This window comes from Tauraco erythrolophus, chromosome 3, assembly GCF_009769465.1.
Source record: "Tauraco erythrolophus isolate bTauEry1 chromosome 3, bTauEry1.pri, whole genome shotgun sequence".
NCBI lineage: Eukaryota > Metazoa > Chordata > Aves > Musophagiformes > Musophagidae > Tauraco > Tauraco erythrolophus.
In genome coordinates, this window is record NC_141467.1 from 78,535,337 (window position 1) to 78,679,515 (window position 144,179).

The following is a 144,179-nucleotide window of genomic DNA, read 5'->3' on the forward strand; positions in this document are numbered from 1 at the left end:
GAGCAACCTGATCTAGTTGGAGATATCCCTGTTCCTTGCAGGGGGGTTGGACTAGATGACCTTTGAAGGTCCCTTCCAGCCCTAACCATTCTATGATTCTATGATTCTATGATTCTATGAAAGTGAGGAGCCTATAGAAAAAGATAGCGTGGCACGACTTCTTCATCTGATAGCAGTGTCTCTAGGAGAATTTGAAATTAAAACTTGTAGACTGTATAAAACAAAGTTGTTTCCAATGTGATTAAGCAAAAATCTCTACTTTTAATAAATTTCTGCTTGAATTGGAAGTTATTTTTTTAAAGTTGTACAGCATGTACACATGGATAGTTTGTACATCATGGACAAACTGGGATGAGTTATAGTACAGCAAGACTGCCTCCATATGTGCTCCAAGTGAGATATTGGATGGATTTTTTAGGACATTCAAAGCAGCAGCAAAGGCTAATTTCACTCACTTCACTCCTGTCAATCTGAGGAGTTTTATTTTTTTTTAATTATGGGCTTGTAAAGATGGCCAGTTTTATTAAAGTAGAAGGACTAACTTCCTGCTTGGTTTCAGTTTCATGCAATAAACTGGGAACCGATCACAACCATTTCTCTGTAGGAAAATGAAGCTAGCTATCTCCTGTCCAAAGAAAGGAGCCTGTCGCAGGGACCTCCAGGTGAGCTGCCCCGTGCACAACGCGCTGCTGTACGGGGGCACCAGCTCACATCCATCAGCCACCACAGCCAGCACACACCTCACCATCTGGCTCTGGGGTCCAGCGCCATCCTCCCCACCCCTTCCTGCACTCCCAGTTCCAAAGGCAGCACACACCAAAGCTCTCTCTTGTGCCCACAGCATAGTTATGCCCTGATATAGCTGTAAACTGTGAAGGCATTGACAGCTCTGAACTCAGTCTCAAACTTTCCTTGGTTATCTTGGTCCTTAACTTCCTGATTGCTTCGCTTTTGAGCTTGTGCCTGTCTATGTGGATGACTGGTCATCTCCTGTATCAAAATGAAAGTATGGCTAGTTCAAAAGGGCTGACAACAAAATCCTGTAAAGTGAATGAAATCATCCTATGAATGAAAGAAAGCAAAACTAAAAAAAAAACCCTACTTCAGCATAATTTTCTCTTTATATCATGAGAAAGAAAAAAGTGACCACAATTCCCAGATTTTTTAATTATCCTTATTGATTCACATTGACGTCATTGCTGAAATGTGAATAAAAGATTGAGTTTGTTAACTGAGGTCTATTCCAAACTTTACTGATAGCTTAACAAATAACAACTGTATAAAAACCTCAGCTGGGTGGAGGCAGACATCCTAAAAGGCGCCTTCTTAATAGGGGAAGAGTTCACAGAGCTGCCGTAGGGCAGCATATTCACCCTTAAATACACTAAATGCACTTCCTGCACAGAGGTTGAAGTGAAAAGTGCCAGCACGGGCACTGACTCTGCTGGTTCTGCCCTGCTAAGAGAAGGGCAGATAGGGAAATTTATTTTTGTGAGTAGTCAGTTATGACTTGACTAGCACAAGGAACTTATTTGTTGGATTATCTTAAAATCATCACATTTCAGAGTAGAACCAGACTTTAAACATGGGAAATGTTGTTTGCTGTATATGTATTATGTTATTAAGCATAATTAAAGTTGAAAGCCACAGAACCGCACTGAATGCTACTGCAAGACTATAGAACATTTCTGTGGCCAACACAATAAAGTATCACATGCTGAAGACGTCAGCAGCCAAGAAGTAATACACTTTAGCAACCTAAACCACAGCATGCTGTGGGCCAGTATCTGTGCAAATATTTCAGAAATGAGCAATGAATAATCATTCCGAGAAACAACTATTCCACTGCAAACGTCATCATTTCTAGATACGCAGACTGCCAAAACCTAAACATAAACTTTGGAGAAGAACAAAAACTCTCTTTTTATGGGTGCAAAATTCTACGGTATTTCCCTGTTTGAGGCATCACAAAGATACCATATCTAGCTAAAGTATTTCACCTCTTGACTTTTCTAGAAGCCTTGCTGTGATTTTTTCAGGCACTAAGTCACACAGAATATTGTATGTTCCCTTTGTACACTTTAGAAGTAGACAACAAAAGCTTTTTTTTTCCCCTCCTTACATTATGTTTTATTCATAACCATTGAAAAGAAAAATTGAAACTATGGTGAGAGTCACTTTTTAGACTTGTCTCTATTAGAAAATTGAATCAGAACTGTCAATGGTTTCAGACGCAGATACCCAGGACCAGCACTGAAAACTGGAAAAGGTAGATCCAGTACAACTTTATAAAATGTGATTGAAATGAGATCTAATATGCACCAGGGCTGCCACTGGAATCATTCACTGGTGAAAGAGGTACAGCTACCTCTGAGACAAAGAAAATAGCTGTAGGCTTCATTAGACTCCCAAAGAGCCACGGTTTACAGCACGCATCCTCTTCCCAGTGGCTCTGGACTCTGAGAACCTTCCAAGGAACGAACTCTCCCAGGGAAGGCCACCATTGGCAAGGGTTCTATGAACATGACCCGCAGTGGCTCTTCCTCAACCCAAGGCATCCAATCTGATGCTCTAGGGTATTTCTCTGCTAAAAAGAGAATCCCTCAGTCTATATTTGAACAACCCCATTTCTTGACCTGCACAGAATTGAAATTATCACAGTCAGGGCCTGATTCTGTTTCACTGACTGTTATTTCTGATATATTACTGATACTTGGTAAAAATGCCTTCTAGGCCAGAGGATATGTGAGCCGTGTTCCCAGCCAGCAATGCAGATTTTGCATTATCAGGATGTACCAAACTGGCTGTTTTCAGTCTTCTACATTCATAGGTAGCCATAAGGAATAAATCATACATTAGAGAACTTCTACAATTCCATCAACTCGTATCTGCAGCCAAATTGTTCCCTAGGTATGTGGAGGACAAAACTTGAGTTCCTCCTAAGCAAAGGGCCAAAGAGATAAAGAGTCAAGACACTCTCTGAAGAAGCTCCTTTCTGACCAGTTCCCATTTCTCTAGCTTTGCGCATATTCAAATGTAATTTTGAGAAGAAATTGTGTATTTTTTCTGAGAGAAATGAAAAATGAAGTCTAGCTGAAGGTACCACAGGGGCTATAAAGTTAGAACAACCTCTATAGAGATAGACCATACACTACTGATACATGCTTACATGGGAATATAGTAGTGCTATGGTAAAAAGAGGGCTATAGAAAAATCTGTGCATTAAAAAAAAAAAAAAAAGTGAATTACATTTAAAATAAAACTTTTACTTACCATCTTTCTTTCTTTTGATTGCATTAAGCAATGCTTGTGAATTTATCAGGGTTTTTTTTTCCAAAAGAAAGGCCATTCCCCACTATTCCCACTGCCCACATGTGTGGGCAGAGGAAAAAATCATTCACATTCCTCTAAATACCACAAAACAAAACTGATAAAGAAGCCCAATGAGCTAATATTTAGATAAATACTATTACAATTATGTCATGTACTTTTTTATTATCAGATGAATTGTAGCCTCAGAATGTTAATAAAAAACAAAACATTTGCATCCATAGTTCCTTTCACTGTTTAAAACAATGACAAGTGAGAACAGGAGTCTAAGGTATTTTATGCACAGTACTTAAAAAGTGGGGGTGGGAAGACTGCAGGGAAAGCAACAGGGGCCTGATCCTGTTCCCATCAAAGGAAATGGGAAGTTTGCCATTAACTACAAGACGCTGGATTGTGCCTTTGGTTTGCTGGCAGAACTGTACGTGAATTTTGTATTTTCTCTTGTGGCTAAAACACAGTCACTTGCTGCCCTCTAGAAGCAGACTGCCGTATATACTTGGCTTTTCTTCAACACAGACCTGCTCCTAGCTGTAATTTTTTTAAGGTATATAACAACAATGCAGAATAATATCAAAGGACTACAGAGATGTGATGAACTACGAGGTGCTGAGCATTTTGAAGTGTTCTCTGAATTCACAATCATTTGATAACATGACTGATTATTCTGGTGGGAACATGGAATGATGTCATGTACTGTTCCTGGGATTATTAAACAGTTAACTTCCAAGAAGAAATTGACTCTGATTATTTCTTTACCCTGTTTAAAAAAACTGAAAATTAGCAAAAGAGGATCATGACTGTATTTTTTAAAGCACAACCCTCACCACACTGATGCAGGCCACAGAGAGGAATGGGAGATTCATCAGGTTATGCTGAAAAAATCACAAAATAAGTCAGCAAGTTTCAATTACACGTATTGTTTTAATAGTTAAATTTTTTCTTGCCTCCAAAAGTAGTAGTGACCTCATTTATTAATAATGACTATTTGCTTAGGGAGTGTTTAGAAATTTTTGTTCGATTTTATCTTGGATTTATTAGTAGGAAAAAAAAGACTAAACAGTGCTAGGAAATGTCTGGTTTCCACCAAGTCTCCAATGACCTAGTAATGGCTAATGAAATTTCCTTTAAATTTAAAAAAAAAGATAACCGTCAAACCTTCTAACCTCAGCTCCAAGTAGAAGTCAAAGAATCTAGGTGTGAAAGCAATGGATAAGATTCAAACGTCATCTACCATTCGATTATCATCACGTAACGCAATTAGATGACAAGTGTACAGTTTTCATAGGAAATTTTTTTTATTATTATTTCACTACCATCACAAGTGGATTTTATGAGTGAAACATTCCAAAGTAGAAATATTGTTCTAGTACCATTCCACAAACTGCCAAATGCCATCTATTTAGATCTCACACCATGCTCATTACTATATTATAGTAATTATATGGTCACTTCTCCAAAGTGACCAAGGACTTGCAGTCCAAGTCTTGAACAGCTGAAAAGCTCTTGATTCTCCTTACCTCAGACTAATACTATGAGAAAAACTGCCCACTTAATGATATCTGCACTAAGCTACCAAAAATCTGATGTATTCATATTACCAGCCATTTAAAAAAATCTTGTCTTGCTACTTTTCATAGTACTTTGACAACGAATACAAGGAGGATGGGCTTGCAACTTTAAATCTGAAGTTAGGTACTCATGAGAATAAAACTGAATAAGATTATTGTGCCATATATGACTTCAGAGACAGAGATCTCCAAATTCAGATATTTCTGAGGTCTTGTTCAAATGTCAAAAGTTAGGTAAAGTGAATCTGTAGCTGTTTACATCTTCTAATAAATCTTAAGTTATTAGTAATGCTAATGTTAAACACTTTCCAGAATAAGTCTGAATATTTTTCCTTTGAAAAGTGTAAATCAAAGATTCAGGAACTCATTTCAAGCACTCTCTCCTCCTAAACAGATCTATGCTATTTTTGTTTCTAATTGACTTACCTAAAATCAAAGCTTGTTTCAGACTGAGGTACACGGCAAGGTCAAGACCAAGGGTCCAAGAGTTTAAACAGGTTTTCCGTGAATAAAAAACAGTTGTACAGTCTTTCAAAGAACAGGACAAAGACAGAATTTAATCACTTTACTTTGATTATTTGAGTTAATTGCAAGGTCAGTAAATGCGTGTACTCCCACACTAAAATACAAGCAGAAGGTGGGTCATGCACATGTCAAGCCCTGAGCATACCAATCAAGACTAGCATAAGGTTAACTATTTTAAATACTCATAAAGAATGTCAAGCCAGGAACTCAGAAAGTTTTCTCAGCTTGCTGACTGTGGAGTTTTCAGCTAAATAAAGCATGGAGTGGATGCCACCAAGTGGTAGCTGTTATCACATACCAGTATCTTCAGCATGACCTCACTTTAGGCAGCCACTGCAGCTGCAGAAAATATTCCTGGTACAGTAGTTTGTTGGGAACGGAATATTACTATTGTAAAAAGAGGAAAACTAATTGCTAAGATAAAATTTGATTCTTTCAGCTAATGATAGAACTGTCACAGACTTAGACAAAACCAATATCAACTTCCTTTTGAAGCCTTATAAAATACTTATTCTCTTCCAAGAGCAAATCCAAGGTTGCCCGAAAGACCAGATCATGTAGACAGTAAACCTGTAAGAGAGCCTCTATGTGCATCTGGAAGAGACTTTTCAAGTATAACTGATTATTTGAGTATATCTACACTGTTCAATGTTATAGGGTCATGAGACAAAACCAAGTATTGCTCAATTGTTCTATCACTTCCCCTACTCTTGGCAATTCCAAATGGTTCTCTCTCAGACAAGTATGAACACAGTGCTGGGAATAATTTACTCCAGAGAACGATCACAAAATGATCAGTTTGTTGAAATTGCACCAGGTTTGCTGCATCCGTTCTGTGATTGACTTCCTCCGTTCTCTACCATCCTCCATTATTGCAGCAAATTTTGCCCCTCAAATATCTCATAAACCACATCCCAGGACATATGTACCCTCAGTTCCATGCTATAAAAACACTCAGGAGGGCTATTTCATGCCTTTGCATTATTTCAGTCGCAGTGGCACCACAAGAGACCCAGAGGAGACATCCAGGCAGACGGTATGGACGCAGCCAGCCTGCTCTGCCACCAGTTCTGAGCTAGTAATTACACTGAGGACATAAGACAACCTCTGCCACTAGGTGTTGGGATCTCTGGGAAGCAGTTGCTTATATGAGAGGCAACTGAGAAACATGCCCGGTCTACAAACTCATTCTTGAAGGCAGTATAGACACCCGGTCAGGAATTCTGCCATGGCAACCAGTACAAGTCTGGCATAGAAGACGTGAAGAAACTGCCATCAAAGGTATTGCACCTGGCATGTGTTGCAGATGCCTGGTCCATTCAGATGAGCTCCATCCATCTCATCACTCTTTCAACTTCACCTCTTCAGTTGCAAAGGACCTAGGGGAAATCTGCTACCTGCTGAATGGGGCAACAAAGAACTCTACTCTCTGATCTGCTTCTCAGGCAGCAAAGTGACTTGCCACCAGTTTTGTATTTTAATAAATATGAAATTGAAAAGAATACTTCTGCTTGCTTGTTCCTGTTCACTCATTTCAATAATAAAAAATGTCTGGAAAATAACTATTTACTAATTAAAATTATGTACTATGTTAACAATACAAGTGTCTATTTAATTAATGTGTGTATTACCACGGTTATCTGAAAGCAAAAGGCAGATTAGATTGCTTCTGGCACTAGCCTGAGGGGAATGGCAAAACAGCCTGGCTTCACTGCCTGCCTTCATCAGTTGGAGTCCTGGAAAGCCAAGTGCGCTGTTTCAGTGCTATTGCCGTTGAAGGAACGAAGGACAGTGCAGCAGAACAAGTAGCAGGCCCACTCTCCAAAGTTTCTTTTCCTCACTATCTATACCCTAATCTGAAATAAATCTTTTGCCTCTTACTAAAGATTCCCATTGGGAGGTGCAATAATAGTCTCCTTCCAAGAGTCCCCTCTGCCCTGTCTTTCCAGCAACACAAGTAGATTGGAGTAGGCTCCTCATCTTCAACAATGTTCACGATGTGCCTACATGGCTCAGGAACCTTGAGCAGGCTTCAGTAAAGCACTTTGACAGCGTAATCTGGGATTTCTACAGTGCTACCAGCAATAACTGGAGCACCATTCACTGACACTAATGAATAAGAACTTTCGGAGTCATTTAGGCTGCGGACCCAGGAAACATGTTTTCCAATGCCTTCCCTGGCATGTGAATCAGTACTCGCTACACATAATGGAGATTGTGGTCTGCATCACAACAGATGTGATCACCTTAAATAGAGTATCAAACATCATAAAACAGTGTCAAAACAGAACATCTTCACCTGTTGATGTCTGAGCAGTGGGTCTTAGTGGTAAAACAAAACCAACGTGGATTAGCTAGACTGGGGAAACAACTCAAGAAGCTAGGGTCCTACTACAGAAATGAGCATCTGGAAGAAACAAGTCTGAAAGTGTACATGGCATAAAAAAGTGGCTGTAAGACTGAGACAAAACCTTATTTTCTGACAGATGACTGAAAACAGGAGACATCAAAAAAACTTGTACAGCAGCATGTTCCAGACATGTTTTGCTTTCCACCTTTGAACTCTGTTTGCATAAAGAGAAGCACAGGAGCAGAAATACTTACCCAAAGGTAGGCAAGGAAGCAAACAAAAGAACTTCTCTTAGTTTACAGAAAACATAACACCGCTATGAGCATGAGTGCAGGTACCAAATAAAAAGATGAAAGATCCCGCTAGCCCAGCATCCTACCTCTGACAGAGGCCACAGCTCTCTTAAAGAACTAGACACAACAGGCAAATGCATAAATCATCAAGAGGCTTCTACACTCTTAACTGAAACTGACAAAATGGATGACAGAAGCTTACACCGGCCTACAGGCATTAGCCCGAGGAAACAATGTTTTACTGTTTTTCTAATTATGTTGTCAATTTTTTCCCTAACAAACTAACTGATTTTTAATTAAGATATCTGGGACTTGGTATTGGAGACTTGTGCATCAGGGAACAATGGTTCCCACAAACTGCCTGTTGTTCTTGAGAAAACACAGAGCTGGGAATAAGAGGTGGTCTAGTTCCTGGATTAAGTAAGGGAACTGCAGACCCAAAGAAGTGAAATAGCAGGAAGAGAGGAAATACTGCAGCAGAAGAAAACACTTGAAATTAATAAATCTCAAAGAACAATCCCCAATCAATTATGAGCTAAACTTGTATGCTAAAATTAATGTTGTTTGACATCCAAGGTCTAGAGTGATTGCCTTTCTATTCATATAATAGGATTTGATAGCACAGGTGGAGGTGAAAATGGAAAATTATTTTAAAAGTTTAAAGATTTTACAAAACATTCTAAAGTTCTAAAACACACTAGGAGAAAAGAAACAGTCACATGAACATAGATGCAGCTCACCAATTACATACAGAGACTTAATCTCATAAACCGTTGTGCACAGATGAACTTCTGGACTCAGTTTGGAATTACCGGACCATACAAATTAACATCCGTTAACTTAAACGAAAATGACTGAATATTCTGCTGGTATTTTGCATATGTATCTAGGATAAACTCATTGACGGAATGCGAAATTCAAACCCAGAAAAATGGCCTTACCTTACCAATGGCTAAAGAGTGCCCTGAATATTTTGGAATAAATTATATCCCAATTCGTGTGCTTGAAGCTTCCACAGACTCATGCATATCCTGTTTTTTCTACTCTGCAATGACAGACAATTCTTCACTGCTGCTGAAAACTGCTGCAGTTTTATACTTGTTCAACATAACAGCGCAGAGAATTTACGCAAGTTTTAATTCTGGAGAACTCTGTTGCTTCTGCTCTGGAGGAATATTGGAAAACACTATAAATTGCATATTATAGAACTTTCTAATCTTCAGAATTTGTCATTTATAAGATGTCATCATCTTTAGTATGTTATTCTGGAAACTTACTTAGAGGTAACGAGCAGGAAATTTGGCATTACTTTCAACATCATTCTCCATAATTATTTCTAAATCATAGCATAAAATATTTTTCCACTCCATGATTTGTGCAGCTTGTGCTCTTGTGCACTCTCTGATGACTCAAAATTTCAACAGGCCCTCATGACATTATTTTCAGCTTTCTACGTACAGCTGGATCTCGTGGGCCACACATTGCAGGACTATCTGTAGCATCACATTAAGAACTATTAAGTCAAGTCGTGTGAAATCAGCATATACAAAGTTTTTTAATGTCTATGCCAAGTCCTATACTTAGGACTGAAGTAGATTTAGTTTGCAATAGCTGAAGATGAGCTGACATTCCTCTTTTGTGTCTTGTTCCAGTGACAACTACTTCTTTGATGTTAATCACAAATAACTTCTCCTTAAAGTCTTTTACCCAGTCTCTGCTTCTCATTGGCCCGTAATTTGAAGCAAATAACTGTACTTCTTCTTACAATATTTACCTCATACAATGACGTTCTGCTCTTTGTTATGAGTTTCAGAATATTCTGGAGCTTGCTTTGCTTGAGCTTTCCTGGGTGACCAAGTCTAAACATGCTCTATGTAACAGAATAGATGTTTTCAACTTTCAGAGCTCTTAATGCTACAGAAATGGGTTACAATTTGTAAGCTAGAGGTCCTGATGGAGTATAAAGCCTTATGAAGAGACAGGACGTCTGCAGCAGACCAGGAGATTGTCCAATGAACATGTGAAGGCCAATGATTTGTAATTAAGCATTTACGAGAAGGATGCTATGTGACCACAAAAACAGTGAAAAAAAAAAAAAACCATTTCACAGGAAAAACTTGCTCTGGTATGTCAATTGTTCACATATAAGATAAAGTGCTTAGAGTTAATTGGAGCTAGGTAGAGGAATCAAGACTAAAATAGAACGGTATGTCTCAGAAAGTGTGCAAGGTAAACAATATGCAGACAGTATGAAGCAGATAATTGAAGGGGAATTTGGGAGAGTTTTCCAGGGAAAAAAAATTTCAAAAAAATATCTGTCCAGAGACGGATCACATTACACCCCAATAACAAGCAGTGTGACATGGTAGAGAGATGGGTGGAAGAGCTGTAATTCAGTGGAAGTTACAGGTAATGAATAACACTTTAGAGTGTTAAACTGAGATTTTGCTATAGTGTGAGGAATTACAGAATTGTACATTAATAATAGTGATGTCAGTATTAGCTAGGTCATTTAACTGATTTATTAGATTATTAATAGTGACTTGATTCAACAATAAACATTAGAGTCTCTGAACTCAAGCCTGCAGTCAAAAAAAGTAAGACTTTCAGGTAACAGCTGATCTCTTACCCCCGCGCCCTCCTAACAACATTTTGGGATTAGATGTATTAGCCTGCCAAGTCTTTAAGGGCTGCGAACCTCTGAGTGAGTTTTACCACTGATCTCACAAACTTTCCTCATGGAAAAATGGCACCGTTTTGTTTTAGCTTAGTTGGTGCAAACCACTAAATAGATCTAAATAGATCTAAACAGGTTCTCATTATTTGAAGAGTCCTTTGCTTTAGGTGAATTAAAAGTTCAGCTTAACTGAATTGATCTAAAAGAATCTACTTTTAACAGGAAAAAAAAGATGAAAATTTAAAAACCAAATCTTAACTAAATCAGTTTCTATCAACACGCCCAGGCAAGCCTATAAAATTTTCTCAGGCATGCTAACCCTTATGTAAGTACTTACCTGCCATGCACTGCTGTATTTTCGAGTGGGTTTGTACCATGTACAGCACAATTCCTTCATTCCCTGCTCCAGAGCCTTTTCTGCGTTTGCCTTTGTGCAACACCTGCTGGGGCTCTGCCAGCTGCCTGGATGATGCCCACGCAATCCCTAAGTCACGTTCCCAATACATCATCTTGACCAAGACAGCATTTGGGATTTTTTTAAACCGTTTTTTCTTCCTTTTTTTAAAGACCTTTCCTGATGCTCCACAAGACTTCTCCCCATGAGCTCAGCGGCTCTCCCTCGGAGGCGGCAGGCCAGTGAGTTGCTTCCCCTCATACTGCTTCTCACTTGCCAAGCATGAATATTCAGCTCTGGAGTCCCCAACACAAGAAGGACATGGAGCTGCTGGAGTGAGTCCAGAGGAGGGCCACGAAGACGATCCGAGGGCTGGAGCACCTCTACTATGAAGACAGGCTGAGAGAGTTGGGGCTGTTCAGCCTGAAGAAGAGAAGGCTCCAGGGTGATCTTACTGCAGCCTTCCAGTATTTAAAGGGGGCCTACAGGAAAGCTGGAGAGGGACTTTTTCCAAGAGCGTGTAGTGATAAGACAACGGGTAATGGATTTAAACTGAAAGAGGGCAGATTTAGATTGGATATAAGGAAGAAATTCTTCACTCAGAGGGTGGTGAGGCACTGGAACAGGTTGCCCAGAGAAGTTGTAGATGCCCCATCCCTGGAAGTGTCCAAGGCCAGGTTGGATGAGGTTTTGGGCAACCTGGTGTAGTGGAGGGTTTCTCCGCCCATGGCAGAGGGGTTGGAACTAGATGATATATGAGGTTCCTTCCAACTCAAACCATTCTATGATTCCATGGTTCTATGAATATGCAAAAAAAAAAAAAAAAAAAAAAAGAGTATTTACCAAAAAATTAGTTTTCTGGGGTTTTTTTAATTTTTTTTTTTTTTAATCACAGGCTCGGGCCTTGGCGCCGCACTTATCCCGGGGACAGTCGGCTCGGAAACGGGAGGCCTCAGCGCCGGTCCGCGGCGGGCTCGGCGCCTAACCGCCCCCGGCCGCCGAGAACCACCCTCCTCACGGAGCCACTCGCCCGCCCCAGTGCCCCGCGAGGGGACGAGGCCAGAGCTCGCCCCGCGGGCGGCGGGCCGGGCCGGGCCGGGGCGGGGCTCGGGGAGGGCGGGCGGATGGCGGGCGGTGTCCATGGAAACCGAGCGCACGCGGAGCGCCGCCCTCCTGCACGCCGGGCCGCCGCCATGATGCTGCTGGGCCGCGGGCTGGACGCCAGGTAACGGGGCGCTGAGGGGCGAGGGAGGCCCCGGGGGTGCCGCCGCCTCGGTGCCTGCTGCGGGTGTCTGCCCGTGCCGCGGGGGGCTGCGCCCGGGGGCGTTGCGCGGCGGCGGCTGGCCGCGTCGCCCGGCCTCGCCGGGTGGGGAGAAGGCCCCGTTTCAGTCGGGGCACCCGGGGAGCGGCGCGGGGGCCTGGGGGCGATGGGCGCCGGGACAGCCTCCCGAGGGGCGGCGGCCGCCTCTGTTTTCCTCGGGTAAAAGCCGTAAAACTTTTCTAAGGCTTAGTGTGCTCCGCAGAGATGAAGTAAGGACTTGGCGATTTAATCGGGCCTCTCGCTGGTAATTCTGTGATTGCCTCGAAGCGATCACAGATAATTAGGAGGGGAAACAGAAAAACTTTTCATACCTACCCATCTAAGGAAAGGTAAGTGTTTCATGTCCCAGAATTAAATGTTATTTGCATGGGAATACTGTGAGATCAGAATTGCAGAGCGGGTGAGGAAACGCGCTTAAGGCTGCCCCCGTGGAGAGGAACGCTTTCTGATGTGAGGACCTCCCGGTAAAATACGGAAGGAGATGTACCTTTTACTGAAGATTTTATCAGATAGTATTAATTTTGAAAAACAACTTTATTAATACTTAATGAGACTCTTACTTTCCCACTCACTGAGCGACGCCTTTCTTATTCAAATGGTTCTATGCAGAAGCATGTCCTAGAGGGCTGAATAACTTACCTGGGCTTTTTTTTTTTCTTTGAAAGAACAAAATCTCTTTTGAACAGCCTTACAGTCTGCTTGCCATGAAGCAACACAACTGGGGTTTTGCCCTGTCATTTTTATAACCCAGCCACGACTAAACACCATGCAGTGCTTGTTTGTCCTCCCCCACCCCTTGGGGATGGGGAAGAAAATTAAAGGGGGAAGGGGAAGGAGACTTGTGGGTTGAGATAAGAACAATTTAATAATTGAAATAAAATAAAAGTATAATATACAAATAATAATATACAAACAAGTGATGCACAGTGTAATTGCTCACCACCCACTGACCAATGCCTGGCCCACCCCAGCTAGCGATCTCGAAACAGAGAAGTCCGGAAACCGCAATCCTGGCCAGAGCCCTGAAGAGAGATCCAAAGAGAGAGAGCGCTTTCCAGCCAACCCTCATCTATATACTGAGCGTGACATTGGATGATATGGAATATTCCCTTGGCCAGTTTGGGCCTCAATCCTAAACCTAAACTCAAATCCTGAACTAGTGGTTGTGGATCCTTTGCTCTGGCTATGCTCCCTCCCAGCTTGCTGTGCACCTGTACACTCACAAAACACGGGAAGCTGAAAAGTCCTTGATGTCTTAGCAACAACTATAAACATCAGTGTGTTATCAACATTCTTCTCGTACCAAATCCCAGACTAAATCCAAAACACAGTGCTACATGAATCACTTCATGTATATCATAGAGACTTCTTAGGACCCAGTGTCTGGCCGTTACCGTTAGCTAAACTGTCCCATAGTGATTCAGTTAGATCGACAACTGACATGAATTCACTGACACTGATTTGGTTTAATAATATCACTGAAGCATAACTAAAGCAAGACCATCAAATGATATAGGAATAGGAAAGCAAATATGAAGTGAAATATATTAATTAAAAATTCAGAATGACTTATGTGGATCGTTAATAATGAAACACACAGGAACTTTGTTCAAATAAAAAAATGAATTAATATAATTAAAAAGAAAATATTTTGTTGGTGTGATGAATGTCCTTTGTGGTTTTTGAGTTTTCACATCTGTACTTGTGTCCATTCACATTCTTCTCTAATTTTCAGGGATATTTATCCACTGTAGTGCTGAACAGGAGCAATTTCGTACCTGTTCACAATTTAAAGAACATTAAGTACCTTTACAGATTTGCCCTCTGCTGCCTAATTTCTCCAGCCATTGACTTGTCTGTTTAGATTGCAGATGCTTGCAGGAAGCTATATGAGACACTCTTGATTGAGACCTGCAGGTGTTACCACTATGTTAGTAATTAATAATACCAACAGTAATAGTGAGCTTTTGCTTCACCACAGGAGGAAAACTTCTGAGCTGATTTTTGTGATCTGGGTTTTCCTTTACTGGATTTTTATTTTTAAGTAGAATTCCTGCTTTTCTTTGTTTGTTATTCATTCCTAAATAAGCACATATTACATCAGACTGTTAGAACATTCTCTTTTTAAGAATAGATTTCTGTTTTGCATGGAAATGAGATGTCCAAACCATGTGTAAGTTATTAATAGCATAATTATGTAGTTTTTCCTCTGTATGTGTTGTAAACATTTGTCCCCTTCTTATTTTTCACTTATTTTTCTTTGGTATCCAGGGACAATCAGACTAGACAAATACAAGATGCTGTTTCAAATGTGGAAAAACATTTTGGTGAATTGTGCCAAATATTTGCTGGATATGTACGTAAAACTGCCAGACTACGAGACAAAGCAGATCTTCTAGTAAATGAAATATATGCATATGCAGCCACAGAGACACCAAACTTAAAAGCTGGACTGAAAAACTTTGCAGATGAATTTTCCAGACTTCAGGATTATCGCCAGGCAGAGGTACAAAATTAAAGCTGCACATGTTGTGTTTGCCATCTGAACTTTTCAGTTACTTATCTGTGATTAAAAGGGAAAAGATGTATTCTGCAATCATGAGAGAAGCATGGGAGAAACTGCTTTTAAATATATTAGTGGCACAGCAGGATAGGCTGCCAAAGCATTCGTAGTTTACGTCTTAGTAACTTTAGCGAAAACTGCCTGTGATGAGTCCTGTTGAAGTCAGTGAAACTATCTGTATGAGTGCTCACAGAATTTGAGATGGAGCAAGTCTTTTGTTGGTCTTAGACTTAGGATTATGATTTATGGTTAATAAAGTGTTTTTTTTAGTTTTGTGACTTGAGTGGTCTAGCAGCAGCTGAGGTAAAACCAGTCATTTTCCTTTTGCCGAATCTGTTATCAGAAGCGGTATGGAAGCGTATACTAACTGAAATCCTTCTCTGAGCACTGACAGCCTCTCTGGGGTGCTGCAGAGCACCACCGTACATTTCGTAAGTCCGTAGTTCAACATGAAAAGTACTAACTCAATTTGGACCACATGTGACAATATAGTCACATATCTGCTCAGTAAGGGAGAGCATAAAGAAAGGTGTTTATGCTACTTACACATCTATATGCAGAGGCCAGTCAGACTGTAGCTTATGATCCAGAATTCCACGTGCTGAGATTTATGAAAAAATAAATTCCTGTACATGTACTCAAACTACTTTTTGATGTACCTGTCCATTATTTCAGTAGGGCAAAGAAAAAGCCCATTTATAGTTTTGCAAAGCTAAGAAGCGTTATAATTTAAAAAAGAAACTAAAGTAGTTGACATTCTTGATGCTTTCAGATAGGATTTCTTTAAATTAAAAAAAGAGAAGCATTCCAAGTTGTCTTTCTATACTAATGAAGTAGAAGTAAGCCTTTTAAAGAAGTTAATCTATGAGGTATCTAGTCTACTAAGTAGAGGGTTTGAAAAAACAATAAATATTCATGGATCTTTAACGATGTATTTAGGGCCAGATTTTTAAGAAGTAATACAAAATCCAAGGGTGTGGATAGTGTGATTTTTATTTTTTTCCATAAGCTCTTATGTATCTGGCTCCAGCTGAGCCACATGTAAGTCCTTGTGCTTCCACTGATGTAATAGCAATTTATCCCTCTGTTAATAGGGCAAATTTATAATAGAGTGATGCATGTGAAGTCAGACTGCATGATCTCTCGGTCTATTTTCACCTTTAAACTACGAATCTGTAATTTTGAGGTACCTATGTAACAACCTGAGTTTGCATCTTTCGATTTCTAAGTGTGTTTTTAAAAAACTGGCATTTGGCCTACGTCCTCCTACCATGCCAGTCCCCAAACCACCATTGCCCTTTGAAAGAGAAAAGGCAGAATAAGCAAAGGAAAAAAGAAACTTTTAGCTTTTAAATCAAGTTCTCTTCTGCTCATGAAAACCAAATAGTTGATCTCAGCCTTATTACTTTTGAGCATTAGGTTAATTAACAGTTTTCATATGTATTGACAATGTGGGCAACAGAAAATGATCTTGTAAAGTCAATTTCTGGTCTTCAGCTGCAGTGCTAGATACAGAAATGCTGAGGCGTGAGGTATTTTCACAACATGTGGAAGGGTAAGTAAGCAAGACAGGCAGGTTATTTGGTATGTCTACATCATATGCTTCATTTAGAGCCTTACTGCCCTACTCCATTCTGGTTTATTGGTAGTTTAAGTTAAATTGTTTGACAGTGCCCTGGTAGAGAGTAGTAAAGGAGAAATGTTTGCTCAGTCAGCGTAGATTTTGGCTGACTGATGACTTCCAGTTTAGAAGGGAGTGTAATGTCTGTCCCTTCGCAGTAGAGATAGGCACCTTGTCCTAATTTCGACACAACATCAATGGACCAGATGGTCCAAAGTCATCAGCAGCTTATGCCAGGGCCACTTGGGCAAGGTTGTCAATTTTGACAAGCAGACAGGTCTTATCCTATTGCCTGTCTGACCATATGTAGCTGTTTTTCCAACTAGAAGAACTGAAACAAAAATTTGCATGTAGTAATCTGTGAGAACATTCCTGCATTTTACCCAACCTGTTGTTGGTATTTTTAATTTCAATACCTACTCTGTTGTTTCCATTATTTTTAAGAACAGATGCATGGCATTTTGTACTGTATGTTTGATAGCAAAGATGGTTTAGTCCATAGCAAAGATGGTTTAGCCCATAATCTGCCAACAAGTGTAGAGCAAATACATGGATGTTTAAACATTAGATAGAAAGCTACACATATCCAAGAGGTGGTGTTTGGTGTATAGCACTCAGTTATTAGAATCTCCATGTTTTATTTATCCTTATGTATTGCCATTGAAGAAAATAGAAATCAGCTTTTGCTCCTCAAAATAGAAGTGATTTACTGGTTAATTTAATTTACTTTGTTTTTTGCAATATTTTAAAACCTCCATCCCACTATATTTTCAGCACATATGGACAAATTCCCTAATAAGATGAGCCACTAGTAAATCAATTGTTTCCTGTTTCTGCACACCATAGATGTGGATGATTTTGGTGACCTTGTGATTTCTTTTGTAGGTTGACAGGCTTGAAGCCAAGGTTGTTGAACCTCTGAAATGTTATGGGACCATAGTGAAACTTAAAAGGGTAGGTTAAATGTCTGTTTTCTCACAAGGTACATCTTGGTGTTCTGGCCACTCAGCTGAAAACTTCTGCTTTGCATGGAGGAATGGCTCTGATTTTTCATATTGCAGTAATCAGTCGAACTAAATTATATAGTAGTATATAATCATTCAGATGAATTGAAGCTATATATATGTTGGAGGAAAAAGGTTTGCTGTGAAGCAAGGATATTCAGATTCTTGGAGTACAAGCAAATGCTGAAAAAAGGCATTGCAGGTGGTGAAGTGAAACTTCCTGGATAGTGCAAATGCTGGACTTTTTCTTTATAAATAATGTCATTCTTTTATTATTATTATTCAGAGTTCCAAAAGGTGAATTACATGTAATGCTTTTAGCTCTTGCTCATCTATGTGCTGTCTTTAACAGCTTTCCTAACTTAGCATTGCATTCTACATTGAAGTTCATAATGTAGAAGACACTTTTTGAAGTCGCCTGAATCCCTCTCTGTCCTGCAAAGTTGTCAGGGTGACTTGCAGATACTCAAAAACTGAAGTCTCTTTTTTCACTATATTCTGGAAACAGTGTATATAGGGGTTTGAAATATTCCCACAAAATATCTGTAAATTTCTTTCCTCCAGGACAGATAGCTTGAACAAGTAAATTTTAATAAGCAGATATTGGTTTGTGGGATGAAAGCAGTTCTTTGTAATACTTCTATATTTTATATATTATATAGAGGTTACCTTCATCCTGTAAACTCAAATCTATAATTGATGTATATATCTGTATCATAAGCTATATAAATTGGAAAGTAAAATGATCAGTATTTGATGGTGTTTTACATACAAAAATCTTAATAGCGTGTTCATCATGGTTAATTTGAGTACATTGTGACATTGCATCTTAAACTGAAGCATTTTTCATATTTTTTTGTTCTTGTGTCTTTTCAATACGGTGAAGAAGTGAGTACAGCATTCAGAACTTACTGCATATGTATCTCCTTTGGTTGTCAGAGGAACAAGTATGACAGAAATGCTTCCTGCAGCTGTGTGGTACTATGTCTGGTAGTCCTTAGCAGAGTTGTAGGCTATAAAGCCTATATCCTAGAATTTGGTACCTTAATATCACTCTGAAACCCAGTTTGTGAGACCTAGAACTGACTGAGTTATTCTATAGGACATAAATGTTGAGGGTGGGAGACAAGTTTCGTGTTCATGGCAATGAGGAGACGCACAGAACACTGCAGCAGTGCGTGGGGCTTCCGAAGCACGGAAGATACGTAAATGTCCTCAGTAAATGCTGAGGACAGAAGCAGCTGAAGCCAGGTCATCCCTTGCAACAGTGAGTGGCATTTCCTGTTGTCCTTGCCCTCCAGAATGCCAGAAAACATTTCATAATGTTTGGCTTAGCTACAGTGTGGAGTACAAGAGCATTCTTAAAGAGAGATGGAATTAACTATTTTATCAATGTACCTTTGAACTAAGAGAGACTTTGCTAAAGATGTAGGCCATTAAATGATTTCCCTGCTCTCCCACCCGCACGCCCATAAATCTTGCTTAAAACTTCAACTGTCTGGTCTTCAGTTATCACCTCTAGAGGCTGGGACATTTTTAGTGAAGAAGGAAGTGTTGTCACTCATGTAAAGCTAGCACAGGGTGCTAGTTGTAAGACTGCTTTACCTATAATGACATTAACTGATTAAGTAAAACCAGGTAAAATATGTCATTATAGCACTTTTTTATAAAGGGGATGTTCTCACTGCTACTTATTGGATCTGCTCCAAGGTGTACATAAACTATTTTTGTGCTGTATCTAAAAAAACTGTTGCTGTATTTCTGTTGGGTAAGACATCAATGTCCTGTGATACTAAATGCTTTAAAGAGGCCCAGGTCAATTGGAATAGAGTTGTTATTTAACTGCTAATGGAATAAAATTGTTTCATTCACGTGTCCTAATTTACTATGCCGAGTAGCTCTCTGGGGCAGGATTTGGCATCTTCAGTGGAAACTCGTGTAATATTCTTGTCCTGTAATGCAGCTTCAGTGTATGATTTTAGAACTTCTTTTTGCTTCGTTGTTCTATATATCAATCTTCACTTTTCTGCTTTTTGCAACTCTGTTCCTGGTTCCTTTTCTTCATATAAAACAGGACATCATAAAACCAAGGTGGTCCACCTGCAGAAGAAAGGACTGGTTTGCTTTAATAACTTCAGTGACTAAAGCAGGTAACAGTACAGTGATGAGGATCTGCCAGCTCATAGTCTGGTGGATGGACTGTAGCTGTACTTCAATATGGTTTGAAATTAGATGGCTGAGTTCTTATGTGTGATTTGAATTCATAGTTTATAGCCAGAGGGACAATGAATAATTTTATATTCTCTGTATCTATTTTATCTCACTGGCTATTCCATTCCATTTCTCCTTTAGTGTAATTAAAGCATGTTTTCCAAAAACACATCAAATCTTGGTCTGAAGATGCTGAAGAGGAATGTAGGACTGTTTGTGGTCGTTAGTGGTTAGTTGACGTTTGTAGTGTTTTGTTTTAAATGAAAGACTTCGCCTAATCTTTGTTTCTTGTTATATGTTCCACTGAGATTAAGGAGCTCTATGATGCTCTGTTTTTTTTCTGGATGAAGGTGTTTAGATGCTAGTAAACCCCATTTTTCATTCTTTTCCATTAGCTAAAAATATAGACCTTAATTCTATCACCATAATGGTATTTTCCCCAACTTTTGAATATTTTGGTTTTTTCTGCACCCTTTTCAGTTTTTCAGCATGCTGGACAAAATATGTATGTAACTATGCCCTATCTTTGTACATCCAGAACTTGAATATAGCTCCACCACTATAGCCACAGTAGTACCAAATCTTTGTCGGGTTTTGGCTAGCAGAGAAGTATGTTTGATGGCTGCTCTTGCTGCAGTGAACAGAGGTACAGAAGGGAACAGTGCAGTCCCTATAGGTATTTCCAAAGTCACTCTATTCTAGGAAAAAAATACTGGATTGTGTAACGGTAACTCTAGTGGTTTCCTTAGCATTCTCAAGTATACCTGCATGAAAGTCAGAACCCTTTCAGCCACAGCATTAAGTCTGATTGACTCTTTTAAATGGGCCTAGAAAGTCAGTGCTGTTAACAGGGCCCAGTCATCAAGTAACATCAAACTTGCAGCTGTGACACAAACCAGCTTTGTTCTATAGCAAAAATATGTTTTTCTCTTTCTCTACCTTTAATTTAAAATCTGAAATGTAAAGCAATAAAAAAAATATTTCTATTATTCCTTTTCTTGCAGCCGTGTGGTTTTCATAAAAGGAGAAGGCCCTTTGCAGCATTCTTTCAGATGGCCTTAAAGGTGGTGTAAATTCCATTTTGAAAGAACAGCAGCAAAATTAGTTTTAGTGGGCTAAAGATGCAGTTGTTCTCATTATTGGAAACCAACTCGGTGTCCCTAAAGACAAAGCAAAATGACAGTCATATACACAAGCGCATACAGACAGACAGTAAGGATAGAAACAAAAGAGAAACTGTTTTGATCCTCATCTCATGTACAGACTCGTTATTGAAGAAACAGCTCTCTGAAACTTGGTGCACTTGTTGCTTGTCATTGACTTAGTGATCTGGTGACAGGATCACATAACTTTTTGAAAGACACACATTCTTGGTTGCATGTCTTTCTGGGTGAAGGAGACCTACAACCTTGTTAAAAATTCTGAAAGCCAGGGAAGGAGCACAGACAACTTCCTGAGATGACAGTTTTTAATAGCTTTAATCCAGTCCATTCTGGAGTGGTAGATAAATGGGAACTGGTGTTTTCAGAGGAAATGATGGTTTGAAATGCATGCCCCACTCCCGCGTCAGATTTTGTTAGACTGATTCCTTTGGGCTGTATTTCTGCTTGTTCTAAGGTACTGTTCCTTTGAATTAGAGCCATCAAAATTAATGTCATTTCCCATACCAGGGTCAATGGAGTGATAAATATCAAACTGACAATTGTAGATTCCACATATGCCAAACTATTTGCAAAGCACAGTTTTCTAGCAAGAACAAGAATTTGAGAGTGGTATGTAAACATTCTTAAACTGTCACAGATCTTCCTACAACTATATCTTACTTCTCCTTTGGAAACAAGGAGTAAAAATATTTGTCAACAGTTTCTGCCTTTTCTGTATCAATAAGTTTCATCTTCTCTAGCTACATCATTACTAGGATGTGTTTTGTTCCAGATGTATTTAAACACTTTCCTAACTGCGTGTGTAAAGATGCGGTTTAACCCTTTCAGACATGGATTTTCTATGGCACCTTAAGCTCTGTGTAGCAGTTTTGTGTTCTTCATAAATTCTGATTCGTTCTGGCTGCTGCCTGTTTTGTTTTTTTCTGACCGAATTATTTGATGCCACTTTTTATCTCAAATGCCACGTTTATTCCATTGCTAAGCCTGGAATGGGCCTGTCTTCATATTGCTTTGGGGATCTCAGCTTTTGACCATCTACCATATTTTTCATGAAAAGCTTTAAATGTCTTTTTTCTTTTCCCCCCACATTTTAAATTATAGAGTGTGCTACAGAGACTTGGGCGAAGTGCTAAACTCTCTTGGTCCCCACTGACTTCTTTCAGAGGATCACTTAACAGGATAAGATCAGTAAAATCTGGTTTGGTTTAAGGCAGAAGTTCAGTTCATGTTTTCTAGACAATGCATGTATGAAGAAAAGTGCATTTTGTATTATCCTAAATCTGTTATCCTAGATGTATTTCAAACACATCTAAAACATTTTATTTCCAGGATGACCTTAAAGCAACTTTAACAGCAAAGAACCGAGAAGCCAAGCAACTATCTCAACTGGAAAAGACACGTCAGCGCAATCCATCAGATCGACACATTATTGTATCCTGCATTTCTAGTGGCTATAAGAAATATGTTTAGGATTTCTTGGAAATTAAATTATTGTGTTTAGAAAGTATTAAGAGAAGAATGCTCTATAGAGGGACTGTTCCTATGCTGATGTTGAATCGTTTTGTAAACGTTACGATGAGTTACAGCTCATAATAGCTGCTTAGTTACTCACTCCCTTTTTGATTGAAAAGAAACTATGAAGTATTTGATATGCTTATGCCACAGAGGTAGGCATGGATTGCATCTGGAAATTTGGAGGTTTTTAAAAATAAGTGTAATCAGACAACATCTGTTTTACTTCTGTGGATTTTTTTATTATTTTTCTCCCTGTCATTTTGGTAGTTGTCGTGCTTCCTTGTACCTAGATGGGGTATGAGTTTCCTCCATCTGTGAAAGGAAAAGTTGTTATTCTATTAGTAGAATACTCAACCAGACTACTCTTCCTTTCAAAAGACCAGTGACCCTCCCCAGTATACCATTCTGTATCACAGAGGGAAAAGTTAGGCCTCCGCAGAATTTCCATTAAAATCTCGTGGAAGTTTCAAATTCTGAAGCAATCAGAATCTAGGAAATGCCAAAATAAAGGTGATCAAGACAATCCTACTTCAATCCCTTTATGCTTATGTATTGTGCTACAGCATTTAAGTTCATGATGATGTGCTATTTATTTTTTCTTACACTTTGGCATTTGACTCAGGAGTGAAGCAGTCTTATTCTTTGCAGGATTTCATCAACTTTATTTCAGAATTAGGATCTTTCTAGTGATTGGGGCATGGGACTGCAGAAAGAGCGAAAATGATTGTGATAGTCAAATGCCATCCAGGAGAATTAAATTTTATTTTTGTCTCTGCCAAAGGATTCCCATTTAATATTTATCAAATCAGTTAAATCAAGTGATGACTAATTAGACTTCCTCATATAACAAAGACACACAGATGTCAGCCATAGGGTTAGAACCTGAGCTGTGATGCAGAGTTCTCTTCCATTAGAAATAAGGGAGTAAACAGTGAGCTATTCTCCCCAAAGGGAGACTGGTTCCATTTTTCTCCCTCTTGCACCAATTCCCAGTTGATTTCCTGGGTATATGGCTGGCACCTGGCTTGTTTATTCTTGTCTCTTTGCTAAGCTACTCTCAAATATCCTTCTGTGGCCTAGCTGCTTGTAGCACCTGTGTTTTCTGTACTTAAGACTTTGCCTAAAGAGCTATTAAATCTCAGTACAGTCTGGTTTTGCATACAGCCAAAGGCACCGTCACTACGTGTTTGCATCTTAAAGGGATCAGCACAAAAAGTATTGGGAATACATTCATGTTCATTTCTTTTGAGGATGTATGCAGGACAGCTTTTAGGTCTGAGAGAGGCTTCACCATGTTTGTTGATAGTAGCACAGCTGTTAGGCTCCAGCAGTGGCTCTCTTGTTCTTGAGCAACTGTGATGTTTCAGCAGCTAACAACTTTGGCCATAGATGGCAAAGGATCTGTACTTACTCCCAGATTTCAAGTCCATCTTGTAAAACGTGGGGATAGTACACAGCTTTGAAAAGAAAACCTTACCAGATTTTTTTAAAATATAAAAATGAATTTTTTAAATCAATTGTTTTTATTTTTTTCCCTGAAATGGTCTACCTAGTTTGTCTGATTTTTTTTTTTTAATAAATAGCCAAATCCTCAGTCCAAGACAAACAGCTGTCCTGAAATATTTTGGCCTGGATACTTGAATTCTGGCACAGCTATAACAAACTGTAAGTAGTATCTTACAGCGGGAAGCTTCAGACAACATAATAATAGCACCTTCCAAGTATACAGAAGTTTTGAAATATCTGAGGTAAATACTTCACAATATATTAAAAGCAGATGTGAAAACAGATACTTTCATGAATATCAATTGTTATTTTGCCATTTTTCCTTTACTAATATTTCCAGTCACAGGTGAGTGTTTCAGAAGAGAAAATATCAAACTGCTGTTGTGCAAACTATGCAAGTTCTGCAAGTTCAGACATTTCACTCTGCAACAAACAAAATTCCTTTCCCAAAGCATCTGCGCACAAAATCTGGCCAGTCTGTTTAAGATGCATCAAGAAGATATATTTTATTATCTTAGAAATAACATACTGTATTTGCATGTGTAATGGCTGCTTATGCATAACAGCTGCCTTAATTTACAGAGTGACTGATTGTAATAATTGAGAACACACAAAACGTCTTGTCTTACCGTTTCCCTCCTGTGTTTTGGGGAAAATCAAGAAAGGGAGATGGACACGTGACCTTATCTACTACTAAAGATTATTACAATTTTGTTTGTCCAGTAATGGCAGAATTGTTTCTATGACTTTAAACTGCTTTTGTAAGATTGGTTCAAATTGATGATCCTGCAATATTAGGTTACTAGATATTAATCAAGAAAAAGAGGTGACAGAGCATACCTTATGCCTTAGTTTTCTGTACACGTACAACACTAAAAACCGGATCATGGGAACTGGGCCTGTGGTGTCTATTTCCATTTTTAAAAAAACAGTTCCTCTCTAAGTTGCAGTGTTGTACAAATGGGAAGAATCCTACAATATTGATCATAGAATGCAATTACTTGATCCATGTACTATTCCTAAATCCCAGGACAGAATTGATTCCTGATTATGGTCACTGACAGCCTTTAAGTAAATATTGTCTTGACTAGTGTATGATATTTGACCAGTAATGTACGGAAAATAAATTTAGACCCAAATTTTTCACTCATGGAGTGCAAGCTCTTGCATCTTTACATCATTATTTTGTAATAGTATGCATTTCTCAGACTTTACTTAACCAGGAGAGCTTTAATATCTTTATTTAAATAGTAGTGTGGTTTTTATATAGTTCATAGTTATAGCTAATTAAAATATCTAAAATGCTTTTTGTGGTAACAAAATAAGAAAAACTGTGTATTTATGCATCAGGGATTGGTTGGAGTGTCCCCTTCCCAATGCCTTACTGAAGATTTTTATAAAATATTTTAATAATATAAAAATACTAAAAATATAAAATACCTGAAATATTTTTGGATCTAAATATTATTATTAACTCTAGTCTGCTGATTGAGACACTTATGGGAGAAGTACATTCGTTCCGGCTGCAGCTCTATTGCCTATTTAAATAATTTATAAAAACAGTAAAATGGAAGTTCATCATGTGACACTGGAAGAGATTCATTCTAGACCCAGCAGGCTGATCTGTTTTTGAAAATAAAGGATGATCCTTTCCGATCATCCACCACTCTGGCCTGTGCACTCCTGCCCTCTCCTTTACACCAGCTTAAAAAAAAACACTTAACTTTTATAAGGGTAAACCCTTGTGCTGGATTAATTCCCTGAACCCAGTCAATGTATCATCAGTGGAGTGTCAGCGCTGGCTCAGCGGAATTAGCCAATGAGTATTACAGAAAATGGATTAGGACAGTGGGACTTTCCCAACTGGCTGCAGCTAGTCATTTTTCATGTTTCGGATCAAAGTCACAATGGTGTAGAAGGCATCTTTATATGTTTATTAAGCTACAACCAAATTTACAAATACAGTAACACAGATGTGTAGCATTTTGAAAACCCATTCATGAATTAGAGCAAATATCTTTGTATCAAGTACAGGACTGATTCCACCTTTGTGTTATTTTACCAGGCTGAAAGTGAATTGCAGAGAGCTTCGCTGGATGCAACTCGAACAACTCAGCAATTAGAGGAAACCATTGATAATTTTGAGAAACAAAAAATAAAGGACATAAAAGTATGTGTGCTCACATTTCAGTATATGACATCACGTTTCATCTTGCATGATAAAATTACTATAGTTACGCTTTGGCAAGATTAGCAACATTTAGTATTAAGCCTACATAAATATTGTGGTATTCATGAATATTTCATAATCCAAATATTGTGAACTTTGCAATTAAAAATCGGGTCGTTATTCTCACAGTTTACTAAATTCTGAATTTTCCTGTATCAGGTTGTTCAATGTCTGCACCTTCCAACAGTTGCTGTATTCCACTTCACTGGTAGCTGCATTTGTTAGTGGAGTGATAATATCGGCAAAATTAACAGAAATAGTGATAAGCAAATAGTAGATTTATCCATGCTGAAATTTGTGTAGGTTATTGTAGTTGAATGTTTTACTGATACAGAAAGCACCAAATGTGTAGTGATTGCAAGTAGTGGAAGTGTTCATTTCTCTCTTAATGTCAAACATTAAGTGGCTTAAGTCCCAAAGACTGTAGTGACTGAAAAACACTTAAGAGTATGTGATCTCAAATTTAATTACAAAATTGCTGAAATGAGATACTTTTTTATTGGGGAGGAATAAAAAAAAAGGACAGACTAAATAGGAAAGAATGAAAGATGGCTGAAAAACCCAACCAAACCAACCAGTACTTGATGTTGGAGTAAAATGAAAAGATTGTGAGTTCTGAAGATGTCATCATTATGTGAGGGGGTTTTATATATGAAGAATATTTTATTATAGGAAATATACAGTTATCTGTAAATTATATATCTATAGGATTCAAAGATAATTTATCTCCAACCTGTCAAAAAAAGATTGCCATCAATAAAGCAAAAATTCACTGACTACATCTTGCAGATATCAGGGAATATCAAGTGAGTTTTCAGCATGACATTTTATTTATTCCTAATGAGTGTCCTCTGCGCTTTTCAAGCATTTACTTGGAATTTAGTATTAAATGACAACTGCCCAAGTGACAGCCCAGCCAGTGTTTATGTTTCATTTCTAAAATTCAGGTCTGACTACTTAAAAGTACTAGATATCATGCAGTTATTGGTATCATACAAATACCAAGTACAGAATTCAGTACTTTCTTGTATTTGAAGGGGAAATGTACTTTACTGCATTAAGAAAGCCTTTGTTTTCATTTGCTTTTAGAACATATTTTCTGAATTTATAACTATTGAAATGTTATTCCATGGGAAAGCTTTAGAGATCTATACTGCTGCCTACCAAAATATCCAAAATATTGATGGAGACGAAGATTTACAGGTAAGAGTGATTAAGGTTTGCTTTTCCATTTACTTACTACATAAAAAGTTTTCACACTTTGGGGCTATACATGTCCTAGGCAGAAAATGCAACGTATGTTTCAGGTTCCCAGAACAAACTGCTTGAGTATACCCAGTCCTTTTTTGTACTTCTCCAGCAAGAGCATGCAGGTTTGTAAACTCAGAGATATTAAAAACAGACAAGAACTGCAGTGACAATTTAATCTTTCCTACAAAATACAGATAGGGGACTTTTCCTAAATTAACTGCTGCTCCAAGCTCAGCTAATCATAGTTCTTAAAGAACTCCTCTGCTGTGAGTCTCGCTGTAAAGATGCACAGCAAAAGAAAATCTTACACTGCTCTGATAAGATGTTCTAAAGACTAATTACTTCATTAAAAATCTCTCTCTTCTTTCTATTCTGAGCTTTGTTTGCTTTTTTTCATCTTCCAGTCATTGTTTTTTATTAGGCTGTTCTAGAACTAAGAGATACCTGTTACCAAATTGCTTTTTTTTGCCTTGTGGCAGTTATAGCTTCCTTTCAAGTCACCCTTTCTGTTCTTGAGTTATAGTCTCTCTTTCCCAATACATGTTTTTCAGACCTTTATTCATTCTTGCTGTTCTCCCGGATGCTAGGCTTTTAAACTTACTATCATTGAAATGTATATTGTGTACATGCATTCAGCTTGTCAAGAAAGTTGTATCACTTTCAGTGTTTTTTTGTAAATCTTATCAGTCCTAATTTTATTTTTACCATGACATAGCTCAGGGCCAAGGATTGCAGTACTGAATTAGTGCAAGACCTACAAAATCATGATTCATTGGTGACAGTCACATTTGAGACTACTTGGTATTTTCACTTCATTTAAACTACACCATGGCAATTTCATACTATTCTATTTTCACATTTAAAATGTCATGTGGCACCAATTCAGAAATACCCTTTAAGTCAGTACTTTATCTTTCACAACCAAATTTCTAATCTCATTTTAAATTTCCTGTTAATTTTACAATATTTACTTTCCATAAAGATGTTGACTGACCATAATTCTACCATCTTCCTTGACTTATTAATAAGTCTTGCATGAATAGCTTTATTATTTTCAGGCTGTTAGTCCTATAGACTTTGGCTATTGGAAAGAACTTGTAGATATAATGGATACTACACTCTCCCCTGTATTCTAAGGGTTTTTCCAATTTTTTCTTGAGCTGCACATCTCCTGAACGTTTCAGATAAAATTTTTCTGATGCAGCTGTGACAAGCAGCAAGGATTTGCTTGTGAAGGGGCTAAGAGTTCATCTCTCCAAGAAATGGAGAGCATGAAGAGAGTTGTCTTCACACCTCTAGGTTAGCCTGAAAATCATCTACGTGCATTGGTGGGAAACCACTGCAGTTTTCCCCTTGCAAGTCTCCTAGGATCTCTGAAGAACATGTACCTTGACCATGTGAGTGTGTTAATGTCTCAGGTTGAGCAAGGATGATGTTTCAGTTAAAAGTGATCAATCCAAACTACAGCTGATGGGTATCTCCAGAGCAGGTTTAATTGTCTAATGCTTGCAAGCTGTATCATGGCACCTAAATCACAGCTTTCTTCATCTGCACAGGTTTTTCGGAGCTCGCTTTATCCACCAGACTATCAATCTCGCTTAGACATAGTCCGTGCCAACTCAAAGTCCCCCCTGCAAAGAACTGGCTCCTTAAAATCTTCGTTGAGGACAGTACAGGTAAGAAAGACAAATTAAATGCTAGGTCACTGCATTAAAAGAATGTCTTAGGCAGAGCCTTAGCTCATGTACAATGATCCACCATCTTTACTCGGTTCAGGACAGTTACAAAGGTAAGGAGACTTCCAAGGGCATAAACATCATATTAAGCTTTCAATAACGCAGCTTCTAAATATCATTTTTACTTGAGGAAAAAACAAAATCACCTTTTAAAGCAGCGTTTACTTTTGAAAAATGCCATTTTGAGCGATACTATTTCTTTCATCAAGAAACTGTGGCATCTTGCAGAGAAGAGATCTAGAAGTTTATCAGAAACAGAAGTTACAGTTTTAAATAACACTTGCATATTCTTAGTCTCAGTATCCAGATCCTGGAGTGTGGATTCTGTACCAGATCCTAACTCAGACTAGTGATACCTGTGAGCAGCAGAGCAAACCCATGACCAACAGATCTTTCCTTTTATACTCTGAAAATTCAGAGCAGGTGAGGAAAAGGAGGATGATAAAAATAAGTGAAACAGACGGAGGAAGTGCTGCTGCTTTTGAACCAGCTACCTTGCGAAAATCTTTGACACTCGTTTGCACCAGTAAACTTGCAGACATTGCAAAACAGCTAAATTATTTTTTCTTTATTGTAGCCTTAATCCTGTAACTAAGATGATTCTTACCAGTGTTTCAGTTAAAGACAAAGATGGCCAAATTTAAAATGTACTCATCTCACTTTTCTTCTTCAGACAGAATCAAGCATTGGTATTGTAATCCTAAAAAGTTCTCTTGACTTCATACAAACCATTACCCCTTCTCTGCTCTCAACACAGAAAGGATCAATCATTACAGTTGAGTTATTCTGTTGTTGAAAGTATGAGTTGTGCCATCTGAAAAGATAAAAGAACCCAGTCATTCAGTGCATGAAGACCAACCTCGACTTTGAAGTTGCCTGTCCTCTCTATCAAACAAGCAAATTTCAAATTCAAGCTACTTCAGAAAATGTTTACCCATTCATTTTTTTGAAGACCAGAGGAAGCTGTCAAAGATCTGTTGCCATCTTCCTTGAGAACTTCCTGCAGTGCTCAAAAAATGTTACCAAGGGTATAGAAGCACCTGTAATTACTTTGAGGTGCCAGAGATAGATATGATTTGGAGTTTCTTTTAAAATTAAAAAAAAAAAAAAGCCAAACACCAAAAACCTTAAACAACAGAAAAGTGAATGTATGTACACTGTGATTTCTCTCAGAGATGGAGTGGAACTCCATTTTGACTAACTTGCAAGTCTACCTTACTTCTCTCCTAAACCTGTCTTTTAGCTGTAACTTCAGATGTTAATGATCTCATAACCTCTCACTGGAATATCTGGAAAGAACAGGAAGTCATCTAGACCTAGAGGGAAACTGCAGTACGTTTCAAAATGTCATCCCACTGGGCTATGCAGTGTATCTGCAGAGGAGGATCACATGGCAGCAAAAAGGGGTGGAACACCCTACTAATGCAGTCACTACAGGGCAGTGAAGTAGAGGTAGGCATCCTGTTCCACACACCCCCTACGCTGCCCTTTCTGATTCTGCAAATAGCATGTTGCATGACAGAATCACAGAATGTTAGGGATTGGAAGGGACCTCAAAGGATCATCTAGTCCAATCCCCCTGCCAGAGCAGGACAACCTAGATCAGATCACACAAGAACGTGTCCAGGCAGGTTTTGAACATCTCTAGAGAGGGAGACTCCACAACCTCTCTGGGCAGCCTGTTCCAGTGTTCTGTTACCCTTACTGGGAAGTTCTTCCTCATGTTTAAGCGGAACCTCCTATGTTCCAACTTATATCCATTTCCCCTTGTCCTATCATTGGATGCCACTGAGAAGAGCCTGGCTCCATTCTCATGACAGTCACCTTTACATATTTATAAACAGTAATGAGGTCCCCCCTCAGTCTCCTCCCAGCTAAAGAGACCCAGCTTCCTCAGCCTTTCCTCATAAGGGAGATGCTCCACTCCCTTAATCATCACAATCAGTCACGATCAGTACTGTGAGTTACATGACAGGCTCTAACCTCTGCAACCCACCAAATATCTCACTAGCAAAAAAAAACACACATTCAGAAAAGCCTTCGGGGACTTGTTTTACCTTTCTGTGGATCTGTCACTCCCAGAGTTTTGACGAGTCTGGTTTCATGCTATGTAGTAATCATTCGCTGACCATAATGCAGTACTTTGGAATTTTCAGTTGAAAGCAGTATAAATAATATGGTAAGGAGCTCACAGAGTCACACAGGCTAAGACTACACGGACAGGACACAAACACTAACTTGTGAGGGGCAGGGCGGGAAGTCACTGCATACCAGGTGGGATGAACTGTGCCAGTAATACAATACCTGCCTTTCAGAGGATTTAGCACATACCACCCTTGAATTTATTTCTGGTTCTGTGGACTACCTTTCTGTAGTATTTCCATATTAAAAATGTAAAGTAATCCTTAAGCTTGATTCATTTTTTTCAGAAAGAGCTACCTCCTTTTAAAGTTCTGGTGCCTTAACGTGATGTCATGTTGCTTTGTCAAATAACATAATCTGTGTCCTGTCACTTACACATAGAGTGACTATTCTGGAAGGAAAACTATATGCTAAATTATCAAAAGCAGGGATTTGCAAAGACCACCGATATTTTTGGGTCCATCTTAATGTTTTTGTCCCTCAACTCTTTCCTCCCTTGACTTTCATAGTTGTTTTCAACTTGCACGAGCTGAAGCAAATGAGATGCTAGTTTCTCCGTCCTACCTGCCAGACTTCATTTAGCAGACAAAACTATAAAACCACAAGGAAAGGAGTAATGGCCAATCCTGTCAGAAAGAATTAATGTCCCAAGCTGTACTGACAGTACAACAATAAGACTTGCACTTTTTTTTAATTTTCTTGCAGTTAACATGATCAGGAGAGAAAACTTCTATGCACCAGGAAACCTCTTTTTCATAGGATGGCTCCCCATTATGAGAAAATCTCTTCGGGGATTCAGAGCGTTTTTTTAAACATGACTATTGCAGATACTTAGTTTTACACAAGTTCTGAGAAGGCTATTTAAGTTTTCATGACAATCCTTTGTAAATCCCTTCATTTTGCACTTGACAATTTATCTTCAGCATTTTGTTTTACTGATTCAGGTTGGTATACTATATTTCAGACAGAACTATAGCAGAAGAGAATGACCTTTTCCAGTTATTTTATATCAAACTTTACAAGTTTTATGTGCATTTAATGTAGCCAACTGTTTTGCACCTGCCCTCTAAGGCAGCCAAGTATCTATCATTTTAACCATGGTTGAAAATGCCTGCATCCAAGTGTTCCAGCACTGCCTGCTGTGTCAGACACGAGGAAAGAATTGCCATGCTTTTTGTAGTAGCACATGTAGTGAAAAATGCAGCTTAACAGCTTAAGCAAGGACAGTCATCACCTATGTGCAAACTTAGAGAATTAATTTCCACATAAAATTGTTTATGATGAGCAATAAATGATCAGATTCCATTTAATTTTTAAAATTAAATTATTTTTTCATGATTAAGTCATCAAAAAACAAATTTTCAAGTACTGGTATGTTCTAGTTTTATGGCAAAATGACATGGACTTAAATGGCCTAATTTCCTTCCTCACTTTCCTTCCTCTGAACCAGTTTGGTTCTTAGGTTAGCCGTCTTGCCACCGGTAACTTGAGTAGTTACCAGAAAAAAACCTTAAAGCAAAACCTGCACCTCTTATTTCAGGAAAGGGAAAGGGAGAACTTCTATTCAGAAATATGACTGAAGTTCTACTTAAGAAGTTCAGATGCTCTTAACTAGAAGAAACTTGGAAAATTAGTCTATCCATTGAAATGAAGCTACCTTAACAGGCTCAATCTTCAGCACTCCTTAATCTCCAAATACAAATCAGTTTCATTGTCTTTTTCTTCTTTCACAGAATGAAAGATTGCTGGTTTAGGCATTCAGACTCAAGTTAACCCAGCTTCATCCAATGATTAACTCCATTTTTTGATATATTCAGAGATTTGTAACCAAGCATTTACTTCAAGCTAAATTACGTCTTTTGTGAGCATCAACAAGACTAACTGCTTTCATTAGTTCAATGATTGCAGTTTGCTTTATGCACACATAAAAAACTTTTGCTACATAGATAGCTGTATGAATTACAAAATCTCAGAAGTCAATTTAATAATCAGTACTTAAGGACTTTTAAAATAAGGGAGGGTGGGCGATATTTAAAAAAAAAAAAACAAGCTTTGTCTTCAATACTGAAGTTTTATTATATCATTGTATGTAAGAAAACTCAGAAAATATAATCAAAATTAGAGCTGCCAATGCCCTTAGAGAACTGCTGAATCTAAAATCATTTTCAAAAGCATTCCAGATGACTTGGGTAACTGTCTTTAAGTTTAATGTTCCTTTTCTCATGGGAAAGAAAAAAAAGTACGTATATTCTGCTGTAAATTGTAAATGTTGCATCTTCTGTGAAGAATCTCTTTTCAATAGGAATTAGATTGAGCCCTCATTAGATAAAAGTATAGATGGCAGAATCTGTCAGATGAAATGAAAGCTTGGCAGCTGGCACTTAGTTTTTAGCATCTGATGAACCAAAAGAGGACAACAGTCTCGTTCTGAAGGGCAAGCGCTGATGGGCAGGAAAACAAGTTCATTTATCAATCAAGACTCTTCTAGTAAAGTTTGTCTAATTTATTCTCAAAAACAGCTTAGAGCGGCACAGTGTTGAGTTTTTCATTTAACTGAAGAGATCTGATGTCTTCAAGATAAGATTGTGCCTTAATACTCATCTTTAGCTTGCTGTCTCAACAGCTAACCCAGAAAAAACAACTGATTTACATCCTGTTGATTTTTAACATTAATTCGATCAATGCATAGTTTTCCCTATCCTACAATAGTTCTCAAGATTATGGGGATTTTTTTTAGCTTTAAAAATCATTAATGTATTTATATTCTGTGCCATAGATCCTTCTGTTGGCACTGTGCATGTTACTAGAAGTTGAAGGGTTAAGGGATAAGCAACTTCACACCTCCCCTAAACAAAAAACCTCCAAGTACTTAGACTGGAAATACCAACAGAGAATTGTTTTTCTTTCACAAGAACAAACACTTGATTTACTTTTATTGGATTTTTGTTTTAATAGATTTCCAGCAGTATGCTAAGAAAAGATGAAGAGGAGGAGGAGGAGGAAGATGAAGATGAGGAAGAGGAGGAAGAATCAGATGCTACTAAGGAAGTGAGATAACAAAACTGTTCTAAGAGTCTTTTTTTTTTTGATTGGGGAAAAAAAAAATCCCTTTACATAAAGGCTCTTGTGTGTTAATCAAAAATTTCACTGAGGCTGTATTTTTAAAATTCCAACAGGAGCAATAACTGGCACTAATGGCAGAGTGCCAGAAACAAGTGACCAGTTTCAAAGAATGGAACGGAATCTGCTGAAAATGGACAATTTCAGGAACTAGAAAATTAAATACTTAAATAGAATCCTGTATTATATTTGCATAGATATTATACTGCAGTCACATTTGCTTAAACTTACATGACAAATAGCGTCCAAAAACTGCACTGAGCTGACAAGCAGTTATGAACATAAGGGTTGGCTTGTTACTTTGCCAATATATTACCTTATTCTCCAGCTACACACCTCTTGGGTTTAGTCTAGCTACTCCTGTCCTATTTGGTTTTATACATCCTAAAGTACTGTAGTACTCAAGAAACCAATTATGGCATCAATCCTGTTACGTTTCATTTTGTTACCCACCTTGGATGGCAGAAGGCAGGGTGAGATGTATTTTCTCATTCTCCTCAGGCTTGTCCAAGATGACTTTTGATTCCTTCACACATACAGAATGAACATGAACAAATAAGGACCTACCCCAGTATCTACTTTTAGTGCTGCTTTGCTTTTAAATAAAAGTGCCTTCGTAAGAAAACTAGCTGATTTTATATAGTTGATATCTATTATATTAGCTGACATGCTACATATAGTTCCAGTTTCATGTGTTTAACTGGTTGATTCAGTTACCATTTCCATCAAACATACATGAAATTACACATTTTGAATGCAATTTCTTATCCTGTTTGGAGATGGTGGTTATGCATGTTCATTTTTGTATAGCACACAATTGTCTGCCAGAAGGCTGCTACCAAACTGTTTATCTCCAGCTTTAGTATCTGCTAAATGTAGAAAGAACACATGTATAAATCTAGAATTTAAACTTGTAACTGGGAAAACAGTCTTCAAGTTATAACCACATATTCTTTCCATTAAGGAAATAAACCAGGAAGTGCATTTTTAATATTGGTGCTGCCTTTGTCCTCTGAAGCAAAGCATGCAATGCATACTTGTTTAGACAGGTGAAAAAACAGGTTTTGCCAAAAATTAATGTTATGAAAATATAAGTGAAAATGTCACAATATAGGGTTTTGTTTAAACCCAGAAAACTGTTTTACACCAGAATTATGTACTGTTGACACTGAACTACTGTTGACAAGGAGCAGAATACTAGTGACCAAAACTTAACGAGTATCTAGGTAATTAAGTCACATCTATTTCAGCAAGTACTTCAATAAATATTTGTATCACAACATCAGAATTATGATGATCACCACTTTACCATTTCATATTCAGTGAAGTCATGTAATCCAAAACAGATGGTTAACTTCATGAGCATACCAGGTTTTTGTATAATACATATATATGCAAATAACAATTACTTCTGTACTCTGCCTTAAAGAAGGAATTCTGAATAAAAAATGAAGCAGTACTTAGGTTAATTCCCACTAAAAGGTTAGTAGCTAGAGTACAGAAAGGGAATTGTTTTATCCTCAGCACCTTCAAATTACTTCTCCCCCACCTCACAAAACCAGCCAACTTTAGGAATTACAGAAAAACTTACAGAAAGGGAGAAATAGTGTTGGGCAACTTTGTCCTGCACATATGATGTCTTAAGTTTGCATGTTGAACAGAAATTGTGTGACCTCGAAACTATAAATGAAAAATCACTCATTAATGTATTTAAAGCCAGAAGAAGAGTTAGAATGTAATTCTTATGTACAGAATTTAATACTACCTAAAGATACTTTTGCAAAGATATTTCTCATGGTGTTAAGTGCTGACTGCAAGACTGCCAGTACTCCATTTATTCATGTATATTTTTGACCACTGACATGTAGATGATGTAGGCTTGTATCCATTCTTGCTAAGAGTACTTTGCCACTCTGTTGAACATGCTGGCCCATCCCTTTGGGACTAAGGATTATCCTCTTGTACTCATCAGATTGTCATATGCTATGGCTTTCCTGAACACCTCAAGCTGCTTCTGTAGGTGATCACTATTACTAGTTTTTGATGACAGAGACTGTTCTTTAAATCATAATTTTTAGACAATGGTAGCAAAAGCAACCTCTGAGTAAGCATAACTAAGGAAACTAGCTATATTCTATATCAACACCACAAACTGCAGCATTTCCTTTGTTATTCTTTTACTATATGGATGTCACTTAAAAAGGAAGAGCAATAATTCAAGCCATGTAATTGCAGACTGTCTCGGATGTGTCCTGTATACGGAAAGTACAGTGCCTCCAAACCAATAAAGTTATAAACCCCTTATTATCAGGAAATGCTGTCACCACGCCATGCACCTGCACCACCTTTTCAGGCAGAATCAGAATATAGTGCCTAGATATACACGTACACATCCCAGTTGGGGAAAAAACAAACAAACAAACAAACAAGCACCAACCAAAACATACTAGCAAAATAGCAACAATAAACTGAGAATCAACTGTCCTGTTAACCTTCCTATTATTTAACTGATGTACTGGCATCCCTTCCCAATTTCTCTCTGCTTCAGATCATCTGTGCATACTTTGAAGTACAGCTTTTGTCTCTATAGACCTTTAAAAAAAACATGGTTTTGGCCTATCAATCAGACATTGCATACAGTAATCTAGAGTAGTCATAAACTCTAATCTGGCTTTAAATTAAAGACCAATTAGCTATAGGACAAACAAAAATCACTCTAAAATGCCTTAATTATGACCTCTGTCATTATAAGCTTCGTGACTCTCTCTATGCATTCACAGGGAGGCAGGGAAGTTTAGCGTCCCAAAAAATTAACGGTACCTTATCCGCAATTCCTCACTTTCTTGAGAACAGCTAATGCTTTTTCTAAAAGATAATCTCTCACTTAACCAGCAAAATACCTATTAAAATCCCCCTATCCTTCCAGCTTCCAAATCCTTTTTTGTGTTGTGTACCAACACTACTCTAGCAGCATTGTATAAAGTCCACCAGTTTAGTTTTGAAATCTCCTGTTGTGTAGTAGCTAGAAGAACTTTAAAACCAATAAATCACCTAAAGCTAGTTAACTGGAAAAGTTACTTGCATTCACGTTTACAAAACAGCTGATAAGAGAGAGGCAAGGATTAGTAGTAAAGATGACGATAGCCTACAAAAATAATCACAATGAAGTTTTCAACAGCATGATCAGGTCAGACAAGTTTGTTTTGAGGATTCTTCTAACACATCTTTATTTTCCCTGCAAGTCTTCTGGCTCCTTGATCTCTTTTATAGCAACTATGAAATAAAAGCAACAATTTGTTGTGGATATTTTAATTTTAATTCCATTTAAAGTCAGCAGAGGATTCAGAACAGTATGCTTCTGAAACAAATTCATACTAGACAGAAAAAAAAGGTATGTAAGTGTTCAGAACTTGAAAATTTGGCCACATTTACGTTTCTCTGCTTAGAGGAATCAATGTATAAAAACTCGACATTCTCATATGGTTTTTTCCTAACACTTAAAACAGAGGACAAATAACATGCAGAAGAAATGAAGCTACACTAGCTTTTTAAAAATTATAGACCAAAAAGGAAATTTCTCTTTATTTTGTTTGCTTCTACTTAAATGAGTTTACATTGAAGTTTAGTAATGATGATAACTTTACATAAACAAAGGAACTAATGTTTGACCACCAGTGAGGGTGATCAGTCACTGGCACAGACTGCCCAGAGAGCCTGTGGAGTCTCTGTCCCTAGAGATACTCAAAATCCAACAGACAAGGCCTTGAATAACCTGTTGTAGCTGCCACTGCTTCGAGAATGGGGTTGGACTACAGACCTCCAGATCCCTTCCAACCTCACCTACTCTATGAATCTGTAATTTTCTTGTATTGCTCAAGCAAAGGTTAAAACAACTTTCATCACCAAGTTGCAACTTTGTTGTCAGTTTGAGAGTGAACTAAAACATCATAAATTTCTTTAATACATAAAATTACTTAGTTGCAATGTCAACAATGTTACAAAGTCCTTATCCACCCAACCAAAGTTTCCTACTAGTCTTGAGTGTCGAAGATGAGGTTTTTCCTCAAACAGACTAGCTTTGATTTCTTCCTGAAATTTAAATATGCAGGTACCAAACCAATCAAAGCATTCTAAATACTGACATAAGCAGTTATTTTCTTACATAAGAAAATAACAGCTGATTGTCAGCTTGGTTGCTAGTGACAGATGTTAGTTAAAACTAATGAGAGATTGACCTGGAATGCATCCAGACATCATTAGCAAGTTAATACTCATATTACAAGCACATGGAGATAAAGACCACTCTGAAAGCTCAGACTGAAGTCAGAATTCTTGATCTAATTCCAATGTTCATCTTCTGCCTCAAGATACTACAGTGACGGAGAATAAGAACGCCTGTCCAACTGATTAATACAAATTTTGCTCTCTTGTAAACTATGTATGCATTGCTCTTGCCAAACTGTAGTAAGCTCATTGTTTCCAGAGGAAGCAGCCAGCATCCTTCTCACCAAGACCCATGTATGCTGAGCATAATAGTTGAGATCATTAACTATACAAGTTTTAAATACAAGACACACATTTGATGAGAACTTCTGTTTTATTTTTTAAAAAGTTGCAAAGCCAGCTAACGTGAACAACAGGAAGCTGTTTTTTCTTCTTTTAATACGAATGCCTGCAACCACATGAAAACGAACAAAACCTGAACAGTTTACACAAAAAAAAAGAGTCATGTTTTAATTTTATTAAGCTAATCTCAGTAAGAAGTGTTATCTACTAATGCAGTAGCACTGAAGTTCTTCTATCTGAACCGTTTGTGTGGTAAATCAACCAGCACTTCCATTTTTCAAAGTCATGAGACACAGAATTAAAGTAACCTAAAAAAAACCCAAAGCATTACAACTCCATGTCTTCATACCTTGATGTAAGACATCCAATGTTCTCCACAATTTCTGGGCTCTTCTCTGCCACAAGTAGGCACAATACAGTTCTCATGTCTTAACCACACAGATACTTCAACCAAGAGCTAAACAACTGAACTAGATATTATTTACAACCGTTGATGGAAACAGGTTCTTCTGCATCTTCCAGTAATTAAAAAAGTGAAAATAACTGTCAATACTGTCAAATCTAGAATGTTTTATTCTAGAGCATCTTTTCCTCCTTTACAGCAAGCTCAACTTAACTTTCCGTGGACCAATTGGCCTATCATTCAGTTCATTAATAGCAGCCATAGCTTCCTCATAGTTTGTCATAGCAACGATGGCATCACCTGAAGGTAATCCTTGTTCATTATACTGTACAGAAACTGACTCTGGTATGACTCTGTAGCCATAGAAAAAATCCAGAATCTCATTCGGAGTAGCTTTAAAAGGTAAATTTTTCAATCGAATAGGAACAACGCGATCAGAACCACCACTGAAATTTGGCTCTGGCATAAATCTTCCTTCAGGAAAATTTCCCATTTTATTATTCCCAAACTCCATTCTGCCAAAAGGTTCACTGTCACCACCAAAATCCATGAGGGGTGGCGGACCCCTAAAATCCTTAGGAGGGCCCATGAAGTCCTCAGGAGGGTGCCTAAAGTCAGAAGGATGCCTAAAGTTCCCAGGGGGACCAAAGGAATGCATGGGTGGCCCTGGTGGTGGCCCAGATGGTGAACCAACTGGACGGGAAAGCTCACCTCTGTCATAAGGATGTGAATGACCCTGCATGTCATTTGGTGCAGACAATGGTACAGTTACACCAAACTTGTGCATCTGGTCTTCAGATATAAGTCTTACTAATACCTCTGTTCCCAAGAATCTTCGACGATTGAAATTTTCTGCTTTCATGGCTTGTTCTTCAGATTTAAACTTCACTAATGCTTCTCCCAGCCCAACTCCTTTGTCATCATAGAGCAAGTAAATATCATCTTCATCAATATCAAATCTTGCAAAGAACCTTTGCACTTCAATTTTTGACACATCAGATGGAAAATTCCTTACATAAACACATATCTTAGGGCCGGAATGTCCTTCCCGGTAACTTCTTTCTGGTATAGCCTGTCCAAGATGATCTCTGTCCTGTGATCTTTTCCTCTCACAAGAATCAATCATTTTCAACATTGACTTTCTTGAAACTGGAAAAATGTAGACAGGACGATTGAGAAGAACCTTTCTATGACATTCCAAAGCAGCCTGATAATCTCTCTCATTCCGTAACATCACAAAGGCATCTCTAGTCCTCCTCTGATGCTTATCCGTTAGAAGCTTGATTTGTTTGCTGCATATATCCAGATCAGGAAAGAAAGCTCTCAAATCACTCTTCTCCACATTAATAGATAGATTTCTTAAGTGTATGTAATATTCCCGGTTGGGAGGTGAACGAGAACGTGTTCTTTGTCTCCTTGGTGATCTTGAATGAGAATGCTTCCTTGAATGCATGTAGCCTGAACTTCTTGGAGAATGGTCTTCGCACAAAAAGCAATCGATTTCATTTGGCATGTCTACTCTCCCACCATATTCAATCCACCGCTCCTCTGTAGATGGGCTAATTTCTATGAACCTCTGACCCATGTATTGTCTGTGACGTTTAAGTCCTTCTAAAGCATCACCCGGCGTAGCAAATTTTACCAAGCAATCACCATTGTTTAAACCGTTGCGATACTTTATCAGAATCACTCCATCCACATGTATCCCAGCAAGGAACGCACGTACTTCATCTTCTGTTGCAGAGTAAGGTATACCACGTAGAAATAAGTAAAGATCATCTGGATTAAATGGATGAGAATCCTTTCTTGACTGATAGCTCGATTTAGGCATACCTATATCACCGTGTCTTGTGCCATTGGTATGGAAACCAGCCTCCGGATGATTTAGTGGACCGTAACCAGGCTTACTTATTCCTTTTGGAAAATCCGTGACTAAATGTGGCATGTCTCCAATATCTGATGCCCCAGAACCATTAGTACCTGTTCTTCTAGAGCCAGACATAGTTTCTCGTCCCCCACGGTCAAATCGTTTCCGGCTCATTTCTATGGTACTCTGCATTTCTGCCTTGCTGCTGAGAAAGAGCTCTACGCGTGAGTCCTTGATAAACCCTCCTGAACAGCTCATGGCACGCCGTGCATCTTCGTCTGTTGCAAATATAATAAAAGCCTCCCCAATCTCTCCTCCAATAATATGCACACCTCCATCAGGAATCTTCAATCCCAAGAAGAAACGACGAATATCTGGAGGACCCGCAACAACAGGAAGCCCCTGTAAACGGATGACTACAGCCATGCTGAGCTCAACCCACAGCAAAAATCACCTGCAGACAAAAAGGTACACATGATAGCACGTCTTTAGTACTCAGCTGTTACAGTATCTTAACACTTAAGAATCTAGAGCCTTTTTAATGAATGTCCTTGTCTCAATCAAGAAAGAAGGTATCAAAAAACCCACAAGTTCACAAGAACAAGATTAAAACAAGATTCACTGAAAGTTGATTAGTCAGAACGATTAGCTACTCCACCAGCACACGTGCACAAGCCTATCAATATTCCCTATCCTAAGGGAAACAAAATCCACCTAAGTCACTCCTCACCATCCACAATACCTAAAGAACACCTTAAGTCTTTCACGGCATAGTTACTGTATGCCACAGATCTCTGCCCAGTCCTAAGGAACAAAAAAACAAAATCCTGTTTACTTTTGAACAGGACACTTGCGATCATAACACAGAAAATGCTAGATGATAAAAGGAGAAAGGAAAGAAGATAACTACGTCACTGGAAAATGAAGAAATTCACCAACAGTGATGACTTCACTGCTTTGACAAGTTGCTCTACCCAGTGATCAGTTCTGCTCAATAACGTATGTTTTCTCAGCATTCAAAACTGTTGTCTCTTTCATGTAGTCAGAGTATTAGCTGCAGCAGCCACATGCACTCAGGAGAGCGTATCCTAGTTCCCAGCCACAAGTCTGTGAGAAAAAAAGGCCGTGTATGATCTTGTCACAATATTCAGTGAGAAGTGTTAAGCTTTTGGCAGCTTACCTGTTTCTGCTTTGAAGACCTGATAAAGTCTGTAAAATCAACTTAACTGTGGAAAGAAAATGAAACATAATTAATGGCTGATATCTGTACTTTGCTTTACATACTGTGCTACACAGCGGCAGCTCATCCATAGCAGTGGCTAATGCTAAAGCCAAGTACGTAATGAACCCACAATCTGGGATACTAAGAAGAACTCCTTCCGTGTTCCAAGATGCTGTGCACTGCATCTTTGTGTTTCCATTTTAGAAGCAAAAGAAATTCAAAATTTAAGTTGACTTCTGGAAATGATGAAAACACGATGAGATTACTTGGTCATCAGTTGTGCCGCACAGAACTGTTGGAATGAAACAGACTGACAGTATATCGAGGGAGAAATTCCCAGTTCAATTCCTTTGAGTCCTTGAAAGATGCGTAAGCTCATCTCAAGATCACAGGATGTGTCCATTCTTCTGAAAGCCACCTGCTTTCAAAGCTCACAACAAAAGTATGCTACTCACCAGTCCAGCACTTCACTTAACATACACCATGAAGAAGATCAAATGAAAGAGCAAAAATATCCAACAAGAAGAAACTTCAGGGAGTATTTCAATTTACAACGCAAACTGCAGTATTTTCCCTATATGTTTACTGCCTTTCAAACAGAAGAACAAGAATCACTTTCATACACTGACTTAAACATATCCTGATTTTCAACACTATCTAACATCACACAATACAGAGCACAGTACTCTCAGAATAAACACAAGCTTCTGTAGCAAATAACTACAGCCCTTTAAAAAAATAGAGCCCAACGCTCCAGTGACAAGCCTTTGAAAATATCCCTTGCACAAACCCCTTCCTCAATAACAAACGTAAAGCACTACATCCTGATGCCAGGTTATCTATTGATGACAGTAACTATCACTCCACCTCAGCTTAGCAAAACAAGAGCAAAGCCCAAATTCTGTAACTAATGGATTCTATGTCACTTCTACATCAGCACTTTGTAAACACAACAAACCAAAACCAACTGCCTATTTAATAACTGCACTGAAGATCATCTGTTCCCTGTATGTTTGTGGTGGGTTGACCCTGGCCAACAGCGAAAGCATCCACAGAGCTCCTCATCACCACCAGCTTCACTCCTCATCACCACCAGCTTCACTCCTCATCACCACCAGCTTCACTCCTCATCACCACCAGCAGGATGAGGAAGAAAACAGGAAGAACTAAGTCAAGAAAACTTGTGGGTCAAGAAAAAGACAGCTTAATCAGTGACGGAATGAGAAAAACAGTGAAACGAAGGAAATCACTTACCAACTCCCACAGGCTGACTGATGCCCAACCTGCCTCCGAACAACAACAACCACCTTGGAAGCCGATAAAAAATGCCCTCAAAAAACCAAAACGATCAAACAAAAAACTTCTTCTTCCTCTACCTCAGTTTTTGTTGCTGAGCATGACGTTACATGGCACGAAATATCCCTTCCATCAGTTTGGGTCAGCTGTCCCAGCTGTGTCCCCTCCCAGCTTCTTGCCTACTCCCAGTGTACTCACCGAGGTGGCGGAGTGGGGAAAAAAAGAGAAAGCCTTGACACTGCACAAGCGCTGTTCAGCCATAGCCAAAACACTGATGTGCTGCCAACACTCCTTCAGCCACAAATCCAAAACACAGCACCATACAGGCTGCTATGAAGAACGTTAACTTCATCCCAGCCAGACCCAGTACACTTTTTAATGTATCTTCTCAACAGATGTGATGGCAATGCCAAAAACCAAGGAGAATTCAAGGGCAGAATTTTCTTACAGGACCTTCGTGTCTTGAAAAATGAAATCCGTTGCCCTGCTACTTCATGATGTATTTAATCTGTAGTATTTCTGAATTTCACAACTCTGCATTCTTATCCCAATTTTTAAACAGCATTCAGATCAGATCTCCTTAGTAGTTCTTCGGTGATAAAGAGCAAGTTGTCCACGATGTACCATGGATACAACATACAACCTTCAGTGGTGAAAACTAGACACAGTGATTCCAGATGATAATGCGATATTTAAGAGGTCCACAAACAGAAATGCAAGTTCAAATAAGCTTTTACTAACTGTAGATTGAAAATCAAGCATTGGTAGAAAACGTAGACAAGCCACTCAACTATTTGAAGTGAATGACCAGAAAGAGTGACTTTTGGGATGGAAGTGCCACACAAAACTAAACCCAATTCATTAACTGAGCAAGGACTTCAAGGAACAAGGATTTAGATAATAGACTGACAACTTCACACCACCAATTCAGAAGCACAAAAGTGTGCACACCGTTTTAAGAAATTTTATATTTGAACTGAGTTCACTAAAAAAACAGTACTACACCTATACTTCCACTGCCTCAGCAAATTCCAAATACCATTAAAACTTCATTTAAAAAAACAAAACAAAACAAAAACAAACCCCAAACTTGTAAACATTGTAGGAAACTAAGCCTGCCCTAGATTAATATTTTTACCACAACGTTGAGAGATTATTACATAGTCTGCAGGCAGCGAGCATGCAAGCTACAAGGAACACCCACAGAAATACCCGAACTATAAAACCGGACCAATATGAGACTAACTGGTAGATCAGAGGACGATTTCTTACTCTAATTTTCTTCGAAGTAAGCCTTAACAGTCGAAGTAAACTGCTGCCAATAACAGCTTTCACATCGCTGAAGGAAGATGCGAGCGAGCTCTGCATCTGGGGCCGCTGGGGCTTACACACGGCGCCGCTTCCGAGCACTGCGAGCCCGAGAAGCCCGTGAGGCGCCCGCCGCCAGCGGCGCCGCTCCAGCTGTTGCACGGCTCCGAGCACGGACGGCCCAGCACAAGCCCGAAAGGGGCGGGCGGGCCGCAGCTTAGAGCCGCGGGCGGCGCGGTGGGCAACGGGGAGTCAGGGGGACGGGGGTGAGGGGGTGGCGGCTCCGCGCCACGCGCGCTCCGGCCCGCCAGAAACCGCTCGTGATCCGCCCCCGCGGAGAAGCCCGGCCTCCCCACGGCACCGGGACAGGGCTGAAGGGGCGGACGGCGGGGGGGAGGCTGCTGGGCAGCCAGGCGGCACGAGGAGGCCGCGGCCCGGGGAACGGCCGCGCAACGGCTCCGCGAAGGTTGGGCTGAGAGAGAACCGCTTCACGGCGCGAACCCCGCGCCCGTGGTTACACGCAGCGCCCCGGGAAATCGGCCGCTCTCCCTCACATCGTCCACCCACCGGATACGCCACTAGGACAGGCTCCGCGCCGAGCCCCGCTCCCCGCACTTCCCGGCACGGCACAGCCAAGATGGCGTCCTCCGTCGCTCCCCCCCACAACAGTCTGCGGAGAGGCCGAACTGCGCCTGCGCGACCCCCTCCCCTTCGCCCCTACGGCTGAACCCCGCACGAGTCCTTCCGGCCCGCGCGCACGCTCCGCGCGGCAGAAAACGGCGCTTTCGTAACTGTCACTTGTGCGCCTGCCCAGTCGCACGCCCGGTCCGTTCGCGTACGACCGCGGCGGTGGCAGCGCTGCAGCTAGTGCGCATGCGCTCTCGGCTCGCTGGCGCAACCTGCGGCAGCCGTATAAAACCGCGGTTCGTAAAGAGAACAGCGTCGCTTAGGTCAGTGCTGGTTTGGCGTGTTAAGCGTCGCCTTCAGTCTCTCCTTTCCGTTAGCCCGGCTTGCCTCGCCGAAGAGGAGAGGCAGGGAGGAAGGCAGGCCTGGTGGGGTTCCATGCTGACTGGCCCGAGCCTGTGGGTACCCCAGGCACCAAGGAGGGCGTTTGCACCCACTGCTGATTTTCCAATGGCTACAGACGCGATTTCCAACCTAACTCGGGGCTGGCTTAAGTCTGGGGTTTGGGAGGAAAGGCAGGCAGGGACAGAGGAGGGGAAGAGGAGGAAGAAACGTGTAAGGCTGTGTACAGAGAAGGGAGAGAGGCAGGCTACTTTGGTTGTGCAGTTGAGGTAGTTATTTTATCTTACTGTTTATCTCACCTGCCGTTCCCTGTCTCTTATGTATTTTCCTCTGTATTTGTAGGCTTATTCTGTACTTGTCTGCTCCATTTTGATAGAAAAAGTCTGTATTATTTATGGTGGATTCACCTAGTAACTCAGCCTTTAAAAACTCCTTGAACCCAGCAGAAGTCTGATGAGGATTAAAGCATTTGGTGCAATAAGCATATAGGCTTTCAAGAAATGCTAATACAGAGAATCGTAATAGTTAGGCAATTAGCACCCAGGAAAGGGTCAGTGAGGAATAATTAAAATCCAGGACGTGAGGTGCCCCGCAACGTTTTGGTAATGTTTGAGGGAATGTGAACGAGAGAACGAGAGCATCCTGGCAGGTGAAAAAGGTAAAGGGGAGTAACTCTAGCTGTGCGTCCATTCCTCTAGGCATGCAGTGTGTTCGCCCTGCTACCAGTTTCCCCTCAGCGGGAAATACCACACCCACACATCACGTTTGTGTTACACATTGCGTCACAGTTTCAGAGATGAGGTACCAGAAAGTGCAAACTAGACCTCCGTCTTCTCTTCATTGGTCTCATCCAGCTCCATGTTCTAAAACAAGCCAAACAAAACCCTCCCAACGTCACCCCTCTGTTTCCAGCCCCTCCACCCCTGCCGCTCCCCGGGTTTCCCGCCCCTCTGCAGCCGATCCCTCAAACCCTCCCCTCGCCCCGCCCGCCTTCGGCCGCGCGCTTTGCCTCCCGCGGCGGGCCCCTCGCGCTCGCCGTACGCGAGGCGACTGGCCAATGAGGGCGCGCCGCGGGAGGCCGCGGGTAGCCATGGCGACGCCGGGGCGCCGCGGCGCCGCCGCGCTGCTCCTGGTGATGGCGGCGGCGCTGCCGCCCGCCCGCGGCTTCTCCCTCCCGCTGCAGCGGCCCGCTGACTGCGGCGACGCCCGCTACTTCGACATCTCCCGGCTGGCTTGCGGACCGTGCGGGGCCCACCAGCGACAGAGCGCCGGTGGTGAGCGACCCGGCCCTGCCGGGCGGGGGGAGGCGGGGCTGCCCGGGCCCGGGCTCCGTGCGAGGCCGGCGGAGCTGAGGGAGCTCCGCGCTGGAATCTGCCCTCCCAACAGCGGGAGAGGCAACGTCTGAGCTCAGGTTTTGGCAATAAAACAGGAGTCCTTAGGGGCAAGTCTGAAAAGGCGGCGAAAAGGGCCAGGATCCCGCAAAGACATAAGTGGCCACCCCAAAACTTTCATACTTGTTTCTGAGATACATCCCAGAGGAACGTCTGTAAACCATTTTTTATAATCTTTCTTTCCTCAGGCATTTGTATGGTTATAGATATTCACGGTTTCATCAGTAAAATTCATAGGGCCCTGAACTTACCTTCTCAAACACTTCTCTAACTTGAACCTCCTTGCCAAAACTTGAACGTCTGAGATGTTAAGTGTCTGAGATCTTCACGCTGTGAACATACTAATGCTTGGAGCACACACAACGCACCTTGACAGTACTAAATGAAAAACAGAGGTGGTAGTTCATAGAATCATAGAATCATAGAATCACCTTCTTTAGGAGATAAGACGGTATGATAGTGTCCATCTTTTATAAATACACAGTCTAAGAGAAGTGGGAGTTCAGTGTTGTGTGTGCAGAAATTAATTTCAGACTAAGACCCAACAGAATCTCTCTTCAGAACTGGTACCTCAGTCAGATGCAGTGATCTGGATGGCTGTGTTCACAACTGCTGCCTAAAAGCTGGTCGTTTCTTCCACCACCATCATAGTATCTTAAAAGAGCAACCCTGTGGTTTACTTGCAGAAAAAAATGCACGATAATAGTTTTCAGACCCTCTGATAGTGTGGGTGTCTAGATCCATAACTCCCTTTTAGACTTGAATCTTCCTCTAACTCAAGGGCTGCAAGGAGAGACAAATTCGAGGGGGAGGTCAAGGATTTATTTTTTCTGCAGCATCTGACTGGAGCAGTGTAGGTAGCTGCCACTCAGTCTGCTGTTTGCATCTTGTCTGAATTCCACTTGGGATTGCACAAGTCTGCCCAAGCACTCCAGTGCTAGCTCGTCACTGTGGATTCTGCTTTCAAGAAACATACCTAAAAATTTAGGTATCATCGCTGTGAATGGCACAACTCAAGTCTCCTCATTGATCTATTGGGCTTTTTGTAGTTAAGTGCAAACGGTTGATCATTTTGACAAATGTTGTTTCTGTAAAACTGGTCTCATGAGGATGTACTTTAAGAGTATAAAACTTCACAGAATTTTACATGACCTTTACGTGCACAGTTCAACAAGCTTAAATAATAATAAATACAGTTTATTAGTACATAGAATCAATTTTGATTTGTAGTATGTGTTTAAAAATACAGAGAGAGGTCCATGATAGTGAGACTGAAAAAGTTTCTGAAGAAAAAATTGTTGAGCACTAGCAGATGTGCACTATGATGTGCCATGAAAGTAGTCTTTAGTTTAATTTCATACTAAATGTTAAGTACATTCTGTTATTCACTGAAAACTATTCAATATAAAACTTGATTGCCACGCACAATTTTATAGTTTAAAATAGCTTTACAAGCAGCAGTTATATTTTGAAAAACCTTTGCATATAAACATGTTTTGTTTTAGGGCTGACTTCCTATTCTAAGGATAAAAACTGTATAGAAACATAATGCTGTTATTGTAGAGAGGATGGGCTAAAAATGGCACTGTGGCAAGATTTAGGGGGAGAGACGATATCTGTTATTAGACCAACTGATACATTTTAGTTTAAACAATCCCACAAAAACACAAGCTCTGGGTTCCTGTTCCACCCTGGTATATCACTCAGCCAATGAACGTTTTCCTGAAACAACTTTGTACAAATTGTAACATGAACATTTTTAAAAAGCAAGATACTTTTCATGCACATCTCACTCAGGTGTTTTATTTGTCTATCTAATAATCTATATTGATTTCTTGAGAACAGTAACAGTTGTTCTTAGTGTTCTGTGAAAAAAGTCAGGTTTGTATAGATTAAAAGTGCATTTGTGGGTTTTTTTTCCAGGTAGTTCATGTGTATGTCAGCCAGGATACAGGATGGTTTCTAATAATGGTGGATCCTCCGTTAGTTGTGAAAAATGCCCAGAAAATATGGTAAGTGTTGAACTTTTCATACTTTATCATAATAATAATAATGCTTTTTTAATTTTAAGTTTCCTCCTGACTGCAAGTTATTTTTCACTAATTTAAAGTTATTTTGCATAACAGTCTTTGCATGGGAATTTTTAAGACCACGCTTATAGGTAGTAATTTTTTTCTCTTCAGAACTGTTTATTACTGTTATTTTGCAGGCATCTTTTCGTTATAAATTTGACCCCACAGACAAAGCAAGAGTATTTTAAATGTTTCATTTCCTTCCACTGCTTTCATGTTATGTTATCCTTGTCCAGAGACCACTGTTTTATAAAATGTCAAAGATGTTTTTCAGCTCATAGGTATCTTATTTGATTATTTATATAAATATTATTATTGTAATATTTAAGCTGTATCTTCATAGTCCCTGATACTTTATCTTTTTACTTCAAAATGAGCTGCTGCTATTGTGTTGCTGTAATCATATATATCTTTGTAGTTTGGTCATTTTTTTCTAGCTTTCTTGACAAATGAAGATGTAATTTTGGGTCATATTCACCAGGTTGAGCCAGAGGCACCAGGCTTAACCAGCTTTTCCCCACTATAGTAAACAGAGAAATATTTTTTCTCCAGCAAAAACAACTTTTCAGGGTGAAAGCCTTCCTGAATGCTTCTTTCTGTCCAATAACTGTAGAAGAACTCTCAAGAGACCAGCTTAGTTGCATAAGTTCAGTTGGGTGTTTAATGGCTAATGGGTAACGTAGGTAATTTCTCTCTTCTTTCCATCTTCTTGCTACATTATACATAACATTGACAAATACCCACTGATGTTTTGATCATTGTACTGTTTCTTTCTCTTTCCTGTAATGGAGGCATTTGTCTTTGATCCTATGGCAAGGCTTATGCAGAGATAAAATTATGATAGTGGAGAAGGGAATAACATCAGTATCACCTGAAGATGAGTGGTTATCTTCATTTTCATGGGTTCTGTAGTGCAGAAGATCTGTAGTGCAGCTACTTCATAGTATTAAATAAATGTGGGTGTGAACTGTTTGGGTATGTGCAAAATTCCATGCAGTTATGTAAGCTGCTTCACTTAAAACTCCTCCATTTCCATTGCTTCTGTATATTTATATGCAAATATGTCTATTTATGCATTGTTATGCTTATTGGTTATTTTTCTCCAGTGTGGTCTTTTTTAAACCTTCCACTTTTGATCGACTGTTATCTTCACTAAAGGGTGTTAGCTAATGGGTTCAGAAAAATTTAAGGATTAATCTACATCCGTATAGGAATTACTTTTTGCCAGATTATTTAGCCTTTTTTTATCTTTAGAAGCTTCATGAATGTTATCAATGTTGTTGTATCTGAACATGTTTTCTAGTAAATTAACAGCTGGATCAGGCATTCTTCATAGAAGTTGAGTGATGTCTGTATTTTTTAAAATTATAGTAGTTTTACATCTTATTTTAGACCGGAGTTACTCAAGATGGGTGGAATTGTATTATTTGCCCTAAAGGCCTGACTTCAGATGGAAAATGTAAATGCCTCAATAATGAAATATTAGGTAAGAAATATATGCAAGTTGTGAGATATTAGTGCTTGTTTTAGATATTTGAGTTTATTAAGACATGCTTTTCTGTTAAATAAGAAAGGAAATTTAAGCTATGTTTACATACTTGATGTAAAAATTCAACATTTCTCTTGATCTGAAACCTCATTCCTGAAAGACAACAGATAAATCTGTACCGTTGTTCATTGCAATAAAACCTATTATGCAAACATTCAAAAAATGAGTACTGCTGTATCACTTCCTTTAAGCTGGTTGGCACTGAGTGGAGGCATTAAAATGGGAATAAAACCAATGTCAATATAGACTAAGAAAAAACATTAAAATGTTTTGAATTTTATAATGCACAGGTACTTGAATTTTGTAATGCACAGGTAATGCAGTACAGGAATTACACATGTATGAGTAGGTAGAACAGAATAGCCTGGGCAAGCCAAGCAAACTGCTGTGCATTAATATCAGTGGATTTCACGCCTCCCTGAGACACATGCCTACATCTGTGGTTTCCTGCGACATGCTTCTCTGTATCTGTGGCCCTTGCTTGATGCTCTCTAATAGCGGCAGATGAATTTCAGTAGGCACAGAATTAATTTTAATGTTAACTTTAGTGTCTGTGTTAACTATATTTTTGCTTGTCTTTCATATTAAAACAATAAGAGCAAAGTATAATATTTATCAAAAGTGTAAACCAAAAAAGCTCTTGGGAGCTCTGGTTTTCCTTATTTTTAAAGACGCAGGAGGGAAAAGAGTTTTCGTGTGCCTGTGATTCTTTGAGTATGTATTACTAATGACTAATGTCCACTTTGATTACATTTCTAACAGAGTGTATTGGAGAATCACACTGTTTTCCAGATCACTAATTTAAAATTCTCCTAGAAATCTGTAGAAGAGTGAATGCCAATCATATCCCTTAAACTTTATGAGTTAAAAAATACATTCCGAGCCTTTATGATAAAATATTGAGAGCAAAGCTGTATCTGTAATTTAAAACGCAGAAAGAACGTTAGTATTGTAATTATTTTGATTCTCTTTGTATCTCTCTTTTTTTTTTTTTAATAATTAGACTTGGAAATCTCCTGCCAAATGATTTAATTGCTGGAAGATGCAGTTTTGAAACTTTGAATTTGTGACATTTGCATGAATCATTTCAAATTAAAATGAAATGATTCATCATTTTCATCATGCAGATGAAAATTAGAAATATTTTTTCCAGTAATTTGTAAATTTGATGTTTTGAGTTTTAGCTTTGCAGTGAAGCCTTGGTTTGAAATTTGGTTCAGAATAAATAACAAAGGAACAGCAAAACTGGACATGAAGTATTGCATTTCTCATTAAAACTGAGCTGCATGTGCGTAGCTATAAGCAATGCACTTATATGAATGTGCATTTATAGTGGATGTTATTTGCAAGTTGTGCACTTGATTTTTTTTTTTAATAAAATCTTTGCATTTATTTTAGATCTGCATAGACACTTGATTTTTTCACACTTTTCTTAACCTGTATGACATACTGTGCATCACGCAGTTTTATCACAGATGCTTTTCTTTTCCACTTAGTGGAAAGAACTATCGATGGCATTTTGCTTAATGAAGCGTTGTGCGTACATTGTAATGGAAGTGAGCAATCCTTCTCTGCTTCAGATGCCTCAGGAAGTAGGTGAGTATTCTTTGCCTTTTGTGATGATAAATTTGCACATCTCGTGTTCTGTTTAAATGGAGTATTCTTGAAGAACAGTCTGTGTCTTTGGGGTGACAGTTTTAAAAGCAGTGAATTGGAAATCGTTAATGCCATATCGAACGCAGTGTTTGTGTTCACTGAAGTCCTGCGACCAGCAGCTCGGCTTGTTTGTTTTGCTTTAGCGTGACTAAAAAGGGGGCTTTTGATTTGAAGCAGAGACAGAATTCTGATTTTGATAATTAACTATTTCATTTTTTTCTGCTTCACTGACAGAAACAAATCGGTAATGTCTTTTGGATTCCAGATTGAACTAGTGAAGGTGCTGACAGCGTGATCAGGCATACTATGTAATCAGTTTTCACTAAGTATGCTTAACTACATTTTAAGTGCATTCTTCGTGTTTGTGATCCATAGGTGTGTAAGATGTGAAGAAACATTCGTCAACGTAAGCAAGTCTTGTGACTGCAGCAGCCCAAACGTTTTAGTAAGTAGAAGAATGCTTATTGTATTGAAGCTCAGAAAAAGAAACGTTATGTTGACGAGTGTGTAAGTTTGTTTTTTTTTTCTTTTTCCCCAGGCTGGAGGATTGTGTTTCAGTGCTAGTGAAAACTTACCCCCAAAGGGAGTTGCAACTGTTCGTTTCGGACAGCTGGTAAGTGTGTTTATTCTAAAACGTTTTCAAGTTACCATCTCATTTACTTTCAGTAAGTCTTTTACATTCTATTCCTGAAAAACAAAGGTGGTGGTTTCTTGTCTGATAACAGTGATTGCAAGGTAATTTGCATCAAGATAGACTAGAGACATGCAGACTAGGCAAGCATTGTTCTAATGGAATATGTTTAAGAAAATCCATACCTACTAAAAAAGGGAAGTAATTTACATTAATTTAGAATCAAAAGTAGTAGCACGTGGTCTAGGTATCTAAAACACACTCTTGTATCACAAAAACACGCTGAAGGGTCCATGAGGATCTTTGGGCTTTTTTTTCTTTTTTTTTTTTTAAATATGTAAAATTGGTATTCATATAAAATATTTGAAATAAGATGAAAGAATTGAAAGGACAATTTTAGTGGTCAGATAATTAGAACTGATAGAAGAAAATGGAGACTTATACAATTTGAGATTGTGTATGAACTTGTTGAACTCGAATTGGCTAATGCATGAAAATATGTTCTGTTGAGAAGAATGAAGGTGTTTTCGTTGTTGTATCTAAGGAACTTTTATTAGTTGTGAAATCTGCTCAAAGTTAGGATCATTTTCCAAATAGTTCTAAATTCAGGAAATGCTATGTGGCTAATAAATGTAGTTTGTTCTTAAATGAATTAATCTTAAAGGCTACTGCTTGAAAGAAAGCAAAAAGCAGTGTTCAGTTTTTCTGATAGCAAATATTGATTAAAATGCCATCTTCTAAATAATATTTTATTGAAAACATATCTTTTCAGTTGCCTACAGTTTGTACGAAAGCTATGTTTAGTTCAAATATGGGTAGTTACAAAAAACAGGTTGTGAAATAATTGATATGGCAAATTTGGTCCTGAGTTAAATTTACTGCCTAGTCAACACCTTACTCTTGAAATCGTTAGTACTTCCCTCTTGCAGTAAAGAAAGCTCCTTGGTCACAGAATCCATATTTAAAACTTAAATTTCTACTTGTGTTCTGTATATCTTGTCTAATTTAGTGAAGTGACAGAAATTATTGCATTATGGTTGTGTTTTGAACTGAGCTGGTTTGATTGAGACATTTACAAAGGACAGAAAGCTCTTAGAAAAAATAAGTAACATCTTTCAGCTGACATAATTTTCCAGACTGTTACATGTGGATGAATTGTTCTGAACAAAAACAGTGAAGCAGTTCCTTATTTACAGGGTATAACACTGACATCAGCATGGTTTCTGAAAAACCTGCAGTCCTCAGCCTCTGCCTGCTGGGTGAGTTTCTTTAATGTTTGTAGTTTGCTTTTTTATACAGAAGTGATACTCTGTATAAAAGCATGGAACTTTAATTTTTGTAAGTTATCTTGCTTATTTTTAAAGAATCTTGTTTTGAGATGACAATAGATAAGAAAGAAATATATATACGGAATGTTTAGAAAGAATACTGAGTGCTAGTCAATGTTCACTCAACTCTTCAGGGTTGGAATCTTCACAAGGTGTATGGTGTTTCAGAAAAAATCCTGCAATAATCAGTAGGTATATGAACTGCCATTGAGTATATCCAGTAAGGGATCACTCAGAAAATTGACTTCTTACATATTCAGTCTTGATTGGCAGCTGGTCTTTACCTCTTATTTGGCTTTCAGTTACTAATTTTGTGTTGTGATGAAGAACAATGACCATAGAACCATCCTTTTTAGCTTTGCTTTACTGTATGCATGCAAGTGGTATTTACTATTATGTTGCTCTGGGTGGCAGTAACCACGGGTGGAAGAGTGGCTGAGGCAACAGTCATGCGCACTTGTGAAGGGGATATGCCTCTGCTTCCTTTTTATCAAATCTGTTATCACACATCCTCATTTCCCCTCTGTATTCCTCTCCTCAAAATCAGATTTTAACTGCTCAGGCCCTATTTTTTCTCCAAATCTGTCACAACCCAAAGGGTTACCTGGCCTACAGGTGTATAAAGATCCCAACAGTGGATTTGCAGAATTCCGTGATACACAAGCACACAGAGTCTTTATTTCCCATGTTTCTTTATTACAGATTACTACAAATTACTAGTAGTAAAGTGAGTATACTTACGATTAATACAGCAAGTATATATGTATTCCAATGGCAGCAGCAATCAATAGTAGCAGCAAGCATATATTTCAATATTACAAGTTACTACAAATTTACCACTAGTAAAGCAGAAAATACATTTACGATCAATTACCTATATGTGCGCCCATTTATGTATATTATTCAAAATAGTGTCAGTACAGTGCTCACCAAACCACTTCCAGGAACAGGGCCTCAAAATCGACAACAGATGAAGTCTCACTTCAAAGATGATCTGTGTCATGGAGTCTAGAGTCAGCCAGGTGTCCCCAGCAATGGTCTGATAACTTTCCTAGGAGAGGTCGTAGAAAAGTTTGTGCAGGGGGAGTTCTCTGTATGCGTGTGTGTGTATGAGACAGACAGACAGACAGGGACAGATTAACGCTCCATTTTGGGTAAAAAGTAAGTCATTTTTATGTCACAGAGACATAAGGCAGCGTAGGACAGCACCACCTGGAGCAGCCAGTAGATGATGTTTTTTTTATATTATCTCAGACCACCAGTTTTTATTTTTACAGACTGTTTTTCTGCTCTTTCAGCTACAACAGCCAATAGCAGTTGCCGATTCCTACTTTCTTAGAATGTTTTCCCTCTTTTCCAGACTATTTTTCACCTTTCCAGATGATAAATTGCTGTTACAGTTCCTTAGTTTTGTGTTTATCGATGGTATCTCAGGATGTCTCTGGTGGTTAGGTACCCAGCTGCACTCTCAAGGATGTTTCTGATTCCCAGGCGTAGTTCCCAGGCTGGCAGGCATTCTCTCTGTCAGTATTTCAGCAGACTTCTGTTCAGTATTTCCCCGGATCACCTTTGTGACTGCTCCCATCCCCATCTCGTACACACAGCTCTGAAATGTGTTCTCCTACTCATCCCATTCTTTTTTGCAAACTGAGACTATCCTCATCACTTACAGAAGTTCATCCTGTTTGTCTTCCTCAGCCTGCTCAACTCTTCAGAGGTGCTGCCTGAACCTAACGTGGGACTGCTGATCTGACCCACGCAAAGGCAGTAGGTGTTGGCAAGTTAATACCGGTGCAGTGATGACTGCACACAGATGCCAAGCATCACTTGTGCTTATCGCACGGCAGTGGTTTGTTTGGCAAAATTGAACAATGGTATGTAGACAACATAGTTTAGGAACACCAGAATAGAAAAAGTACTAAAACTGAAAAGAAGATATTTACGATACGTGGAACTACTGTTGTCAGTCTTAGGTCTTTGGTGGAGTAATCTTTGTCATACAGCCTGAGTGATCTTAAACATTTTGAATCTCACTTTGTTTTCTAAATGCAGATTTCGAAATTTCTGTCACATCATACCATCTAGCTGATGCAACTAAACTACACTGAAAAAGTAAGAGCATTGATTTCATGCTGCCATCTGCAGACCTATAAAAATATGGAATCTGAATAGCTGGAAAAAAATTACGTGTTCACAAAATGAAATAACATTCAAGTAAAAATGAGGATTTAGGAGAGGCTTATTAAAGATAATATTAATTTTATGACTGCCTCACCAAAAGGAAGGATAAGTAAATATTTTTTCTGTGTTCTTGTGTTTCTCCACTGCAGTTGTACTCCAATCTAACAGCATGCCAAGCTCTTGGAAATATGTGTGTGATGAATATGAATTCATTGAGTTCTTCAAGTACTGATGCCTGTGGTTTATTTCAGTATATTTTTGTCAATACAGCAAGGCTAGGCATTGCTCATTCGATAGCTTACTGGTAAGTTGCCTTTTCCATAACTTTGGTCTTTAATAGTGTTTTATGGAAATTATTATTGTAAATGTTCTTTGATGCAGAATATTATGTGTGTTTAGAGAAAACATTGTAATTGTTTTCAGGAGGCATAATCTTCCATGGCTGTATTACGGTGATCAACCAGGATTAGCATCCCAAGTGCTCGAGGCAAATCATTTTCCTACGATCTTCAGTTTTAAAGGAACAGATGAGGTAGGTGTTGGGTAGTAGAAATGGGGAAGCAGACATTAGGAAGAGGACATAATCACATCAAGAGGTTTAGATTCATTGTAGATGTGGTTCTGCTAAAGATAATTTTTAGGCAGTTAGTGTAACAAAACTCAGTGTGAGATCTTATGGAAGAGGAAGGTGATATTTATGTAAAAAAATCTCTAGGTAAGATAATTTTACTGACTTAAACTCACTTGCTCACACATTTTTTGTTTACACTGTCATACCCACATTCTCATAAGGCCAAGATGTGATTGCCTGAGTGGTCTGACCAGCATCAATTTTGTGTGACACAAGGAACAAAGGATGATAGCTATTAAGTCCTCATTAGGTCCCCAGGATTCTTCTGGATTGGCAGGGATGAACTAGTAATTAGACAAATCTTTTATAGTCCTTAGGAGTTAATAGTTGTTTTGGCATTGCCCTTTGTTTCAGAGTCTTGTTTCTTTCGATCTCCATAAATTTGAGGCAAAGTTGATCTTTGTCTTTTTCCCTTGTTTGAAATATATGCATCTGTTTGGCAGTTTTCCCAGTGAGCTAATTGGGAAAAGAAAGGTATATGTGATTTGCTGTAACTTTGCTGCCATTCTGCTGGTGCCAAGGTACATGATCTTTTCCTGACAAGTCGTCTGTGCCATGGTTTTATCAGAAACCATATTTCATCTTTATTGCTGAGAACAATCTTCTTCATTATTGTTATGCAATGTTTAACCCTTTCCTTCTGTTGCTTCTGGTGCTTACACACACATTTCTATCCACGCTTCATGTATACCAACCTTAATATCTGTTACAAATCTCTGCAAGTAGAGTTGTATCAGAGATGGATTCAGTCTGTTACTCCAGCCTTTTCCTCTTCCTGCAGTGAATTAGGGAAAAACAAAAGAAGTGAGGAAAAGCAATCATTTCAATGTTAACAATGCCAAGTATCCATCCCTCCCAGGGATGGACTGCGTAAGTAGCTCATTAACTGCCACAGTTCTGAGAAGGAATCAAACACCAAAGTGTTTTGTTTTACAGATTCATCGTAAAATTACAATAACTGGAATAGTTTATTTGGATTAAGCTAATCACAGGAAGTAAGTAGTGCCAGTGATAACCTGTTTGTTGGTTATACTGCCAAATTTGTCTTAAGTTTTCTTATTGATTCAGAAATAAAATAGTAGTTTTTTTCAGCCATATTCTAAAAGGTTGTGGTTTAAATTAAACTATGTTGCAATGCAACTTCTGTTTTAACAACTAAGGTACTTGTTACTGTTCCTAGCACTGAAGATCCTGGAAGCCCTCAAGATCCCAGCTTCATTAGAAATCTGAATAGATTTCTGATTAATTTAAGGCATATCTACCTGTGTAGAAGTTCCTGGAACTTTCTCCATTACACCAAGGCAGCTGTAGAATTGTAAAGTATGTTTTTTGAAAAAAGTAAAATATCAAAACCAAGATTAAAAATATAAAATCGAAGGGAAAAAATGACGCATTATGGTGAAAGTTTTAGGGTAGCATCAGACAATGAGATAGAGTCCCTAAAATGTACATGTCCACTTTATGGAAGTTTCATTGTTTCTTAATCTTTTTTTCATTATCAGGATGTAAAGCTGCAATTTATTGCAGCCTCATTTGATGCAGCAGGAAATTTTCTTAAGTGGCAAAATTTGGAAGGAGGCATCTTACAGGTACATGTGATTTTGATTATCTTTTGCTGATATGAAAACGTTCTGATTGCCTTTAGCTAAATTAAGACAAAAGCCAAGAGTTCGGTTGCTACAGTCATGACAGTTCATAAGATAACCATAGAGCTCCATTAGGGAAAGTAGCTCTTGGTTCTTGCTCACGATGATCTCTACAATATCAAAAGCATAAAGTCAGCAACATCGCCCTCATCCATTGGACCAATATGAATTTGCAATATTGGAAAGCTCTGAAAACCAGCGCTAGTCATTTAGAACCATCTACTTCTTTCTTCCATTCAGCATGTACATAATTTAGTATTAGCCCTCTTTTTCTTGGCGAGACAAGTGTATTCTTTAGCTCTCGGACCACATATGTTTATAGAAGATTCTGGGAGTATGTCCCTCTTGGATGTTGTCCCCTGTTTTCACACATTATGGGGATGCCAAGTGAATCGGTGATTATGTCACTGTTAAGAGAGGTAGAAAAACTGATCTACCATTCCATTTTCTTTCAGTTCTCTTGGGATTTTTTATTTATTTAGGTTTTAATATAAAAGAGGCACTTTGGCCAGCATCTGCCTGGCTTTTTCATAACAGAAAGTTATAAAACTTGCTGGGAGACTTTACATAGAATTGGGGAACACTGACTAGAGGATTCACAGTATCTTTGGACACTGCCCTCAGATTTCAGTGGCACACGCACATTCTACGTCAGCAGTACCATGCTGTATAGGGTGTGAAAAACACAAGGATGAAGCAAGTGGAAAATGCAATAGTAATTAGCCTAACAGTTAGCAGAAATTGGCAGCTGTGAAACATGTTACAGAGTAGAATTTGTTTAGCAGCCAAGTGGTGATCTAGGCACTCTCAGCAATTCCCTAGGCTGGCAACAATAGCAAGAACAATAGGAAATTGTCTGTCTCCTTTTGCAGGCTCTTCATGTCACTCTTGGAGCACATCACTTCAAATGCTCCAGTATCTACAGAAGAGCAGCTGATATTCAGAATTTAGATAGTGACTGTCATTTCTTTTGTTATTGTCTCAGGATCAACTGTCTTGCATCTGCCTCTCAAATTTTAAGGAAAACTAGTCCCTGAGAAGACAGGTTACTAAACCAGTTACTGTGCACAGAACATGAGACATTCTGGCATAGACTTTAAGGTTTATTGGGACACATTAATTTCCTAAATGCAGAGCTTTTAGTAGCTATTAAAAATAAATGAGAAAAGAATAGCTTTTCTATTCAAAGCCTCTTTTAATGTAATAGATTGTGTGTGATGATAAGACATCACAGTCCTAAAGCAACCTCAATGCATAGTTGTAACAATTTGCAGAATTTCAGTTGCACATTAATAGAATTGTGTTTCAAGTTAATTTAGGCTTGGTTTTCATTTTGGGAAAATGGCTCTGCCCTCCACTAAGTGCCATGCTAATTTAGTTAGAATTTGGCTCATTTTTCTGTTTTCTGCTTAGAATGACTTGTACTTTGCAGAAAATATAAAAGTTACATTGAAAAAGGAAAAACAAAATCTGTTACTTGTCATGTTAACTTTGATCCTCTGAGAATGCTAGCTTAAGAGAAAGGGGCACAATATGAAAAGAGTTTTTTTCCCATGGGATTCTTCAATTTAGCAGAGCCCACTAATAAAGCTTGAAGTGGCACAGGGCATTGAACATTCAGTCCCCAAAAAGATTATTCTTCCCTAATTGGATGCTGCTGTCCACAGATTTTGACTTCAGTGATGGCACTGAAAAATACTATGCAAGTATGAATAAGCTAAACCAGCATTTTAAGAACACCAGTATTAGTACAATAAATAATCGTCTTTACTCTACAGAATTAATCTGTCTCTTCTTAAAAAGTAGAATAAAAAATTTTTATTAGAACCATGAATATGTGCTTGGAGTACCTGTGAATATTTCATGTGAGAAAATGATACCTTTAGATTAACCTAATTATAATTATGTTTTGTTCAGCTTTGTCCTGATACCCAAACTAAATTGAATGCAGCTTATGCATTTGGAACAACTTACCAACAAAGTGTAAGTAAGAGATAAAAGGCTATTCTGAATTTTGAATTAAGTTGTTTTATATGTCATCAGCAATTCAGTGCATATTGAAGGACCTCTGGAGTTTAGCCATAAGCTGCGACATGGACTTCTTTCTTGTGAAACTGTTGCTTATTTTAATTCTTTATTATTGAGTGAAATAATGTGTTTTTGAAAAACTATTTAACTATACATCACAAAACTTGTTTACTACATAGGATAATCAAAATAAATTGAACTGGTATTTGTGTTAGTGAGGTTGCTGACTTATCAGTGGAAGAGCACAATGCCTGAATTCTGAGAGTCATATGCTTGGTGTTGCAACTTCTAATTTTAATGCCTTCATCTTTGGCCAGGTTTCATGTGCAAAGAAGACGTATGCAATCATGCCATGCCTGTATGTTGTCCCTGTTAACTCTTTAATGTTAATGCTCTGATTTCAGTGAATTCAATCAAGAGATTGAAGGCAAGTTTTAATCCAACAGATGACTCATCAGAGGAAAGAGATTCTTTAGCTGTCTTAACTATGGGAAAAAATGTTGGAGTTTTCACACCTGGCTAAACACCAGGAGAGGGAGAAGGGATAAAGCACTTGAGCTTGTGTATACTTAGCTACTAAATTCACTCAGCCAGGGACACAGATCTGCCAGCAATAAAGCTTAATTAATTTTTATCACTTACATGTTAAATGAGGAGGTGATAGTCTCTTTAGCAAGGGGGTGGAGAAAGAACATCTTTATTTTTATAAAACTCCATATGTGTGCGCAGCATCTAATACCTATATATCCATTAATATGATTTATTAACTTGTCTACGTTCAGAACCATTCATAGATTCATAGATTCATAGATTTCTAGGTTGGAAAAGACCTTAGAGATCATCGAGTCCAACCATCCCTAATCCCCATTAAACCATATCCTCAAGTAGCTCATCCACCCTATTCTTAAACACATCCAGGGATGGGGACTCAACCACTTCCCTGGGCAGCCTATTCCAGTGGCTGACAACCCTTTCAGAGAAGAAATACTTCCTAACATCCAACCTGAATCTCCCCTGACTAAGCTTATGCCCATTTCCTCTTGTTCTATCTCCCATCACTAATGTAAAGAGCCCTTCCCCTAACTCCCCACCATCTTTTCTCAAGTATTTATAGGCCGTAATCAGGTCTCCCCTCAGCCTCCTCTTCTCCAGGCTAAACAGCCCCAACTCCCTCAGCCGCTCCTCATAAGTTTTATTTTCCAGCCCCTTGACCAGTTTAGTTGCCCTTCTTTGGACTCGCTCCAGGAGCTCAATATCTCTCTTAAAGCGAGGGGCCCAAAACTGGACACAATATTCCAGGTGCGGCCTCACCAGTGCCGAGTACAGGGGCAGGATCACCTCCCTGCTCCTGCTGGTCACACTATTCTTGATACACGCCAGTATCCCATTGGCCTTTTTGGCCACCTGGGCACACTGCTGGCTCATATCAAGCCGGTAGTCAACCAACACCCCCAGGTCCTTTTCCGCCAGGCAGCTCTCCAGCCACTCCTCCCCAAGCCTATAGCAATGCTTGGGGTTTTTATACCCCAAGTGAAGGACTCTGCACTTGGCCTTATTAAAGCTCATGCCATTGGCCTCAGCCCAACGATCCAGTCTGTTCAAATCCCTCTGAAGGGCCTCCCTACCCTCAAGCAGATCGACACAGCCTCCCAGCTTGGTGTCGTCCGCAAATTTACTGAGGGTACATTCAATCCCCTCATCCAGGTCATTGATAAAGATGTTAAACAGAACTGGACCCAGCACTGAGCCCTGGGGAACCCCACTGGTGACCGGCCTCCAGCCGGATTTAGCCCCATTTACCACCACTCTTTGGGCCCGGCCATCCAGCCAGTTTTTAACCCAAAGGAGGGTGTGCCTATCCAGGCCAGCAGTTACCAGTTTCTCCACCAGAACACTATGAGAAACTGTATCAAAGGCTTTACTGAGGTCCAGGAAAAAAAAATTCCCCATGTTATGTGTTGCAGTGTAAAAATATGTAAACTCTGGCTGTTCTTTAGGTGGTGTGAAAGTCTTGTAGTGTAACAGGTGTCAAAACTTTAGTCCTTGAAAACTAAAGTGTTTACCAAATAATTTTGTCAAATCTTTGTTAAATATTTTTACTCTTCCATATTGATTAGTGTTGTTTAATCTAAATTTCAGTATAAAATGAAAACTTATTTTCTATTTAGGATCATTGAACTAGTTGAGTATGGTTATTCTTTTTTTTTTACTTTTAAAAATCTTATATATTTGATATATTGAGTGCGTAGAATCTGTTGTTAAGTATTAACAGCAGTTAATATTACTGGGTTGAAATACAAATACGCATAAATATTAACTTACTGAGTATTTTTTACTGTAATTATTTTCATAGATTGTATGCATCGCTTTTTTTTTCCTCCAGCTTTGGAGAAAACGTGGTGGATGTGTTATATGTATTTGCATGGTTGTTCACATATACAAAAAAAATACCTCCTTTCACATTTAATTTCTTCACACAATCACAGAATGGCTGAGGTCGGCAGGGACCTCTGGAGGTCATCTGGTCCAACCCCTGCTCAAGCGGGGCCACCTAGAGCTGGTTGTCCAGTACTATGTCCAGACAGCTTTTGAATATCTCCAAGGAGCGAGACTCCACAACCTCTCTGGACAACCTGTGCCAGTGTTTAGTCACCTTCACAGTGAAAAAGCATTTCCTGATGCTCAGAGGGAACCTCCTGTGTTTCAGTTTGTGCCCTTTACCTCTGGTCCTGTCACTGGGCACCACTGAAGAGACCCTGGCTCTGTCTTGTAATACCCTCCCTTCAGGTATTTGTACACATTGATAAGATCCCCCTGGGCCTTCTCATCTCCAGGCAAAACAGTCCTAACTCTTTCAGCCTTTCCTCATAGGAGAGATGCTTCAGTCCTTTCATCATCTTCGTGGCCTGCGCTGGACTATATCAAGTAGCTCCATTTTTCTCTTGTACTGATGAGCCCAGAACCAGACACAGTACTCCATGGCTTTAGCATTTATGTTTCTCAACTTTAGTGTTTATGCTGTTTCAAATTTTATGTCCGTGAAATTTGCCAGGATATTTTTTCCTAATCTAATGACAAATGTAAGCAGAACTTCATTCTCTACATTAGTCGTTCTAGACAATTGCAATCATTTCCAAGAGGTTTGTATAAAATCATTAGTACTTTTTAATTGCTTGCAAATAGCTGGAATGCCTTGTCTTTTGTGAAGAAGTGAGACAGATTGCACAATAATTTTGTAGGGGAAGAATCCACAACTTGATAAAATCATTAAATGGCTAAAATTATCTTTCTATTTTAACTTGTTTTTCTTGTAGTGCAAAATTTCAGTTTCCAAGATTTTATTGGATTTTGCTAATCCAGTCTTTTATGACCTATTCCTTGAATATAATGGTGACAACGGACAACAATATCTTTGGGCTGTGCCAGTTTTAAACTTGAATCTTCAATACAGTGAAATGTTTGTTAATCAAGGTAAGACTGTCATAGTAACATTTCTGTGAATTTAAATAATCTGAATAACTTCAAATAGAAAGAATTTATATTAATTACTTTTACTGAATTGTTTTTAATGATACCACAACACACCATAACTTGTTTTTGTTTTAAGAATTTAATATTTCGTGAGCAAGTTCTAATAGTGTCAAGTGCAAGCTTTGGCTCCATACACCAGCCCAATCAATAATATGCACAAATAAAGTAATTTCATGATGTATTTGTTTAAGTTGAAATAAGTAATTTTACACCCTGTATACAGTTTTTGTATGATACAGTTATATGCATTGTTTCAAGTAGATTTAATTCTTTTTGTGTGTAGAATTAGTTTTTTTAATATTATGTGACTGTTTTTTCTAAGGCAGTAATATGAACAACTGGCTTTTGACTCGTCGATTTTTTTTGGTGGATGTACTAAGTGGAAGAGAGAATGACTTGGGGAAACTACCAAGAGTAATTCGGATTGCTAGCAAAATAACAATAAGGTGATTAATTGCATATAATATATAGTACGTAGAAAATAAAGCCAATTTTGTGCAGTCTGCATTTTATTGTCTTAAAAGAAAGTTGGTTTATTGTGTTGTTTCTAATATGTCCTGTGCTGCTTTTTCCATTGCATACTTGGAAATAGGAAGAGTTTCCATAGGTTGTTCTGATGGGTCAGTGATGATAACATTGACTTGTGGGGGTTAAAATTACTGTGATTGCTTTCCAGGTATGATGGATCAGACTATGTATACATAATGCAAGTTGGCAGGCATTCAGCCACCTCCTAGAAGCAGGTGTCATCTGGAAAGACCTAAAAACTCCTCTGTTAATTCTTTTTTGATGTGGATGTTGCTGGCTACACAAGGATGCCATTTCATACTCCATATTGTTTTTTGCAGTATTTTTACAAACTGTTGCCTATTCTGTTATACAATCCAGAATTACATATTACATTATTTCAAAACATAACGATTAGCTTGTGTGTCTTAGGAGAACCCCCTCCCATTGCCTTTCAAAAAAAGGATAATGCCAGAAATTCAAAATACACATAGAAAACGTTATTCTGTAATGTTTTGAGAAAAGTTACCTTTTGGCATTGACTTCAATTGCAGCTTTCATAATGTGAGCAGTAGGTCAGATTGATTCAGGTATTCTCTTACAAATAAACGATCCTTCTCAGCTTTTTCTTCTTATATGTTTGTGTACATTCCTTTGTACACTCCGTTTGCTTTCAAAATGTGAATTGCCATGTCATTGGGTTGGAAACACATTTTATTGATCAGGTTGTTCTGTTCATTTAGTATTTTCTTATTAGTACAAGTTTCAGTTAATACTTTCCAAGCAACTCATCCATTTTCTGTATGAAAAATAATACTCTCTTTGTATTTCTGCAGTATTCGTCTGGTGTCCCATACTCAGCGAGGAACTATCTACCCTCCTCTAATTACTATTGCTTACACAGATGTGCTTGTCCAGAACCCTGAAACCCAGAGTGTGATGGTGAGATCTTTGTGCTATCTTAATCAAACTGCCTTGTTAATCATACTTTTAGTTCTTTTGGAATTCTGGTTGAGTGAACATTTTTGGGGGGTTATAAAAATCTAATAAGCAGTTTATAGTTCTGTTCAGTTTGGAAGTTGTAAGTTTTCACTAAAACTTAAAGCTTTTAAAACAAAGCTGTTAAAATTATTTTCTTTTATCTTGAGTTTTTTTTAACTTAAATAATTAGAATTTTACAGTTGGTTGTATAATGCTAAATTAGACTACAATTCAAATAAAAATATACACACAGAAAATAACAGAAGAACTCTATGCAATGCACTGAAAGCAGCAATTTATGCAAGAAATTGAATATTTTTATTTAAAGCAATGCATTAAGGGGAGGTTGTTATGACACAGACGTTTCAGGTCACCTGTAGTTTAAGTTAAAATATTGGTATTGTATCTAAAACATCCTTTAGCATTTTGTCTGCTGTGTATCATTTTACAGCACGTCTCTGAGAATTAAAAGAGTACAAAAATATGTAGCCAGAGGGGATGGAAATCAGTTTGGGGGATCTTTCTCTACTGAAAGCCACCAAATTCTGCTGTAGCAGATGTGGAATGGGTATTTCCTACTTAACCCTCTTGCCTGCCATGATGGGCAGCAGCTCAGATGTCCCGTTCCTGTGCCTTATTTGCATGTTAGATCACATTGCTTTAAAAAGGGTTGAGCTTAATATAGTAAAATAATCACTCTCCTATTAAAAAAAAATATGATATTAACATTTTCTGCTTATCAACCTTCAACAGTTCAGGCTTCCAGTACAGGTAGACATCTAGCTAGAAATTTCTGATGCTAGAACCATTCCTTGCATTCCATATTAGCTGCATGAGAGGAAAGAAGAGACAGGGAATTAGAAAGATGGAACAATTAGTCAGACACTTCTTCCCTGCTTAAATGATGTCTTTATTTAACCACAGAAACAGCACTGTTTTTAGAAAATAATTAATTCAAATGGCAATGGCAGAACAATTCTTTTCAGTTTCTGTATTTTCTGTTATACTGTTTCACCCTTACATCTACATCTAGTGTACTTAGCTGCTGCCAACTTTGGCTGTCTTGTTACATTTAACAAATTTTATGCAAGTAAAAAGACAAACTGAATTTCATTCCAAGTTCTATAAACATTGAGCTTCTAGTAATTAGCATGTTTATACTTAAATCCAGGGGAGGTGATAGAATGAGCCCTGATAGGAACAAATGTTATGGGAAGCAAGATTGGGGAGAGGAGGGATTAGTTTTGGGGTTTTTTTTCCTTTTTTTTAAACTGAATTAAAAATACTATTCCTTACAATCCTTGTGTTAACTTTAGCCTTGTAGTGGCAAAGACTCAGGCCAGAATGTTATAAACCCGAGATAAATGTCTTCTCTTTGTGCAAATCTTTCAGACCAAAGTCAAAATAGGTCTTAGGTTAGATAAATATTTAAGCTAGAGGGAGCAATTTTGATGCTGCGTGACAATTTTTATTTCTTTCAAGCTGGAAAAAAAAATTGGTATCTGAGCTATGTAAGAGCTCACTTTGTGATTTTGCATATTGGTGTAATTACATTAAAGTTACTTTTAATCAACACTGATAAAAGGGAAAGTATCAAACCTTTGATGTCTCAGAAGGAAAAGCATTATGCACGTTTGAAAAGATTATAATTAGGTACAGCTAGTAACTTGCAGATAGCAGGCATTCATCCCCAGCTTTGTACAATCTGCACTAAGCATAGCCGAGCACATGCTAGTACTAAGCCTGCCGCTGTAGCACACCAGGACAGATGCATGCAATAACAGAAGATATGTGTTATCCTTGTATAGTACCCCTAGATAGGAACTCCCACCAACTAAAAGTGTGAAAACTACCACTGTCTGTAAAGGTTGATTCAGAATTTCTGTGCACATTTACTTTTTGTATCTTAAATCTTTTTGTATCTTAAAACTTTTTGTATCCAGGTTTCCTTCTCAGTCAGTTATGAGATGAATCAGTCAGAGGCTCAGATTCAGACTGATGTAAGTTGTGTTTCCCTTTAATTTGTCAATATAATGATTTACTTCAATTTTGTGGTTTTTTTGAATATCTGCAAATAATTTTTCATTCTCTTCAGATCGCATTGGGTGTGTTGGGTGGGCTCGCAGTGTTATGGTCTCTTCTCAAGACTGCAGGCTGGAAGAGGCGTACAGGAAGCTCTATAATTGACTTGCAGGTATAAACAGCTGGCAACCTAAAAAGAGACACATCATCTTCTCTTTAAGGAGACCTTTACTATCATTCCCTGTGATATAAGTGTTCTGTTTCTTAAGGTAACTGAAATAATTTCTCGCCTAGCTACATAGAACTGTGACCTGGAGTTAGGCTTACTTGAGGAAGTAGGTTTTTTGGATTTTTTTGGATTCTGATGTTGTCATTTAGGAATTACTTTTGCTAAAAATAAAGGTATTTACAGAGCTATTCTGATCAGTTGAGTGGACTTAGTTTTCAGATTAATTCTTCTTTCAACAAAGACTAGCATGTAGGAGTTTGATACTGAATATACCATAGAATATATGACCACAGTAGAAAAATTTTGTTCAAGGCTAATTGTCAGTACTAGATTTTCCTGTAGTGTAAGCTTCATAATATTTTATATGAACTGCCTTCCAATACCTGAAGGGAACCTACAGGAAGGCTGGAGAGGGACTATTTACAAGAGTGTCCACTGACAGGACAAGGGGAAATGGGTTTAAGTTGAAGGAGAACAGATTTAGATTAGATCTTAGGAAGAAATTCTTCAGTACGAGGGTGGTGAGACTTTGGAATAGATTGCCCAGAGAGGCTGTGGATGCCCCCTCCCTGGAGGTGTTCAAGGCCAGGTTGGACGGAGCCTTGAGTAGCCTGATCTAGTTGAGAGGCGTCCCTGCCCATGACAGGGAGGTTGGATTAGATGATCTCTAAGGTCCCTTCCAGCCTATGCCATTCTATGTTTCTATGAACGTATATATGCATTACTTAATTGGTTCTAGAGATCTCTACAGAGTGTTTTTGTAATTGCAGACAGTTTTGAAGTTCTTACTGTTTTATGCTGGAGACCTTGCCAACGTTTTCTTTATCATCACAGTGGGCACAGGGATTTATTGGCTTGTGTTCTTCAAAGTAAGTGTTTTTCCAGATTTAAGTGTTATGAAAACCTATTAATATTGTATATATTTTTGCACAAAAGTTCATTTTCTTTCTTGTTTCTTTTTTTTTTTTTTTTGCCTTTCTGGTCAGACTATAGAGGCAAGTTTTATATCATATTTTGTTTTGTGTGTAAATTTTTGTGTTTACCTGTTTCTTTTCCTTAGGATTTGTTGTACTTGCAGTCTGCTTAGTAGTCACTTAAAATATTTTACAAATACAAAGTGATTGCACATTAGATATTAATCTTTTTCTGCAAAATATTATTCACTCTTAAGTACTTACTATGTTATTATGTATGCCGTCCATAATGTTTCAATGTAACTTCTCAATTATAGGCTCAGCAGTTTGTCTCTGTCCTTTTACCACTTCGATCTCAAGAAGAAGATTTTGTTACATACATAGCATGTGCTTTTAGTTTGAAGGTAAATATTTTTTTCCTCAGGCATTAAAGACATTTCAACATATGCTTCTGTGTATTTTCCTTAGGCTTGTTTTTAAACATCTTGTACAGTTCATTTCATTAGCGTATAGACATAAACAATTATTGTATTCTAAGAATTAAGTCATTTTTCCATAGAAGACAATTTTGTGGAGTCTTTATAGGGAAACAAATGTCTATGTAAGATGGTCTGTGGAAAATTATTCTGTCAAGGATAAAGGTGTAAAGAAGCCCAAATAAAATGAACACCCTATCAAGAAAGTGCATGCTTTCTTTTAAAGCAGAATATGTGCTGTCAGTTCCTGATTAAAAAGAAGACAGATTAAAATAATTAGGTTCAAACACAGCTGTAGAATTCAGAGATCAGTATTCTGTTTTCATGGGACATACAAGTATTTCATTAATGATGGGTATTATACCAAATTGAAATTCATAGTACAGGTTAATATAGGAAAAAGTCAATTTTTTTTTTATTTGTTGCTTTGCTGTGTTTTCTTAATAATTTTGGGCATCACCTGACATGGTTATTCCAAATTTTTAAATTTAAAAAAAAAAAGAAAGATGTTTAGAAAGTTAGTAACAAAGTTGCAGTCTCGAGTATAGTCAAGTATATTAATTGTTATGTTTAATGAATGACGTGCAATGACTGTTTCTTCTTCTTTGTCTGTATGGTGTGGCTATCCTTACATGTTACATTTCTCCTTTTTCTTTCTTAGGCTCTGCAATTCTTACAATTGCTGGTTTCGCAACTTACTATAGATATTTTCTTTATTGACTGGGAAAGACCTAAGGGCAAAGTTCTTAAAGCAGTGGAAGGTAAATCAAACTATGCTTGTTTGTATGAACAGCTTTGGTTAAATTCAGATATTACTCTCAAGTATTAAATTTCAGAGCTTTATTATATGTATTCTTTTTAGGTGAAGGTGTTATTAAAAGTGCTGCTGCACCTGTGAGCATATGGAGGACATATTTTATAGCAAATGAATGGAATGAAATTCAGACAGTGAGGAAGATAAATCCTCTCTTTCAAGTGCTTGCAGTTCTATTTTTTCTGGAGGTATTATTACTACAATTGTTATTGTTATTAAATTTATGATTCACAAGCAAAGTGTAGCATGACAGTCTGTTTTTTAACTCTTGCATTCTCTGTGGTGATAGTGGATGACCTTCAAGTTCATTTGAAAACATGTAACAGTAAAATACTTATTTTAATACATTTTTAAATTCATATGCATGTATATGTAGGACATTGGAATAATTCATGAAGGAAGACTTAAAAAAAAAATCAACATTTAATTACCTTAGAGACCTTTGTTAGTTTTGTTTGGTTTTTTTTAAGGTAAGGAGTTATCCTAAATGGCTTAAGAGACTGATAAATCTGTGTACACGCTCAATTCTTTATTTGCCTACTGGCTCCCTCCTGCCACAGTCTACAGGTTTATTTCTAGTTTCATGTTTATCTGAACTGAACTTCCTTCCTGCTAATTTGCTATAGTGACCTTTTATAAAGCAGGAAATGAAATGTGGCAGTTCTATTCCTGGTGGCATAACACAAGGCAGTATGCCTTCAGTTACAGCTTAAGGATATGTCAGAAATTGTACTTCAGCTTTTAAGAAACATTTTGGTTTGTTTCTTCTGTAGTTTGTTAAGTCCTTTTATTTTGGGAAGTATTCTTAAAGCATGTAGCCTATAGTTGTTTATGTGAAGTTATTTAACATAATTTTAATACTTTATTCATTTTCGTATTTTTCTTTTTAAATTTCCTATTTTCTTTTTAAATTTCTTTTCTTTTAAATTAAATATAGTAAAAAATCCCAAACTTTCCTCATTCACTGCATCAGTATTTTTGCTGTTGGTAAATACAGTCCAGGACCAGTTTGGGTGCCATGTTACAAGGAAGGAATGGGAGAAAAGAGAACACATGTTCCCAAAACTAACTAATCTCCTCAGGTTACTCTTTGTAGGCTCCTGGTATTACTGGAAGGGAGAGGCTACTCTTAGTAGAGAGTGATTAACATCTTGCTCTGTAACTCCTGCTATGAATTTCCCTCTGGAGAATCCCTTTTTTGCCGCTGATGGTGGAGGAAGTAACGAAAGATACCTAAAATTGGCTGAAAGTGGTGTTTCTGAAAACCTCAGATAATCTTTATAACTTTCATTGTCGTGCTGGAGTTTGGAACGTACTTTCCCTAGAAGTATAATGCATGGTGTAGATATGGCAAGCTCTGGAGTCCCCAACACAAGAAGGACATGGAGCTGCTGGAGCGAGTCCAGAGGAGGGCCACAAAGATGATCCGAGGGCTGGAGCACCTCTGCTATCAAGATAGGCTGAGAGAGTTGGGGCTGTTCAGCCCGGAGAAGAGAAGGCTCCGGGGTGATCTTATAGCAGCTTTCCAGTACCTAAAGGGGGCCTACAGGAAAGCTGGAGAGGGACTTTTTACAAGGGCGTGTAGTGATAGGACAAGGGGCAATGGCTTTAAACTGAAAGAGGGCAGATTTAGATTAGATATAAGGAAGAAATTCTTCACTCTGAGGGTAGCGAGGCACTGGAACAGGTTGCCCAGAGAAGTTGTAGATGCCCCATCCCTGGAAGTGTTCAAGGCCGGATTGGATGAGACTTTGAGCAGCCTGGTGTAGTGGAGGGTTTCCCTGCCCATGGCAGGGAGGTTGGAACTAGATGATCTTTGAGGTCGCTTCCAACCCAAACCATTCTATGATTCTATGGCAAACAGCTTCTTGCTACAAGAAGGAACTTCTATATTGCTCAAAACCTTTCTTCTTGGCTTAGCGATTTTGATAAAGTGACTGTTCAGTTCTCATTAATCATGGCGACAAGCTGTACAGTAGTAGAAAACAAGCCAGGAAAAGGAATAGTTGGAGGAAGTTGGAAAGTGTAGAAGAAGGAGTCTCCCTCCCCTCCAGCCTCATGTCTGCTGCTGGTTGGCACTGGTGGCCATGGCAGAGTTGACTGCACGGCTAGTGCTGATACCACTCTGGCACCAAACTGGGCTTTTCCATATTGTACTGGGTCTGGCTGGGATGGAGTTAATTTTCTTCATGGCAACCCATAGGGTGCTGTGTTTTGGATTTATGGCAAAAACAGGGCTGAAAACACACCAGTGTTTCGGCTGTTGCTGAACTGCACTTGCGCAACGTCAAGGCCCCCAGTGAGCAGGCTGGGGCTGTGCAAGCAGCTGGGAGGAGACACAACCCGAACAGCTGACCCTGGCTGACCAGACGGGTATTCCATACCATATGCCATCATGAGCAGCAATAAAAATGGAGGGGATGGATTTTCTGGGAACTGGCTGGGCATCGGTCTGCTTGTAGGAAGTAGTTAGTGATTGCCTTTGCATCACTTGTTGTGGAGGTCTTTTTCATCTTCTCTTTCCCTTTTCTTTGCTTATTAAACTGTCTTTATCTTGACCTACAAGTTTTCTTGCTTTTGTTTTTCCTGTTCCCCATCCTGCTGTGGTGGGGGTCAACCCACCACCAGCATGTTTCTGGTGCAGCTTCAGTTATGAATGATTTTCACAAAATTTTCACCTTTTCAATGTTTCAAGACATAGTGTTTCTCTCGTCTTTTTTATTTGGGAACTTTTTCTAGATTGTTTGTTTAAAATAGATTGAGCCATAAAGACATCAGAGGGAAACATGTTTCTGTTCAATAAAAACAAAAAAATCAGTTTCTTGCAGTTGCAGAATAGATAAAAAATTTGGTTTAACATTGGAATATGTAGTACTAAAAAGCTGAAATTTGGCAGAAATAATATCCCTATGCAGTCTAACAGTAGAATCTTTTGGCGTTTTTCAGTAAAAATCAATGTTGACTTTTCATGACATTTAGCTACATATGTTTTTGAATTTATGTATCAACACATGTACATACAGTTTATATTTTTAATTATGTTTCTCACTAATAACACTGGATCACACAATTGAACTCCATCATAGAGAACATGCTACTATTTCCAGGTCCATTTTTCCTATTTTTATCTTCTTACTTCCTGTTACGATGGGAACAGCAGGGTCATAATTAATACTATTCATTGCCCCATGTTGTTATATTGACCTTCTTATCTCTTCAGGTGGTGGGATTTTCAAACCTGGCTTTAATGGATTCTTCTTCCAGTCTTACAAGAAGCAATGAGAGTTACATAGCTCCTTGGAGCCGCATTTTGAGATTTGGTGTGTCTGCTGCACTCTGGCTAGCCATTGCCTTCTTACAGGTATGTGAAACACATGACATACTGAATTACCATTTTCAGGCTGGTTCTTGGAAGCTAGAATATATCACTAGGCCACCCATGCTACGTATCATAGTATTGAGTACATTCTTAACTGGTTTGCTTAGACTATCTAGACTTTTAGCTGCTTTAGCATGGTGTACCTTTAGAACTCAAAATGAATCTTCTGAGCTATGAGACATCTTACTTCGTAGTCAGAATTGTAATCCTCTCAAATATGTCAATTTATGCCGCTACTCTCTTTTGTTTTAAACAACTTCGAAGCATCTCCAAGTTCAAAATGAAAAGCAGATTATTGCTACAACTTTACTTCTTAGAGGAAGGATGTCAATCCCATTTCATAGAGTCCAACGCAATGGTGGCCACTACAGAAGTCTGTAATTTGTGGGTGTTAAACTGTGAAGTTAAGTGCTTAATAAAGTCAAATCTGATGAACTAATAAAAGAAAATTTGGTTGATTTATTTCAGATTACATTTTTTTCTGTGTTTTATGAAAGATTTGTTGAAGATAAGATAAGCCAATTTGTTGATTTGTGCTGCATGAGCAATGTAAGTATTTCTTTGTCTCATTTGTACAGTGATGTTTTTAATAGAATAATACATAAGACAGTTTTAAGACTATTAAATAATATTTATTCATTTAATTTAATCAGAGATTATGAGATAACAGCCAAAGTCAATGTTTCTTTCAGCTCTCTTTATTGGTGCAATGTACAAGAAGATTTCAGTTAAACTTTAATTAGAAAAAGATTCTGGAACCATAGGTATCAGTACATTCTTCTAGACCTGTGATTTTTAGATTTTTTTTTTTGAGGTTAAATTGGTTACATATGCTCATACAGAATTAAAAAGTAACAAGTTATTACAGAAATTAGGTGTGGAACCATTTGCTGCCCTTCTCTCTACTGCTTTGCATTTTACTACTTTTATATTACAGGCACAGCTGTCTTGGTTTTATTTAATATGTTTATGTTCAGTTTTTGTACCTGTCTTGTGGTTGTTCCTCAACCACTGAAATTCATGGTTGTCCTTTTTGGACAGTTATCACCTTTTTCATGCATTTTCACTTACTCACATCTGAAATACTTCCCTTTCTCTAGTTTGAATATGTGTCTTGAAGCTTTGTGCCACAAGAATTCCTTTTTAGCCAAAGAAGGTTGCAGTCAGAACAGCTTGGACTAGCTCATTGGTCCAGAACTTTTTAAAAATACAGAGATTAACCCCTTTTATCAGCCTTTCTGACCTTGGTTATTCCTCTTCCATGAAACTCTCACGTAGTGCATGGGTTGTAAAGAGAGTTAATTTTTTTTTTTTTGTGATACATAAGCATTATATCATACTGAATGAAATTCTATTAAATACAGACTCCTAGGAGCTCAACTGGAATCATGCACATGTATTATGTATCACAGAAATAGCTTTTGAATCAAAATAAAAGCTAACAACTTTGCTCTAATTTTTTGGCTCTGTGAAATTAATTTAATTAATGATTAATTTAATTAATCCTTGCCGTTGGTAAACTAAACTTGAAGCTGGTGTATGTTTCTAGTTAAACATAGATAAAACTAATCAGTAAGAGAGTTATTAAATATTTTTCTTCCATATTTATTTTGGTACCTGCCTACTTTGTATTTGTAGAAGGGCTGGTCTCGCTGATCTCCACTGTGAATTGGAAAATAAAATGATAATGTTTACTTAAAGTATTCTTCCCTCCCTCCCTCCATCTTTTTTAGATTTCAGTGTTTCTCTTGTCACACAGCTGCTTTGGTTATTATATCCATGGTCGCTCTGTGCATGGACATGCAGATACCAATATGGAAGAAATGAATATGAACCTAAAAAGAGAAGCAGTAAGTAAAAGTATTAGTTTACATTTGCTCTAATTATTTATTTTATAAAAAAAACCCCATACCTTTGCATTATGGATCTGCAGTTGTGCATTACCTTACATCAAGTTATGATACTTAAAAGATACCAGCTGCTGGTGTGTAAATATATGACTCAGTAGTTCTTTTAACTAGCTCTTCATCTTTTTCCTCTTCACTATCCCTTTTTCTCTGTTATTTCTTCAGATTTCATAGATATAAAATTCCTGGTTTTCTAAGAAGTTTTTTCATGTATTTAAGAACCTTCCTTTTGATATTGAAGCTTTTCATAAGCTCATGGTCACATTCGAAAAGATGCGTACCAAAAAGCTTTCATAGAGAAACGAATCTGAAAAACTCCTAATAAAGAAACATCTACTGTTCCAATAAATTCTTCTATTCCGTCTCTTCTCCTGTGGTCGTATAACCTAGTCTTTACAGAAATTAATTGGACTAAGTATTTTTTTTAGTTTGTCATATGTCATATCTTCACTGCAAGATCAGGCAAATGTAAAATATCTAATAAAGATTGGAGCACTTTGCACTAAATTTTATGACATCTTGCATCTTTATAGGGACAAGTAGGAAGAAAGTACCTTAGACAAAAGATACTGCTGTTTCAGTGATAAGTGGACAGAAAAAAGCATAAACGTGAAAATTAAATCTCAAACATTGAAATGTAGAAGAATCTTTTTAATAATATTTTTGACTTGTATGTTCCTATAATTTTTTTTCTAATTGTTTATTTTAATGTAATTTGGGGAAAAGCCGTTTTTTCCCTATGGAGATGTCGAATTTTCTATTTTATTGGGAGTTTTGAGATTTATTAAATGTGACCTGAAAAACATATGGAAAAAGTCAGGAATCCAAAGCACAAAAAAAGCAGGAAAAGTATAGAATAAATGATAAACACAAAAGAAAGGGCTTCAGAGTCAATGTCAAAAGATGTATTAGAAGGTAGTGAACTGAACACAGGAAAAGAGGAATATGACTTTGTGACAGCAGGGGTCAGGATTCCATGTCCTAAGAAAATCTTCCTATACTAGAACCAAGAGTGCAGTGGATTCAATTAGTTAGACATATTAAGTACTATGTGTACATGAAAGGGAGGAAAAATCTTTCGACTTTTTTGGGTCTATGAATTACATTAATAATGTTAATTTACAATTACTGTAATTGTATAGGAAAATCTGTGTAGTCAGAGAGGTTTGTTACCGAACACAGACGGCCAGACATTTCAGATTTCCATTTCAAGAAAAATGCGACTGCACTATGACAGGATTCATGAAACCCTAACAAGAGTAAGTGAGATATTTGTATTCTGTAAATGTTATTTAAAATACATAATTTTTCCACTGAAGTCACGGTCATGTTATGTTTCAGAAACGTGGTCCTGCTAGGCTTTTGGACTCATCTGCAAACACTTTTGAACAAAGCACAAGGGCATACAACACAATGAACAAATTTCTCAATTCTTTTATTGATCACGTATGTATATTAACATTACTTTATTAAGGAAAATATATTTATAGCAAGTAGAGACTAAAAATTGTAAATCTGAAAGACTGTTGTTTCCCTTTAAGCATATGTGCTTAAAGACTTGTTGTTAAAGACTTTATAGCAACTGGAACAGTGCTTCATTCAAAAAAAAAAAAAAGGGAGTACTGTTCAACAGTACAGCCTGCTCTTAAAAATGACAAATCCTTTTTTGTTATGTACTTATTTTTATCTTGGAATAGACCTGTGCTTTTTTGCATTCATAAATGTCTAAGTAGCTGTACTTCACTTTGTAACAAGTACTTTTTCTTTGAAATCATAAAACAAGAAGTATTATTTTTCCTTTTCTTATAGGTTCATAAAGAAATGGATTATATTGTTAAAGATAAGTTGCTGCTTGAACGGATTCTTGGCATGGAGTTCATGGAACCAATAGAGAAAAGTATTTTTTACAACGGTAAAAAGATTTGTGACTTGGTATTTGTACTATTATAAGCATGTAGGTTTCTGTGTAGATTTCTTTCCCAGGATTTGCAGTCTAAACTGGACTTTACAGCAGGAGGCATCATTAAATGACCTCTTGTGAGGAAGGTATTTAGGAGAAGTTCTTCAGGTTACAGAAATCCTATTTATAATTTGTTGCTCAACAGCAATGTTTTTTTCTTTTAGGCAACTGAAAGGATACTGTGAAGAGATGTGCATGTGTTTACGAAGTGCTCCTTTAACTTGCTGTCTAGATCCAATACTCACTTTGTAAACAGAGAGAAGACACACAATATTTAAATAGCTCCATGCTATTCTTTTTTTTTATATAGGACCAAATTTCTTATGAAACAACTAAAAGTACAGAAAGACAGTTTCTTTACAGAGGATACTGATCACAGTGAGGATGTTTTAGTGGAATACTTGATGTCAATATACCACTCAGCTTTGCAGACTCCACTAAGTAATTTGGGTTTTTGAATGTTTCATTTTGAAGCTTTTTAAGCATTGCCAATACCGATAGCAAAAGTGAGTATTCCAGCAGAAACAGGGATGAGACCAGTTCTGATTTTGGTCCCCAGAGTTATGCAAAATCAGTCAGACTTGGGATCTCCGATGCATTATCCTGAATCCTAAGCCCGTGCTAAACCTAGCCATAAGTATTTCCAAGTGACCAGTACATGTGTTAAAAGTAGACTTAGTGAAAGTTCTTGACCATATCTCAACCTTCAACCTGGGTTCCTAAATCAGAATCCCTGGAAGACTGATGCTATGAAACACCAAGGCTCTAAAAACCTTAACCTATTCATAATTACTTCCAGGCGACCAATACCTGCATCACTGGAATCCTCATCCAGCGTTAGGTCCTCCACTTCCAAGGTTCTGAAATCCTGAGTCCTTGTCTCTTCCTATTAACAGATGTGATCTGGGGACCAGTATCCACACTGCAATGAAAGACAAGCTATGAACTTAGGCCTGATACCAGTCTGCTTCCTCAGTCCCTGAGCTGTACAGAAACCATCAAAAATTATCTTTGAAAACCTTAGACCCTGATTCTACCCCTAATCATAATACGGCCATTGCCTGCCTGAAAACAAAATATTAACTAATGATCCAAGATGATGCAAGCCCAAGTACTTGGCTCTCCAGCCTCACAATTCAGAAACTCTAAGCCTTTTCAGAACCATAATCCAATCCATAGATATTACCAGGTGACCATTAAACATCCTAAACATGTCATTATTCTTATGTAATAGCAATCCGCAGATTACATCACTGAACTGTGCAGAACTTTTCCTGCTCTATGACACTGGGGCTCCAAAGGCTAAAGCCTAATTTGAATCTCAAACCTTGCTATATAATCAGGAGTGCAGCACATGCTTTCAAACTAGCCATGGTTGTAGCCTGATATTTTTGCTCAGTCTAGATGCCTGAGCTACACCAAAGGCTTGGGCTCTCCTACCCTGTCGTGGTGAAGCACTATTTTTAGTAATAAATGTTGCCAGATAGCCAATATCTGCCTTAAAACTATGACTAGGACTTTCTTCAGCCTCAGTCTGTGATTACACCTTGTAATATCACAGAATCACAGAATGTTAGGGATTGGAAGGGACCTCAAAGGATCATCTAGTCCAATCCCCCCTGCCTGAGCAGGACCACCTAGATCAGATCACACAAGAACGTGTCCAGGCGGGTTTTGAACATCTCCAGAGAAGGAGACTCCACAACCTGTCTGGGCAGCCTGTTCCAGTGTTCTGTTACCCTTATTGGGAAGTTCTTCCTCATTCCAAAACCCTATTCTAAACCCCAGGTCTACTCAGCCATAAATACTGCCAGGTATGGAGTGTCTGAGTTAGAATTTAGTGTGTAAGCATGATGTGATGTCTCCAACTTGTGCAGTACTCAACAAAGGCTTGGTCTTTTGACTGCCATTGTTTTAAAGTTCATGATCATAAGCATTGATATAAATATGTTGTTTGATGGTTTGGACTGCCATGGTTCCTGGAAGTTTAGATACAAATCGAATTTCTTGGCGGTAGGATATATACAATTTGTAATGAAAATACGCTGTTTCCAATAATACTTACATTAGACATTTTTCTGAAAAAGTAGAAAGAGGGAAAATAATGTATTTTCTGTAATTGTTTAAGTGTTCTTTTCTCTTTGAAAGTGATGCTTTTTGATAAAGAAGTGGGTAAGAGGTCTAGACTATTTGGCTATGAAAAGGTATTTTAAGCTTAAAAGTCCCATTTTCTGGGAAACTGATAATCATCGAACAAAGATAAAGTTAAGTTCTGAACCTTCCTCTTAAGTAAGGCTTTAGGCATATATTTTATTATTTTGTTGAGTTAGGGCCAGAGATAACACTTGCTGAAAACTTCAGTGAGAAGGGAGTCACATCTGCTTCTTGTTCAAAGCAGCCTTTTTTAAACAATCTGACTGAGATTTCAGGAGCAAAAGAAGTTGCATGTGGCACGTGGGCTTTTCCTACTGTGTTCTGTCAGTATTAAGCCATTTTATAAGGGAAAAAGCTTGTATTATTTTGCTTAAATAGAATGACATGACTAGCTCTTGTGATGCCACAGAAGATCATAACTCACTCTTGCGCTGACTTTCCTTTTTCTTACGAGATTTCTCAGCATTGACTGATGAACTCCACAAACTTGCACTTCGCAGAAATAATCATTTTTCAAAAATTATTTTCTTTCTGTAGATGAAGGACACTCTTTCAGTGATGTTCTCTATTACGGCAATGAGACAACACTGCTCATCTTTGATATCCTGTTTTTCTCCGTTGTGGATCTGGCTTCCCAAAGTTTTGTTTTAGCAGCTATTCTAACATACTTGCAACAAGAGGTAAATTTCAATTTAAGAACAAAGTAATGTCTTAAAAACATGAGTTAGTATGGAAGTTTATAAATTAGAGCAGTAGATTAAATTTAATTAATTAATATACTAAACTAATTATTATTAATTCAATAATTGAACTAGTAAATTAAAGCAGTATGCAGTGACTGAAGATTATATTGAGAGCTTATAAAATATTTTTTTATTTCTTTTTTGTCAAATAGGCTTGTGAGAAATTGATTTTATTCACATGCCTGCCATTAATTAAGAGGCTACCAATAACTTTCAGTAGAAAACACAAATATCAATTAAAATTAATGACACATAGTTAGATAATATTTCAGAGTGGGCAGATATTGGAAAATGTTTCGAAAATGCTAAAAGGAATTGAGCACTTAATTCATTCATGCTAATTACCATTTAAAGATAATATGAAGTTACAATTTTATGTTAGGTACTGAAACATACTTTTTTAAGTATTTCTTTATTAATACATTTTTTCTAAAATGTTCTTAGATATTTAGGTTTATTCGTAATACACTTGGGCAGAAGAATTTGGCAACGAAAACCTTGGTGGATGAAAGATTTCTCATTTAATTAAGAAGAAGAACTTTGTTGAGGAGTTAATCATGGAAATTACGTCCACAATCAAAGCATCTCTGACCTGCAGATTAATTGTAGTGCACTTTTCAATAATAATAATAAGGTAGTGGGTTTGAAATTTATCATTTTTTATATGGTGTGCTATTAAGCTTTATATTTTTGTAGTTACAAATATTTTTTAATTTGTGAACACTAAGACATAGGCTTTTAAAAGGAAAGGTACATGAAAATAAGACAGAAGTACACTCACTGTTATTATTAGAATAAGATAAAAATTATTTAATAGCTTTTGGTAAGATATAAACTGCTCACTTTGAGGCAATAATTTGAGCATTCTCGTTGGCAGGAGAGGTTGTCAACTCTTAATTTTTCTGAAAAATCCTTAAAGTCTTTTTTCTTTTTTTTAATTTATTTTGAGATATGATGTTTAGCAGGCATATTTCCAGTTTTACACAGCACAGGGTTTGTTCTGAATTAAGGTAATACTTCAAGAGGACTTTTTAAAGATCACTTATTTATAGCGACTCCAACTTGAAATTTTGACTTTTCTGTATTGTCTCATATTATTGTATGCTTTTGTCTCTTCTCTTGGAGTTTCTTATCGTTTTTTTTGAGTGTGGACTACACATGACAAAGTTTCCTTGTGTTCGAGATACAGTAGTGTTACAGCGATGCACAAAACCAGGCTAGTGATGGCAGAGCAGAGGAGATGGTTATAGGTGTTTGGGGTTTGTTCCTGATCTTCTGTCATCTGATGCGAGATGCCCAGGGAAATACAGTAATTCTGTGCGGTTTCCACACAAGTGAAGTAGAAGCAATTGTTCTTATCTTTTTAGAAATGTTTTCACAGGTGCCTATATATGCTCATGTACCTCTGTCTCTCTTAATTTTCTGGCTTTATTATCTTTAGATATAACACGGAGTCCATAATCGTTTTACCATCCTCATACTTTTGGAATTTAGACAAGTTAATAATTATTCAAGTGCCACTTAATAAGTGTTAAGGGAGATTAGGAATGGCCTTCAAAACACCTTAAAGTGAGGTGTCTACGTCCCATTTGTGTCTCTGAAAAGTCTCCCTACCTCTTTAAAATTATGTTTTTGGTAAATGGTTAAACATGAATAGTGTTTGCTGTTTTTATAGCTGTTACTTGTCTTTAGATGATTCGAAAAGGGACTCTCACCAGCAAAAACACCAAAAAAATGTAAGTCGAGGTTAGCATGCTTATTCCAGAACAGAGACCGAGGACATGATTAGTTGGACCTAGCAGACTTCCAATGCAGACACACTTATCTGAGTTGACGCAGCATTGTATTTCAAGTGTTTCTTGGCTTCCTAGAGAGGAACATGTCCTCATGTTATACTATATCATATCATATCATATCATATCATATCAAGATATTAAATTTACAACAACAGGGACATAAATCTCAGGGTCACTGTTGCTCTAATGCATTTGCTTTTGGTGTTGCAAAACCTGTGTAGCTTGCTAGTCCAATATAGTTGCTACTAACTGGTAGAATGTGTCTGCCAGTAAGGCTATAAGAAGGTAAATAACTGAAAAGTTGATTTTCAGCGGGACATCCATTTATTAATATGCAGTTTAGCATGGGCATTTCCATGTCATGCTCTCCTTACTTTTGTCTGCTTATGTGTACAATTCTTGGTTTTTTGGTGCACGCTATGCCTCAAAAAAGATGTGAATACAAAACTTCCAAAAGAGTAAATTGTCCACTATAAGTAAAATCAAGGTTGTTTCCTTTATAGTGAATGTAGTAATTAAAGTGTCCATTAGGTTCTGGATCTGTTAGAACAGCCAAAAATCATATTTTCACTGAGTACCATGACTGTATGACTTCATTAGTTGTGAGGTTTCTGTCATATTCTCCTCAGTGATCTACTGAGTGCCAAAACTGTAAACTAAGCTAAGGAGCCACCTGAAAAATGGTCTGCAGTAGGACATTTGCAAGGCAAAGTCAGGCTCACATGATGGCCGTGTATTTCTTTGGTCGATATCTTTGCATAACATAACTAAACTTTCCAGATCTTACCAGTCCTACTGAAATGTCAGTATGCAAGAGGAAATAAAATATTTCTCATGTGATCATATTTATTCAAGATGACTGATGTGACTAAAGGGGTGTAGAAAGCTGCTGTGGTCCATAAATGAGCAAGTATGACCCTAAAGAATTACCCTAATACAGGTATTTTCTTACTATCACTTTCCAGCGATAGTGCTGTGCATCATTGTCAGTGGTAACAGGCACAAGCTTTTTTCTCCGTGTGAATTCTGATGATGTGTTCATGGCCATCAGGTTACTATAGGGAACAGAACCACACTTCCAACATACCTCCTCCAGGATGGTCTGATTTATGACCAACTTCAGTCACAATAACTAAATCGTGGTAACCAGACCCAGGTAAACCAGGGAATGCCTGCAAGCAGAATGAAGATGTGTTGGTACCCTCCGTAGTTACAGACATGTAGTTTTTATTTAATCTGTTACCAGCAGAAATGGAGACGTTTCAGCCTGTGGGCTCTCACTCTGTACCCTATTCTCAATGCTTTTGCTAACCAGGTGCACCTTTCCATGCAAAAAATGGGCTTTGAGTTTGTTTTAGATATGCCTTTAATTATCTGCTGCTCAGAAGGGCATGTGAAAGCTTTAATGACCTTGCAATTTGCAAGAACTACTGCTAAAGGCAACTCTTGTTACAGATAAATGATAAATTAATCTAAAAATGTCTGTCAAAACAGTTCAGTCGCTTGGCCCCTCTTTCTCCCCAGTGCACACACTACTCTGTTGTGTTTTGTTTTTCCAGGTCATTTATCTAAAATGTTAATACAGCTAATGTAGGCACTCTACGTGATTTAGGAAATAATTACAGGAGTCAAAAGTTCCAGGAATTCATAGAAGCTTTTCTTCATTCTCGCTGTCCAGTGAACACTTGAAACAGGTTGACTGTGCTTTGTTCTCCTAATGCTTGATACTTGTTCAAGAAATAGCTCTTGTGATTGTATTTCCAACTTAAATTTGTCCCTTGTTAACATTAAAGTGCAGCTACAATGTGTTGCTCATGTGATGAGTGTCTTTCGAGTTTCTAAATGTTTTATTTAATCACATGGCATTTCAAACTCTTGTATCTGTCCTTCCGAGCAATAAAAAAATTTTCAAGGATTGGGGTTTTTTTGCACTTGTTAAATCAGTTGACCCAAGCCTACAACACACTTTTCCTTCCACGAACATGAAGGGTTTCAGAGTAGGGCAGGAGGCTGCTACTGCTCTGCAGTCCAGAGAAGCTCTGTCAGGAGAAGCATAAGAAAGGGATTTTGCAGTCAGCCTGGCAACGGAGAGTATAGTTTTGTATAGCCATGACTAATGGAATGAGATGTTTGCCTTCTGCGGAGCATCTTAGGGGTTAGATACCAAAATAGTTAAGTCCACAAATAAATATAACATATATAAAAACAAGGTACAGTAGTTTCAAGAATACCTTTAAAATTCACAGGTTTCACTTCTAGTGAGGACTTGATTGATCTGTATTTTCATTTAATGGTCGGGTGAGCGTGTGATTGAGGTAAATCCTACCAGAGGTGAGAAGCGCATCTGGCGCAACGCTCAAGAATTTCACCCGGCCCATCGGATTGCTGCAGCCCGGGCAGCGCGATGATGCCATCCAAGCCAAGCTCATGGGCTTTGCTGTTTGTTTTCAGTCTGAAAGGGAGCGTGTGAGCAGGAGGTGACTAGGGGAGGGTGATACATGCCTGTGAAAAATCACGAGTAAACTGGGATGGTGGAAGGAGGTAACATTCAAACCTCTCAAAACCAGCTCCCTCCAGCTACACAGCACCTGCCTTCCCCTCCCTCTCTTCTTTTCTCTAGCCAGGATCCCAGTATCATGCCCTTTTCTTTTGTATCTTTTCACCATTTAAAAGCACTAATCCCCTGTTCCTCTCTCCTGTACCTCAAGCCAATGCCTCCAGCTGGTGCCTGCCACAGCCTCCTGCTCACCCCACCACCTTCAGCTGACATGGAGACCCTGACCCTGTCTTCCTGCCTGCGGGCCGGCAGCAGGGCTCCGCACTGGGCAGGTGCTGCGTGTCCCTGCTGCCCTGGGCGAAGGAGGGACACGCAGCCAGGCAGGACAGAGGCGGAGGGGAGGTGGCCTTTGCCGGAGAACACTGCCAGGCTAGGTAGCAATTAATTGTGTGCCAAGGTGTGCCTCGGGGCAGCAGCACAGGTTCTTTGGTGAGAAGAATGAAAATCGAAATAGCATTAGAAATTGGCTTAAAAGCATGAAGTGCCAACTTCCGTGTATGCCTAAAAGGAAGAAGGAATGAAACCAAGACGCCTCCAAACAGACTGCTCGTTGAGCACTGGCTTCCTCCAGCTTTGCCTCCTTTACTGCCTACAGACCATCTCCACCCCAGCACTCCCAGCTTCTTCATGTGACTTACTGTGCCACAGCAGACAAACACCTGCCACAGGTGGCTTGGAAAAGTCACTGTCCTCCACTGGCCCACCACTGGCTGCTGAAGGCCGTGGGGCTGTGGATGTCACTGCAGGCAGGATGGCCGAGCTGCTGCCAGCCTCCGTGTGCCCAGGGGAGGACCTGGATCTGCAGATCAGGCTGAGGGACATGAAACCTGAAGGATGTTTCCCAGGAAACCCCACAGGAGATACATTTGCCTCTCTGTAAGATGAACATTTCCATCTTATCCTGGTAGAGCTTCAGTAAGCCTTGATGGTCCAGAGCCCTGACCATCTGTATCCCTCTCTGGTCCAGGCTGCTTTACCAACATCCATCTCTGCTACTCGAGACTTGTCACCCCCTTCGTTTTCCCAGGTGACCTCTATCACAACAGGAGCAGCTGTAAGCCTGGCAGCTGAGGAGAGGTGAGGCAGCCCTTGGGGTTAATTAGAAAATAATCGATGTTCTCAGCTCACCTGTGGAATAGCTCTGAGGCTTGGAGACTCTGCAGACATCAGGAGGCAGCACCACATTAGCTGATGTTCAGAATTTCGCTTTAAATGTTCAAAATTTTTCTTTTTTTCATCAGTGAAAGGTGAGCCCACACCAGACCATCTCCTCACAACCTGTGGTGCTTATGGTATGAAAAGCAGAGGCTATACGTGTATTGTCATAGCACGAAAGCAGTTATGCCTAGAAAACAGACAACAATTAAAAGACAGATCTAGATGTGGGGTTTTTTTCTTCTTTTTTTTTTTGCATAAGTACCTGCTGATACAGCAGTTACTGAATTTCCATTCTACAGCTCTGTGCATCAGGGTGGCAGAAAGGCTCAAGCAGTTCAGAAGAGACTGGAATGAAAAAACGACCTGTAACTACTCCATGGTCTCTGTGACCTTTTCACCCCTGGTTTATACCTGCGGGAAAACAATCCCCTTCAAAAAAATGCAAAAAATAAGTCTCCAGTTCTTCCTGCAAATGCTGAACAGAGATATTTGCTTTTGGCTTTGCCTGATCCCTGAGACAAGAAGAGATGCACCGACTGACCTCCGGAGCAAACAGCTGGCTATCTCCTGGAGCCTGGCCTGATCCCCCTTCCCATCGGTGCCTTGCCGGGGACCAGCCGAGCTAGGACGGATGGATTTTGCTCTTTCACGTGCTGCAGTTTCTCCCAAGTCCTTTCTACGCGCCGTGGGGCTGGCCAGACACCATAGGGGCCAGCACCACCTCGGCAGCCCCTCGGGGGACGGATCCAGGCGCTGGCTTCGGGGCACAGCCCCGGGCACTCACCCCACCTGCGCCAGCTCTTCCCCTCGCCTCCTCGTTTCCAGGTTCACCTGGGCCTGCAGAGAGCCGAACCCTCGGGAATCTTGGCAAGGGGATGCAGGAATCATGCTGACAGCTTTATGTTTAATAACAGCTGTGCTGAGAGCTCAGTATTTATTACATTATCCTGGCAGGGCGGAGCAGGGATGATGGCAGGAGAGGAACCTCTCAGGCATTTATTTCTCCTAAAAGCGTAGTCAGAAATCACCTCCTGTTTGTTTCACAGTTTGAGGCAGAGCACACTGTTTCCTCAGAAGGAAAAGGCTGCAATTCTCATTTTCGACATTTTCTTTCTTTTTGTGTGTGTGGATATAAAGATCTGAGCTCCACTGTTGAAAACACCTCAGTTGCTCGCCTGTCCCTGTGTGCAGTAGTTCTCCCTATAAACACTGGAAAATATTACCGCACGCTCAGATGCGTGACAGGACAGGCAGATGGTGATTTCGGTGGAGATCCCTGCTGTGCAGAGGTGGACTGTGTCGTGGGGCTCCCACACTCAGTGCAGAACTTACTGAGGCTCCAGGTTCCTCCCACAGCATCCCAAACTCACAGGGACAGGGAGACATCCCTCTCCATAGGGATGGAGACAAAGGCTGAAACTCCTCTCTGTGGACATGATTGCAGTTCTCAAAAAAAAAAAAAAAAAAAAAAGAGAGAGAATATGGCTGCCTGCAAGCCCAGCAATATGCTGTTTGGAAGGCAAAATACTAAATTCCTCTGAAGGCTGGAGATGCTGTGATGAGGCCCAGGGATTTGTGAGCACAGTGACAGGAAAGAGCTGGATCTGAGACCTGTGGATCAGGACCATCTGGTCTGGCAACAGACAGAGCAGGACCCTTCAGCGATGCTGCCTGGTTTGCAGCTGAAGATGTGCAGCTGCGACACCCCTGTTAAGACAGGTTGCTGTAATGGAGGGTCAGCTCCTGTCAGCGTGGAAATTTTACTTCCTGCCCCAAATACTGCGAGAAAACCGCAATTTCCTCAACCTCTTTTGCTGATTAGAGCTAGCACTGCTCTCCGGTGGCTTCTTTCCGACAGCATGAATAAACGCAGAGTGATGCTTTGATGACACGCTTCTTGGAAATAATAATACTCATTGCCTATACTCCTCAGATGTCAAGCCAGAGGAGACCGTGAGGTAATGGAGCCTCTCTTGGTGGTGCCACTCGGTTCTTTGGGCTCCTCTAACCCCGCCCTCCCGATTCCCCATCATTTGTCATCAAGGGCAATGCTGCAACCATTACCAGGGAAGGGCTGGGACTCTTAAAGACCCAATTAAGCAGCAGACGCACTGAGATGTCTAGATGGAGGAAGAGAGAGGAATTGATCCCTCTGGGGAATGGCTTTTGTTTCCTGAGGCTTTCAGCTCCCTCAGCTTCCCCTTTCTCTCCAGCACTGCTGGTTGCAACTGCTTTAACTGGGAGAGTTTGAAAGGGGTGCAGCAGGTGAAAGCAGCAGTTAGAGAATTTGGGAAGCTAAAACCCCTCCCAGTCATTGTCATGCCACCAGTAGTTATAAAAGTGGTACTGGAAACAACAGCATATAATTAGAGGAGGTGGATGTTTTCGCATTCTGTGCCCGTGCATATGCTGGAGTGCAAAGCCCGAGCTGCTTCTCACACCCCTTGTCAGTCTCTTGGCTCAAGGAGGGTATAAAAGGAGCCTGCAAGGAGAGAGCGCCGGCTCTGCGGGTGCTCAGTAAAGCAAACACCCCTGGGAATCCGCTCACAGCCGGGCAGGAGCCCTGGGCCCTCGCACCATCAGTGCAAGGGCATGGAAATGGATCTAAACAATCAAGTGGTCAGAGGGTTGCTGGCTGGGGAGAGGAACAAGTGGAGGAGCTGGGCCTGGGAAGGGCACCCGGGGAAGGGCCAGTGGGGTCCAGCCTGGTCTGGCGGCACAGCAGCAAAGCGCAGCCTCAGCTTGGGTCCACCAGCTCTTCCAGCTGGCTTTTTTTTTGCATCGTGCAGGAAATCCAAAGCAGACCGTTCTCACATGCTCCTTCTCTGCAGCCCCTGTGCCGCGAGAGGAGCGTGCAGTAGCTGTGCAGCTGAAGAGGCGGTACCCGTGTGATCCCCGGCTGTCTGCCGTCTGCCCGCCTGATGTGTGCTCAGCTGGGATGAGAGTGAGGGACCCAAAGCCAATGCAGCAGGGACACTCACCCTGTGATGACACCTTCTCACACGGTTTTGTATTCAGACCTTACCCAAGAATCACCAGACAGATTCCCTGGTCCCAGCATATACGGCATTTCTTGAGAAGGGTGCCTACAGTCCTGGATGCTGCCATCTTCAAGCTTTTCTCTGTGTGACAAAGGCTCAGAAGACCCACCGTACATACGTGACTCAGACCTGCAGGTTTGGTTTCTGGAGACTAACCCACTGATACTCTTGTTTGATCCCTGTGCTCCCTCCTGGGCATGTGGCCACATGCTTGACTACCTGTGTGTGCCCAGCCTGATGCACTTCCCCAGGGAGCTCTGGGGTCTCTGCAGTCACCCCCAGAGAGAATGAGGGACCCACGGTGAACCACCAACCCACCCATTTCGTAAGCAATCGCAGAACCATGGAATGACTTGGGTTGGAAGGGACATTCAAAGATCATCATGTTCAACCCCCTGCCATGGACGGGGACACATTCCACTAGATGAGGTTGCTCAAAGCCTCATCTAACCTGACCATGAACATGCCCAATGATGGGGCATCCCCAGTTCTTCTGGGAAACCTCTTCCAGTGTCTCACACTCTGACTCGTGACTCTGCACCTGGTTTTACTCCTGCATGAGAGAAAAACACTTTTTTGAACAAGTTGCTCCTGTCAAGCTACTCTCCGCTGAACGCCAGTTACACTGGAAAGCATCTGTTTCAAGAGCAATTTAGGCTGAATTTTTCACTCAGGGTGGAAAGGCTCCCCCGATGTGGTTGTCCTAGTTTTAGCTGGGACAGAGTTAGCTCTTCTTTTTAGCAGCTAGAAGAGCTCCGTGTTTTGGTTTTACTCAGAGGCTCGCTCTGAGAAGAATGCTGATAGTGCACTGATGTTTATAGTTGGCACTGTGGTCTCAAGGACTTTTCAGCCTGCCGGATTCTTGCCAGTGTGCAGGAGCACAACAGGATAAGGGGGCAGCATAGCTGGGACAAGGGGTCCATGACTTTCCTTACGATTTGTACCTGAACTTAAGATTGAGGGCCAAACTGCCCAATTAGTATTCCATATCACGCAGCGTCATGCCCAGTATAAGAGTGAGGGTCAGCCGGAAAGAAGGGCTTTTGCCCTTCCAGGACTCTCACTTTCGGGCTCTCAGAGTGTTTTCTCTCTCGCTCGCTCTCTGTCTCGGGGCCTCCCATTCGTCCGGGATCGTGGTATCGAGTTCTATCTGTTTTCGGGATTGCAGCTTCGTGACGAGACAGGCCTCAGTCAAGGGGTGGTGAGCAATTACACTGTACATCACTCGTTTGCATATGTTTATCCTTGTACATATCTGTATGTATATATTGGTAGCGGTAGTAGTAAATTGTTCTTATCTCAAAAAAAAAAAAAAAAAAAAAAAGGTGGGTGCTCCTCTGTTCCTGTCTCGACCCTCAGCTCTTTTATTACATTTTTCTCCTCTCCATTTTACTGGAGTGGGAGAGCTGCGTGGGGTTTAGTTGCCGGATTGGCCTAACCCACGACAGTGGTAAACAGCAAGAGAAAGCGTGTGTGCGTGTCAGGTTGAGGGGAAGACGGTGATCTGTGGTCTCTCCTGATAAACAGCGAAACCATCTGGAGCTCCTGCTAAGAAACAGAAACTCAGCCACTTGTCCGTGGGACATCTTAAAAGGTCAAATCTCCTTAGTTACAAGCACTGTGAAGCAGAGTTCAAGGACACACGTATTTATTGGGAGAAGATGCCATTTTAAGAATGGAAGCCAGTAGAGGGTATGTGTATCTAAATAACACAACACTGCCCAGCCTGCTGGGTAGGTTTGTCACTGACAAGACTAAAACCCAACCGTGAGACATCCCAAGGACTTGTCTCTTCCACTCCAGGTTCATGGCTTCAGCCCAGGTCGTCCTCAGGACTGGAGGCAGCCTCCCAGCACATGCCCTTGTAGCCTCAGGCCAAGCCAAGTCCTCGCTCCGCAGGGCCAGCAGTTGCGGGATTTTCCCAGGAGAAGCGTCAGAAACTCTGGGGACAACAGAGGACAAAGCCTGATCCCTCAAGACAGGCTGTGCTGTGAGAGAAAAGCTCATTTTCCCTCCTGGAGACTCCCTGGGAACTACCCCCTCCCCTGCTTCCCTGCTGTAAGGGAACTAGGAGTTGCTGGCATGTGCAAATCAAAATCAAACTCTTTATGGGAGCACCTACACCACCAGCAAGGTGGGGAGTAGAGAGCACCTTCCTGCAGGTCTGGATACCCCTGAAGTGCACTTTCCTCCTCCGAACCACCTCTGCAAATAAACCTGATGGTTCCCAGCAGGGTGGCCACACTGGTGGCTTAAAAGCCATCTCCCCTGGGCCCCATATGCTTGTAACCATTAGCAAGTAGGATCCAGTCACCCTCCTGGTTCCCCCCAAGGCATTGCTTAAGAGTTTAAAGGAATTCTGTAAGCATCATAACACTGCCCCAGAGGCCACATCACTGTCCAAAGTCTGGTGATGCTGCAGCTCTGCCTCCCCTGTTGCCAAGCACTGATTTCACCTAAAAGAAAGGGGAAATCACCTCATTTGCTTTCGACGGTGATGCTGGCACCTGAAAATGCTTTTTTCAAAAAAAAACCCACCAAGCACGTGCTGAAACCCTGCCAGTGGCCCATTCCCCCTTGCTGCCTCATAGCACAGGTTCTTGCGTGGTTTGCACCCAAAATACTTATTTTTGGCGTTATTATTTTTAGGGTTCCAAGCGTGGGAAGGTAACACGCTCCCCACGCACTATGCCGTGAATCACACGCAATTTTTCTCTGGGATTACACAGGGGTAACGAAGGCTGTACTTGAGCCAAACCGGGAACATAAACGCCTTAAACAACCTCCCTCTTGTTTGCCCAGCCCCGGCGCAGTACGGCCTTAAGAATATTGTCTTGCCGGGAACCTGTTAGAAAAGTTTAAATTTCTTTTGCAATTTGGAGAGAAAAGGCGGGGAGCCCCTCGGTGAAGCCCCTTTCACGGCAGTGGCAGGAGTTTGCACTTCAAGAGAAGCGATTTTGGAAGGCTGAGCCGGTGCCGGAGCCTCGCTGGGCTCGGTCGGGGGGCTGCGCTCCCAAAGGGTGGCAGAGCGCTAGCGGGGCCATGTCCCCGCAGCCGGCACCTTTGGGAGCGTGTGAAAGAGAGGGACGAAAGACACACTTCCATGATGCGAGAGGCCGGAGGGAGGAAGGGTGTTTCCTGGCTCCTCATCCTCCCTCCAGCCGCTACTGCCAACGCAGCCGCGGCTTTGCCCCCGCCCCCAGACCGGCCCTTTTTGGCGTCGTGGCGGCGCGGTGGGATCAAAGCCGTTGCGCAGCAGCCGCAGCTCTGCTGCCAGAGCTCTGCTCGGCGGGAAACGCCTCCTCGCCGCCGCGGGAAGAGGAGCGGGAGAGGCTCTGCCGTGCTGGGCCGGCGCCCGAGGGATGAAGAGTTGTTACACTCCTCCTTGACATGTCGCTGGGGGATGCCTGGCTCTGGCCCCAAATCCCTCTTCCCGCCTAAGCCCGCAAATCCACTCATCCTAAGGACGTTTCCCTGCCTTACTCGCCTGCCTGTCCCAAACGTTGCACCCCTGCGTGTCACCGTACTGCGAAACACCGGGGGTCCCCGCCCGCAGGCCCGGCAGCATGATGGGTGCCTGTCCTGCAGTCTCTCCACAGGGACAAGGCTGCCACCGGGGTCGGGTGCTGCTGCCAGGCGGCTCTGGCTGCCACCATCCTGGGTGGTTACCCCCACGCTCGGCTGCCCACAGAAGTCAGCTCGGACAAAGCCAGGCTTTGCCTCGGACAGAAGGTGACTACAGAACTACTTTGATGCAGGGAAATTCTGCTTCCAGGAGTGATAACAGGATTTCATTTTGTTCCTGGGATGGAGAGTGAAAACATCCTCCATCACAGGAGCAGAGGAGAAATGTTTGCTGTTGTTTTCCCAAAATAGCCGGGCTGCAGGCTGAAAGCACTGATGTGGCAATTTAACTCGCTCAATGCCACCACAGCATAAGGACTTGTGGATGCCCACTAAGAGTGGCAGCCGAAACGCTCTGGGCTTCCCAAATACTTGGCAAAATGTTTTATCTCCTCTTTGCCATCAAATCTCCACCGAGCACTTGGAGACCCCTGGTCCAAGCCTGCTCCATGAAGACTGCTCTTGCGCAGGCACAAGCTCTGGCCCAAACGCTGCCTTTCCAGCAGCAGCCCCAGCACTGCCAGCTGGGTTGCAATGCTGAGGCTCCTTCAAAGCGAACAAACACATAATCTCCTCCGATCACCCCATCCATCGGCTGCGTATCAGACTCTGCCGCTGCTGGCTGCCGAGGGGATGATTTTGAGGCAGAAGCCGAAGGAGGAGCCTTCCTCTTTTGCTTGTAACAACCCCTGTGTTGAACTCCAGGCGGGTTTTCAAGTGTCCTACAAAAGCATAAAACGTATCTTAAGGAAACTTCAAAACAACATGCATGGAACAGGATCTCACAGAGGGAGAGAGGTCAATGTGAAAGATTACATGCATATATATTTGTGTGGCCAAAGAACAGCAGATTAAAAAACACATTAAACGCTGCAAAATATCAGGTTATAAAACTTCCCCCTGACAGGAAGTGACCTTAAATATTCACTATTTTATTTGTTATCATGAATTTGCTTATGTATATTTCCTTCGGCCCGCTCCATGCCATGTCTTTGGCGTGTCTTATTCTTGTGTCTGTCTTCTGTCCTCCTGTGCCATCCGTCACCCGGTGCTGCTCCTGCTCTCCAGGCCAAGTGAGGAGGTTAAAGGGACAGAACAGTAGAACTGGTATTTCCAGTGGAGAAAGTATGGTCTTAATTAAACCCAATCTCCCTGTAATTGTCTCAAGTTAATGTTGGTTTTCTAACGTTATGCTTACAGTAATCTGACTTAAAGCTGTTACATCGTATTGTTATATGTATATGTTATGTATAAGTATTGTTATATGGAACAACATGCAAGTCACTCCAGGGCCATCAGCTTCTTATCACTTACATTTTACGAGATTTACTCAGAAAGTAGGAATTGAGGTAAAATATCTAGACATTACCAAAACCCCAGTTATTTTAGGTCAATTATGATCAGAAATATGCTTCCACAAAATCATATGCTGGGGTCGTATATCCACCTGCATACACATACATTTCCTGTTTATGTACTCGGTCAATTCGATGGTTAAAATCATATTTTTCTCATGCCCAGCACAGCAAAACGTAAATAGGCAACTTGTTTTGCTGCTCTGCTCCGTACATCACCACTGAGCGTCAGCTGTGAAAGGGTCCAGGAGTGAGTGCCTGGCTGGCAATTTTGCTGATAAGGCAGGAGGCAGAGCAGCCGGCTCCTTTACATCCACATGGCCTCTGCTGACAGAAGTAAAAATGGGCTTTTGTCATTGTCAATAAACAAATTAGAAACTGCTCTGGTGACACAGGAGCCCTGGTTGCGTCAACAGGCAAAGAAGGGGAGGGCCAGGCCCTAGCAGCAGCTGGCTGCAGGAGGTATGAAGGACCTGCCTGCCTAGAACGCTGCTCCTCTGGGGTCCTGGCCTGGTTTGAAGGCAGCTCGTGGACCCTGGCCAGGTGCAGACCGAGCGGGGCCATGATCCTCAGGCTTGGGGAATCAGAGCTTGCTGGCCCCTCTGACACTGGTCCCTGCGGCTGTGTACGTCCTACAGCTGGCAGGAGCTTTTCCATCAGAACAATAGGTTTTCGTCAGAAAATGCCAGTTCATCAAAATCAGCAGGCTTTGAAACAGCAGAGCAGTTTCTAATTAACTTCTGAGAAAACAGAAACAGATTGTTTTCAGGACTTGCCTCGTTCCTTGCAGGTTTCTTGAGCGGCACAGTTGCCCAGGAGTCCTGCATGCACAGCTCTGGGAGGCTTCTAATATTTCAGATTTTTTATTTTCCAGGGCTTGGCAGCTTGGAAACACCTAGCAGGAACAGGGTTTAGCTCCCTGCAGCGCAGGGCAGAGTCTGGCATCCTGGAGGATACCATCTCACATCAAGGACATTAGAGTGCCCATACCCAGGCCCAGGGATCAAGGAGCCTGGACGCATTAAAGAGGACTTGGATAAAGCAAAAGGAAATTCCTGGAATAAAATGAGGCTTACAGGAACAGCAAACCCTAAACAACCAACATAAACCCCAGGATTTCCATTCAGGTCTCATACCTGTCTACATATTTATCCAAACTTTATTTTGAAATTGGACATCTGCTTTGTGTCCTGTGAGGAGCAAGCCCACCACTCATCCTCCCACTGCTGGAAGAGAAGAGTGCTTGGGGTTTGTAACTCTCCATCCTTTCGTCTCTCTTGTTGCAGGTACCGGATTTCTTATGGGAAAATGTATTTCCTTCAGTGCCGGTTTCACTGTATTGAGGGCACGTGATTCCTCCTTCTATCCAGGTGCTTATCTCTCCTGTGTTTGATGTTTATAAGAGCTGTTTGCCGACGATTTCCAAGATGTCATAATAACAGGTGTATGTGTATGCCAGAGTGAAATTGCCTATATGAGATCCAGAGATAGGGCGGAATAAGAGGCATACTGCTTCGGCTGCAGCTACCATAGTCTCCTTCTTAGTAAACCTTCTTCCACCACTCAGGGCAAGAGTGGATGCCAAATTGGGCAGGTCTATTTATGCTGCTGGAGGTAGCAAAGGCTGCTGTGCACAGTACAAGAGTTTTTCTGTACAAGGTGACGAGCCCGCAGCCCTCGTTTCCCTACCCACGCCGAGCTGTTCAGATGCCTTATCAGCACCAAGCACCCACAGCTCGGAGAAACCCAGTCTCCAGGGCTCATGCTAAAGGTGACATTCAGGAGCATTTTGCAGAACTGCAGATACTTAGCTCTGAAAGACACACTTCCCAGCCCCCAAAGAGACAAGGCACACACTTACAACCTCCCTCTAAAGTGCTTCCATTGCTGTTTCGGGTTGATTACCTGTGGTTAAGAGTTGGCTGAGTTATAAGCACCGGCTTGAACTCCTCATTAACAACCATATCAGACACCCATATGTTCCTCCAAAGGTCTGGTTTAGCATTGTCATCTGATGCAGGTGTGAGTAAAGCAGCACCAGCTGCGAAGAGTGGCAGACCCTGATCGGAGAGCAGAGAAGGTGTCCCGTAGCTCCCGCAGGATTTGAGGAAAGGCACTAAACACATCTCATTTCTATTGCCTGCAGAAAGTAAAAGCAGTGAGTGATGTGGGGAACAATAGACAAGAGAACATGAGGAAATACCAGGGTTTGGGGGGAGAAAAGGTTTTCCGTTGTCATCACTGAGGCTTGGTGCCTACAGCAAAGGTCTATTCCTTTAAAATCTTTTTTTTATCATATGACTTTTCATCTTCTAATTACTCCACCAAGGCTTGAAAAATTACAGATTTCCTATGGTCCATGTTTCAGATGAGGGCTCAACGCTAGTTTGCTATGGGGGATTGAATATAAAGCAAAGATGAAAGAGTAAATGCAGTCCTCTCTGTTTGATACAGAAGGTGACCGTACTGTTTCAAGGCATGTTTCAGACAGAGCCGTGAAAACTAATCTGGAAAGGAAAGCCCAGCTGTAGGCTGGGAGAATTCAGTGCTAATTGCAGCAACAATCTCCCTCTCTCTCTTAACTCAACTTTATCAGAAAAACAGAAACATCCTTAATATTCCTAGCACAAACCAGGCATGGATCCAAAAATATTTTACCTCTGAGTAACCGGGGAAATGAGCTTTTCTAGCGCGCGTTCTTCTCCAGTGACTCACCAAGCGTCTCAGCCCCCAGCTTGAGGCGTCCTTGCAGGGCCATCCCTCAGCAGCCACGCTCAGTCAAGCATGTGCCATCCCAGTTCACGGGCTGCAAGTAAACGGAAGATTTATTTCACTACGGGTACGAAATGCATATTTCATTATGTCCACTATGTGGATGTGACGTGCACATAATCTCCGAGAGCTTGAGTTTAATATTAAAGCATGGTAAATGCTGGTTTTCCTTAATGTTCTACCAGTGTTGCATCGAATATCGTGTTCAAAACAAAGCCCTGTTGATGTCAGTTCATGGTAGTTTGTCCCAAATGGCCAGTGGGTCCCTTGACTACTATATTAAAGAAGAGATGCTGATTCTTTAACAAATGGCATGGCAACACACACCTTTAAGCCCAAAAGTCACAGCAGATGATAGAGAGGAGCTCAGAGGAGAGACAGACCTGCTTCCCTCACTCCCTCTTGCTTCTTCCCAGGAGAAAATGGCTCCCCTGGCCCAGCCCAGCATCCCTCTGCTCGTCTCTGGGCGGGTTCGACTCACTGAACTGGCAGTATCTAACGCAATTAGACAAAAAAAAAAAGAATAGTTGGCTATCCCCAGCTCTGGGAGTCACGGAGTTGTCCCGGCAAAGGGTCCATGGAGCATGACGGCCAGCACAAGGAAAGGGGCTGGGCTGCAGGTTTTGAGAAATGCAGGCAGCAGAAGGGAGGAGGGCGGTGAGGGTGTATCACTGCAGCCATATCGCTGAGCCGCTGCCCCGATCCCCACTTGGAGCCGTGAGCAGCAACAGCCCGGAGCAGGTGTCGCTCACACCGGGGAGCGTGGGGCAGACCCAGATGTGCCGAGTCCTCGCATGCCTGGCGGTACAACCCGGCTCGCCGTCTGCCTTGTAATGACCCAGGAGCCTGAAAACACTTCCGAATCATTGCCAATTACTCATGTGTCATTTTCAGTGTGTTAGCAAACTGCTCATGGAGGTGAGTTGTTCTGACAGTAGGATAGATACCTTGTCATTCCTCACCCAAGAAGGCAGCATTCGTTCTTCAGTAGCTATTATAGGAAGTCCTTGACGATTCCTGCCTACCAGCCACCACCTTAATATCTGATCTAAACCACACAGAAGTCAATGCTAAGACTTGCCGACTCCAGTCACATTGGGACCCCTTTTTCGTGTCAAAATAAATGCCAGCGTAATGCAGATCTTTAAATGCAATATATCATTTGTAAAAGGAAGTGATGGGTGTACTTGTTTACTTTAAGGTGTGTATTTTTGCAATGAATTAAAGCATCAAACTAAATTTCAAGGAATAAGCTGAAGTTAGCTACTTCAAGGCCAGGTTGGATGAGGCTTTGAGCAACTGGTGTAGTGGAGCGTGTCCCTGCCCACAGCAGGGGCTTTGGAACTTGATGATCTTTGAGGTCCCTTCCAACCCTAACCATTTTATGATTCTGTGATTCTATAAGTTATGCACAGAAAGTATGCAGACTGGCTGCAGGAAGAACCATGTCGCTCACCGGTTTTGGTGAAAACAAGAGAATGAAAAATCTCCCTCCTCCCACATTTGTTCAAGCATTTTTAAATGAATGAGCAAGATCTTTCACATCATGGTTAATTACAGAGATGGAAATGTGTCTTTGATTGTATTAGAGCAAGAGGAGCGAGATAAGAAACTGGAATTACAATACAATAGAGCTCATTTCTGAACTCAGCTGTAACTATGGCAACCTTCATTCACAGTGTTTAACTGAGAGTATAGAAAAATAGTGCACTCAGGAAGCCTGAATAAATTGTCTATATCATTGGCTTACAAATGTTTCAAAGACATGAACTTTTACAAAAATTAAACTTCCTAAGAAGTTCATATTTGCAGAAATCATTTGACATTATGTCTGCATTCCCTGTTCATGTTGACTACAGGGACACATCTTTCCAGAGCGGCCAGGTGTTAAGGGAGATGCATCTCAAGATGACAGGTGAAGGAAAAAAAAGAGAGGTGAAATCCAAAATGAGGTATTAACATAAATTCTAATCCCTAATCCTGTAATTGTGCAGTTAGTGTTAAAAGCTGGCACTGTCAGCAACAGTATTTTAGTTTTCCTTGATTGTACAAAATCAAAAGGTGACACTGGGCCAAATTCTTCTCTCACTTAAATGTATGTATATCCATCCCACCTTCATTGGCGTTGGCAGCCTCAGCTGTCATCACAGTCCCCAGTGCTCCCCATACATGAGCTCAAATAAGGAGTAGTGTCATATTAACAGAAATGAAAACAAAACAGAATAGATCGATATAGTGACGTTTCCTCTCTGTGTCCAGCTCCTCTGATGTTCTGGGCTCCCAGGCCAGGGAGGTGCTTCACTCACTGGCTGCTCCCTGGCACGTGGCACAAGCCTGTCATTCAGCTCTGCTTCATACAGCATTTTTCTCTATTCTTCTGGCTGTAGCTTAGAGAGGATAAAGTAAAAGGAAGAAAAATAATAATAATTTTCAGACACCCAAATCAAACCCTTCCTTTTCATATATTTGATGTAGGTGCCTGGTTTGAGACAGCTAGTGAATGTGCTTGCACTTGCTGTTTATTGGTGACCAAAAGAAGGGGAAGAATGCTCCAGATCCTGTATTTATCTTGACATTCACTATACCAATGCATCATATGGAAGAAACTGCACCATAGCTATACTTGACAAACCCTTAACCTAATCCTCAGCCACACAAGATTTGTTAGTGGCACTTGGACACCAGAAAGAAAGAATTTCTAGTTCATGGGGCCACCAGATTCTGGCAGGACTCTTATCGCTGAACCTCCTCCTCCACAGTGTAACAGCAAAGCCCTAATGAGGTCAGGGACATGTGGCTTCCAGACGCCACGCTACACCTGATGACTTGGCCTCAGTAGCAAGGCCAAACAGGCTTGGACATGGTCACAAGACACCAAGCAGAAGTGGCAAAGCACCTGGTAGAATTACGATGGTTGCAGGCGTGCTAAACCGTGAAAACATGAGGGTCTGGCACTATGAGTGCTGCAAAAATGGCCTTAAGGAATGACCCTGGAAAATGGTACAGCGTGGGGAGAGACTCAGTCATGCTATAACCCCTTTTCCCTTAGTCAAATTCTCCTTGTTTCATACACAAAATCCCTGTTCACAAGAGGGTTGGCATTACTCGTTACAAGCATGCCCGGGGGCATTTGAGACTCAGCGGTTCATCTCATCTCAAAGGTCATCCTTAGGTATTTTAAAACTAGCCTTTTTTTTTTTTTTTTTATGAAGATCTGGCAGCAAAACAACATTTTTAAACTTTTCTTTCCTGACACGACTGGAATGTTTGGGCGTGAGCCTCGCTGCAGTAAGCGTTACAGCCTAAAAGCTGCATGGCAAGTCCCGCGCCTTTGAGCGGAGGCTGGGCACGGGGAAGGCACTTCTGCACACGGGATCCTGAATATATCGCCATCTGGAAGCAGTTCAGAGCTGTCGACAACACAGATTTGCTAATCAAAACTCCACGGGGCTGAAGGACACAACACGCTGACCTTTACTACAGCGCTGGGAATGTTGCAGCAGCCTGAAATGACTTTCTAGAGCTGCTCTGCCACTGCTCGAGTCGGAGAAGAATCTTTGCCAGCACTCGTGGGGATACTGCGCCTCTGAACAAGGCACCTTTTTTAGATGTACTTTTCAGAGAGAGGGGGGGAATTATCTCTGATTCAACAGGGCTTTCAGATACTCCTTCCAGATTACTACAGTGGTTTCATTCAGTTATGCAGGCTTCAAATTAAAAGTTAATGAAAACTAACACACTTCTCATTTCTCCTGAGGCGCATTTGCTCTCTTATTTAGATGGCTGAGAAAAGTAAGTCAGAAGAAAATTACTCCTTGTTTGACAAAGGGTGCAGGGAGCCTGAGAACTGCCTGGCAGCACATTCCTGCATCAACATCATCGCTGTCATTTCGAATCGGTCGTGCCCATTTTCCAAGTGCACGTTACAGCCACCTCCCACATGGCAAGGCGTGTGCAAGTAAAGTATCATTAGCTCTGATGGGCACCCTTTGTCTTCCCAGGAAATGTCTAAATGGTGTCCTCGAAAAGCTGACAATTGGAGAGTTGCAGAAATTACAGACTCATGTTTGGCACGGAGTATTGCATTCGCAGCTGCACTGCCTGCCTGCCAGGAGCTGTCTGCCTACAGAACATACCGTCTTTCTGTTGCTTGACCTGAGATAGTTCGAGAGGGTAAGAGCAGTGTCAGAGAAGCTAACAGACTTTCTCTTCACAGATTTCTCTTGCTTGGTTCTTTAGCTCTTCTCTGGAGGAAAGCCAGCTTGTTGCCAATTTCCAGGTGATGGCAGATTGAAGCAGCGGTTTCCGGACTAACCCAAGCCATTGCTTTTTGATTCCGGGTAAGGCATCTCTTCATTATCAACATGCAAAAACACACAAACCTTTGAATCTTATGTATTTTACCCACTGATACATGAAAATACAAAACAGAAAGACTTTAATGTAGGAAAATCACTGGGATTTTTTTTTCAACATCTTTGAACCCTTACAGCTTCAGAGCCCCCGCTCTCCATTATACCAGCTCTCCTTTTATAGCCATTCCCATTTGATCCTAGCAATTGCCTCTAGTCAGGATGCTGGTACTGGGTATACTGCAATAGACTCAAGCGTTATTCCTTATACAATTCCTTTATTTAAAAAAACATGTACAAAGTTCTTGTTTTTCTGAACACAGCAAAAAATAGGCAAACAGCAAGTGCCCACCTGTGCTCACTCACATTCGAGCCTTTTCTAGGGAGCCCTTTGCCCCATTATCCTCTTTCTTTTCAGTGCTGTGCCCCTGAACTCATTTTACTGTGCCCTTTGTATTTCTACCTTTCATTTTTAACAAGTTTTCTTCCTGTCTTACGTGCACATGTGTGACTCCGCAACTCATGGCTTAACCACTTTCTGTCTGTATCGTTTACCAGTATACTGTGCTACCAACCTGTATGGGACGTGCTGTTACTTAATTTTGTGATACTGGTGCAATATTTAGGGAGGTGGACTCTTCTGTTTTGTTTTTCAGTAATCAGAGCCATTTAACTGCTTCCTCATGCTGAACTGATTTAATACATTTTCTTCTCATCCCATAACTTTCTCTTACTATTTTCAACAAGTTGATGTGATCACAGGCCGATTATGGTTATTTTGCTGCATGAAGATGGAAGTAAAACTACAATTGCACATGTGGGATTTTGCACATGGCCAAAATGATGTTGGGATAGCTGCATACGCTGATGGAGTGAACAAAAACCACTCCCAGGGTGCGGCTCTGTATCCTCTCCTGCTCCCCCCCGCCCTGCTGCAATGCCTTTCCCTTCTGCTGGAGCCTGCTGCCTGCCCGCTCTGCCCGCTGAGCCGTCTGTGGAGCCCTGCCCTGAACTGCTCTGTGAAAGGATCCAAGTTTAAATGTGCTTTTGGGGTAGTTCAGAGCACTTCCACTTTAAAGTATGGCTGGACACACTCTTGCATGGGTGGTGACTTGGAGGGCCTGGGAGGGGACATGAAGGAGGAGGAAGCAGGAAAGAGCTTCCTATAAATGAGGGCACAGCTGGGTGGATTAAACAAGACAGGCAACAGAGCGAACAGAAGCACACGGACCTGCCCGAGGGACCTCCACGCTTATCTGTTCTTGAGCCTTTTACCTGAATGGCACTGCCATGACGGAGCCAGGTCACACAAGAGCGTAAGGACACATCGCAACCCGGTTGTCTGCTGGGTGGAACAAAGCATTCAAGTATGCACTTCGACCGTCAATCCAATGTTTTCCACTGAGAACAAGTGGTAAGGGAGATTAATTGCTGTGAGCACTGAAAACGAAAGAGTGTGAAGACTGTGCCTATGATGACGACAATGTTCGTGAATGCATTTGCTTCCTGAGGATTGAAAATAAATATTTTATTAATTGCCTCAAGTGTGAATGAGTGGTTATATCATCAGCAGCACATATAAAAGAAACAGGAATATTGTGTGCTACTGCAGTTTGCTAAGGAAACAGAAATATCGGCTTGAAGTCAACCAGTCCTTGATAACTAAAGCTGTAATTTGAAACGTAAATGCCTTTCTGAGCTCATCTATTCTAAGCTGGATAGAGCCCAGCATGCTTCAGTTTTTAAATAACTCATTCCCATGACCTTTGCAACTCACTACCTTACACAACAGTGCGAAAAAGAGCCTCATACACATGACTCAGGCTGCCTTAGGGTTGCTGAAATTTAAGAAGGCTGCCTACATAACATGATCACAGGCAAAAGGAAGATAAAAGACTGATTATATAACATCCAGGCAAATTGAACAAACCTCTGCAGTTATACAAAGCTGTGGGCTGCAGAGATGCATCTGAAGTTCAAAGCAGCTTTAAAGAAACGGTCTGATGTTTAGCCCCACCAAACGCTGTATCAACACTGGTAGAAGCAATAATCCTTTCTCTCGAAATACTACTCTGAAACACTTAGCTTGCAATCTGGACATGCCCCAGGGCATTTGAAACACATGAAGTAAAATGATTGTGGGGAAAGAGTAAGGTGCCTGGACTGCTAACTTGCAAGCCCAAAATGGTCTACAGGAAACATATGCTGTGAGCTCCTGACAGCAAGCAGGGTAGCAGTCACCTTACGCTTACTGAATGTCTTCCCGATGTTCCCAGATCTTTCTGGAGGTTCCTCAGACGCACAACCCTTCTGTGGGGAAACCTGTGATCTTGCACCACCTCCCCTGGCCTATGCCACCAGGACATCATTGATCTGTGCAACTGAATATGCAAGCTAGGTCCAGCCCTGGGCTGGAATTCAGGGGCAAGGAAGGCATTCACATGCCAATCCAGGGCAAACTAGAGTGAGGATCCCTAAATGACCTTCTAAAAAACTCCCCAGGACAAGAAGGGCACCCCTAAAGCAGTCCTGCTGGAAATGGCCACAGGCAAGCCTACTCTTTTGATTAGAAGCCTGGCACGGGAGCACAGCTTTGTTCTGCTGAAATTGACAGGATCTCTCACAGGGAGGTGTCTACCTCCAGTTCCTGAATACCATAAACATAGCTCCAGCTTCTCGCGTAAGGCATAGCGTTGCTCCTTCTGCTGATTCCTATCTTACCGTGTAATAACCTAGTGGCTAACAGTCCCTGTAACTGGAAAACACTGGGATAATTTTCACCTTCAGTCCATACTGCCTGTTTTTCCAGGTGAGCACCGTCACTGCTGGGCTGTAGGTCAGCTGAGGTGAGGGGCGATCCTTCGCCCTGCAGTGAAGGCTGGTCCCTGACTCACGCAGGAATCCACCACTCCTTGGCTCAGAGGCAGCAAAGGGGACTCTCTAACTTTCTGCTTAGGGCACCTACCTGGAAGAACAGAATAAAATATTGGATCTAGCCCTAAGACTTCAGACCTTTTAAAATTATTATATTAGTTACATATTAGTTAGACTACATTCTCAGTTGTTTGGCTGTGGCTAGACCCAAGCTAACTCCTTTCCAAGCCGCTGGGAAAGTATTTTCCTTGTTTTGAGAAGTACACTGTCTAGGGATGGGCAGACAAACCAGACTGAAGGTAAGAGTACAGTACAAATACATTTTTGGCTCGTTGTTTAAAAATATAAACTAAACGTACAGTATAAAGCAAACAGTAAATATTTATGTAGACGGGTTCACTTGAAATAATAATTCCATTTATTAACCAAGGAAAACAGTAATCTAACCCCTCTTTCTTCTACAGAAAAAAAATAACAAATGCTTATATTTTTTCATCAAATACAAATTTCAAACCCCAAAGGATGCTGCTGGGTCTTATTTTCCCAGCATTTAGGCAAGGGCAAACTGCAGGAAAATAGGAGTGAGAGGGAGGTCACTTTTGTCTGGTGTTCTTTCTAAACTTCCTTGTTACAAGTGGAAATAGGACCTGATCTAACGCCGGGCCCTGAGACATCTAAGAAACTGGTTCAGAGTCTGCTCTTGGCTCTAAATCTAAATTTCTAATTTTATCTTCCATAACTACTTTCCATTCCAAAGTACACCCTCATGCTAAGAAGATAACACTAGTACTTCTAGTCATCGGCACTGGTTGCTCTTCCTCATTGCTGGAGAAATTATTCTTCTTTATCATTCACATTTGTCTAGCAAGATCTTGACTCAAACCAGCCAGTTGTTTCTACAGACCACCTGCTGGCTTTCCTTCTCTCGACTCCAGTGATCTCCAGTAAAGACAAAAGGCTGTATGCAATTACCAATCTCTGAACGATCTTCAATTTCAGAAGTATCATATATGATAAAATGAAAGTGGGATATCATTTTTCCAGCAGTACCAGCTAAATAATATTTTGTCTATTGTGAAGTGTAAGCTCTTCTCTTGCTGGAAAAATGCAGGCAGATTCCTCTCCCCTCCCAACTTTAATCTCCACTACTTCCCCTGGAGCCTATTGAATCTTTTGCACAGCAGCCACCGTAACTGCAAATGTAGTTACTGCTTAAAATTACAGTAACAAATAAATTTGAAAAATGCAGAAGATGAACTACAGCTGGAAAAGGCATCAGCCCCTTCAAAGCCAAGATAATTTTTGGACCTAACCTCCTGATATCCTGAAACTGCTTCCTCATAGACCGGAAACTGATAATGTCACAAGTATCATTCTTGAAGCTTGCTAAAATGTCTTTTTCCAGTAACATTTTACTACAGAATTTCCTTTACTTCATCAAGTTGTCAGAACGCCGTATTCCTCAAACTGGATACCAAACCCTGAAAGACCAACCCACGTGAAGGGTGCAAGCTAGTGCACAACTCCTACCAAATCAAAAAATGCACTCAGTTCTCTGCTGATATTTGAGGAATATAATAGGATGGTGCAAAGAAGTCCTGAGGAGCAAGAGCCAACAGATACAAGCTGAGCAAGGAAAATTCTGATTAACTACAAGTTAAAAATCTTCACAATGAAAGTGGTGAAACACTGGAACTGGGGCCCGGGCAGGCTGGGGCACCACAGTCCTCAGAGATGTCCAAAACAGGACTGGCCAAGCCCTGAACAACCTGACCTAGCTTTGAAGTTGGCCCTGCTTTGAGCAGGGAGTTGGGCTATATGACCTCCAGAGTCCCATCCGACCTCAGTTACTCTGTGAATATTCCAGGAAGCTGGATCCCAGCTGCTGAATGAAGCCAGACCCAGTGCGTCATTTCAGAAAGGAACTGAGAGAGAAGATAGAAAGGGCCTCTGGGGAGGACGGACAAAACAAATCAAACTATCCCTGGGCCCCACAGTGACGGCAAAATCCCCATCGAAATGATTCCCTCTGCAATTCCCCATTGGCCTCCCCTTTACAAAGGGCAGGGGAGAGACGAGTCGTGCGGTTCAGTGCTGCTGGTTTGCGCTCAGGTTGATAGTCTGAAGAGAAGTTTTTAAAAAATCACCTTTTGCGCAGTTCATTATTAAATTTCAGAAACATTCATCAGGAGCCCAGCCGTGTTAAAGGAGGAGGAACACACCACCCACAGCCACCACTCCCCGGGAGGGCAGTGGAATACGTGAACATACAGCCAAAACCCTCCTTTGAACAGACCGAGGATCACAGGCCATTGCGGGCTGCAGGTACTCCGTCTGCTCTGAGCTCTACTGACACATTTATTTTTGCCATGTAATGCCCCTGATTCCTGCTAAAAATAAATTAAGACAGACTTACATTGCTGTCATTGCTTCTGTGATGCTTTCAGGAAAGGAAAGAAGATAGTTCAGTCTTATCCTATTCTTCTGTTTATTCAGCATGTTTGTCTCCCTTATTTTCCCGTATGTTAGGCTTTTCTTTCCATTTTCAAAACTCATATGACTCTGCTATTTTTATTTTTTTTTCTGCTCGAGGTTAGTATGGCAGCATGCCAGGTGGAAGTGTTTGATCTGTGCACACAATTTTGAGACAGGTTTTATGAGTGACTGCTCTTTCCAGCAGGCACGGAAGCAAAATGGCGTTTCTGAAACACTGTGAGGAAAGATATCACAAAAATGTTAAGCAGTCAGGGGATATACAATCAATTGAAGTATCAGCCTGTGCTCCTGAACTGGTTTTCAGTAAAACTGAATCAGTAACACATTTATACGTTAGGCACAAGAACTTATTTGAACTAGAATCATAGAATCATAAAATGGTTTGGGTTGGAAGGGACCTCAAAAATCATCTAGTTCCAACCCCCCTGCCATGGGCAGGGAAACCCTCCACTACACCAGGTTGCCCAAAGCCTCATCCAACCTGGCATTGAACACTTCCAGGGATGGGGCATCTACAACTTCTCTGGGCAACCTGTTCCACTGCCTCGCCACCCTCTGAGTGAAAAATTTCTTCCTTAAATCTAATCTAAATCTGACCTCTTTCAGTTTAAAGCCATTGCCCCTTGTCCTATCACTACATGCCCTTGTAAAAAGTCCCTCTCCAGCTTTCCTGTAGGCCCCCTTTAAGTACTGGAAGGCTGCTATAAGATCACCCTGGAGCCTTCTCTTCTCCAGGCTGAACAGCCCCAACTCTCTCAGCCTGTCTTCATAGCAGAGGTGCTCCAGCCCTCAGATCATCTTTGTAGCCCTCCTCTGGACCCGCTCCAGCAGCTCCATGTCCTTCTTGTGCTGGGGACTCCAGAGCTGAACACAGTATTCCAGGTGGGGTCTCATGAGAGCAGAGTAGAGGGGCAGAATCACCTCCCTCAACCTGCTGGCCACTCTCCTTTGGATGCAACCCAGGATACAGTTGGCTTTCTGGGCTGCCAGCACACATTGCCGGCTCATGTTGAGCTTCTCATCCACCAGCACTCCCAAGTCCTTTTCCTCAGGGCTGCTCTCAATCCATTCTCCGCCCAGCCTGTACTTGTGCTTGGGATTGCCCTGACCCATATGCAGGACCTTGCACTTGGCCTTGTTGAACTTCATGAGGTTCTCACAGGCCCACCTCTCCAGCCTGTCGAGGTCCCGCTGCATGGCATCCCTTCCCTCCAGCGTGTCCACAACACCACACAACTTGGTGTCATCTGCAAACTTGCTGAGGGTGCACTTGATCCCACTGTCCATGTCACCAACAAAGATGTTAAATAGCACTGGTCCCAGTACTGACCCCTGAGGAACACCAATTGTCGTTGGCCTCCACTTGGACATCGAACAGTTGACCGCAATTCTTTGAGTGCGACCATCCAGCCAATTCCTTATCCACCGAGTGGTCCATCCATCAAAACCATGTCTTTCCAGTTTAGAGACAAGGATGTCGTGTGGGACAGTATCAAATGCTTTGGATAAGTCCAGGTAGACGATGTCAGTTGCTCTTCCCCTATCCATCAATGCTGTAACCTCATCATAGACGGCCACCAAATTAGTCAGGCAGGATTTGCCCTTAGTGAAGCCATGTTGGCTGTCACCAGTCACCTCCTTATTTTCTATGTGCCTTAGCATAGTCACCAGGAGGATCTGCTCCATGATCTTGCTGGGCACAGAGGTGAGACTGACTGGCCTGTAGGTCCCTGGGTCTTCTTTTTTTCCCTTTTTAAAAATGGGGGATATGTTTCCCCTTTTCAAGTCATTGGGAACTTCACCAGATTGCCACGACTTCTGAAATACGATGGATAGTGGCTTAGCAACTTCATCTGCCAGTTCCCTCAGGACCTGCGGATGCACCTCCTCAGGTCCCATGGACTTGTCCACCTTCAGGTTCTTTAGATGGTCTTGAACCTGATCTTCTCCTACAGTGGGTGGTTCTACGTTCTCCTAGTCCCTGCCTTTGCCTTCTGTGACTTGGGCTGTGCAGCTGGAGCTCTTGCCAGTGAAGACTGAGGCAAAGAAATCATTGAGAACCTCAGCCTTCTCCATATCCCGGGTAGCCAGGTCCCCTGTTTCCTTCTGGAGAGGGCCTACATTTTCCCTATATCTCTTTTTATCACTGAAGGTTATTACAAACACCCGATTTAAAATGAAATGGATTTTGAGGACATGTAATGGAGCTTCTCCAGCAATGTGTGCAGGAAGCTGTAGGTAACTAGTGCAGCACTTCAGCTGCAGCGATAATGCATTGCTGCCTGTTGGTTCTGCAACGCAGAATTACCCACTGTCGGCAACAGGCACAGCGGACATAGACTGATGTCTTTTGTTACACTCCTTCCACCCAGAGAAGCAGTGAGACTTCGCATACCTTCAGGCAGTTACAAGTATTTGCTTCTCCATCAGTCCTTGACGTAAAATGTTAAACACAGAACAATATGGTTTTTTTCATTAAAATAATTTTTACTTTTACATCAGCAAAAATGGACTGTTGCTCAAAGTGCACAAAAAGGTCCGGGCAGCAGCAAGACGAAGAAAATGAAAACCTAACTTTCCAGTCAGATTGCAACATCCAGCTTCTGGCACACCAGCAAACTCGCATCAGCTTGAGAACCAAAATGTCAGCCAAGATTTAGTATTTCGTCTTTCATTTGTGGGATTTATATGTGGCTGCTAGGGGCAAATTCTCTTCTCACTCAGTATTTTAAAATTCAAATTCTGTCTTTTGTTCAAAGAGATATATGGCATCAACAGGATACTGTGAGACAGGGAGCCACGGTTTCCAATACCAGCTCTAAAAGTAGCTCCTCTCCTGGCCTTAAATCAGGAAGAAAAAGGGATGAATAAAATAGACAGGGAGCTGGAACACTAACCTTTCAATTTCACATCATGTTATGAGGAACTGAACTAATGGTCACAAGTTGTTCTGAAGACCAAAAGTGCTAAACGCTAATTATTTTGTGGATATTTTTTTCTCAGTAGGCAACTCTAGACAGCAACATTCTCTTCAGAAGTCAAACATGAATCCACTCTACAAACCCCGTACTTCCAATTAGAAACAGGAGGTGATCAGTGATGACTCCATCCCAATCCATTTGTATCCTGTGTATCTACTCATACAACTAGCACTCAAATACAGCCAGGCACAGGTCTGTCTTCCCACAGCCTTTTACCTTCTGATGGGGTAAGAGGATGCCTTAATTGTGCCATCTCATGTAGTCTTTAAGAACATTTCTAAACTTGGGTGCTTTACAGTCACTCTTGAGGCAAGTAGAAAATTATGTAAATGGTTATTGTTACAGCACACTCTGACAATCTATTTCTAACTGTGTGCTACTGTTAAAAAGGAATGTAAGTTATTCATCTTCCATGCCATTTAATGAAGTCTTTAATGCACAATGGTATCTGTCAGATGCTTTTTTTTTATTTTATTTTCTTCTAAAATAAGCCTCAAAGAGAAGATGATGGTGTACCGTTCTGGATAAACAAATAAATGTCACAAAAGTCACCCAGAACACCAATAAATGAACATTTTAATACTTTGTACTTTCAGCTGCTACTGTGGAAGACTTGCATTTTTAAGGATGGCATGATGTTATCTTTCCAGCTGGTTTTCACGTGCAGGGTCACAGGGCAGTACTTTCCACTCTCTTATATCCCAAGCAGACCTCTTGAGTCTTCTGGGCACTAAGTGCAGATTTTCCTTTGCTTCGTCTACTGGTTTCAGTATACAGCTGTAAACACGATAAAGATACAAGTATAGTCAAAATCTATGTTTCGTTACAGCCGCTAAGGAAATGCTAATTGCAACACTCCACAGGCTGCCGAACATCTGCTGCCAACAACACACAGCAAAGCAGGCATCCCAGCCACCCTGAAAATAGAAAGGCATGAGAGTACATGTATCTATGAACAAAGAAAGAGACGATCAAGGAAATAAAAAAGTTGTCCAATTTATATATTTTCCATATTCAAAAATTTGCATGAAGAATAAGGTTGAATCAAAGTATCTCAAAAGTGTATAAAGAATTGAATGTTGCCGTAGAGATGTGAACAGGGACACAATCATATCTAACAGAGGGGAGCAAGAGGAAGGAGGGGAGGCTGCTGCTTCTCCTGCCACACTGGTAGGAATGGCAGGTGCTCCTCTTCTGAAGACTGTTCTTCCTTGGTAGCCATTGCCTTCAAACCATTCCTTGCTGGCAGCAGCAGCAGCAAACGCGTCTTTTTCAAAAGCACAGGGCAGAGGTGCCTGGTTGTTTGCGCTCCAAGGCAGCCTGCTTTGCCTGGAGTGATTCTGGTGAAGACAAAACACTGGGGAGCAAATGAGAAACAGAAAAACCAAATGTTGCAGTACAGGCTTCAGTGGTCTCTTGCAGAGTTAACCTGCTTTGTGACTGTGAAAGGCACTTCACGAACTCTTCAAGGGAAAACACCACCACCCCACCCCCCATTTCCCACTCTTCAAAATTAATTCAGAGTAAAAGTCAATACGCTCTACAAAGTTTTTAGACATTTTCCCATTTTCAGCCTCCTTAACAGGCAGAAGTTAAACGACTGATTTCTGATCAAAGGAGCATGAGGGGGGAGGTTGCTGCAAGGGTGACTACAAGCACTGCCACACTTGAAGGACAACGGACGAGCCACCACAGCTTTCCCTCCACCTCGACTTCGTGCCAGGCGCCAGCAGGAAGCCATGGACAGCGCTTCTTCGTTTTTATCTGCAAATCACCGGTAAGACCCGCGTAGCGTTCCGGGAGGCTGCCCTCACCTCTGCCTCAGTCTCCGGGCTGAGAAGAAGGCGTGGTGAGGGCAGGGCGGGCAGCCCAGCGCGGGCTGCCGCAGGTCAGCCTGCTCTGGCCGCGCCTCTCCCGCCCGCCCTCCCACCGGCGGTTCCCTCACGGAGGGGCAGCTTCGGCCCGCTCCCGCGGCGGTGCGGCGGAGGGAGGACCGTGAGGGGCGGCGGGGGCGTGAGGGGCGGCGGGCTCCCCCCTCACAAGCAGCGAGGGTGGGTGACGGGAGGCCACGCGCCGCTGCCGCGTTCCCGCCTTCCCGCTCCGGCGCAGCGCGCGCGCACCCGACACCGCGCTTCTTCTCCCCGCCCCCCTCGCGCGCCCTCCGCCGCCGAGCCTCCGTGTCACGTGCCCTCCTTGCCCTCCCCGGCAGCCAATGGGCGGCGCGCCGCGGGCCGCAGAGTCTTTATAAGGCGGCGCGCAGCGGGGTGGCCGCGGGTGTGCGGTGGTTGCTGCGGCTGTCGGGGGGCGGAGTGCGGCGGGTGCGTGTGGGCGTCTCGGGTCGCTCCGTCCCTCGAGCCGCTTCCCTGTTCCGCCCGAAGAGCCTGGGCTGAGCCGTCCGGGAAGGGGCCAGGTCTGTGCCCGCGCGGCCCGGGGCGGAGGGAGGGAGAGAGGGAGGAGGGGGTCGTGCCGGAGGCGGGCGGGTGGCTTGGGAGGGGCGGCCATGTCGGGGCCGCCCGGCGCCTGAGGGGGTAGCGGTCCCTGGCGCGGCGGCGCCCCGCGCTGGCGGGCGGGCCCTGCCTGCGGCGAGCGGGAGCGGCGCCTCGCCTCTGCCGGAAGGGAGAGCGGGGCCGGCGCGGGGCGGCGGGTGTGGGCGCTGGCCGCCGAGCTCTTTGCGGGCTGTGCCGGGCGCGTCGCTGCGAGGCTGCTGCGATCCCGTCGCCGGGCGGGCTGCAGTGGGTGTGGGTGCCCGCAGAGGGTCTGCGTGTGTCTGTCTCCTTCTCTCTGTCGTCCTCCTTCCGTGTCGGAGCTCTCCGTCTTCTTTAACAAACTCTCTGCCTTGCTTCTCCCTCGCCCCCCGGGCTTCTGCTTTGTGGATGTTGGCGGCTTCTTGTTGTGACAGGAGAATGTGTGTGTGTCCTGGGCCCAGGCGGATCGGTAGGTATCTCGCACCGGTGGAGCGCCGGGCTCGGGGGTCGGATGGGACCCAGGGAAGGGACTGCCAGGCTGGGCTGTGTCTGAGGGCTGAGACCCAGCTGGAGGGAAGGATTAACGGTTCTGCTTGTGTTGAATGTTTCTTGTTCCTCCTTCCCCACTCCCCGTCCTCTCCAACAGGCTTATTCATTCAGATCTGTCAAGTGTGTGAAGGGCACCTGGGGTAAGTTTTTTTTGACTGAAGCCATAGGTGTCTTTGGCACCGTTAAGGCAGATGTTCTAGAGGAACCTGTCTGTGCAGCATCAGTTGGCCTTAATAGTACAGTTATAAGAAGCCTTTACTAAAGGAAGGGGTAATATTTTTTTCCGTTTTACCAGTGTAGTGCTACAAAAGCCGTAAAATGGCCAATAATGAGTCAGATGGTCAAATTATATTTGTAGCTGGAAAACTAGCAGTTGTACCCTGTTCTGGGCTTGGAGAGGTATTTAATACTGGCTTGATTCTACTCTCTTGACAAATCTTGATTGGATTTTAACGTTTCTACTTAATCTCTTTTTCTTCTCTGCCATCTCTTGATCAACCATGATGAACTTGGGATCTTAACATAATTATTTAAAGGCTAGTTGGAGTGTCTGGTTATATTCGGGACATCGATGTTGTGGGGATAATTTCACTTCAAGTTGGCAAACTTGGAATTTCTCTTTTACTTAATCACCTAGGATTTGTTAAATCTGGTATGTGAAACAGACTGATATCTTAAGCTGACATGATCTACTGTAAATGATATAGGCCATGGAGAATTTAAGGCTAGCTTCTTATTACTTCCTTGATAAACCAATGATTACAAATCAGCAGAATATCCTGTGGTGGCACTGCAGAGCCACTATAACAGCGGTGCATTTGTATTTTTGCTTTATCATGGATCAACAGCAAAACTGTCAGAACAGTTGTTGTGGCACCGTGTATGGGTCAGTACTGAACACACATGCTTAGCAGTCAGGAGAACTTGATTCAGTTGGAGTCTAATGGGAGACCAGCTCTGAATCTGTGGTACTGCCATACACCAAGCACATCTGTCGCACCTTGAGGTTCCTGTTCTGTAAGCGACATTGTTGCTTTTAAATGTCATGTGAAGAAATATACATAACTGTTACCAAAATAGCTCCCTTATAATTAGTAGGCAGTGAATAGGTTTTAAAAATCTATATTTGGAGTTGCAGTTTACTTCTGTCATGCTATATGTATGTGAAGCCTGGGCTGGAGAAATAGTCTTTCTGGAAGCAAATGGCCAACACAAATTTAGTATGCATCTTGAAGTTCAAGGTAATGCACTGCTGATGAGTGCCTGGACAGCTGTCTGTAGTCCACAGGACTACAACCAGAGCTCTTCCTGGTGGCTCAACAGCAGAAAACTGGCCAGTTCAGTCTTCATAGTGCTCAGTGGAAGACCTGGGAGAGGTCAATGTAAGTCAAGACTGACAGTCACTCATTAACACTAGGAAGCCAGTGGAGTGGTAGAAACGCAAATTCTATTTTGCTTTCAGCACTTATGTATCTTGTAACAGAGAAGTGGGCTCCACTCCTACTTAATTAAGGAGAACATGTAAGCTTTGAGGGAAGAGTGTGACTTCCTTCCTTCTTCTGTAACACAGAGAACAGAGTGAAGCTTCATATATTTCTGGACACTTCTCAGCTGGTCCGAGTGATCAGAATCCTGTGGCAGAAGCTATGGAAAGCGTACTGAATAGGGTGGTTGAAGAGTGCAATTCCTCCTATGTTGCATGATCCTTTAGATTGAATATTGGAACTTACTGCCTGTTCTATAGGGGTTGTGTCTCATCTGAAATACTGGTTATGTGCCTGCTTGGCTAAAAAAATAACCAATTTAGTGACTGAAACACTTCTTGCAACATAGCAGTATCTGTTTTTTCGGTAGAACTACTAAATCTGAGATACAGTGGTGCTGATAGACTAGTACTTATGGCTGCAGTAAGCCTTGTTTAAGATTATTTGTAATGGTCTTTTCTAAGAAGCTTTCATGAAACTTGATCGTACAAGTTGGAAAGAGAAAATTGAATTCCCCTTAACTGTATGTACTTCACACAAGGCACAGTTCAAATTTTTTTTCCCCACTGTGGAATTGTTTTTTTCAGGTATGACATTATAAAAGACTTCCTGTTAACGAGGCATAGTGAATAAGGGATTTAAGAGGCACTCACACTAGTGTTGTGATTGAGTATTTAAATAGAGACAAGGAAGAGTGTTGGAATAATCTTTCTTCAGAGGAATGAAAAATTAAAAGAAAGGCTTTTAGATGTGGCAAAAAGTACAATACTTTTCTTGGATACTACATCTTGGATACTAAACTTAGCAGTTTATCTTAACAGTGAACTAGTTTTACACTATTGTGCAGAGTTCTGTAATAGTCATGGAAGCAAACACAGCTTGCATGTAATCTTTCAACTGAGTAGCTGTTAAAAGCATTTTATAATCTAAAATTTACTGGGGTAGATCAGCTGTTGGTAGGAGAGATGCATCTGCTTTCTACCTCTTGTATTTTTATCTGATAAGCTGGAAAATTTCGGCATAGACTGCTGTGGTCAATTTGTGTATATTCACCATGGTGTCACACAAGTGTGAAGTTTTACATGTGAAAGGCGGGAGAAGAAACAAAACCTGCTAAATAGTGTCTGCGCTCTCTGACCTACTGCTTGCTTTTATTGTCTAAACTATCTTCATCTTAAAGCCAGTTGTACATCATCTCAAAGGTTTCTTGTATCTTGCTGTTAGATGCTTTATCTCTTCTTCAGCCTTATAGAAAGAGTTTTTCTCCCTGTGTGCCATGTCTGACTCTGCCAGCTGGGAAATCATCAGGAAAACAAATCTCTGTTAAAGTCTTGTAGAAGGTGGCAATACTGTACAGTGTTTCGTGCTAACTGTTATCTTAAGTTCTGTTTGAAGCTGCATTGTCTGTCTGGATGATGTTTTCACTTCCTGCCTGCTATAAGAGCTAAGATACCTATGCTGAACTTCAGTATGGTATAGCTTTTTTGTTATAGCCCAATGTGGTGTTTATGAACAAGCACCACCTAATGCCTTTTCTTAAGACTTGTGAAGCTGTGAACTCCGTATAATAAACAAGTTTGTTAGGGGCTGTAAATGTCTTAACACAGAAGAAAATGTTAGCTGTCCCCCTAAGCATAGTTGTTCTCTTGTCTTTCAGCAATTCCAGTCCGAAGCTCCAGGCTACCATTGTTGTCTGATGCCATGCCAGCACCAGCTCATCTGTTTCCATTGATTCGTAACTCTGAGATTAGCAGAATATGCAGTACTGTGTGTTACTGCCACCATAAACATCTGTGTTGTTTGTCATCTCATTTTGCCCACGGTCACTTCAGATATGCACCTCAGAAGAAATTTGCGGCACTTTATAGGCCAAAGGAGAACTTGAATCACTTTATTCACGTGAGAGATTATGCTTCTACACCACAGAGATTTTACCTTACTCCTCCACAGGTCAACAGCATTCTGAAGGCAAATGAATACAGTTTCAAAGTCCCAGAATTCGATGGTAAAAATGTAAGTTCTGTTCTTGGCTTTGATAGCAACCAGTTGCCTGCTAATGCTCCAATAGAAGACCGGAGGAGTGCTGCAACTTGCTTACAGACAAGAGGGATGCTTCTGGGTGTGTTTGATGGCCACGCAGGCTGTGCTTGTGCTCAAGCTGTCAGTGAAAGACTGTTTTACTACATTGCTGTCTCTTTGTTACCTCATGAGACTTTACTTGAGATAGAAAATGCGGTGGAAAGTGGCAGAGCTCTTTTGCCCATTTTACAGTGGCACAAGCATCCCAATGATTACTTTAGCAAAGAGGCTTCCAAGCTTTACTTCAATAGTCTGAGAACTTACTGGCAGGAGCTGATTGATCTCAACAGTGGAGAGACTACTGATGTGAAAGAAGCTTTAATAAATGCTTTTAAGAGGCTTGATAATGATATTTCTTTGGAAGCTCAAGTTGGAGATCCAAATTCTTTTCTCAATTACCTAGTACTGCGAGTAGCATTTTCTGGTGCAACTGCCTGTGTGGCCCATGTGGATGGTGTTGACTTGCACATTGCAAACACAGGTGACAGTAGGGCAATGCTTGGGGTTCAGGAAGAAGATGGATCTTGGTCTGCAGTTAATCTGTCCTATGACCACAATGCACAAAATGAACATGAAGTGGAACGGGTGAAAATGGAGCATCCAAAGTCTGAAGAGAAAAGTCTTGTGAAACAAGATCGTCTCTTGGGTCTCCTGATGCCTTTCAGAGCTTTTGGTGATGTGAAGTTTAAATGGAGTATTGAACTACAGAAGAGAGTAGTAGAATCAGGCCCTGATCAGCTGAATGACAATGAATATACAAAGTTTATTCCTCCAAACTATCACACTCCTCCGTACCTCACAGCTGAGCCAGAAGTCATACATCACAGATTGCGGCCACAGGATAAGTTCCTGGTTTTGGCCACAGATGGACTGTGGGAGACGATGCACAGGCAAGATGTGGCTAGAATTGTAGGGGAGTACCTCACTGGTGTTCACCATCAACAGCCAATAGCTGTTGGTGGCTATAAGGTAACTTTGGGACAGATGCATGGTCTCTTAACAGAAAGGAGAGCAAGAATCTCTTCAGTATTTGAAGATCAGAATGCAGCAACACACCTGATACGTCATGCCATGGGTAACAACGAGTTTGGCACCGTGGATCATGAGAGACTGTCCAAGATGCTTAGTCTTCCAGAAGAGCTGGCTCGAATGTATAGAGATGACATTACAATTATCGTGGTGCAGTTCAACTCGCACGTTATAGGTGCATGTCAAAATGAGGAACTGTGAATTTCGGTGAAGTGAACTACTTACCAACGTTGTAACAGTGGCCAGTATGAGCAGCGAATAAAAAAGAACCACACAACAATAAAACCCAAAAAACTCCTCAGCAAACAAATTGCTTGCTTGCTAGATTCAGCATATCTATTGTTCCTGCCTTCCCCCAGAGCTCTAAATTCATGGGAAGTGCTATTGACCTAATACAAACTTGAAGAGGATGTCACAGCTTGGGAAAAGAGGTTTTTGTAATAACTTTGCACTATTGATTTCATGAATGCTGCTAGAACAATGTCTTGAATTTGGGAAACTTGGAGGAGGGAGGGTGGATAAAGAATTAACTATCAAAGATCTGGCTGTTCAAGAAACAAAGCCTGTTTATAAATATCTGTAAATATCCATGTGTTATCTTAAAGAAAAGATGAGTAAAAAGGAGTATTGTTGAATTCTTACAGAACTATTTCTTGCAAAGTAGATATGGTTATTTGTGAATATATTGTCTACCATTTCTTCTAAGCAGAAGGTCACTTTAACCAAGTCAGTCTTCAGTGTAACAAAGCTGTCTCATACAGACAATGTCATTCACTTAAGGATATTTGTCTAAGTGTTGACTTTCAATGCAGGTCTAAGCCATAATCAGTACCTGGAATTCTATTACAGCTTAATCATATCTTATGCATGGTAATGTCTAAACTTCTTGTGCATTAATAGTTCCTTAGCTGTGGGTTTCTGCACAACTTGTAGGGCAATAATACATTACAACATGCAGTAAGATACCAGATAACTTTGTGGAGGACTTCAGTTTGCAGTATGAAGAAACTTTTGGACTTTTCAAGAAGTCAGTGGTGTTGGTCAAGACTGTGTTGGCTTTCCTAAAGGTCATGTCCTTCATGGACTCTACCCCTGTCTGGTGTTACTTATCTGGTAAATAAATTGTCACCTGAAGAGATGAGGAAATCATTGCTAACCTCTTTGTGGCTTTGTAATTTGCACTCATTTTCACTTTGGCTATTTCAAATGGTCACATATTGGATGTCTTGCACTTGAACTCATATTTGTAAGTCAGGTTAAAAACTACAGATTACAAAAAAAAATCAAAGTATGGCTTGTAAGTAGTGTTTTAGTTGGGAAACTAACTGGCATGCATGTGTATTTTTAATGGCTTTTTCTAGCAACTTCATTGTTAGCAGCTCTGTATTTCTGGACAGCTGATACATGCATGTTCTTACAGTCCAGAATGCTCTCACAGAGCAGTCTCTGAAGTGGATCTCTCTGGCTTGTGTAATGGTTGAGTTTGAGCTTAAAAGATTGGCTATAACTTGTGTGTCTGAAGTTGTTGGGCTTGTAACTGTAAAAAGTAGGGACTGACAACTAATTTCATGGTCATCATTGCATCAAAGTATGTTGCATTGTATACAGATTTATCTTAACCTGCCCATAGGTTAAAAACTCAAATGCTGGCTGAAATACCAGCCCTTGCTGACTTGGAGAACACATGTAACTTGATTCTTGTGTTCTAGAGAACAATGATGGGTCAGCATATTTCACTTTACCAAGGTGTTTCAGTTAAAATACCTCCCTAGCCTTCATCATAGCTAATTAAATCAACACTTTAAAAACCTAGCTTGTTTTGGTTAATTGAGTAATGTGGCATTTTCTACTAAATACAGATATTGCCAATTAATGCTACTTTTACATGGGGTATACTTAGTTTGAACACAGAACCTGTGCTGTAGTAAATGTTGGCTCCTCAAACTCACAAATGCTATGTGTACTTAGTGGCCTGCAGCTTTAATATGTCTGTATCTTTCCTCAACCTTAACTTTCAGGATCAATGTTGCTGAAAAGTTAGTGATACCTAAGTTCACATTCAAGATGTGCACAACCCTTCTTTATTTGAAGTGAAAAGGGGAACTCTAAAATGCTTAGACAAGTACTGGCTGTTGACATTGCTTCTGTATGTCGTATTTTGGTGACTGTGTCATTAGCTAGGTCATTGGACTTTATGTTCTGTCATTCAAATACAGTGTGTATCTAAGCTGTTGCAGTATTTAACTTTCTTACTTTTTTTACTGTTAAAGCTCTATTACATGTATTGATGTATTTAACCTATGATTATTGATATGGATTTGGTACAAGTCATAGCTAGAAGAAATGAACATTGGTCCCATGGATACAACTTTTATTGAGGAAAAGCTGCGTTTTGTAGTAAAGATGCATATGTATGGGGTCAGACAAAATAATATTTATGTATTGCTTGGAGACTTGCTCAATATGTATTCAGTGAAGAGAAGCAGCATAACTGCCTGCTGAACAGGTGATCAGAACAAACATCTTTTAACAGATTCCAATAAAATGATCAATTATGCAGAAATCCATGTGTGTTGGAATGATACAGAATGTGATAGCTCTTCTGCTAGGGCTGAAGCTTGTGGATGACTTGTGTTTCAAGAGTGTTCTGTTGTATTGTCCCTGTTATGAATAGACTAGATGGCCAAACAAAGCAAAGTATAAATGGAAACAGACTGAGCATTGGACTTCAGAGCTCTTAAATGCCACTGTGAGGCTTGAACCCCTGCATCAGGCAGGCTGGTGCTGCCCCCCCCCCCCCCCCCCCAGCAGCAGAGCTCAGACCTTTCCATCGGTATCAGTGCATGTCTTGGGTCCTGTTGTCTCATGATTACCTTCAGGGGCAGTGCTGTGGGTAAAGAAGTGTAATTTGAGATAATGTTCAGCTGTGGACCATACCCTATGCAGAGCAATAGAACATTTCATAAGCAAGGTAAAATACTGATGAGCAGATTAAAATGGCATAAGAATGAATTGATGGTAAACTAAATAAACAGCTCTTCTGCCACAGGCAGAGGACATGTTTGGTTTGTGTTGTCTACGAACACTTCTGTTGCAGAAAGTACCACTGCTTTATATGTAAGAGGGGTGCTGTGATTACTTTTCCAAATAAGGATTTCACAAATATTTGCAAATATATGGCTCAGCCCAGAAGGGTGGCTGAATCTTGACAGTCAACGCAAGCCTTCGAGTTCATCTTTTAATCTTAAATCTTTAAAACTGTTCTAGGCGAATGTAAACAGAACTGTTTAACAGTTACACCAGGTAAGAGAGGAATGGGAGATCTTCTCTGAGTCTGTGCTTCCAACTTAAGGCTCTGTTAACTCTGTTCCCTTGTGTTCAAAATGGTATGTGCATTGTATTAGCTTTGACAGTATTTTACGACTACTGTTGTGATAACTTGTGTTCTCTGTTTGCCTTCTATGTGTGCGACTCAACGAGTACAGAATTTAGTAAATATTTTCCCTTTCCACTCACTTCCTCGTTATAGGGCAGAGTTTTCCATGTAGCGGACTCTAAAAACGTGATATATGCAGCGAAGAGCATAGTCTTATCAAGAAATGCTGTTTATAGTTAAACTCTTAAATTCAGGTCCCTGGACTTGGAACAGTTCTGGGGTGAGAGGGTGCCTGGTGACTATTTCTGATAAATGCTCTGCAGAATGGCTTGGCTGCTCTGCTCTTCCTCAGTGGGGAGGCATATTTGTAATGAGATTACCTGGCATAGAGGTAATTCAGGTTTCTGGTTCTAATCATCTGCAGTATCCTGAGCTCCCTGATGCAGGCAGTCCGTCTGGCTTCATGCCTGCTAACAGATACGTGCCATCTGATTTGCACCAGTGACCATCGTGGGCATAGACTGCCGAACACTGTCATCGGTGCTGCGGCACAGCAGTCCAGACAGTGCTAGCATGGGATGCCGAGGGAGTTGGCATCTTTTAGGTGATATGTTTGATCCTGCATAAGAAACTTGTGCAGCTCCCAATGGTTGTTCTGTAATGTATAGATAGAAATGAAATCTCTGGAGTAGGAAGATGTGACCAAAATGCCCTGTCTTTGATTTTGAGAAGCTTGGAATGAAGCAGATCCTAGAGGTAGAGAAGTAGCTTTCTTCCAGCTGGCTAAATGGCATGCTGCAGCTTGATGTCATTTTCTTCCTATATGTACAATGAAGAAACTAGGTTTAACTTCTAGAAATGAGCAAGTCCAAAGTGTCTGTCTCCAGAGATCGTCTATATCCTGCTGAGAGGCGCTTCAAGTGTGATAGCATTCCCCAAGCACTGTTTGATAGATGCTTTTTTTCCTGTTATGTTCAGAGGCTTAGGTATAGAAGTTAAGGGTATACTTCATTGTTCTGTATTTGGTCCTGTGTTAAAACAAATGTGCTTAAAATGAAGTGGGCTTTGGAATGAATGCATTCATGATTTCTCATGCTAGGTTAGATGTTTTGTCCTTTCTCCTTATTTTTGTTTGAAAGCCCTCCATTGCCAAGTGTCCTAAGTTTCAGGATCTTGCCCCTTCTTGTTTTGGTTTTTGTTAAACAGTGAATGCAGGATGTATTAATGTCTTTCCTAGTACTGATGTTTTTGTATTTGTGCAGGAAAAAGGCTTGCTAATATGTTCTGGATTAAATTATTTATTCAACAGCTACAGCATTTTTAATTGCTGTGCAAACAAGTAGATATTGTGCCTTTGTCAGGAGTGTGTTGTCAGATACAATCTATGCAAACTCATTGCTAGCATATTTTTCAATTTAGCGTTACCCTAATTTACCCAATCCTGATTAGGGAGTTTTTTAGTTTACTCTTTTAACATATATGGTGTTAATTACAGTCTGTAGTTTAAAGTTAAACACAGTATAAATGTTCTGGCATCCAATACCTGTGCAGTGGGGGAAACACATAGGTTCACTTTACTTTTCTCCTATCTCTACCAGCTAGATATTAAACATTACTGATAACTGATTTTTAAAGTGCTGTCTTGTGCAGACCAAAACTTGGAACGAGTTCCTGAGTTGCTCTTAGCATTGGAAGTAAGGGGGAGCGGAAGGAAAAAATAGACCCAAGTCTTCCAAGTAGTGCATCCTTTAAATCATAGAATGGTTTGGGTTGGAAGGGACCTCAAAGATCATCTAGTTCCAACCCCCCTGCCATGGGCAGGGAAACCCTCCACTACACCAGGTTGCCCAAAGCCTCATCCAACCTGGCATTGAACACTTCCAGGGATGGGGCATCTACAACTTCTCTGGGCAACCTGTTCCAGTGCCTCACCACCCTCTAAGTGAAAAATTTCTTCCTTATATCCAATCTAAATCTCCCCTCTTTCAGTTTAAAGCCATTGCCCCTTGTCCTATCACTACATGCCCTTGCAAAAAGTCCCTCTCCAGCTTTCCTGTAGGCCCCCTTTAATTCCTGGAAGGCTGCAATAAGATCACCCTGGAGCCTTCTCTTCTCCAGGCTGAACAGCCCCAACTCTCTCAGCCTGTCTTCATAGCAGAGGTGTTTCAGCCCTCAGATCATCTTTGTAGCCCTCCTCTGACTCGCTCCAGCAGCTCCATGTCCTTCTTGTGTTGGGGACTCCAGAGTTGAACGCAGTATTCCAGGTGGGGTCTCACGAGTGCAGAGTAGAGGGGCAGAATCACCTCCCTCGACCTGCTGGCCCCGCAGGGACAAACCAATTTGAGTTCTAGTCCTTTTATTTGGCATCCCATCCATGTGAATGCTGAAGCACAACCCATGTCAATTGTACATGCTGTGTTGTTTCAATGAAAGAAACCTTGTAAGTATGTGGTTCTCCCGGTATTCTTTCATCTTGTTCTGTGTTGGGAGGGAAAGATGGAAAAACCAACAAAAGTGTGCATCTGTTCTTAGGGTTCCTAGTCTACATAATCAATTGTACAGATTGCAGGGGACTTTATAAGCAGCAGGCTGTTTGATATCATCATGCTGGATCTTTCTTTGGACAGAAAAATTATTCTTGATTTTAGAGATTATCTAGCTAGGAAATCCTATTTAATACAATTTGCCAATGCCAAGCTGCTTTTATATAGCATCATGAGCAAACTATTCAGTTTTGATATCCTGTATCTGTACTTGAGGGTAACGTTGTATATTGCCTCACATCTTAATTGCAAAATAAATCCAGTTAGGTCTGTCACATGCTGAAAGACCGGAAAAAACGCCTGATGAAAAACTGGGAAATCATTGGCATTAACAGCGGTGCACCCCATGTGCCTACACACAACTATGCATTAAACCCAATTTCATTTAGAAGGTCTGTATATTAATTAAATAAGTCAGCTCCCTAAGACTTAGGTCTTTGTCAGAATTGTTGCAAGCCAGTAAATCATTCACTCTGTAGGTCCTCCCTGTTGCTCATCCCTAGTATTTCCTTGCCCACTGTGGTGACTCAACAGCTGGGGTAATATAAGAATACTGTTTTCTAGGATTTTGTGAATTATATGCAAGTTGATTAAAATGGCTAATGGTAGTCAGTGTTGCCAGTTTTAGGCAGCTGGGAGAGGAGTGATTGGTGCTTCCCTAATAGCAGCTTCTTCTAGAGGAGGAAAAGGTAAATCTTTATTCATCTCTTAGAAACTGGCTGCTGTACAGAAGGCCTAGCTATAGCACAGCAGTGCTTGACAGGGTTTTATTACTCCTGCGAAGAAATAAGGTGTATTAATCTGTAGAGCATGCTACATTAGTATGGCTCTACCTCTCTGCTACTCTGGAAGTAGTTCAGACATCCCTGCAAAACTCGGTGTTTTCCCTTTGTATGTACATAGTCACTGTCTCATGTGGGCAGATACCTTACCAGCTTTATCCTAAACCACCTAAACTTGGATACTTCTGTGTGTGCATCTGTATACTGAGTGTGAAAGATCCTGTTAACAGGTGGTGGAGCTGTATTCGGTGGAATTCAGCTGCATGCTGTGGAGTCTCCGTAGGTACTCAGCCCACTCCACACCTACATTAAACTCCATTGAGTGTAACAGAAGCTTAGTCACCTTGTCCACATGTAGGCAGCTCCATTTGTCTGGAAGCAAATCCTGACAATCCTTTCTAATGCCTTTAAGGATACAGTGGTCCTGCAGTTTTTGCATCTGCCACTTCTGCGTAATGACTATATCTAGTTTTTTTTAATTGAGTGTTGTACCTAATGTACCTGCACATAGCCCTATTCTAAGGGCCTGTTCTTGCCTTTTGATCCTTTACGTATATGGAAACATGTCTCAAAGCACAGTGTTGTCTTTCATGTTGACCTACACAGGTAGCATGTAGGATATGGCTGTCATGAGCGATAAGATGCTGCTGTTACCCCAAAGGCTCCCTTTATTTTGCCTGTTGCAGAGCCCTGCCAGTGTTGAACAGTCGTAAGTGGGCAACATATAGCTTCCTTGGCATAACTTCTGAAGCCTGCGTTGCAACTGTGTTCAACATTCCTTCTGGCTTGAAGGAGTAGGAATCTGTAGAGTAAAGCTCACAACACAGCTGATCAGAGGAATCTCTCTTCTTTTGTTCTACTACAAAGCTCAATCATAAGAACAGATCTACAGAGAGGATGATGGAGGCCTTCACATAGTTCCCTTTTATCTGAAAAAGAAATAGAAATTCCTAAACTGGGGAGAAAATGCCTTTTTATCAAAAAAATCCAGCTTGTAAATGGCTAAAATATTAATAATAAAGGAGAAAAAAAGCCCTAACTTGGTAGTAAAGAAGGGCAAAGAGTCGTCTTCTAGCAGGCAGCTTGGCAGCACTGTAGTGTGGCAGTGGAAGGCAGACTTCTACCCATCTGAGTCAGTAAATATAATCTAGAGTGGACACTGAGGTGTCATTCACTGCTTAGCAAACACCAACATGAAAGAGTCTGAGAAGCTGTCTAGCTCAATGTCAAAGACAGATAAGCATGAAAAAAAAATTTGTAGGTGTTCAATAGACACCGGACAGTCTTTTGTGGTTTTCTTTTTATTTTTTTAATTACATTTGGGCCATATTTATATAACTTAACGTCAAATTATTTTTACCTGCTTGAAGGTGATCTATATTCTACAGGATTTATGTAAGATATGCACTTCTTACAGCTGAGAAAGGCTACTGACTACTCCTGATACCTTGTCAAGAGTATGTAAGGAGCTATTGTGAGAATCCAACAGGCAGAAAAGTACAAGGAGGAAAGGAAGTCACACAAGATTAGGCTCCAAAAATAACAAAAACCCTCCAGTTTGGTCGCTGACAAGCATTCAAGCTGATATTACTGTGTTTTAAAGCCACTGTAGCAAAAAGCATTTTGTGAATTAAAATTGCCTGAGCAATTTTAGGTTTTAGGCTTCAAACAGTTGGAATATATCATTATTGAATTTGGTGAAAGACACAATTCAAATAATTTTGATGCCTGCTGTATTTGCTAACCTGAATTCAAACAGAAATCCTGGATTGTGATGGACCTGCGATGGATCCGCAACCTGGATTGGGATGGAGCTATTTTCCTGATGCAGCAGCTCACAGAAGCCTTTGAAGCACGTCATGGCATTGAGATTAAAAGCTCAATTCTGAAGTTGGGGAATTATGAAGGACCCTCTGATATGAGATCAAGAGTTCCCAGGGTACCCACAGGAAGGGCGCCTGGAATCTCTCACAGCTAACTCTCTAAAAAAAATATAACATAAGATCTGTCTAGCTAATGAAGAGACAGGAAAAGCACATCATAAGTTGTGAGGCAATGAGTGAAATGGCAGTGAGTATTTAGACAGGTTCAGAAAAGCAACAGAACATGGAGGTTTTTCAATAGTATGCAGAAACACAATGAATGTGAATCCTAAAAAAAAATTCAAGATCAAGTAGGAAAACGTAAGGGGGGAAAATCATACCATAATGTGTCTTTAGAGTTGAAATTGTACAAATGAAAGAAAACTTCACTGTGTGTCATAAAACACATGCAGAAGGCAGCGCAACGAACTAATGATGTCAGACATAGCTATTAAGAGAAAGATCTTATATCAGTTATAGTTGGTGGCATGGTCTTGCTCAGGAAAAAAAAAAAAATACCAGCAGTCTTCATGTGAGATCAGAAATGTCTGAATGCCTAAGCTGAAGACCAAAAAAGCAGCTGCTTAAAAAAAAAAAACAAACCAAGCAAACTGAACAAAGGACAGGTGCTGCTGTTTTGATTTTTTTTTTAAATGAGGTTTACTTCACCACTTTTGTGCAAACATGAAAAAGAGGCACGTTGTTAAGACAAATGTATGGGCACAGGGAATTTTAAAAAACAAGGACTGCACATTGCAAAACAGTACCTTTCTGATTTTTACATTGCCGTAGCACCTCAGTGCTAAAGAGAGAAAGGAAGAAAAAAGGATCAGAAAGACTAAGTAGAGGAAAAAATTAAAATCAGAGCTGAGAAGCTCCCATTAGAAAGAAGGAAGAACAGAAGTGGCACACAGGAATTCATTTAGCTGCTTTAATGCATTGTCAAGGATAATACACAGTCAATAATTGATCATGTCTTTTTTGTCGTATCACAGCCTGGTGAGGGTTATTTCTCCTCTTTTCCCTTTTGTTTATCTTTTTTTCACTTAATTTTCTTTTTCTATCAATGTCTTCTAATTTGAATGATGCTTGTATATTTTTTTCCAGAGATTTTTGGTCGCTAGGGCTATGCTTGTAGACTATGAAAAGTTATGTTTGGCTTATGATGTAGTTGAAAGCAGCTACATGCTGACATTTTTACTTAAAGGATGCCTACAAAGAAGCTGGAGAGGGACTTTTTACAAGGGCATGTAGTGATAGGACAAGGGGTAATGGATTTAAACTGAAAGAGGGGAGATTTCGATTAGATATAAGGAAGAAATTTTTCACTCAGAGGGTGGTGAGGCACTGGAACAAGTTGCCCAAAGAAGCTGCGGATGCCCCATCCCTGGAGGTGTTCAAGGTCAGGTTGGATGAGGCTTTGAGCAACCTGATCTAGTGACAGGTGTCCCCTGCCCATGGCAGAGGGGTTGGAACTAGATGATCTTTGAGGTCCCTTCCAACCAAAACCGTTCTATGATTGTCACATTTGTTAAAATGCAAAACTGGGAGTATTGCTCTCATGTACTCCACTAGTTGCTGCCCAAATGAAAACTAATCATCGTGGCATTCCCTTGTTCAACAAGTTTTTCTAGTTCTCCATACCTCTGGTGAATGCTGCTATCCTGAAGACAAAGTACAGAGAGTTCGTTTTCTCTATCTTAACTTGCCCTCACCCAAGAGAAGAACATGCTGTAAGCATGCACATGGGTTTCCATGGGCGTTCCTTAAACAAAATGTCCTCAGGGTGCTTGGAGATCCTGCTAGTCCGTCAGAGACAACTGAGCCCTCTGCTGCCAAGAGGGGAGTAAATAATGAAATGACAAGAGTTTGCAAAACTGGGAGCATCACATGATGCCCGGCAGCTACTGCTTCATAGACAAAGAACTATATTTTTTATCATAAGATGGATTTTGGGATATTTAATTTCCAGAGGCTTCCTCTGAGATGAATTTAGTTTCCAAAATATTTCACTGATGAGAGTTTGACAGAACAGTGAATAAGTCTGTGTTGATGATATGATTGATTGGGCAGAACCTGCCAGGAATGTAAGTCCAACATACATTTGGACTTGCAATAGTGAATTGTTGAATTATTAATGACTATGCACTAAGCAAAAAGTGTCATTCTAGAATATTAGATTAACAGAGGTTATAATACAACCAGACACGACAGCAAAACAGGAGAGGAATGCAAAGCCCAAAGATAATAAACTGGACTCAGATCTTAGGGATGATAATTTAATGGGCAATCCTATATGTACTATGACAATAAAAGTGAAAACTAGTGATTAATAATAAGGACAGAGAAAATGTTTGATCAAATTGATGTTAGTTTTGATCTGCTTTGGATTTTAAAAACCACTGGACTTACCCAAGATACGGGTCTTTGCACATGTTTTTGTGGAAGGAAACTAAGCAGCAGCGTAAGTTATAATGGCTGCAAAAGACATCTTGGATTGAAAATGTGTATCCATTTTCATATGCTTAATTGCATTTGCAAAGTATTCACACAAATGAGTTCTCTGAATTACTCTTCAGAGATGCAGGGAAGAAGAGCAATATGACAAATTCTTTAATTGCTAGTTTTCTTTTTTCTTAAAATTTCAGTCAAACTAAAATGCTATTGTCGCTTAGGAATTCGAATGAATCATTCTGTATCTGTGAACTCCTCCCAAACACTTTACATCAGCTCTTTACTACTGATGCCTTCACGATCTGTAATTAGTCACTTCAGTCAAGAAAAAAGATGGTCAGAGTAAGGAGGAAATTGTGTTTTGAAATTTTCCTAAGAAGTCAAACTTGATTTATAAAAATGAGCTGTGCAGCTCTTTGATGGGAGGAAAACTCTGGGTGAATTTCATCAGACTCTGCACAAAATCACAGAATGGTTAAGGTTGGCAGGGACCTCTGGTTCTGTTCCACCCCCCCCAGTCAGTTAGAGAAATTGCCGTTGTAGCTAAACCAAATGAAATAAAGCTTCAGGCAGGTCAAAAGAAGTTTCAACGGAGCAAGCCTGACAAGCATCAGTCCTGAGGCCTTGCAAAACTCAGTACGAAGCTTACGGTCTGTTGCTAGCAATGACTGTGCTCTATTGCAAGGCTACATGGTTACAAAGTCCATGCTGGCTGCTCTTGGTCACCTTGCCCTGCAGATGTTTACAAGTGGTTGCCAGGAATACTTGCTCCATCACCTTCTGAGAGTCAGAGGTGAGGTGGACTAGCCTGTAGTTCCTTGTGTCCTCCTCCTTGCCTTTCTTGAAGATGAAAGTGACATTTGCGTTTTCGACTTTTCAGGAACGTCTCCTGACCATTGTAACCTCTCAGAGATAATTGAGAATGGCCTCACAGTGACATGCTCTCTCAGCAGGCATGAATGCGTCCTGTGAGGCCCTATGGACTTTAGTATGTCCCCTTTTTGGGGACATACTAAATATACTAAACATATTCCTTGCGAGTCACCCATCCTTGCTTCTACCTCTTGTGTAATACCTTTTTACATTTGAGCTGTGTCAGGGACTCTTTGCTCATCTTTGCAGCGCTCTACTGCTTTTGCTTGATTTTTGCTTGGGTTGGATGAGGCTTTGAGCAACTTGATGTAGTGGAATGTGTTCCGGCCTGTGGCAGGGGGTTGGAACTGGATGATCTTTAAGATCCCTTCCAACTCAAACCATTCTATGATTCTATGATTTCCTGCAAGGGATCGTTCTGGAGATAGATGGTACTTGAAAATCAACTGTCTCTCTTGGTGCCGTCTACTCTCTAGGGATGTATTGCACAGGATTTTTGCAAGCAGATATCTAAAGAGGCTGCAGTCTGCTCTCCTGAAGTCCAGGGGTTGATCCTGCTGTTTACCTTGTTCCCTCTCTGTGAGACGCTCCACCGTTTCATGGTCACTGCAGCCAAGGCTGCCCCTAACCTTAGCATTCCCTGTGAGTTCTTCCTTGGCTGTAAGTGTGAGTTCCAGCAGAGTGCTTGCCCTCATTGGCTCTGTAATTACCTTCATTGGGAAGTTCCCATCAATGCACTCCAGTAACTCTCAGATTGCTTGTGCCCTTCTGAGTTGACCTATCAGTCAATATCACGATGGGCAGGGATTTGTTAGAATGTGAAAATTCAGTGTTTAATCAACTTTATTAAAACAATCTTGGCTCTTGTGAAGGTACTTGTTTCTGAATAATGCAAAGAGTAAAAAGAAAATAAAGACTACTATAGCCATGAGATTTTTTTCTGAAATCTTAATCAACAGCTCAGGTAATTCTATTGTGCAGTGTGGCAGCAAATTAAGAAAACTGAAAAGTAATCAGGATAGCAACAGATAGGTAAAAAGAGAGAAACCACTTACCTTACTCTGAATTCTGGGTAAGTGAAATGTAAAATAAATGTTTAAACAGCAAGGAAAACCCATACTGCTTTTAGAGAAAGTGAGTCAGCTGAGAATTGAATCAACACCTGTTTACATTAAAGAAATCTTGAATAAAATCGCAGCTCAAGTGAATTCAAGAGAAATTATTTCTGGTTCTCATGTGGCATCTGGCATCATTTTACTCATCTTTCTGGTTCTCCTGAGGCATCTGGTAGCATTTTGCTCATCTTTGACAGATATGGATTTTGTTCCTTATTCTGCCAGGCATGAGTGGGTAACCATAGGCGAGTTGCCCAAGATCAAGTTTTGAAACATGGCCACTTAGTTTGCAAACCTCAGGCTTTGGATTACGATTTCAGAGCCCATGCCCACACAGGCTCAGAGTGCACATGCACCCTTTTGACTTCACATGGCTCTCTGAAGGCTCAGCGCATCTAAAAATCAAGCAAGAGAAGCCACAACTGAACAGGCACTTTGCACACTTGCCCTTCTTTCCTGATGTGTCAGTTTTATTCTTGTATCAGATTTTTATAGCCATAAAATACTGATAAGGCTGTTTACAAAACACTGTCAAGTTAAACTAAGCTTTGTGGTTCTACTGAAATTAGTGCAGTAAATTCAAAATGCAAACTTCTGTTATACAGTCATATAGTAACTTTATTTTACTGTGTAAAACTTTCTACTAACCTTTCTGTTTTCTTTCAGCATCATCCTGTAGTCCCCAGGGAACTAATTTCGCTTCATCGCACCTTCCTGCGTGGACAAAATGTGTTTGGTGTTGTAAATAATTGAGTTTAAGAAAAAGTCAAATCAAGCTATGATAATACAGTGACTGGCCTGTTTATTTAGGTAGGTGGTTTTATTTGATTTTATAAGCTCTTGATGTAGGCAGTTGGTCTTTGATGTTCCCTCTGTTTGGGTTCTTTTCCAGTCACAAAACATCTGTTCTCCAGGTAATTGGGAAAAGACAGGATAATATAATTAGGCAAACATCCCCTAGCTGGTGAATTTTTTTTTCCTTATGGGAGTTTGGCTGAAATAAACTGTTTCTTTTTTCAAGCAGTAGTTATTCCCTAATCTGTACAGGCTAACCAGGAGCTGCAGTCTTTTTTCTTAATGAATTATTCGTAAATTGGGCTCCTCCTTGTGGGTAATGTTTGTAGCACACCGCTGGACAAACGGGCTGATCCGTGCAGGTTGCCTGCGTTTAGACGCAGCAGATCATTAACGATTAATAGGCAAAAAGCATTTCAGTTGTGGGTCAACACCCACTTCCACCTGAGGTTCATGTGCAAGCCCAAGGAGCTTGTGGTCATGGCTGGATTGGCATTGTGGCTGGTTATGTGCTCTGCAGGTGTTTTTGTAAAGAGCCAGACCAAGGTGGTGTGAAGGGAGATGCTCTCCTGAGGAGAGCAGCAAGCCTTTTATTCACAGCTGTGCTGTTAGAACATAAGCAGCAGCCTAAGTTTCGATGGCTGCAAGGCACGATGGCTGCTACGAGCAAGTTTGCCCATGACCTTTCGAATGATTTTGGGTGAATTTTACGTTAGCTCCTAACAGCAACGGGCATGGCAGCAGCAAGAACCCTGAGAGGAAATGCTTCTCTGTGTCCTGAATCAAAGTGAAATGGCAGTGACCTGGTCTGCCCACAGTTTTATTTCATGGCGATTTTTCAGTCAATTTTTTTTTTTTCAAAAAATCTGAAAAAATGTGCTGTGTTTTCAACCCTTAAAATACAATATTTGAATGTTACGCTGAAATGAAAGATCCTGTTGAAGTAGAAACTCTGTCCATTCAAGTCCGAAAAATTCAATTTTTTAACTTAATAGAATTATGTAGATCCTTCTTATATGCAGTTTCTCTTTCTTATTCTATCTTCTTATATTTATTTCCAATCATAAATCATAGAATGGTTTTGGTTGGAAGAAACTTTGAAGATCACCTAGTTCCAAATCCCCTGCTATGGGCAGGGACACCTTCCACTAGATCAGGTTGCTCAAAGCCTTATCCAGCCTGGTGTTGGACACTTCCAGGGATGGGGCATCCACAACTTCTCTGGATAATCTGTTCCATCATTTCACCACCTTCAGGGTGAAGAATTTCTTTCTTAGATCTAATCAAAATCTGCCCTCTTTCAGTTTAAATCCATTGCCCCTTGTCCTATCACTACACACCCTTGTAAAAAGTCCCTCTCCAGCTTTCTTGTAAGCCCCCTTTAGGTTCTGAAAGGCTGCTAGAAGGTCTTCCTGAAGCTTTCTCTTCTCCAGGCTGAACAGCCCCAACTCTCTCAGCCTGTCTTCATAGGAGAGGAGCTCCAGCTCTCGGATCGTCTTTGTGACCCTTCTCTGGACCCACTCTAACATCTCCATGTCCTTCTTATGTTGGGGATCCCAGAGCTGAATGCAGTATTCTGAGTGAGGTCTCAGAAGAGCAGAGTAGAGGGGCAGAATCACCTCCCTCGACCTGCTGGCCACGCTTCTTTGGATGCAGCCCAGGATATGGTTGGCTTTCTGGGCCAGCCACTCCCAAGTCCTTCTCCTCTGGGCTGCTCTCAATCCATTCTCCACCCAGCCTGTACTTGTGCTTGGGATTGCCCTGACCCATATGCAGGACCTTGCACTTGGCCTTGTTGAACTTCATAAGTTTTGTGCAGGCCCACTTCTCAAGTCTATCAAGGTCTCTCTGGATGGCATCCCTTCCTTCATTGTGTCCACCACACCACACAGCTTGGTGTTGTCAGCAAACTTGCTGAGGGTGCACTTCATCCCACTGTCCATGTCACCAACAAAGATGTTAAACAGCATCACGCCTGAGGAACACCACTTGACACTAGTCTCCACTTGGACATTGATTTGTTGACCGCAACTCTTTGAGTGCGACCATCCAGCCAATTCCTTATCCACCGAGTGGTCCATCTGTCAAATCCATGTCTGTCCAGTTTAGAGACAGGGATGTTGTGCTGGACAGTGTCAAAGGCTTTGCACAAGTCCAGGTAGATGCCGTCAGTTGCTCTCCCCTTATCTACCAATGCTGTAACCCCATCGTACAAGGCCACCAAATTTGTCAGGCACAATTTGCCCTTAGTGAAACCATGATGGCTGTCACCAATCATCCCCTTATTTTCCATATGCTTTAGCATAGTCACCAGGAGGATCTGCTCCATGATCTTGCTGGGCACAGAGGTGAGACTGACTGGCCTGTAGTTCCCTGGGTTGTCCTTTTTTCACTTTTTTAAAAATAAGGGCTATGTTTTCCCTTTTCCAGTCAGTGGGAACTTCACTAGACTGCTACGACTTATTAGATATGATGGACAGTGGCTTAGCAACTTCATCTGCCAGTTCCTGCGGATGCACCTCATCAGGTCCCATGGACTTGTCCACCTTCAGGTTCCTTAGATGGTCTCAAACCTGATCTTCTCCTACAGTTTAAATTTTGTTTCCGTGATTAGTGCTATGTTTTATGAGAGCTTGATCTTGACATTTGTGAGATATTAATTTCATAGTTGTCCTGAAAATAAGAGAACTGAGAGCGCTAAATTCAGTGAGAGCTACTCAGGCAAATGGCACAGTCTGTAACCCAGATCTCAGCCTAGAAAGAAATTGTGCTCCCCCACAAGAGAGGCTGACTTTGGAAAGAGAATTTATTGAGACAGCTACAACTGGTCAGGGGCACTTTTAGTGCCTTTGATAAATCAGATACTGATGATTATCCTAGAGTTTTGCACTAAATGGACTTCTGACCCAACCTATCTAAAAATTACTAGGTTGCTAAATATGGTCAGTGAAAGTAAGTCTTTCTCTGGGAAGGAAAGTTCACCTGTAAGGAACCCAAATAATTTGTTAAATTTACTGATAGTGTGCTCTGACAGTGTGCTCTACTGCCTGCCAGAGTACTGAGAGACAATCAAGTTCCTGGGTGCTTTTCAGGTTTTATTTGGCAGGTTCCAGTGTGTTCATCCAACAGCGGAGCCTGGCTCTGACAGATAAGACGGTTGTAGCCTAGGAGATTCAATTATTTCAACACTGAAAAAATCTCAAACCCTCTGAATTATACGTGAGCTCACAAATTTGGAAATAAGCCAGCGCATCACGAGTTTTTCTAAACCTTAATTTTCCCAGTTTTTACACTTTAAAAAAACCACCCGCATATAAACAATAACTGTAGTTTTAGCAGAGGTACCACGGCTTTTCCTTAGACATACACTAGGTGCTAAATGTAGAGCCAGAGAGATACTGTGTCGGAAGCACTTTGTTCCCTTCACCGGAATCGTTGCTGCCCTATCTGTGTACCTTCTGAGCAGAGGCGTAGCCTAGATTCAGCCTCTTACTTGAGGTGAAACTCTCATCATCATTCTCTGAAACCAAAAAACCCCGTTTGTTTGTGCGATGCCTGCTCTGGTGCCCTTCAGGTCTCTGGCTCCTGGAAGGAAGGGGCCGAGCTACCGAAGTCACGGGGGAGCTGTGTTGTGGCATTTGAGTTCTGCTTTCAATTTTTAAAAAGTGTCTGCGGTGTTTGAATTTGCCCCATGTGACTGCTTGAAAACAGCATCTGGCCGGCATTCCTGCTTGTTGTTTCTTACATCTGTCCTAACGTTTGGCCCAGCTGCTAGCAGGGGCTATCTGGAAAAGCTTACCCAGCTCACAAGCCTGAGTGTGGATGTGCTCTGGCTGGCACAGGCTGGATGACTCATGTGTCAAGAACGTCTCTCTCCAGATTCAGCTCAGTTTTGTAGCTTGACATTGCTTGGCCCTTGCTATTCGGCTGACAACAAAGAGTGTTAAAATAGATCAGTTTTTTTTCTCCGGGCATTTTCCTCACTTTAAACTGGAATTCTCAAATGCTTCCATTTCACAGAGCAGCAAACACAGTATTTTGTGCCCAGAAAAGTTTTTCCCTCACATGGCACACACTGAGCAGCCACGTCCTTCTCAAGTCCCTCCTTCCACCAATTGGCCTTTGCTCTCTCTACTTAAACAGATGAATGCTCTCAAAAAGATGGACTCTTCATTATGTTTGAAAACATCTTTGTGGAAGGAATTATTGGAAACCTCATTACTCAATATTGAATGTAAATATTGCCATTTTTGCTAGGACCAAGGCTTGTGCCTTTATGGGTGAGGGCTTAATTTTGTTCACGTTTTCTACCTCCCAGCAGCTTAGGCAGGCAGCAGGTCTCACAGGGGCCGGCAGCTCTGAAAGCTCCTGTTAGTTCTTCCATCCTTCTTGGCACATGAAAAGTTCAAAAGAAATTCTAAATTAACCTTTCATTTATAGTAGAGAAATCCCAATAAATGTATCAGCTAGCAGCAGGATGGACAGGTGTCAATCTCCAGAAGTGTTTTCTTTCTCTATAGTGAAAACAGTTCCAAAGGACAAAAAGATGTAGCGAAGCAAAACAAAATAAAGAACAAAAGAATAACGTAAACTCTGACAAAAAAGGGTAGGAAGAGATGAAACATATGCCAAAATGAAACCAGTAAGCTTTGAATGAGGAAACATGCTTCAGATAGGCCACTTTTATACCCGACAGAAAGCACTTGCGTGGTACTCTCATATATTCACGTCTTTTGGTGTGGCACCAGCAGAGCCTTAATAATTTTAAATTAACATTCATAAAGGGAAGACTCCTCTGAATATTTTTTTCTTCTCTTTTGAACTATACATTTAAAAAGGATGTTACATTGCAGTACACATCTGTCCACTTAACCCACTGTCAGCCTTCGTTAGTGTGCCACGGCTGGGTTCAAGCCCTGAGTAAGAGAAGCCAGTTCACCAGTGTGGCCTGGGTGTTATTTTGACACTTAGGTGTTGCTAATTTTCACTGAAGTGGATGTTCTGCAGGTGCATTAGTGACAATACCTTCATTATTTAGTAAATAGGAATATTTTCTTATTATTTATTTGAAAGGCCACTTGTTTCCAGGAGTTTCAAGATAGAACTATTAGATGTTAAAAAGCTAATACAAGGATTGCCCTGTCCCAGTGTGTTGACCTGTTTCTGTGAGTATTAGGCACTATCTAAAGCCTTGTATTGTACTGAACTTCATTAATTTACATTAACTCACATTTTAGTGAATTGGATCCATCCTTCCTGCAGAATCTCTCACTGCTTTTTGTAAAGAGTCAGACCTGGTCATCTCTCACATGTCCCTGTCTATCCAGAGCTCCTGCCCCAAAGGGTTCCAGCACCATGCAGGTTACTGAGCAGACTCTCCACAACTCTGGGGGTACTCTGGGGTTTAACTATTTTTCCCAGTGCCCTCCTCATATCCCCTTGTCAGGGTCTGAAAGTTGTACTGGGGAGGGCGAAGGGATAGCCCACGTCTGCTGCAATCAGTAAAGCCCTCACCATAGGTATGCAGATTTCTCCTGGGACTTACCTGATCTCCTGCAATCCTGGAAAAAAATGTTCTTTGTTCCTGTGTGAAGAGCTATTTCATCGCATGATGCTAAGAAAGTTGGGAACCCAACAGTTCCTGGAACATACTGGACTTAAAATTCATATCTAAATGAGCACATGGGCATATAAATCACAGAATCATAGAACAGCCCAGTTTGGAAGTGACCTCGAATGATCATCTATCCAACATTTTGTAGGAAAGGGAACCTACTTGAGATTAGCTAGCACCCTGTCCAATTGCATGTTGAAAACCTCCAGTGGTGGGGAGGTTTTCTACCACATCCCTGGGGAGGCTGTTCCAGGGAATTGTTCTCACTGTAAAAAAATTCTTTCTTATATTGAGATGAAACCTAATGGGCATGTCCAAGTGTGCACATGACAGCCACTGTGCCTGCCTGGGTCAACAGTGTGTAAGCAGTGAGGTGCAGTGGGCTACTCATCTGTCCTGTCAACCACAGCAGGTTAAGAGTCCTGCCTGGTCACCAGCAAGTCTTGGAAAAAGCTGTCTATTCAAAACCAAACTGCTCGGTTGCCTACCCACTGTTTTGGCAGACACTTTACCTGGGATCCTTATGTAAACAGGCTAAAAACATCAGCAGAACCATTAGCTTCAAGTCTTACTGACAATGTCTCATAGTGAAAGACAGGGTGTAACAGTGGTAGAGGTGCTCAGAAGTTGACCAGCATAATCACTTTGCACTGGAAAGTGCTGATTTACATAGATTCTGATTAGATATAAGGAATAAATATTTTACGGTGAGAGTGGTGAAACACTGGAACAGGTTGCCCAGAGAACTTGTGAATGCCTCATCTCTGGAGGTGTTCAAGGCCAGGCTGGATGAGGCTCTGAGCAACCTGGTGTGGGGGAAGGTGTCCCTGCACATTGCCAGGGGGTTGGAACTAGATGACAACTTTAAGGTCCCTTCCAATCCAAACCATTCTATGATACTATGATAATTTCTCAAACTACATATTAGGAAGGAATAATTTCAATAAATTTAAAACCTCTTTAAAAATGCCTTAAAGTTGTTCAAATATCCTACTTCGACTCTTCTGAGTGAGTTTTTTAAAAAAAAAATAAATAAAATTTAAATTAAGTTTCAGTAAAATTAAAGCCAATTGAAACAAGTATTTTGATCATAAAAAGAAAAAAATGCTAAGTCTGATCTACAGTTATTCTTTTGCAGGCTTTCAGTGTTTAAGCATGCTTGAAATTCTGACTTTTGTTCCGATTTTGGATGGATGTGACTGTTTAGAAATTTCAACATTTTTTGTGGAAGAGGAAATAATTTTCAACTTGCCTCTAATTGAGCAATTTGTTGTATGAATTTGGACAAGTCATCCAGAGTGGCCATCTTACAAAATAGGATAATTATATATCTTCAGCTGAAGACAGCTGATCAAGTCTTGACTCTTTGGTGAAGGCAGTGACAAAATGCCTGGCACTTTGATGGTGTCAGGATTTTATCCCGTCTCTTAAGTAAAATGTTTTCCTACACTTTTTAAACCATTGAGATGACTATATATGCCTCTATAATTATACATAGAAGTTAGGTTCTTTCAGTTCCACTGGCATATTGCTTGTTTCGTCAACGCAGTGGGAAAAATAAGATTGGCAGTATTCTTGTCCTACAGTGGCAAGGTGACAACAGCACTCTGAGCCACAAGACGATGCTCAGGGCAGCCATTTGCTGGGCGAGCTGGGCCTTTCCAGATACTTTCCCATTTTTAAACTTTCGGCTGCATGGTTAGATGGTCCTCATTTCCCTCTCCATTATTGCATCCTCAGTTACCCTCCCCTGGTCCAGCAATGGATGGCAAATGTCCCCAATCCTTCAAACTACTCATGCTTGTCTCCATTTCCCTTTTCCGGTTCCCAGCTTTTGTCCACGCAGAAGCTGAAATTGCAGTCTCTGGCAGAGATACCTAAGTATGCAAATTCACGTGTGAGCATGAATGAACCTGGGAGGCAGCTGTGGTGGCTACACGTATCAGCAGCTGTACAGCTGGTTGTTGACTTCCTCGTGTTCACTGCAGGAAGCTTTCAAATTGTGCTCCACACTTATTCAGCATTAGCTAACAGTGTTACTGCTTGCAGAATTTTACTGAAGAGACTCCTCCAGGACAGAGTTTGGGCAATGCCTAATAAAATGGAGCTTGGGTCCACAAAGGAGCCACTGGTTGCCACTGCAGTGTAAACAGTCAACGCTACTAATAGCAATCAATGTGATCAGAGTCCTACACAGCAAACTGTCATCCTTCCTCAGTTTTTAAAGCAAAAATATCCAAAATTAGTACAAGTTGTGGCTAGAAGCCTGGAAGAAATGTTTTTAAAAGATGAGGATTGTACAACCTGCTTAGAATATATATTTCATCAGGATGCTCAGAGTAGCTTTGATTGCTGTGGAGATGATCACAGCACTCCCTGGAAATACTTTTAGCTAAACATAGGAGCAGGCGTCATGTTGGGAAACTTCTCCTCTGGAGTGCCCTGACACTTCTGACAGAGTTCAGCGATATAGAACGGGTTTTTGTATGTAGAAAAAACTAAAACACATACAGAAGTGCTCCTGATTGTCCAAGGTCTGTCTACATCATTTAAGATTGACTTTGACTGGAGTTTTTTGGAAAAGAGGCCTCATTCCTTTTTGAGATTTAGCAGTCCCTGGAAAAAAAACAGTGGGACTTGCAGTGTTGATTTTTGCAGCTGGAAGGAGCGAAGCAGTGAAGGAACTTCATTGCAGCTCATCTACCTTGGGTACACTTTTCTCCTGCAAGCTGTGGTCTCCAGTACTAAGCATCACAGAACGTTACAGACTTTAAAGGTTGTCATTCAAAATAGCACATGCAAGAAATGATTAAAGTATCATAAAGTTACTGTAGTGCAGCCCAAAAAGAGCTGGGATAATCTGAAGTTACCACTGTCTTGTGACAGTGGACTTAGGTCCTTCCTCTCCCTTTTAAATGATGCTGAGCAATTTGGAAAACTGTTTACTCAAAGTGGCTATCTGGTGCCTATAAAAATTATTTTCCCAGGGAAATAACTATTTTTTTTTCCTGTCCTTCACCGCTCGCTCATTGTTGGAGTTCCTCCTGTGGCACATCTTCCAGCTTGGGGCAGGGTTCTGATCACGCCAGGAGAGACAAAACCTATGAGCGATTTCCTTTGCCTTTACTAGAGCTCAACTGGGGCCAGGAAACGAGAAGCCAGACAGGGGGCAGCATCTGCTCAGCCAGCGAAGAGCGGCCGGGCTGCGACCGGGCTCTGGCCGGACTCCCGCTGCCCTCCGGGTGCGCTCGGCCGGGCTCCGACCCGGGCGGGGGAGCCTGCAGGGTAAGAAAATCAGCGATGGCTGCTCGGGTGCAGTCGCTTGGCAAGTTTTGCGAGCATAGGAAAGGAGTTTTGATTCTTCTCGATAAATCGGCTGCGGTAAATTCTGTGATGGCGGCGGATCAAAGCAGCGGCAGCCCCAGTGGTGAAGTTATTTCTACAGGTATCAAAGTGTCTGCGCAAAGAAACCTGCTGCTGCGTAATTGGTGAAGCATCCATGACTAGAAAACTGGCTGCTAAAAAAAGAAGTAGGGGCCATAACTGGAACGCCTGACTGTGGACTTTGTGATATCACGTAGTGTCTGAAGCACTGATTTCGGTCGGAGCAGATCAAAAAGTGACAACTAGTCCTGTTTACTGCTAATCCAAGGGTTACTTCTTCGCATGTATGTATAGGCCTTTGTTTCCTGGTGATAGGTAGAGTTGTTTATGCAAGGATGCAAAGAGCTGCAGATTGCTGTGACAATTTGAAGAGCAGAATGCCTGTACGGTTTTTCCTTCCACTGCTGACACTGGAAGCCATAGACTGAATTGCATAGTCTGAATTGCCATAGACTGAATTGCCATAGACTGAATTGCCATAGTCTGAATTGCAAAAAGAATTGAGATTCCCGAGCCTCCTGTAATAGGTACTATACAAAAGGGAACAGTGACAGCTCCTTTTTAGACCATGAGTACCTAAAAATTAGCATCTAACAGTCAGTATCACCAATCCTGAATACCTTTGTGGAGTTGAGCCTGTGCAAAGCTCTGTCACATGTGGTTTGTTCTTTCCTTCATTGTATTCCTAAGAGAGCTGTGTGAGCAGTGAAATATTTGTGGGACGTTTTGTCCTGGAGAGTGTCAGGCTTTGATCACCTCCACCCACCAGAGATGGCATCCCCATCACAAGGCAGGCCTCTGCTCTAAGGCCCCATCTCTCCTTACTGGTGGGTTACAGGTGCTGGATGTGTCTGATGCAGCCTTTTTACTGGGGTGAAGTTAGATGCTGGCTCTGCAACAACCTGCATCTTCCTGGAAGAGGGACTGGGCAGATCTGAGAGCTGGCTAGAGACCCAGAAACTTCAACCCAGGCGAGCTTTCCACATTCCCTCGCCAGCCCCTGGGGCTTTGGGCACACCTTTGTCAGTCTGGCTGCCAGCTGTCGAGAAACCTGGCATGTTTCTGCCTGCAGCATTAAAGCCATTGCCTGCTGCGGAGAGGTCTGCATTGTGCCAAAAGGAAAAGAGGTGTCAGCTGCAGTTTCCGTCTTTGTGTGGTCTGTGGTGGTTGTTGTCTGCACCATGGAGACCTTCACAAGGAAGGACAGGGGATTCCTGGGAAGCCAGAGCAGGCTGCTAGGCTGGTGTTGATGGACTTGCCACAGGGACAGTGAAATGCTCTCCAGCAGTTTTTTAAGATTATGTCCATGTGCCCACTAGTGCCTCCTCCCCTGTGTTGGTACGCTAGGATTCATAATGCAACACACCATTACGGCCGAGCTGTTTCCTCAACGAGAGTTGGACAACTGATGTCCCTTCCACAGCCTGCTGGAGTGCAGGGGAGGTTTGTCAGTACTTGAAATTGGAACAGGATTTGTCCTTGAGGGATATGTTCAGAAATGAATTTAGACAGACTGGAGGTATCTAGGCCAGAAGTAATTTAGTACTTAGTCCCCCTAGACATTTCCCTTGAGCTCTTATGCTGCCTCCTAAGATATTCTCAGTCCAGGACAGCAGGTACAGGGCTTCCCTCACATCAGGTCAGATTAAGGGAACTAGCCAGAGTGGTGCCATGGTCACTGAGGCACCACCCAGTCCAGAAGACACAAAATACACGTTTGTGGCAAAGGACATGACAGCACAAAGTGCCGTCAGGGCTGCTGCTGCCTTCTCACTGCTGCAGGACTGTTTCCGTCTCTTATCTGTGACTGCTTGATATAAACAACAGTCATAATCTCACAAGAGGGAGCCACAGTGTTCCCTCATCCTTGTCAAATGTCCTTACCAAAACCATCAAGTTTTCTCCAAGTTTCTCAGGCATTTTCTCTCTGAAGTCCCACATCTCTCCCATCTGACCCTGAAATAGGATGCAGTTTTGACGGAAGGAGGGCTTGTGTCCCTGTACCTCCTCCCCTCCTCTCTCTTCAGCAGTTGTTGCACTTTCCTAGGAGCTGACAGGTATTTTGTGCTCTGGTCTCTTGCTTTGCAAAAGAGTACTCGTCACAAGTCAAACAGGTAAAAAGTGGGCGCCACTTCAAAAGAAAGCAGTGAATCTTGCTCCATTCTTTGGAAGAAGTGATGTAGGCACCTTTTCTCTGAAGGATTCCTGCCTTTGGGTCCCCCAGGAGTGCAAGCACTTACCTGCAGTCCTGAATTAATCCCCTCAGATCCTCAGAATTGCGGCCTCCTTCCTCCACCTTGTTTTTTATTAACAGAAAGTTAGATGCCCATACACTTCATGGGATGAGGTCAGACATCTCCGAAGAAATATTCAGAACCCCCCTACTCAGAGATGCCTGACTCCATCCCAGACAGTGTATGGACACCCAATTTGTAACAGAGAATCCAATGTTCTATTCAATGAGTTCAGTGTTGCCTAAAATCCTTACCGGTTTCCTAGGGATTTGGGTGTTTATGTTAGTACTTGAATGTTTGGTTTTGTTTTTTTTTTTCTCCATAGGTTATCTATTTTAAACTCTATGTTGGTTCTAGGACAAGGGGTAATGGTTTTAAAATAGAGGGAGGTAGATTCAGATTGGATATTAGGAAAAAATTTTTTACCATGAGAGTTGTAGAACACTGGAACAGGTTGCCCAGAGAGGTGGTGGATGCTCCATCCCTGGAGATGTTCAAGGCCAGGTTGGACGAGGCCCTGAGCAACCTGATCTAGTTGAAGCTATCCCTGTTCCTTGCAGGGGGGTTGGACTAGATGACCTTTGAAGGTCCCTTCCAGCCCTAACCATTCTATGATTCTATGATTCTATGATTCTATGATTGGTTGTAGACCCAGTCTCCAGCTGTTCTGAATGCCTTACTGGATTCAGCCAAGTGAACCCAGTGGTTTCATAGCAGGGGTACAACAACTCAGTTTCTCCAGCCATCCTCATGGCCCATCACCTGTCTGTAGCTTTTCAGTGGCCTCCAGTTAGTCCATCCTCATATTCAAATAGAAAGAAAAATGCATTACATTAAAAAGAAGTATCTCTTTCCGGTTCTTTTCCTTGCATAAATTTGAAAGTATTCACAGTAGCACTGAGAGCAGGCGGAGCAGGACCCAAAGCAGCGTTATGACTTACTCAGGGCTGAAGTTTTTGCACAATAGACACTTACCTATTCCAGTAATGGGGTAACAGTGAAATTCTCAAATAGATTTTTTTTTTTCCAATGAGTTAAGAAGCTACTGTAAGTAAGAATTTGGAATATCAATATCATTTTGCTTGTATCAGTCTCTACAAAGTCAGTTCCATTCAAGCAGCTTACACTGCATGATTAGGATCTTAAACTTCAACTGCACGTGCTTCATTTTTTCACATATGGGCCAGGTTGACAAAACTCATAAATACCCAGTATTATCCTAGCAAATGTTTGTTTTTGCATTCAATTTTAATTAGAACAAGACCACTGTGAATCATTTGAAATGTTCTTGGGATCCACTTTAATGACATCCTTTGGTCTATTTTTCCATGCAAACTTCAGCTGGTGTACTCATGGAAAAGATAATGAGCAATATACAAATATAGTCCTCAGAAAGCAAAGTTGTCTTTGTTACCTAGAAAAACAGACAAACAAACAAACACATGGCTCTCATTTAGGCATGGCAATTTTCTAACAAGTAGGTATGTAAGTGAGCAACTGAAGTGAAATGTTCGGCATCTCTCTGATTTCTTACTCAGGTGCAACACAGGGATTTAGACAAAAAAAGACAGGGAGGACTCTTCCCTGACTGTGGAAG

The 144,179-nt window shown here is 41.0% G+C and overlaps 4 protein-coding genes across 12 annotated transcripts; 3 read left to right on the forward strand and 1 right to left on the reverse strand.

The window, feature by feature from the left end:
* Window positions 1-12,327: 12,327 nt before the first annotated feature.
* Window positions 12,328-34,457, forward strand: CIBAR1 (CBY1 interacting BAR domain containing 1). Of its 2 annotated transcripts, XM_086609459.1 has the most exons (9): window positions 12,328-12,362; window positions 14,730-14,964; window positions 17,528-17,596; window positions 22,350-22,451; window positions 26,107-26,211; window positions 27,361-27,474; window positions 29,079-29,198; window positions 29,679-29,681; window positions 34,356-34,457. In XM_086609459.1, exons 1-9 carry the CDS (start codon window positions 12,331-12,333, stop codon window positions 34,455-34,457), a joined length of 882 nt encoding a protein of 293 aa, XP_086465585.1. In that variant the 5' UTR covers window positions 12,328-12,330. The 2 variants fall into 2 exon arrangements, with proteins under 2 accessions (XP_086465585.1, XP_086465584.1); XM_086609458.1 differs by lacking the exon at window positions 29,679-29,681 and having other exon boundaries at window positions 12,331-12,362.
* Window positions 34,458-39,165: 4,708 nt separating this feature from the next.
* Window positions 39,166-45,829, reverse strand: RBM12B (RNA binding motif protein 12B). Of its 6 annotated transcripts, none has more exons than XM_086608737.1 (3): window positions 45,750-45,829; window positions 42,537-42,582; window positions 39,166-41,810 (listed from the first exon to the last, which is right to left on the reverse strand). In XM_086608737.1, exon 3 carries the CDS (start codon window positions 41,780-41,782, stop codon window positions 39,683-39,685), a length of 2,100 nt encoding a protein of 699 aa, XP_086464863.1. In that variant the 5' UTR covers window positions 41,783-41,810; window positions 42,537-42,582; window positions 45,750-45,829; the 3' UTR covers window positions 39,166-39,682. The 6 variants fall into 6 exon arrangements, with proteins under 6 accessions (XP_086464863.1, XP_086464859.1, XP_086464862.1 ...); XM_086608733.1 differs by having other exon boundaries at window positions 39,166-42,463; XM_086608736.1 differs by having other exon boundaries at window positions 42,292-42,582.
* A 1,436-nt stretch (window positions 45,830-47,265) lies between these two features.
* On the forward strand, window positions 47,266-81,463 carry TMEM67 (transmembrane protein 67). The gene is made up of 28 exons (XM_086609460.1): window positions 47,266-47,482; window positions 49,523-49,611; window positions 51,064-51,157; window positions 52,717-52,816; window positions 53,252-53,321; window positions 53,415-53,489; window positions 54,704-54,766; window positions 57,166-57,320; window positions 57,440-57,548; window positions 59,150-59,236; window positions 61,211-61,276; window positions 64,636-64,792; window positions 65,175-65,298; window positions 66,196-66,301; window positions 68,284-68,340; window positions 68,436-68,534; window positions 69,362-69,460; window positions 69,823-69,909; window positions 70,643-70,742; window positions 70,844-70,983; window positions 74,016-74,156; window positions 74,643-74,723; window positions 75,908-76,024; window positions 77,224-77,340; window positions 77,423-77,527; window positions 77,891-77,993; window positions 80,733-80,875; window positions 81,383-81,463. The coding sequence occupies exons 1-28, from the start codon at window positions 47,266-47,268 to the stop codon at window positions 81,461-81,463; spliced, it is 2,982 nt and encodes a 993-aa protein (XP_086465586.1).
* Window positions 81,464-112,241: 30,778 nt separating this feature from the next.
* Window positions 112,242-118,147, forward strand: PDP1 (pyruvate dehydrogenase phosphatase catalytic subunit 1). 3 transcript variants are annotated; one of them, XM_086609461.1, is made up of 2 exons: window positions 112,242-112,354; window positions 116,100-118,147. In XM_086609461.1, exon 2 carries the CDS (start codon window positions 116,144-116,146, stop codon window positions 117,749-117,751), a length of 1,608 nt encoding a protein of 535 aa, XP_086465587.1. In that variant the 5' UTR covers window positions 112,242-112,354; window positions 116,100-116,143; the 3' UTR covers window positions 117,752-118,147. The 3 variants fall into 3 exon arrangements, with proteins under 3 accessions (XP_086465587.1, XP_009990820.2, XP_086465588.1); XM_009992518.2 differs by lacking the exon at window positions 112,242-112,354 and adding an exon at window positions 112,818-112,878; XM_086609462.1 differs by lacking the exon at window positions 112,242-112,354 and adding an exon at window positions 114,240-114,340.
* The last annotated feature ends 26,032 nt before the right edge of the window (window positions 118,148-144,179 follow it).

Coding starts and splice junctions, on each gene's coding strand:
- CIBAR1 (XM_086609459.1), top strand. CDS start 12,331: ATGATGCTGCTGGGCCGCGGGCTGGACGCCAG. Junction 17,597..22,349: donor CCATAGTGAAACTTAAAAGG/GTAGGTTAAATG, acceptor TTTTATTTCCAG/GATGACCTTAAAGCAACTTT. Junction 27,475..29,078: donor ATGGAGACGAAGATTTACAG/GTAAGAGTGATT, acceptor TCATCTGCACAG/GTTTTTCGGAGCTCGCTTTA.
- RBM12B (XM_086608738.1), bottom strand. CDS start 41,782: ATGGCTGTAGTCATCCGTTTACAGGGGCTTCCTGTTGTTGCGGGTCCT.
- TMEM67 (XM_086609460.1), top strand. CDS start 47,266: ATGAGGGCGCGCCGCGGGAGGCCGCGGGTAGCCATGGCGACGCCGGGG. Junction 68,535..69,361: donor GCTCTATAATTGACTTGCAG/GTATAAACAGCT, acceptor TTGTAATTGCAG/ACAGTTTTGAAGTTCTTACT. Junction 74,157..74,642: donor TAGCCATTGCCTTCTTACAG/GTATGTGAAACA, acceptor GATTTATTTCAG/ATTACATTTTTTTCTGTGTT.
- PDP1 (XM_009992518.2), top strand. CDS start 112,818: ATGTTGGCGGCTTCTTGTTGTGACAGGAGAATGTGTGTGTGTCCTGGG. Junction 112,879..116,099: donor TCCTGGGCCCAGGCGGATCG/GTAGGTATCTCG, acceptor CTTGTCTTTCAG/CAATTCCAGTCCGAAGCTCC.